The following is a 144,179-nucleotide window of genomic DNA, read 5'->3' on the forward strand; positions in this document are numbered from 1 at the left end:
GCTGAACTTCAGCGAGCCTCACATGGTGTCATATCACAAGAAGAGTTTAACAATAAAAACTGACACCAATACGCAAGTAAATTTGAGCCCATTGCATCTTTCCTTCTGCAATAACATTCAAATGTCATTTGTACTTCTGCATATTCATATTTTAAGTATACCAGCATTTCTGATTAGCCTAAATGCAAATTTAGTTTGAGAGCTACTGCAGAGGGGAAGATTTCAATTAAATATTGTTCTTTTCGTCACATGAAGCTATTGTACGGCTTCAGATTAGAATTTGTATGTAGTTGAGTACAGTACGTGTATTACTGTGCATGACTGCAGAAATCTTGCATAGATCCCGTTAAGGAACATTTGCTTCAAACCATTTGATTACCAGGCAGTCAAGCCAGCTCTTTGTTTGCATTCGAGTCGTTTACTGCGGGAAGTCCAGGACGTCTTTTGTCTTGTTTTCATTTAGCTGAAATGGCATAGTATTTTACCTGGACAGTCACAGAAATGTAGAAATCGAAGCAAAATTTTCTTTAATCTCTATCTCAGCATTAAAGAAAAAAAATCAGAAAGGTAGAAATATGTTTAGTGTAACCTTTTAGAACGGGCCTAATCATTCCTGGCAGTTTTCTCTGTAATTCAGTGCAAACAAATCTCTAAAAGAACTGTTATGCATAATTTATGCATAATTGTTTCTTCCATCATTTGTCTTACTCATTAAACTGCATTGCAAGTAGGGGCAAAAATATTTTGTGTCGCAGTCAACGTGAGCAGGAAAACACAGAAGCTGCAGGAAGCCTGACTGGCTAAGAATAGCACTTACTGATGAAGTGGATCTACTTTAGCAGGAAATTGCTTCCTCTAGCAGCCCTCCCCTAAACGAATGCTCTGCTTACTCGTGTTCGACCAACAGAAGGCTGAACCACTGGACTTCTGCTTTAAAAGGCACATTTTTGCTGATTCAGGGACTTGCTGATTCCAGTTAAAGTGATTTTCCACTCTCTCGATCTGGACTGCTTGCAATTCAAACACGTACAATCAATTTTAAACCCAGAAGAAAAGGAGGGATTCCGTTTTAGATTTAATGCCTATACAATTATCTTCAAAATGTGGTCTATTTCATGAGGTGGAACTGTCATTAAAATGTATTTGTCATTAAAATAATGCTACATTATATATACTTGTGTGAAAAAGATGTCTTCTTAAATTATTAAATGTGCATTTGTCGTGTACTACAAATATATAAAATAAATATGTATATAAAAAGAACTGTACTTGTAGATAATTGTCAGGATTATGTTTTGTTCTTTGTGAATGTTTCTGTTCCTCTTGCCTATTGACCTAAGCTGTGTTCGAAATCGCCCCCTATACCCACATTCACTATCCCCCACATTACTCAACTAACATAGTCCACTTGAAGAAGTGAATGAAAACGAGTGAGCGAATTCGGACACTGAGTGCGCCAGAAGGGCTGATGCTTTCGCATTGTTTGTGCCTGGTGTTTAATTATTACTTGATACTTAGCAAACGGGCAGCTCCAGTAGCAGCTGAGATGTGCTTCCTGTGATGGCAACCTCCATCTTGTGTGTGTGTGTGTGGACCATTCACACTTCATCTACCGGTGCCTGCTCATGAACTCTGTCTACTATGAAATGACCACGGAGGTCGTCCCTGTCCCTGTACTCTTTATCAGCCGTGTCACGACCACAGAGGTCGCCCTGGAATGCCATGCCCTGTTAGGAGACTGTGGAGATCGTCGCTCCTCCTTTTATGCTTCCGCTCCTCTGTGAGGGATATGAGACCGGTGCGTCGCGCAGGTGTCGCTCATCAGCAATCACGCCACCGGCCTCGCGCCGCTCTCTCACTGCCCTCGGCCTCGTCCTGCTCGCCATTACTGAACTCCCTGCCTGTTTCACAAGTATCTCCCCTGTGAAGGCCTCCTTCCCTTTACCTCTGCACAGATAAAATGTTGTCAAAATAATTCCGGTTCATATGGCTACGCGGAAGCGATGCAAAAATTCTGTATTATACATTTTTAAGGCCAGACAAGTAATTTGTTGAGGTCAATTTGTAAAGAAACACTACACACCTGCGCATATTAAAGGAGAACTCCGGCGCAAAATGAACCTTTGGTCTAATTACACATTGTTACCTAGTCAACCGTTATCTGAGATTTGTTTTCATGATTATCGAATGTAAATAGTTTTATCTCTAAAAACAGTTTAGCCTATAAAGCTAGTATAACGCTAGTATATTGGGCATAGATCAATGACAAATAAAAATCGCTTGTTAATACCACTAACAAGGCTCAAAATAGCCCCACACTAACACGGTAGCATAATGAGGGTCCCTACCTTCAAACCGAAACATTCAGAACTTTGTCAGTGTCCAGACAGTTTAATAAGAAGATATTTTAAACATACAGTCAACTTCGCGTATAAAGGCAGGAGCCATCTTTGAAATACAGTCTCTACCAGTCAATCTACGAACGCCGATCCAAGCCTGCTGTTCGCGCTCACCTTATCACAACTTATAGCTCGTTCACATCTCACCAGCGCACTTGGATCGGCGTTCGTAGATCGACTGGTAAAGGCTGTATTTCAAAGATGGCTCCTGCCTGTAAACGCGAAGTTGACTGTATGTTTAAAATATCTTCTTATTAAACTGTCTGGACACTGACAAAGTTCTCAATGTTTCGGTTTGAAGGTAGGGACCCTCATTATGCTACCGTGTTAGTGTGGGGCTATTTTGAGCCTTGTTAGTGGTATTAACAAGCGATTTTTATTTGCCATTGATCTATGCCCAATATACTAGCGTTATACTAGCTTTATAGGCTAAACTGTTTTTAGAGATAAAACTATTTACATTCGATAATCATGAAAACAAATCTCAGATAACGGTTGACTAGGTAACAATGTGTAATTAGACCAAAGGTTTATTTTGCGCCGGAGTTCTCCTTTAAAACGTGCATCCCTATAGACTAAACACGTAATAAGCATGTGTACGCCGTCTGCATTCTCACAGGTTCGTGTTTTTTAAAGTTTGGGCAGAGATAACTTTTTTTTGTTGTTGAAATTTTTGCGTTTGCGTTCTCGAGCCCCAGGCACTGCTGTGTGGATGAGCGGCGGAGCACATTTAGGGTTTTCTGTTAGAAGAGCCGGGGGGCTCTTCAGTCCCGTCTGCTCTGCTGTGGTGTTCCCCTGCTCCGCCGGGGGGCTCTTCAGTCCCGTCTGCTCTGCTGTGGTGTTCCTCTGCTCTGCCGGGGGGCTCTTCAGTCCCGTCTGCTCTGCTGTGGTGTTCCCCTGCTCCGCCGGGGGGCTCTTCAGTCCCGTCTGCTCTGCTGTGGTGTTCCTCTGCTCCGCCGGGGGGCTCTTCAGTCCCGTCTGCTCTGGTGTGGTGTTCCTCTACTCCGCCGGGGGGGGTCTTCAGTCCCGTCTGCTCTGCTGTGGTGTTCCCCTGCTCCGCCGGGGGGCTCTTCAGTCCCGTCTGCTCTGCTGTGGTGTTCCCCTGCTCCGCCGGGGGGCTCTTCAGTCCCGTCGCTCTGCTGTGGTGTTCCCCTGCTCCGCCGGGGGGCTCTTCAGTCCCGTCTGCTCTGCTGTGGTGTTCCTCTGCTCCGCCGGGGGCTCTTCAGTCCCGTCTGCTCTGGTGTGGTGTTCCTCTACTCCGCCGGGGGGGGTCTTCAGTCCCGTCTGCTCTGCTGTGGTGTTCCCCTGCTCCGCCGGGGGGCTCTTCAGTCCCGTCTGCTCTGCTGTGGTGTTCCCCTGCTCCGCCGGGGGGCTCTTCAGTCCCGTCTGCTCTGCTGTGGTGTTCCCCTGCTCCGCCGGGGGGCTCTTCAGTCCCGTCTGCTCTGCTGTGGTGTTCCTCTGCTCCGCCGGGGGGCTCTTCAGTCCCGTCTGCTCTGCTGTGGTGTTCCCCTGCTCCGCCGGGGGGCTCTTCAGGCCCGTCTGCTCTGCTGTGGTGTTCCCCTGCTCTGCCGGGGGGCTCTTCAGTCCCGTCTGCTCTGCTGTGGTGTTCCCCTGCTCAGCCGGGGGGCTCTTCAGGCCCGTCTGCTCTGCTGTGGTGTTCCTCTGCTCTGCCGGGGGGCTCTTCAGTCCCGTCTGCTCTGCTGTGGTGTTCCCCTGCTCCGCCGGGGGGCTCTTCAGTCCCGTCTGCTCTGCTGTGGTGTTCCTCTGCTCCGCCGGGGGGCTCTTCAGTCCCGACTGCTCTGCTGTGGTGTTCCTCTGCTCCGCCGGGGGGCTCTTCAGTCCCGTCTGCTCTGCTGTGGTGTTCCCCTGCTCCGCCGGGGGGCTCTTCAGTCCCGTCTGCTCTGCTGTGGTGTTCCTCTGCTCTGCCGGGGGGCTCTTCAGTCCCGTCTGCTCTGCTGTGGTGTTCCTCTGCTCCGCCGGGGGGCTCTTCAGTCCCGTCTGCTCTGCTGTGGTGTTCCCCTGCTCCGCCGGGGGGCTCTTCAGTCCCGTCTGCTCTGCTGTGGTGTTCCTCTGCTCCGCCGGGGGGCTCTTCAGTCCCGTCTGCTCTGCTGTGGTGTTCCTCTGCTCCGCCGGGGGGCTCTTCAGTCCCGTCTGCTCTGCTGTGGTGTTCCCCTGCTCCGCCGGGGGGCTCTTCAGTCCCGTCTGCTCTGCTGTGGTGTTCCTCTGCTCTGCCGGGGGGCTCTTCAGTCCCGTCTGCTCTGCTGTGGTTTTCCCCTGCTCCGCCGGGGGGCTCTTCAGTCCCGTCTGCTCTGCTGTGGTGTTCCTCTGCTCCGCCGGGGGGCTCTTCAGTCCCGTCTGCTCTGCTGTGGTGTTCCCCTGCTCCGCCGGGGGGCTCTTTAGTCCCGTCTGCTCTGCTGTGGTGTTCCCCTGCTCCGCCGGGGGGCTCTTCAGTCCATTCTGCTCTGCTGTGGTGTTCCTCTGCTCCGCCGGGGGGCTCTTCAGTCCCGTCTGCTCTGCTGTGGTGTTCCTCTGCTCCGCCGGGGGGCTCTTCAGTCCCGTCTGCTCTGCTGTGGTGTTCCCCTGCTCCGCCGGGGGGCTCTTTAGTCCCGTCTGCTCTGCTGTGGTGTTCCCCTGCTCCGCCGGGGGGCTCTTCAGTCCATTCTGCTCTGCTGTGGTGTTCCCCTGCTCTGCCGGGGGGCTCTTCAGTCCCGTTTACTCTGCTGTGGTGTTCCCCTGCTCCGCCGGGGGGCTCTTCAGTCCCGTCTGCTCTGCTGTGGTGTTCCCCTGCTCTGCCGGGGGGCTCTTCAGTCCCGTTTACTCTGCTGTGGTGTTCCCCTGCTCCGCCGGGGGGCTCTTCAGTCCCGTTTACTCTGCTGTGATCTGCCTTACTTAAGGTGGACGTTGACGCAATTTCTTTTAGAAACAAACTTTGTTATATTGTTATATTGTTTTTGTTATATTGTTTTCATGTTATCACTGTGAAGCGCTTTGATACAATCTGTATTGTAAAAAAGCGCTATATAAATAAAGGTGACTTGACTTGACTTGACTGTGGTGTTCCTCTGCTCCGCCGGGCGGCTCTTCAGTCCATTCTGCTCTGCTGTGGTGTTCCTCTGCTCCGCCGGGGGGCTCTTCAGTCCATTCTGCTCTGCTGTGGTGTTCCTCTGCTCCGCCGGGGGGCTCTTCAGTCCCGTCTGCTCTGCTGTGGTGTTCTTCTGCTCCGCCGGGGGGCTCTTCAGTCCATTCTGCTCTGCTGTGGTGTTCCTCTGCTCCGCCGGGGGGCTCTTCAGTCCCGTCTGCTCTGCTGTGGTGTTCCCCTGCTCCGCCGGGGGGCTCTTCAGTCCATTCTGCTCTGCTGTGGTGTTCCTCTGCTCCGCCGGGGGGCTCTTCAGTCCCGTCTGCTCTGCTGTGGTGTTCTTCTGCTCCGCCGGGGGGCTCTTCAGTCCCGTCTGCTCTGCTGTGCTGTTCCCCTGCTCCGCCGGGGGGGCTCTTTAGTCCCGTCTGCTCTGCTGTGGTGTTCCCCTGCTCCGCCGGGGGGCTCTTCAGTCCATTCTGCTCTGCTGTGGTGTTCCCCTGCTCTGCCGGGGGGCTCTTCAGTCCCGTTTACTCTGCTGTGGTGTTCCCCTGCTCCGCCGGGGGGCTCTTCAGTCCCGTCTGCTCTGCTGTGGTGTTCCCCTGCTCTGCCGGGGGGCTCTTCAGTCCCGTTTACTCTGCTGTTGTGTTCCCCTGCTCCGCCGGGGGGCTCTTCAGTCCCGCTTACTCTGCTGTGGTGTTCCCCTGCTCCGCCGGGGGTCTCTTCAGTCCATTCTGCTCTGCTGTGGTGTTCCTCTGCTCCGCCGGGGGGCTCTTCAGTCCCGTCTGCTCTGCTGTGGTGTTCCCCTGCTCCGCCGGGGGGCTCTTCAGTCCCGTTTACTCTGCTGTGGTGTTCCCCTGCTCCGCCGGGCGGCTCTTCAGTCCATTCTGCTCTGCTGTGGTGTTCCTCTGTTCCGCCGGGGGGCTCTTCAGTCCCGTCTGCTCTGCTGTGGTGTTCCTCTGCTCCGCCGGGGGGCTCTTTAGTCCCGTCTGCTCTGCTGTGGTGTTCCCCTGCTCCGCCGGGGGGCTCTTCAGTCCATTCTGCTCTGCTGTGGTGTTCCTCTGCTCCGCCGGGGGGCTCTTCAGTCCCGTCTGCTCTGCTGTGGTGTTCCTCTGCTCCGCCGGGGGGCTCTTCAGTCCCGTCTGCTCTGCTGTGGTGTTCCCCTGCTCCGCCGGGGGGCTCTTTAGTCCCGTCTGCTCTGCTGTGGTGTTCCCCTGCTCCGCCGGGGGGCTCTTCAGTCCCGCTTACTCTGCTGTGGTGTTCCCCTGCTCCGCCGGGGGTCTCTTCAGTCCATTCTGCTCTGCTGTGGTGTTCTTCTGCTCCGCCGGGGGGCTCTTCAGTCCCGTCTGCTCTGCTGTGGTGTTCCTCTGCTCCGCCGGGGGGCTCTTTAGTCCATTCTGCTCTGCTGTGGTGCTCCCTTGCTTCGCCGGGGGGCTCTTCAGTCCCGTCTGCTCTGCTGTGGTGTTCCCCTGCTCCGCCGGGGGGCTCTTTAGTCCATTCTGCTCTGCTGTGGTGCTCCCCTGCTCCGCCGGGGGGCTCTTCAGTCCATTCTGCTCTGCTGTGGTGTTCCCCTGCTCCGCCGGGGGGCTCTTCAGTCCCGTCTGCTCTGCTGTGGTGTTCCCCTGCTCTGCCGGGGGGCTCTTCAGTCCCGTTTACTCTGCTGTGGTGTTCCCCTGCTCCGCCGGGGGGCTCTTCAGTCCCATCTGCTCTGCTGTGGTGTTCCCCTGCTCCGCCGGGGGGGCTCTTCAGTCCATTCTGCTCTGCTGTGGTGTTCCTCTGCTCCTCCGGGGGGCTCTTCAGTCCCGTCTTCTCTGCTGTGATGTTCCCTTGCTCTGCCGGGGGGCTCTTCAGTCCCGTCTGCTCTGCTGTGGTGTTCCCCTGCTCTGCCGGGGGGCTCTTCAGTCCCGTTTACTCTGCTGTTGTGTTCCCCTGCTCCGCCGGGGGGCTCTTCAGTCCCGCTTACTCTGCTGTGGTGTTCCCCTGCTCCGCCGGGGGTCTCTTCAGTCCCGTCTGCTCTGCTGTGGTGTTCCTCTGCTCCGCCAGGGGGCTCTTTAGTCCATTCTGCTCTGCTGTGGTGTTCCTCTGCTCCGCCGGGGGGCTCTTCAGTCCCGTCTGCTCTGCTGTGGTGTTCCTCTGCTCCGCCGGGGGGCTCTTTAGTCCATTCTGCTCTGCTGTGGTGCTCCCCTGCTCCGCCGGGGGGCTCTTTAGTCCATTCTGCTCTGCTGTGGTGCTCCCCTGCTCCGCCGGGGGGCTCTTCAGTCCATTCTGCTCTGCTGTGGTGTTCCCCTGCTCCGCCGGGGGGCTCTTCAGTCCCGTCTGCTCTGCTGTGGTGTTCCCCTGCTCTGCCGGGGGGCTCTTCAGTCCCGTTTACTCTGCTGTGGTGTTCCCCTGCTCCGCCGGGGGGCTCTTCAGTCCCGTCTGCTCTGCTGTGGTGTTCCCCTGCTCCGCCGGGGGGCTCTTTAGTCCATTCTGCTCTGCTGTGGTGCTCCCCTGCTCCGCCGGGGGGCTCTTCAGTCCCGTCTGCTCTGCTGTGGTGTTCCCCTGCTCCGCCGGGGGGCTCTTCAGTCCCGTCTGCTCTGCTGTGGTGTTCCCCTGCTCTGCCGGGGGGCTCTTCAGTCCCGTTTACTCTGCTGTGGTGTTCCCCTGCTCCGCCGGGGGGCTCTTCAGTCCCATCTGCTCTGCTGTGGTGTTCCCCTGCTCCGCCGGGGGGCTCTTCAGTCCATTCTGCTCTGCTGTGTTGTTCCTCTGCTCCTCCGGGGGGCTCTTCAGTCCCGTCTTCTCTGCTGTGGTGTTCCCTTGCTCTGCCGGGGGGCTCTTCAGTCCCGTTTACTCTGCTGTGGTGTTCCCCTGCTCCTCCGGGGGGCTCTTCAGTCCCGTTTACTCTGCTGTGGTGTTCCCCTGCTCCGCCGGGGGGCTCTTCAGTCCATTCTGCTCTGCTGTGGTGTTCCTCTGCTCCGCCGGGGGGCTCTTCAGTCCCGTCTGCTCTGCTGTGGTGTTCCCCTGCTCCGCCGGGGGGCTCTTCAGTCCCGTTTACTCTGCTGTGGTGTTCCCCTGCTCCGCCGGGGGGCTCTTCAGTCCCGTCTTCTCTGCTGTGGTGTTCCCCTGCTCCGCCGGGGGGCTCTTCAGTCCATTCTGCTCTGCTGTGGTGTTCCTCTGCTCCGCCGGGGGGCTCTTCAGTCCCGTCTGCTCTGCTGTGGTGTTCCCCTGCTCCGCCGGGGGGCTCTTCAGTCCATTCTGCTCTGCTGTGGTGTTCCCCTGCTCCACCGTAAGTAAGTGTAAACTCGTGAAATAACCATTTTTTTCCTCAGTGTGAAGAACATTCTTAAAATCGTAAGAACCCTTTTCCTCTATAAGAAGCTTTGAGTGGAAAGGTTGCATGAACGTTAATAGCGGTCCTCATATGCAGTTCACACTTAGGGTCTTTGGGGTCATTTAAACTTTTACAGAGCGATTGTATAAAAAATATCAAATTTAATACAACTAAAATATCAAATTTTGTATTTACTTCTTAACTATATGTTTGTGCTGTGTGTTTTTATTTCATTTTATAACCTATTTACCGCAAAATTACTCAACTAGACCATTAGTTTGCTTATGAAATATAGAATTTTTATGCATAAAGCACTTTAATGTTGTTTTAAAATAACAGTTTTTCTCAATCGACTTGACATATTTCTCCAAATGAATGCAGTTGCTCTCAAAACAATTAGTGCAGCAAACTAAACACACTCTTATCAAAACAGTTCAGTATTCACTTACTGCATATTAATGAAACACTGCATTTTATTCTAGTAATGCGTTTATCAAAAATAAATACTAACATCAAAACTACAAGTGTGCTCTCTGTTGATTTAACAACAATTTCAGCTGTAATAATACATGAATGAAAATACATGTTTTTCGTGTTCTTTAATCGTGTTCTTCAAAGTTCTGTAATGACGAGTTCAGTTGTTTAGCGATGAGGTTTCCCCTAAAATAAAATGAAATAAGTAATTAAATAAATGCACTGCAATCATTGAATCAATGAACTTTATAGATCTTGACTCTCATTGTGTGCCTCAACTTCTCCGCAGGCCTCTTCCATCCCTTGAAGAAGACTTACTTGGTTGTGATCATGTACTTTCCATCTCCAAGAGGAGAATATGCTGGAAGGAACAGCGTCCTGAAATGTGAGTGATGCACCAGTGCTGAAGGGTGAAATCGGACAGTGTCCCAAACAACTACACAATTTTGCTCAATGTGCTCCTAATCACCCTGATAAACATGGACATTGACTGTGACCCGATGTTTATATTGGGCTGAGCTTCTCTCAAGGAAAGACCATCATTAATGACATCTGACACCCGCTTGTACCCTATCCTTACCTCTCCTGTCCCTGCCCCTCTATTCTCCCTCTACTTCCCCTCTTCTCCTCTTTCTACACCCTCTACTTCCCCTCTTCTCCTCTTTCTACACCCTCTACTTCCCCTCTTTTCCTCTTTCTCTTCTCCTCTTCTACACCATCTGCCCCTTTCCCCTCATCTCTTTCTCTTCCACGGTTCCTCTCTCTCAATATCACCCTTCCTCTATTCCCTCCAAAATATCTTACTCTTACATTTCTTCATTTCCCATTCTTCTTCCTTTATTTATTTTCCTCTTTTATAGTTTTTGTAACTGCGATAGCTGTGTGAACAATTGGGAAATGTGGGGCTAATTGAGGACAGTCAAGTGCAACTGAGAGTTTAACAAATAACAGAGTTTTGTCTATTGTGTTTGGAAAAATGGTGCACAAATGATTGTGATTCTTGTGAAACCTATAAAAAAAAAAGCTGCAATTGTTTTTCCTGATATATTAAAGTTTTGGCTGGTTGTATGAACTACTGTGAAAACATTTGAGAATGTTGTGCAGTGTTTTGAGAAAATGATGCATGTGATTTGTAATTTGCATGAAATGGACGGCAATTTACAACCTGTGACAATTACAAGTGTTCAGGTTATGTGTCGTTAACTGTTTTGAGAACAGTGACCTGAGTTTGGAGAAAGTGTCAAATCGAATGACATGCAAATATGAGTTATTTGTGGATATTGATCCCGGGGCAGAAGAGGAAACCCTGCAGTCGGAGAACACATGACCACACATATCCAGCAGAGGCTCATAGAGATCCGTTCATTCGTCTGGATGTGGCCAACTGCTCCTCTCACAACTTCTGTAATGTATTTTGTGAATATATATTTAAAATACATTACAATCAGTATTTTTTCAACGCTTAGAATTAGTTATTGTTGTTGTTTGAGGTCCTTTAAAGTGTCTGTTTTTGCAATAATGCCACATAAATTTGCAGAAATGCCACATAAGTTGCCAGTAAAAGACAAGACTTGATTGTAATCACATTATTTATTTAAATAATTCAAATGTAAAAAAAAAACCCCAAAAAACATTACCTTTAGAAATTAATAATAAAAAAGTAAATAAGACCAACAATCAGCAAAACAAACACAAAAAAAATTCAGCAATAAGCCGATAACAGGAGTGAAGAGTGAGAGAGAGAGTGTGTGTGTGTGAATGAACATGTTCTTTCCACGTTGCATTTATGCTCTAGTACCAGGCCTTTATTTCTATGTGGATATTTTCAGATTTATGCTGGCTTTATTTTTGTTTTTTTTCTGACAAATGAAAAATAAAAAACTATTTTTTTTCATCTTTCCCATTCATTTTAAATGTGGGGTCATTTTGATGTGGCGCCTTCCGATCAACCAAATCCAACCCAGACCTCATGCTATGAGATGAAGGAAACGTGTTTTTTAAAGAAGGAAAATTCAAATGCGGTCAGCCTGATCCCAAGGACCTCTAAATGGTTAAAGGTTCTTCATGGAACCATCAATGCCAATAAAAAAACTTTATTTGTAACGTTTTACAAGAAAATACAAATTTAGTCTTTCAACTTAAAAAGTGTTTAATTTAATGTGTTACTTGCCATTTCTTTGTAATTATTGGTAAAAATTACTAGCAATATCTGAGTGAAATTTTTTGGAAGTAAAAAAAAGTCAGTGTAGTTTTCAACTTTCATCTTTAAAGGTCAAGAAAATTCAAATTAATATTTTTTTATTATTTTTTTATTAATACCTAGGTATTAAAAATAAAAGTGGGCCTACATAGTAAAAATTTTAAAATTACATAAATGATAAAGAAAGCAAAGCATATTGGCCTACACAAAAAAATTCAAATTATTATTACAAGGCCGCTTGAAGTTGTATGACACCATGCACGTAGGTTCCCAAAAGAGGTCCCTTGGCCCCTCCCACATTGTACACGACTCCTCCCATCTCTCCGGAAGCCCCTCCCTCTCATCCTCCCCCAAATTCCCGCCACTCCCTCTCACATAGAATCTATTAAGTGCAAATATTCAGGACAGAAAATGGCGACGGCGGGGAGCCGGACGTCGTCGTTAGGCGGATTATTGGACCCCAGTAGCGGCTCAGGCACCGGGACCGGAGCCCAGGACAGTCCCAGTGGCTCCAGCGGGAGCAGTGTGTCGACCAGCAGCGGGAAGGTGAAGAGGAGCGCGGGCGAGAGCTCCCAGTGGAGGCGCAAGGTGAGGAGTGTGGATCTGGATAAGTGCGAGAGCGGCTCGGTCCAGTCCGCTTTACTGCAGCACAGCCTCGGCGACAGAACCAGCACTCATCTGGGTGATAATAATGGTGCTCAGGAGTGGATGAGGAGCTGTTTAAAGAGTCCGAGCTCTGCTGAACATGGAGCGACTTCTGCTGCGGTGGACGTGAACGCTTCACACAACAACAGGTAAAAATAACTGCGAAACTACTTCAGACAAACGGGCTTCCGTTCGACGTGCATTTGGGGAAACGTTACAAACTTGAATTATTAGCGATATATATGAGCTTCTCTCTGGCAGAGCTCCTCATGTGTGTATATGCGTGAAGGGTTAAGGAGATAGATGTTGCAAAATGTGATACAAACTTTATGCAAGTGACAGTCATAATGCAAGTGATTTTAAAAAGTCGGTTACACTTTATTTTAATGTGTCCCTGTTACAGTGTAATTATGCATTATAGTACCGAGGAATAATAATTAACTACATGTACTTACTAGGGTTAGGATTGGGGTTTGTTTTAGGGTTAGTTGCATGTAATTATGCATAATTTATAGTTATTGCTACAGTAACTACATGTACGTGTAACCGGGACACTGTAAAATAGTTTTTTAAAAATTGTTTTGTTGCAATTAAAGAAAACATACAATAACAGAGAGCAGAAAAAAAAGTAAAATAGTGTTACTAAAAATTCTTAAGACAATTCTTAAGATATTCATGCGGTTTATATGTTTTTGCTTCTACTAAACTAACGCCATAGAAGTGCAAGCTAAACTAAATTATAATTACAAGTTATGTCAATTATAATTACATACTCGAAATAGTATGTTATAGTAGTATATAATAATTGTCAGTTGTTCTCCTGTATGACAATTGTTATGTATGATATTTTGTGTTTCTGATGTTGTATATTTTCAGTTCATATTTGAGTGCGGTGTTGAAACAGAGTCTTTAGGTTAGACCTTTAAAGGAGTTTACAGAGGAGATTTTGGACATCTTCATATATTCCTTAAATCAGAACATACTGTCAAAACCCAGGAAAATGTCCCCAAAAATGACCTCATGTTTTTGGGAATAAAATGCATAAAGTATATAATCAGGCAAATGGTCACCTAAATGAACAAATTCCTCTGTAAAATACCTCCAGTGAATAATATGAGTGAAAAATATGAATAAAACTAAAGTTTGGTGTTTGTTAGAGCTGCTCAAGTGGAGATTTCTGAGATCTTTAAAGATATGTATTTGTAATTTGAATATGAAATCTAGTAGTGTTATAAAACAATTGTTTGTATTCAGTTCATGTTTGAGTGTGTTGTTGAAAGCGGTTGTGCTCCTCGGCTCGGTGTGTGATGATGATGATGGTGTGAGAAAGGTCAGCGTCTGCAGGTTGAATGGCAGGTGTTTTCAGAAGGAAGACTGCGAGCGCAGGATTTGATGCAATATGAGCTGCGGGTTTTGAGACTGTACAGATAATGAGAGATGAATGGAGCTGAAACCTAAAGAATCTGCTGGAAAAAACCTGCATGCCTCTGAGAGCCGTGTTTTCCCCGAGAACAGTTGAGTTAAAGAAGAACGTACGTGAGATTTTGTTTCATGTTTCATCATGCATTATTATTATTGTCTTCATAAATATCTAGGCATGATGACGCATGTTTGGGTAAATCAGTAGCTAAACTCGAGAGCACATAGATGTGAATTTGAGAACTTGTACAATAAATATTCATACTTGTATGTGAACATTTACACTCACAGCTCCGATGTGAAAACCTGTAAAATAAAAATCTGAAGTTGAACGCTGAGATTTGCACTCGCAGACAATAGTCACAAACCTGTATTCTGAAACTGAAGCTGCAGACAAGCAGTCACAAATGTGTAAAATGCCATTCACAGAAATACAACGACAGACACAAACATGTAATACAGATTTGCACTTCTTCTAACATTCACATTCGCAGTAAACTCTCAAATTGGCACTTGCAACTTCTCAAATCTGTCACTGCAAATTCAAATTTCGCAACTTGACTTTTGCTACTCTTTTCGCGACTTCTATTGTACGCGATGATGTCACGAAACCCGCCTCCTCCTGGATGTTCTGAACCACTAACATGGCTTAATGCATTAGACTGATTTAAAAGACATAAATGATATTATCAAACTTAGTAAACACAATAATGCATACTACAGAAAAGCGGATGAGCACAGAATATGAACGCAACACGTTAACTTAAGACAGTGGTATTAAAAGACCAAACTCAGGAAACACCATAAATAAAGCATACAGAAAAGCAATTGAGCAGAAAATGAACGCAACTCGTTTAATTGTACGTTAAGCATTTCTTCTCATAGAAAACCAAGAAAACGCCTAATGAGGCTTAATGGACCAACAGTTATATATAAAAAATATTTTAAAAATTCGTTATACATTATTAATAAAACACAGGCAGCTGGTTTATTTGCACGAACACAAATTTGCTTTCTTTCGTCATGTTCTGTGCTCATCTGCTTTTCTGTAGTATGCATTATTAGTATGGTGTTAATATCACTAAGTTTGATAATATCTTTTAAATCAGTCTAATGCATTAAGCCATGTTAGCGTTTCAGAGCATCCACGAGGAGGCGGGTTTCGTGACATCATCGCGTACAATAGAAGTCCCATTTCATTGGCTAGGCGCCAACCAATAAGACGGCTCCTTCGAACACCCCCGCCCCCCTTCCGCTCTCACCGCCACCGAGTTACAAGTGCGCAAATCAGTTTTGCACCTCATATATCGCGAAAAGAGTAGCAAAAGTCAAGTTGCGAAATTTGAATTTGCAGTGACAGATTTGAGACGTTGCAAGTGCCAATTTGAGGGTTTACTGCGAATGTGAATGTTAGAAGAAGTGCAAATCTGTATTACATGTTTGTGTCTGTCGTTGTATTTCTGTGAATGGCATTTTACACATTTGTGACTGCTTGTCTGCAGCTTCAGATTCAGAATACAGGTTTGTGACTATTGTCTGCGAGTGCCAATCTCAGCGTTCAACTTCAGATTTTTATTTTACAGGTTTTCACATCGGAGCTGTGAGTGTAAATGTTCACATACAAGTATGAATATTTATTGTACAAGTTCTCAAATTCACATCTACGTGCTCTCGAGTTTAGCTACTGATTTACCCATACATGTTGGTGTATCCAGATTCTTCAGAATATTCAGTTTGAGATTGATAATGAAACCCATATTAGGCTTGGGCGGTATCCAAATTTTGATACCGTCAAACCTCCTCCCTATTTTACCGCGGTATACAGTATTACCGCGTGACTAATTAAAAATTATGACATAAGGCTCAGAAGGCATCACCAAACTGTTGGTTTGTGCAGGGATGAGTCACAATTTTCGAATATTCAATTATTTGATTTTATTATAGAATATGGAATAGGTCGTGGGATTATTGTCTATAAAAAATCCCCATGTTTTCCGTTCTGATGCGGTGGTGACACGTTCAACCAGAGGGTGGCGATGCCAATAATGCATCTAAAAGCTGTCAATCAACTCTCAGACAACAGGAGAAGATGCACATTGTCTCACACCAGAGCATGTGAGCGGAGTGGTAATATTTCCTCCAGAGCAGAGAGCGCATTTCTGAAGATCACGCGCCGCGTGCTCAGTCCACTCAGCGTCGCGCGCTCAGAATGCCCGCAGTGACATGCTGGTTAGAAAACATGTGAAGTAGGGCTGCCCGTGCATGACTTAAACAATTTTTTTTCTAGTTGACTAGTAGTAGTTAATTTAAGCCATTAGTCTAATCACATATTTTTTTATTAAATTACTTAAATATATATAGGAGAGAATGCAAAACCATAATGAGCGTTTTCGTAATATATTGCCTATTCTGCATCTCAAAGCACACATAAAGCTTGCCACAAAGAACCGGCAAAAGCTATTATTATGCATGAAACATTTGAATTGTTTATTAATAAAAAACTTTCTATGTCAGTGGCTGCACAGATCAAGTTTACGATGCAGACTCGCATCTTCGCAGTAGTGAACGCGCATAGAGAGAAATGCACACTTCATATGAATAAGCCTACAGAGAGCAGGCCATTTCTTTTAGTTTTTAATTGTTTTGTTTAAAAGTAGACATTTCAAGCTTTCTATATATATACACTTCTCAGATATTTAAGGCATCTATATTATACGCTGAGTTTCGTTTATTTTAGGAGACGCGCTCCAGTTCACGCGCCGGCTTATATTGTCTAATATATATCCTTCTTATTTCTTAATCCAGGCAATTCGTTGATGAAACATTGATTAAAATGAAGATACAATTTATACAAAACGAAATTCACTTTAAAGAAAGGCTTTCTACAAAACAAAACGTAATAAGTGGTCAAAAATCATGTCTGACCCATTCCAAATGTTTTCCGATATTGGGCATCTTATGATCCTATCTTATTCATCTCATGCAGTTTCCTTTTCATATAATCAACATAGATGAAAAAAAAAAATATATATATATATATATTATTAAACATAAATATGAAAAGAAATTAGGTTTTTTTTTTTTTTTTTTTTTACTTATAGCCTATTTAAGTGTCACACCGCTCCGCTGTATAGCTGTGTAGCCTACATGCATGTGTGCGTGCATTTGGTGGAGGGGTGCTATTTTCGAATAATAATTAAATAACACCAGGCGATCTTCAAATATTATTTTTGCTTGAAATGCCCATCCCTGCCAAACTGCAGAAGTCGTGTTCTTCTTCGAGACCAGGTCACTCGTTGCGCAACTTGCCATCTTTCCCCCTCTCTCCCCCACTCTTTCTCCTCCACACTGTCACGTGATGACAACCACACATAAGCATTTTTAGCCATTAAATAAATTATATTTAATATTTAATCCTTTTCTCTTTTTTTTTTATGACGGTATGACGATATTGAAACTGATACCGTTGCTATTTTTAGATCCCGCGGTATACGATATTACCGTATTACCGCCCAAGCCTAACCCATATATGACAGTGCGTGCCTTTCAGACTAGATATTTTTTAGTTTAGTTGTCTTTCGTTGAGTGTTTATAAGCCATGCAGGGATTCTGTGACTCCAAACTGTGTTTTACGTCATTGAGCTTATTCTTTTCCCCCTCAGGTGCGAATCGGAGCGTCACACACCGTGTGTGTGCTTCATGTGTGCACAGCAGGTGTTGAACAGGTGTTGGAGCAGATGTTCTCCTGCTTGACTAAGACACCTCATCCTCTCAAACTGGTTTTGTTAAGAGATCAAAGCAGTTTCCTTTCAGCGTCCCTTGAGCTGTTAAAGAAACAGCTGAAACCGAGAAGAAGTGTGCAGTCTAGGGGTGTAGCGATGCCCTCGTGTCACGATTCGACACCACGACACTGAACTCACGATACCATATTATTGCGATACTCCAAGACACATGATAAAAGGTTAACAATAAATGTACTGTTGATTAAGATGCTAAATTTGGTGTTACATTGTGTGTGTAAATGAATAGGATGGACTTGGTGCTGAAACCCAAAGCACAGGACAATAGAGACACCAGAATAACAATATTCATGATTCTGGAGCTGAAAATACTGAATTATTTCAGGCGAGTATGCTTGTTCTCCGTCACTGGCTAGATATATTTATTTATAATAATGTCGGACACTTTTACTGGTAACAAGACATTTGGCATCATCAGGACACACAATTCCCCCATTGCATTATTATACATTAGATTCAACATAGTAGTAATGAAGTACTGACACTAAAACTCTGTAACTGTGAAAGTTTTCCTCCCTTAGTCATTTTTATTGGGTGAACTTACTATACACAATATTGTTGCATTTTTGTATTGCGAATTTGCGATATATTGTGACACCGCTAGTGCAGTCTCTATGCGCCACTATCGGCACTAAACGAAATAAAAAAAAAATCTCGGTTGTTTTCAAACCTGTTTTCCAAACCCTCTCCCAGTCTTTTTGAGTTGAGCGCTTTGCCTCTCGCTCTTGGTGGAGCTGATGTTGTTGTGTCTGGCTGGCTGGGATTCTCAAACACACGGAGTAATGTTTTGATTGTTTTCAGAGTCACAGTGTTCTGACTTCTCATGGGAATCCGCCTGGCTGACCTAGTGGGACAGGTGAAAGTATTTATAAATACTTGGGGGGGAAAAAAGTGACATATTTCACCTTGAACACATTGGGTCCAGGGCTTGACATTAACACCCGCCAAATGCAGGTCCATAAAACACAAAGACTAATATTGGCTTGAGGCCTGTTTAGCTCACCTGTGGTCAATCATTTTATCCCTTAAAACTCCTCTTTGATTACGAAAATGACATATTTAAACGTGTTTTTCCTTGAAAAATTCTCTTCATGCCTTAAAATATATTGGCAGCAACAATACCTCTTGGTTCAATCCAGGAACATGTTGTCCACTGTTGGGGTTTTCTTTCTTTTTTGTGGCTTTTCTGACGACAAAACAGCATAAAACACGCCGCTTCAATAGCCATGGTTTGTTTACGCTAGTTCTGCCTTTTTGGTGACCTCAAGCACATCGTTAAAGACCGCAAGCAATAATTGGCCGGGGAGCAACGTGTAGTCTGACATGTTTCTTGTACATGACAGACAAGAATTAGCTAAGGAGGAGTCAAAATCGATTAATCTGACACAGTGACTATAGTAACAGACAACAATATTGTATAGCCTTACCCAGCATTAGGTAACGTAACTTTGTGATTTGTTTACATTGTTTCTGCGAACTTTGCTTAATGTTTGTTTGAGATGATTTCCAAAATTGTTTAAGTCAAGACGCCCTTTGTGAATTAGCTTATAAAATATGCGTACAAATAAATATCACCATACTTCCCCATTTGATTGATTACTTTAAGAATTGCAAACATTTTTGTATTACAAGTTTTCTGAAATGTTAGGTGTAAATATGATAATGAGGCATGCACTGTCTAATTAAACATGGACTAATTTTGAATATATTCCCAGAAGAACAGAAATCTGTTTTATGTTGTTGGCACATTAGAGTTGAAAGTTTTTGCCGAAGAAGGGATTTTGGATATATATATTTGCCATAAAATAGAAAAGCCAGCCAGAAAGTATAAAAACAGGCTAAATATATATTCACAAACCCATCTGTAAAAAATCTTCAGAATAAGACAGCAAACTTTATGGTTTTATTATGTAAGACTTGTGACTTGGTGCAGGAGAAAAAAAAAACATTTTGAGAACTCCTATAACGTGTTTGTATGTATATATTAGTGCATGAAATAAATGTTTTGCCTATGGTGTCTTGCTGCCTTGAGCAGAAATGTTGGATGTGATCTGTTATTGTTATGTGATTTGTGAATGTGGACTGAATTGCTTAATATATCTTAGCAGATTTGCAACTGGAGCTTGGCATTGTGAAAGAGCTGTGTGGTTTTCCATCAGCGTCCGGTGGGCTCCTGTGTGAGTGTGACACCGTCGGTGGGCTCCCATTGGGTGTTCCCAGCCCACAGAATCGTAATTAATTTGTTTGCGTTTCCAGCGGATGTGGCGGGGTTTGACCGTTCTCGTTACGCATTGATGGTCCAATGCTGGAGGAGATACTGCCTCCAGAAAAGAAAATGTCACAGGCCTTTCATCTGGTAAAACGAGAACATGAGGTTGAATGCGTTTGTCAGGATCAAGAAAGAGCAAACAGAGTTTGAGGATCTTATTGTGTGTATGTTAGGGCTTAATTGATTAATTTAGATCTATATTCATCAGGTACAGTAAATGGCAAATTTTCTCAATGAAACAAACTCAATTAATACTGTAAACAATACAGGGAGTGAGCTAGTACTACATTAATGTAATACTAAAGGTTAAAATGAACTGATTTGTATTAACACTTAAATTACACACATTCACACAAGGCAGTTTTTATATAGTTATAATACTAACTCTATTTACATAATTATGTTTCTACTCATTAGTTTTTTTTTAATCTAGGCTAAACGGTAGCTGTCGTAACTTGTTTTCATGACACATTTATTCAAACTTAATTAAGGCCTATTGAAGAACCGGTTAAGTAAAGATATAATGAATATGCTGGTGCATTTAGCAGAACGCTCCTCTAGAGTTTAGTTTTCTTGAGCTATGGGCATTGAATAGCTTTTCTGAGGTAAATGTAACGTTACATGACATGTTTACAAGTTGATGAAACACTGATTGAGAAATGACGAGTCATTATGCAGATTTCGGTAAGCTGTTCAGTATCTGTCCACGTTCCTTCTGATCATGTTCATTCACGTTTATGCTGTAAGTAGTAGTAAAACTGAAGAGATGATCGGTTCATGAGCCGCTCGAACTGAGGCGCTACAGCGATCCGTCAAACACATTAAAGCAGTGGTTCTCAAACTTTTTCGGTCATTCCCCACTTTGGACAAGGGGGAATTTTCAAGCCCCACCTGCCCCCATCGCCCCGACAACACAATGCTAATGAAATACGTAACAAGCTTAAAATGTTCCAATTTATTGAAGTAACAAGTAGTATCAGTATAGTAACCAGTTGTATCTAAATACAAACTAACTATCTACATCAAATAACAGCAAGTTCAAAAATAAAGAAAATGAAGTGCATCTGTGTCATATAACTTGCATGAAATTCAAAAATAGAGAAAATAAAAGTGCCTCAAAAATAGAAAAGAAATAAAAGTGCCACTTTGCAATCTGTTAAAAAAAGAAAAGAAGAGAAATCCATTTGGCAAGACAGGTCTATTTATCCCTGCATTAGTGACTGCAATGAGCCTGTTTTGCATTGCACAATTTCTCAAAGCAGGGTTGCAGGCTTGATACTGACACTCAAATCATGTTCAATGTTCAGAGAAATTTCATGTCTTGTCGTAAGCCACAACATAATGACGTCACATATTTTCCAACCCAGCCATCAGCCCCCACTTACACATGAAACAGCTTCCAGCGCGCCTGGCTACCCATCGGCGCGAAACATAGGCTACATATCTATGGGCGCAAAAGTTTGTTCCGCTACAATTAATATGCCGACGTCACGTCAATCATCATTTTGGGGGTGGGGAATTCCTGTTACTTGTTGTCGCCCCCGGGGGTGATCGGTCTAATAAGCGGCAACACACAGCTATAAGGACGGTTTGCTCTCACACGCGCTGCATTAATAGTCACACACACACGCGCGCGCAGTCACTCTCTACTCTAGTGCGCGGTCTTGCTCCAGATTCCGGGAGATTGGATCTCATTTGCGGGCGTCAAGGAGCCGCTATCAATATGCGGGAGACTCCCGGAACTTCCGGGACATTTGGGATGTCTGGATAAAGATATAAAGGCATAAAAAGGAAAGGGTTAGCTGATCACGCGACTGACGAGACGATGGCGGAGGGTTAGCTGATCATGCGACTGACGAGACGATGGCGGAGGGTTAGCTGATCACGCGACTGACGAGACGATGGCGGAGGGTTAGCTGATCACGCGACTGACGAGACGATGGCGGAGGGTTAGCTGATCATGCGACTGACGAGACGATGGCGGAGGGTTAGCTGATCACGCGACTGACGAGACGATGGCGGAGGGTTAGCTGATCACGCGACTGACGAGACGATGGCGGAGGGTTAGCTGATCATGCGACTGACGAGACGATGGCGGAGGGTTAGCTGATCATGCGACTGACGAGACGATGGCGGAGGGTTAGCTGATCATGCGACTGACGAGACGATGGCGGAGGGTTAGCTGATCACGCGACTGACGAGACGATGGCGGAGGGTTAGCTGATCATGCGACTGACGAGACGATGGCGGAGGGTTAGCTGATCATGCGACTGACGAGACGATGGCGGAGGGTTAGCTGATCATGCGACTGACGAGACGATGGCGGAGGGTTAGCTGATCATGCGACTGACGAGACGATGGCGGAGGGTTAGCTGATCATGCAACTGACGAGACGATGGCGGAGGTTTAGCTGATCATGCAACTGACGAGACGATGGCGGAGGGTTAGCTGATCATGCAACTGACGAGACGATGGCGGAGGTTTAGCTGATCATGCAACTGACGAGACGATGGCGGAGGGTTAGCTGATCATGCGACTGACGAGACGATGGCGGAGGGTTAGCTGATCACGCGACTGACGAGACGATGGCGGAGGGTTAGCTGATCATGCGACTGACGAGACTATGGTGGAGGGTTAGCTGATCATGCGACTGACGAGACGATGGCGGAGGGTTAGCTGATCATGCGACTGACGAGACTATGGTGGAGGGTTAGCTGATCATTTATTTATTTATTTATTTATTTATTTAAAAGGGACAATGCATATTAATGAACATCTTTTCAGAGATGTAAATATGCCAGAATTAGCCCCAGGGCTACTTTACATCTGCAGTCCCCCGTCAGGTCATCACAATAACAAACAACAATCATGCGACTGACAAGACGATGGCGGAGGGTTAGCTGATCACGCGACTGACGAGACGATGGCGGAGGGTTAGCTGATCATGCGACTGACGAGACGATGGTGGAGGGTTAGCTGATCACGCGACTGACGAGACGATGGCGGAGGGTTAGCTGATCATGCGACTGACGAGACGATGGCGGAGGGTTAGCTGATCATGCGACTGACGAGACGATGGCGGAGGGTTAGCTGATCATGCGACTGACGAGACGATGGCGGAGGGTTAGCTGATCATGCAACTGACGAGACGATGGCGGAGGTTTAGCTGATCATGCAACTGACGAGACGATGGCGGAGGGTTAGCTGATCATGCAACTGACGAGACGATGGCGGAGGTTTAGCTGATCATGCAACTGACGAGACGATGGCGGAGGGTTAGCTGATCATGCGACTGACGAGACGATGGCGGAGGGTTAGCTGATCACGCGACTGACGAGACGATGGCGGAGGGTTAGCTGATCATGCGACTGACGAGACTATGGTGGAGGGTTAGCTGATCATGCGACTGACGAGACGATGGCGGAGGGTTAGCTGATCATGCGACTGACGAGACTATGGTGGAGGGTTAGCTGATCATTTATTTATTTATTTATTTATTTATTTAAAAGGGACAATGCATATTAATGAACATCTTTTCAGAGATGTAAATATGCCAGAATTAGCCCCAGGGCTACTTTACATCTGCAGTCCCCCGTCAGGTCATCACAATAACAAACAACAATCATGCGACTGACAAGACGATGGCGGAGGGTTAGCTGATCACGCGACTGACGAGACGATGGCGGAGGGTTAGCTGATCATGCGACTGACGAGACGATGGTGGAGGGTTAGCTGATCACGCGACTGACGAGACGATGGCGGAGGGTTAGCTGATCATGCGACTGACGAGACGATGGCGGAGGGTTAGCTGATCATGCGACTGACGAGACGATGGCGGAGGGTTAGCTGATCATGCGACTGACGAGACTATGGTGGAGGGTTAGCTGATCATTTATTTATTTATTTATTTATTTATTTAAAAGGGACAATGCATATTAATGAACATCTTTTCAGAGATGTAAATATGCCAGAATTAGCCCCAGGGCTACTTTACATCTGCAGTCCCCCGTCAGGTCATCACAATAACAAACAACAATCATGCGACTGACAAGACGATGGCGGAGGGTTAGCTGATCACGCGACTGACGAGACGATGGCGGAGGGTTAGCTGATCATGCGACTGACGAGACGATGGTGGAGGGTTAGCTGATCACGCGACTGACGAGACGATGGTGGAGGGTTAGCTGATCATGCGACTGACGAGACGATGGCGGAGGGTTAGCTGATCATGCGACTGACGAGACGATGGCGGAGGGTTAGCTGATCACGCGACTGACGAGACGATGGCGGAGGGTTAGCTGATCACGCGACTGACGAGACGATGGTGGAGGGTTAGCTGATCACGCGACTGACGAGACGATGGCGGAGGGTTAGCTGATCATGCGACTGACGAGACGATGGTGGAGGGTTAGCTGATCACGCGACTGACGAGACGATGGCGGAGGGTTAGCTGATCATGCGACTGACGAGACGATGGCGGAGGGTTAGCTGATCATGCGACTGACGAGACGATGGCGGAGGGTTAGCTGATCATGCGACTGACGAGACGATGGTGGAGGGTTAGCTGATCACGCGACTGACGAGACGATGGCGGAGGGTTAGCTGATCACGCGACTGACGAGACGATGGCGGAGGGTTAGCTGATCACGTGACTGACGAGACGATGGTGGAGGGTTAGCTGATCATGCGACTGACGAGACGATGGCGGAGGGTTAGCTGATCATGCGAAAATTAGTTTCTTCTTGAATTATCATCAGCTCTTGAGGATTAAATAAAAACCCTCTATTATGAACTAACAAACGATTGAGTTTGTGAAACATATCTTAAATATTCACACTGTTCTCTGTAGTTTTCTTAGCAGGTGAGATGAATATTGTGTGATTGTGCAGCACACGTCCTGGTTTTGTGAAGTGTCTAATGTTTCATTGATGGCGCATAAAGAGCATGTGAGTAATCTCTCAACCTGACCTTTCCAGGCCGGCCCTCGATCAGCACCCCACCCACATCTGGAGCAAATGGCTCCTCAAACGTTTGCTCTCAAACACGGTCCTAAATGCTATTGTTCCTGTTGGGAATGTGCCCTCGACGAGCTCACGCTTGTAAGAAGACTCCCAGAAACTCATGCGGTCCTGGAGCTTCATCGTGACAAATATAGCCTCCCCGTGGGAGACGGTGGAGGGCTAAAATAAAGATCTGGGGTGTATGTTCGTCTGTGGTGTCCTGAGCGTACGCTGAGGGACTGACTCGCTGGCGTTTGAGTGTGAAATGTGACGCTTCTTAAAACGGCAGTCTTGCGCTTCAGCTATAGAGGATAAATTTAGCTTTCTCGTAGTATTGTCTGTCCTATAGCACATGCTTTTCTGTCAGAGTAAAGGCCTGTTCACAACACACCTAATGCAGATATTCTGTGCCAGGAAACATTTGGGTAGAAAGAAACAATGGAGATGTGTGTGTGTGTGTGTATATATATATATATAATATGAATCTGTGGTATTGCCAGAATGAGTAGCATTTTGTTTAACTGTGATAATGTTAACTTTTACAGCTCAAAAAAAAAGTTTTTGTTCTTAAGAGGATCTTGCTGTTGTATTTTAATTGCTTAGCCCGAGTCTTGCTGCGTCTGCGACCTCTCACTGTTTGTGTTTGCCAGTCTGAAAGCCAGATGAAGATGGGTTTGTCGACCACATATTTCACAGGAATGAATTTGCTCTTCATAACAATATTCATGTAACGTGTGACCTTTCAAATGCAAATTCGTCTTGCATTTTTATCTTGCATTTGGTATGAATAGACCTCAATGCTGTAAGTGTCTCTTGTGGCGCTTCTTAGCTTACTGTCTCCTGGAGGAATTGCCTGTTTTGTAGCATAAGCCTCTGAATAATAAAGAAAATAAGTGGATGATGAAATATAGATTTTAAAACGGTATCACAATTTCTGAAAGTGAACCATATTATATTGAAAAAAGTCTGACAATGATATTTTAAGCATCAGTGTAAAACAACAAACATGCAAAATCAAACTTAAATGACATCTTTAGTTGAGTGTCATAATGCAACAAAACAAAGTAGCCTAATTAATTTAGTTTGTTGTAGTCTGGTCTACAATACATTCTACGATGTAACTGCTAAAAGCAAGAGTATGAAGCTATGCACTAAATTAACTGAGCCGTAATTTCCCTCCTAAACATTTTAATTTTAAGAGCCAGTGGCTCACTTGTATTTGCGATATGTAGATATGTATGTGTGTGCAGCCCAAACTACTATTGATTTGTGAACAAATAAACGTCAGTGGAGCAGTTGTTAAGCTAGTATTGTATCTCTGCTTTTTAAAAGTGTTTGTATCTGGCCATAAAATGCATTTAAAAAAGTATTTCAGTTGACATCTGTGTAGTAGCTGCACTATTCTGGATACATTGAGAATCAAGATTTTTTTGTTAGTTTCAAATCGAGATCATGATTTTCCCATGATACTGAAGAGACAACTAAACAAAATAACATGTCATTTACCAGAGGTTCTGACCAAAATGTTAATTGCAGAAATCTATTTAATTTTTTTTAGTTTGAATGAATTATAAAAAAATAAAAAAAAATCAGTTTGAAAAAATTATTCAATGACTCGTTCGTTTAAAAACACTGGATTCAGTGTTTTTGAAAAAATCTCTTGAATGAATGATTCAATGACAAAAACATTTTAAGTAGGGCTGTCGCGATAACCTCAATATTGTAGTACTGACCGGCCGGCCGCCGAGGAATGCAAGCGTGATATTTGCGTGTTTTCTTTTTCAGAAGGCGTTTAGCCGTAATCACGTGGGAAAGGTGACGCTGGACGTAGGCCAGGGCTGGACTGGGACAAAAAATCGGCCCGGGCATTTTTGGCCCAGACTGGCCCACTATATAACACAACCGAACTTTGCACGCCCTTGAATATGTATACCAACTCCTATTAAAACCACTAATGCCATAAGTGAATAGTAGTGAGTAAGAGTTTAACCGATGAAATAACTACTAAGTTGAACTATACTCCACAGTGATGAATAAAGAAAGCTATAAGCTGGGATAGCAATACCGATTTTTCCCACAGGATTTTGGGAGATCTGTGGTGAGTGCACCTCTGTCCCTCTAGGGGGGTTCGGGGGCATGCTCCCCAGTAAGAAAATTTTGTGCTTTTTAATGTTAAATTCATCAATCTGGTGCACTTTGAGAGTTAAAAATAAAGAGCTCCAACCCATATTCAGTGTGCAAATTGAACAAAGAAAAACTCAAAACTCTTTTAGTTGTGATATAGTGTCTGTCTACATTACACTACTACATAATAATAGTTATAATATTAATCCCATGGCAGTAATAGCCATATGTTGTAAAACAAATGCACTGAAAAATAAAAGCAACTTTCATTATTAGTTTCGTACTAATTTCTATACAGAGAAGCACATGATCTTTTATTTTGACGGAAACGGCATCGAGCTTTTATTTTGAAGAAAAATATGGTTTACAAACTCATTACTCATTATTGTCTCATTACAATTCGAATAAAATGCGTAATCGTCAAATATGCAGATGTGTAAATAATGCGTAACTGGGTAGTGGGTTCCTACATAGCCTAATGGTGTGTTCACACCGAACGCGAATTTAATTATTTGGGCGAGTAGATTACATACAAAGTCAATGCAAAGACGCGAATAGACGCATCATTCGCGCCGGGCGTTGCGAATGACGCGAATTGGGCGACGCGTTTGCCGCGAATGTCTTCCGCGCAAGTTGAAAAATTTGAACTCGAGCGAATGTTCAAGCGTCTAACTAAACGCGATAGCCGCGTATTTGACGCTCTATTCGCGTTCGGTGTGAACACACCATAAGTGTTGTGACAGTATAGCCTAGTTCTGCTTACCACAGTTCTCTGCACTCACTCATCTCTCTCCTTATCCTCCTCACTATCCTCATCAGCCACTTGAAGGGCCTTTGAAGTTTCTTTTTTCACGCTATTTCTCTGCACATTCCTTGCGTTTCTTCTCCATCGCTCTGACTATTTTGACAGATACACACTGACACTGCTCGCTCACTCAGAGCTCAAAGGGGGAGGAGTTTAAAGATGTGATTGGACCAGCCCAGTGTCAATCAAGAAAATAACCAATGGGCTGCTGATCTACGCGTTTCATCATGCGCCGGTCTGTGAGAAAAATAAAAAACTACGTGGACTTTTTTGTCCAATGCATTACACTGGCACAAAGATCCCAGAGCCGCCAATTAAACTAAACTAAACGCAATGGGCCGCCGATGTACGAGTTTTATGGGCCGTTCGTTCAGACAAAAAAAAATAAAAAAAATAATTAAGTATGAGATACATCGGCCCACAAAGCACGTCGGCCCACCGGGCAAATGCCCGGTATGCCCGATGGCCAGTTCAGCCCTGACGTAGGCGGAAGTACCACCACATTGTTTTAAACATCCAGGATACGCACACGAAAGGACCATTTTAAACAAACTGACACAAAGACATAAATATGTCATTCAAATATACAATAAAATTTGAACGATCCTCCTTCTCCACGCTTGTAAACAATGGGGCGGTGCTTCCGCCTACGTCCAGCGTGACCTTTCCAACGTGATGACGTAATGCCTGCCGCATCAGACCAGCACAAGACCAACAATTGTGGTTAAAGAGTATATACATTTTTTTTTTTTTTTTTTTTGAAAATGGCCGATGGTTTCGCTAGATAAGACCCTGTTCCTCAGCTGGGATCGTGCAGAGCCGTTTGAAACTGCATTGATTTGGACTTCAACAATTTGGTTACCGTTGAAGTCCATTGTGTGGAGAAAAATCCTGAAATGTTTTCCTCAAAAAACTTAATTTCTTTTCCACTAAAGAAAGAAAGACATGAACATCTTGGATGGCATTGGGCTGAGTAAATTATCAGGAAATGTTAATTTTGAGGTGAACTAATCCTTTAAGCCTAAACAGACAGTAAATTGAGAGATGGACTGAGCGCGTGCGATGACCTGTCTTTGAGGCCAAGTCATATGTATTTGTGAAAAGGTTGCCGTTTCCAAGGAAAGCGAAATATTTGTCGTATCATCCTTTTAACATGTAAGGGTATTTACCATGAATGGCGTCAGCGCTGGTCAGCATTACACAGCGCGAGGAAGCCGTGGGGAAAATAAATCAGCGAGTCACGCATTGAATCACTGCCATTGGTCTCTACAAGTGAAGCATCAGCTTCAGCGTTACCCCTGCGACGCATTGCTGGTCAGCTGAGCCTTGAAAAGTGGAGCTCAGAGTTCAAAATAATTAACACCTTGTTTCATTACATCTACCTTTTAATGAATCAGCGTAACAATGTCATGATACAATCATTATTTGAAGCATCAAGTTACTTTCAAAAGGTGATTTACCGTATTAAATACCCCTGCAGATGTCTGAGTCATTACATTAGAAGTTGTAGCGACAACATGGCATGCAAATTATTACTTGAACCTTTTTGAATGTCATTGCAATTTCTCTGCATTCCAAGAACAAATTTTCATGTAATTTTCATGCAGTTTCCAGCCCAGTAGAGCAGCGCTGTGTCTTTGAGGCTGGTCTCTGGGGAGTGTTTTAGCATGTTTTGTCTAATGAGCGGAGGCCTCTCCATGGTCACCAGGAACTGCATATTTAAAGCCCAGGGTTAGCTGAATGATCACGCCTGGACGCCGGACACAAAGGCCCGGATATTTCTATACCCATTAGGCCCTGTCTGCAGGCACAGGGGTCCCCCCCCCCCTCTCAGGTTTTGTTTAGTTAACAGCAGGACGAGGCAAGCTAGAGATTACATGTGAAAAGTAAACACATGGGAGCATGACTAATAAGACCCAGATTACTGGTTAAAACAACAGGTCTTGTGGCAGGCCGAGGCTAGACACCCACGATACGAGCAAACACCCTCTGAAACAAACGGGATGTCTTGGAAACCGTGTCTGAATGCAGTGTGTGTTCATATTCATATTCAGGTTTGGGAAGTCCAACTAATCTAACTCTTAAAAATCCTGGGTTGTTGGCATTAATGCTGGGCATGGTTGTGGCCAAGAGGATTTTATTAGGGCTCCCCCATGTTTGCCGAGATGGCTTGTTAAGATGGTCTCTGACTTAAACCATGAAAAAATAGGGTTTGACGAAGCAATTTTCCCAAGGTCTGGGGTCTCTTCCTCCAACATTTACATAAAAGATTTGATCTGTTACTATGATTATTTGTTTGTGTGCTGATTTTGATCCCCCTCTTTACGTGATTTCAACTTTGGGTCAAATATGGACAAACCCAGCCGTTGCGTTAGATTTTTAAATGATATTTTTAACCCAACTTTTGAGTTTATCCATATTCAACCCAAAATTGGGTTAAAACAACCCAGCGTTTTTTAGAGTGAAAGCCGTCGCCTCTGGATTGGAGCGTGTTGATTGCTGAGCACAGTCCACGTCCAATAAGAGCTGTTGACACACTGTGTGTTGTAACGGCATGGGAAAGAGCCATCGATTTTCCCAGCGTCTCGTTGGCCTCCGGGGACCATCAGCGGGAAACTTGATCCCGCCTGTAAATTGGGAGTGACTGTCAGTTGATTGGCGCTGCTGGACGGGCACTGAATCCATGGGCTTAGAAGGCGACACAAAGAGAAGCATTGTGAAAGCCAGCGCTGTTGTCATAATGAGGAGGATCCCAGCTCCGGCTTCGGCACTGAAGGGGCCAAAATAGGAAATGGCCAAGTGTCCCTTCTTGACCACCTCGCAATCCCTCTGGCCGTCCCGTGCCTCTCTTCAGCTAAAGTAAAGCTCAGAACGAGTCATGCTAACACGTCCATCCGTGCGTCCCCGGGGACTAGCTTCTGCCTTTGTCTTTTGTTTTACTCTGTTCTTTTGAGGTTGGATTTAATCTCAATTGACCTTTTTCCTGAGTCTCTGCCCTTGTTTGGTGGAGAGAGTGCAGAGACTTAATGAAGCTTTTATTTATATATTGAGTCTGGAGGCTTTTTTAATGGAGATGGACTGTAGTAGCTGGTCTTTGCCACAGTGAGCATTAAGTATCCTCACGACTCCTACATGAACTGCTGTAATCTGACCTCTCACCCACCAGGCCCACTCCCAGACACTTACTTCATTAGGGACTGGATTAAATCGGAAGAACTAGTGTGTCTGGTAGGGCTGACTTCCAATAGTCGAGGATTCGATTCGGAGAGGTCTGATTCGACTATGAACCTCATAGTCGAATAGTAGACAAGTGTTATGAGGGGTGTGACGGTTATTATATAACCGTGAGACCGACGGTTATAGTTGAACACCGTCATTAGAACTCTATAACCGCCAGAACCGTGCTATTAAAATATTTTTTACAAACATTTTTTATCATAGAGAATGTTTAAATACTAATATCATCTTACGAGGGAAACGGAGGCGGAGTTAGTGGTGCGATTGGAGGCTGAGTACTGGAGATGATTCGGGAGAGGTCTGTGCCCCTTTACCGATCAGAGCGCGCGCTGACACGGAGTAAAGCCTTGTTTATACTCGACGCGTCCGCACGAGCGTGAAGGTGCGGACGGCAAAAAAAATGACGCGTTGGGTGCGCAAGACCGGCAAGACCCCATTTCGCTTGGCTGTGTGCACAGCTTTTTTTGTAACAGCGCGCGCGACGCCGCATCCGAGGATGAACGACTTCAAGCCGAATCTGCCCGAGCATATAGGGCAGGCTACGTCTCACCGCACCGGCTAAATTGCAAAGTTCATTGCAAAGTTTTTTTGTGTTAAGGATTCATTTAATGGAAAGCACATTCACTTCTAGTTGTCTTGCTGTTCATTTTAAATAAATGTAGAGCGAGTTGTCCTATAACAGACGAACAGTTATTCAACCGAACGTCTAGCTGCTATCTAAAAAAAAAAAAAAAGGTTCGACTATCAGTCGACTACGGCAAAATCTAACGAATCAGATTCGACTATGAAAATCCTTAGTCGAAAACAGCCCTAGTGTCTGGTCTTGTTGGGTTTTTTTTTTATTCGCTCACACTCCTTCTTTAGAAGTGCATATGAGTGTACTAGGGGTGTAGCGATGCCCTCATGTCACGATTCGATACATATCACGATACTGAACTCACGATATTATTGCGAATTTTGCGATACTCCAAGACATGATAAAAGGTTATGTACTGTTGATTAAGATGCTAAATTTGGTGTTACATTGTGTGTGTAAATGAATAGGATGGACTTGGTGCTGAAACCCAAAGCACAGGACAATAGAGACACCAGAATAACAATATTCATGATTCTGGAGCGGAAAATACTGAATTATTTCAGACAAATATGCTTGTTCTCCGTCACTGACTAGATATATTTATAATAATGTACAACTTTTTACTGGTAGCATAAGACCCACACATATTCACCCATTGCATTATGATACATTACATTCAACATATATAGTAGTTTAATGTAGTACTGACACTAAAACTCTGAAAACTCACACCGCAATTTTCATTTTGGGGGAACTAAACACAATACATATTGTCTCTAGTACTCTATCCATGATACATATTGTTGTTTTTTTTGTATTGCGAATGCGATATATTGTGACATGATATATTGTTACTCCCCTAGAGTGTACTTATGGAAATATATGGCCCTATGTCTTTTAAATAAGTATAATAAAACCTCATTATAGGGCTGCACAATTTACAGAAAAGAACTGCAATTTGTAAAAAGATTTAAATAATTTGGCCAAAATTGTGTAATTATATATCGATATGGATACATAAAAATATTAATAATAATAATAGTGATGAACTGTAAAATAAAGCATTTAAGAAAAGTATTTATTCTACAATACAACTTAAAATTGCAATACTAAGATTTAATTCTTAATAAATTTCGAACATTAAACCTTTTTTTTTTTTTTTGATAAGCGCTTCTCATTACAAGCTCATTACATTTTGTCTTCCCAAATGCGTAAATAAGTGAGCCATCGCTGTAGTGTCGCTGAGACACGGCAAACCCCGGCGGCTCATGAGCGGATGAGCGGCGCGCGCGGGACAGAGCCGTGCTTCACTCTTACACACGCCGCGCACACAATCAATCAAATCACAGACTTTGTGCTTGGATATTGGCACTGAGCCATGTTTAAAATTTGGTTTAATTTAGACTAATAGTGCAGCCCAAAGTCTTATAATTAGACCTAAAACCATTTAAATCTTAAAAAGCCCAAATTTGCTTAGATGCGTGTTTTGTTTTGTTAACTGATTAACCTAACCTAAAATTAACCTAGCAACCTTGCTGTATCAGACAATTACAATCAACAAATTTGACTGTTTGTATAAAGGTGCAAAGTCCCCCTGTGGTGAAAATCCAGCTTTTAATGTTGTTATTATGTCTATGTGGTGTTTTTAATATGCTTTAAAGCTGCAGTCCGTAGCTTTTCCTCTTTGTCGCCATCTCTCTGTTCGAAATCTGTAACTGCAGTGATTCGCGGAATTATCATCTTTACGTGGGTTGTAAATCGGCATGAAACAGCGCGGATGAACACAGTGCTTTGAGGCGAGTGCTGCTGTCAGTCACCGCGCTGTGTGGATACTGGCATACAGAATCACAGATTCACTTTTTGAAAGTTTGACCAACATAAGCATTTTCATAAGAAAATGTCTTCTGAACAAGTAAGTAACATCCATTTTTGTTCTGACCAACTAAGGGGGAAAAAGCATTCGACATGATAAGCTTCGTTAGATTTAATCAACGCGATTTACAGCAACCGTGCAAATTATAGCCTACTTTGTTCTCAAATTGTTCATGTTAACAACATCAGCATTGCGTGACTAATGTTAAATTTAATGTGTTTTATGGTTACCTGTGTAGTTCAGAATTCATATTCTCCATAATAGCAAAACGAGAAAGGCACAACAAAGGAAACTCCATAACTGTGTGAATTAAGAAAACGTACTGTTACACGATTGAACTATTGAAATGTCTTACTTGTTCAGCAGAAAAAAGCGTCTCTTCTTCCGTTTCGAACCCCTTCAAAACACGGAGTTCACGCACTTTTCAAAAGCCCCGCCGATGTTTAAATCCTTGTGTTCGCATGAAACGGTTTCTTTCTCTTTCTCTAGCCACCTTAAATCCGAAGTACGAAGTCTTTTGGGTTTTATAACTGCTGAATCTCCAGTTGACACTGATGATTGTTGTTTGGATCTTTCTGGATCCGCCATAAGTTTAATCATGTAAAGTGCTGCGAGAAAAGCCTATACATCTAAACATCTCGTCACGCGCAGTATAGCCGGCTAGCCGAAACTCCTTCTTTATGTGTACGGGTGTGACGTCATGACGCAAAGACATGCTCGAATTTCCCGCGGAAACCCACCAGTACCACTGGAATTAAAATCATTATTACAAGCTAACCGTTTTGAATCTAGCTATGGCAAGCAGAGAGTTTTGACCACTGGCAGAATATGTTTTTTTTTAATATAATTATTTTGGATTATTTTTAACTTAAAAAAGTTACGGACAGCAGCTTTAAGACAAACCATGTGTAAGTTCATAAGTCGACAGCATTGCTGAGTATTTTCTGCTTAAAACTGCAGTGAACCAAAGACAGTCTCAAAAACACGGTGTGAAATCGCTGGTGTTTCTGACGTCACAAACGACCTTGTAACCAATCAGATCAACGTGTGATCGTCAACCAGTGGATCTCTGAGCTGAGTGAGTGAGTGGAGGCGGGGCTCATTCGCATATTCATAGAACCACGCATACTAAATGAGGCAAGGGTGTGAAATCGCTGGTGTTTCTGACGTCACAAACTAACATTAGTGCCGTTACTACACTGTTTTAGTGCCGAGAGGAGAACGTAGCGGAGCTTCCTGATCTCCGGACACAGATGATAAACTCCCGGCCTTACACACTCCGTGATCGGCTGGAGGGACACACACACCGGCTGGCTGATGTCCAGCAATAGCAGAATACAATAAGAAAATCCAGGCAGAGGCCAGAGTCTCTGTCGACACACACACCACACACACACACACACACACACACACACACACACACACACACACACCACTCTTGTGGACGTGTCTCAAGTGGATCACAAGACATGATTGAGAGGGATTTTGTTTGAGTCTATACTTGAATATTTCTGTGTAGTGCACCTTTTAAATTAAAATTCAGTTCATTGTTGCAAAATGTAATTTGTATTACAAAAGCTCAATGTTTCCTGCAATTTGTTTGCACTGTTACTGCATGATTTTCTCCCTACTGCAAGAAGTGTAACATTCCTTCGAGACTAACCATGATTTAACATTATTTGATGGGGAGATAATCTTAAAGTAAATAATCTTATTCCATGTTCTCAGTTTTTAAATGGATAGTAGTGTTGACTGCATTCATAAGTCTGAACCTTTAACTCTGTTACTCAACAAATATTGTTTGTGTAATAGAAACCATGACAACAGATAATAACAGTGAGCCCTCTTTTGAAACATGAAATATTGCTGTTCGGAAGTGTTGTTTTAGTTTTGGTGCAAACCTTACAAATATGGATCATAAATTATGCGCGTTTTTCCATGGTATGATTGACATTTTTATGCAATTTCACAGATTCCACTTAGTCTTTGGACAGAAGGCCTTCTGGTGTCTATAACCCGACGGCTGTGCTGATGTTGAACCAGCAAACTCTTTGTTGGATGCTTGTTGGATTGTTGTGTTAGCATGGATTTAACATGACTCTTAGCTTTATGCCAAATAAGCAATTGATCTGCGTTTCATTGTTTTCCTTTGTGGGAGAACTAGATGTAGCATGTTTGGGAGATCGGTGCCTAAAACAGTCGCATTTGCAACCAAAAATATTAATTTGCGTGTGATATTTATATAGGGCTGCACGATTATGGCCAAAATGATAATCACGATTATTTTAATTAAAGGTGCTATATGTATTTTTAGCGGCCTCTAGCGGTGATGTTTCAGATTGCAACCAATTTTTACAAGAGCGCTCGTGCTCGAACACAAGAGCGGGCACTCATGGTACCGGCCACACTGAGACTTTCAACACACTGGAGAAAGCATCACACAACATGCTGGAAACTCATGTAAACTCCCACTGCAACGTTACAATAATAGGCTACTTTTATCAGCTTGATGTTGAACTAATGCTCCATGCTCGTACCATGATAACGTTACATTTGTGGTGGCATAAGGCATTTCACTAACTATTCGTGTATCTTTCACAATCAGCAATGTCAACACAGGTGAATGTATAATATGATAACGAAAACGGTTAGTGACTAGACTGAACAATTTCAGTGTAACAGTAAGATCGTAGGAAGTAACGTTACTGTACTGAACGTGTCGGAAATTATAAACAATATGATATTGGGATGAGTGACATTAGACAGTAGATCTAGTACATAAAATTAAAGTGACATCCTAAAGCACCTACTTTTTGTTATCCTGGAACAGTCTTTTGTATTCATTTCATGTCTCATGTATGTTGTAGTTTACTTTGCTATTTCATTACAGTTTACAATTATTTATTTCAGCATATCTGAAAACTTGTAATTTATCACAATAAAAATAGCGGAGGTCTCTCCATAATTCAAACGCTCTGCCGATGTTGATCCGTGTTTTCGTCCTAAGTCGATCTGATTCACGTTTGGCCTGACGAGCTTCAGCAGAGACATTTTTGTTTTGTTTTGTTTTTTATATCTATGTGTTTGTGTTGGAGTGTGTGTTGTGCTGGAGGCAGGTCGTGTTTGGTGTTATCCGACTCATGTCGTCAGCTGCAGTGCCGTCGCATAGACTGTATATAAGGAGAGAGGCTCGGGAGCGCGCATGCACGTCACATCCGATGGATTTCGCAGAAAATCCGACCCGGAGACTTCACATAGAAATAGGAATACTGGCCTTCAGAGGTAATAGCAAAACCCGACAAGTGGATCATTGTAATGTGTGATTACAACCCCTTCACACACAGGCAATAAAAAAGGATATATTTTAGAAGAAAAGTTACATATAGCACCTTTAATATTGAGATCACGATTAATTATCACGATTATTTAAAACTTTTGTCACATAGGCTAATTATAACTGCTTTCACATCCATATCGTGCTACATTCCTGCTAATGTACAAATATGTGCATCAAAATAAAACGGGTCCTCTTATTCACCAAAATTCAGTGCATCACAAAGAATAAATAAAAATAAATAAAACAAAGAAAATGTAGCAAAACTTCAACAGGGCTCTATTTTCCATTTTCCATTGTGTAAATGTATTTTAGGAAGCAAAATATAAACTTGCGTTGTAATGGCTGTGAATAAAACTCATAAAAACTAATATTCCATAACAGAATGTAACCAAATGAGAACATGTCAAGGCAGAACTGCACTGTGGAAGTTCGATTAATGGATGAAATTCAGAGTCATTGTTATTTGACGCTTAATAAACGTTTTTCGCATGTAGGCCTAATACCTTTTTAGCTGCGTGTTCTATGATGAGTAGCCCATCTTATATTTTGCTTTGTTGAAGTAATAAAATGTGACGACGCATGACGCTGATGGCACATCTGCAATAATGCAGCCGCTCCAGATGTGCCATCATCAGAGAGAGAGAAAATGGTGGATCATCTTTGCGTGTCAGTGAATGAACACCGCAGCTGAAAAGCAGTGCCGATTTCGACGTGGATAAACGTGGACACGTCAGCTTTAATCAATACTGATGGATTCTCAAGATCTTTTAGTCTTTGCTGTTTTCTGTTAATGCGTGAACTTCACATTATTTATAACGACTTACTGAAATGTAATGTCTCATGTAATGGATGTAATGAAGTCTTCAATTAAACACGTAACGTCACATTCACCTCAAATAAAGCCATTCAATGACCATAAACTTTAGTCAGCTAGAGAAATAACTATAGAGAGGAGCATTTTGCTACATATATGCAGTATTCAATATACTAGGCTACATAATCATTATATGAATATGTAATCGAGGCATTGAGGAGGCCAAACTACACTCGATGTCCCAGTGAAGCTGACATTAAAGAACAAATCTGCTCCTTAGGACTGAAATTAAGCGTTTAAAAAATGAATTTATTTAATTTAATAAAGATTTGTTTCCTTATTGAAGCCAATGGCTCCTTACTTGATATTTTCTATTTTTGTCTGGAGCCCTGTTAATAAATAATGTACTTGCTGTTTAGTTTGTTTTTGGTCTTGTACCATAAATCATACTTTAGAGATGGCACCATTAAACCTTAATGTATTTTTTGTTTTTACTGAGAGCGTTATCCCCTGAAATCCTAAAAATGATCCGAATGTCATCAGACATGGACTCTGTGGCCTAGAAAGTGCTTGATCACGACAGCCGCGGGTGAAACAGCTCTGGAGTGTTTGGGTTAAAGAGCATTTCTTTTCTTATTTAACATGTATCTGTAGTTTAGTTGTAAGTTTCAAGAAGGTCTCACTTTGACTGGCACATTTATTAACAAGGATGTTGGCTCTAAAGTTACTTTTTACCTGAATGTAAAACGGACCCGAAGGCAATGTGTAACATGCTGTGTGTTCGTGCCGCACAGGAGTACATGTAGGTCATGTGATCGCAGCCTCAGATCTGCACTCTTCATCATCATCATCATCATCATCACTCAGGGACTGGACTGGGGTCTCCATTCTATATGTGTGTGATTGATTTAACATGTTTTATTTGACAAAATGTCAGACAATACCATTAGCTGATGTATGATGCACTAAGTCTCTCTCTGTGAGGTTTGCTCACACCAAACATGCCTGATGTTTCTTAAAATATCCGTTTCAAATAAAGCCGATGCGGTTTGCGAGCTGATAGTCTCACGGGTGGATGACTGATCGTTCGGTTTTAGAAATGTGTTTTTGTCAGCGGTATTTATGTGTTCGTCGTTGGGTTTCTGCTCAAGAGGTCAAATATCCCGTGACAACTTTTAATGTTTAACCTCAAGATAGTCAATGATTCAGCGTGAAGTGTTTTCTCTGATGGTGACTGGTAGAGATGTTTCCTTTTGCGTTAGTGGATCACAGTCTTGTTTAATACAGCTAATGCTAACGGGACTGAATGGAAAGTTCGGTCTTCTAAATGCATGTCTGCTTTTATAGCGGTTCCAGTGTGTGTGTGTGTGTGTGTGCAGTTACGCTCCTCACTCCTTCACCAGTGTGTTTCATGAGCTCTAGGTCCATCTCCGGGCCCGCGCTCCAGTTCCAGCGCTCCCGTCAGAGATCGCGGCTCAATCGGCCTGACATTGGGTGTGTGTGTGTGTGTGTGTGTGTGTGTGAGATAGTGGAGGGGGAGGAACACAAGTGTCCCGTGATGGGGGTGCAGGAATGTGATCAGAAACACTGTTAGCAACTGTCCTGCGCACCGAACACACACACACACACACACACACACACACCACAGCTCTCGTTTGCTAGCGCACGTGTTCAGGAGCCGCCGGTCACACGGAGCAGGGGCCGATGGTGTGCTCTTGTAGAGTGTGTGTGTGTGTGTGTGGGGTTAGTCGGGCTGTCCTGCTGAGCAGGGGGCCGGTGGGCAGATTGTGGGGTCGTGCTGCTCTAGTTGGGCTGTGTGTGTGTGTGTGTGTGTGTGTGTGTGTGTGTGTGTGTGTGTGTGTGTGTGTGTGTGTGTGTGTGTGAGAAGCGTCTGCTGGGAGGAATTTCCCTGCATTCCTGGTTCATGCCAGAGCAATGTGCAGATTGAAGGATATAAAAACACAGGGAAATGCATGACTCTTGGCTCTTGGCTATGCTGTGCATGAGGAAAAGGGTTAAAATGTCAACTTTACCAAAAAAAGAAAAGAAAGAAAGTGTAAATATAACAGCTTAGTCTACTGATTGAAAGCAACAAGACTGTTCAAAGCTGTAAATAATCAGGAAAAACAAAACCACAGACAAGTGTAGGGCACAATGAAATTGGTTTTTATTTTATTTTTCCCCAATTATGATATTTCCCCCCTATGTTTTCATTCCATTTGAATGGTTAAATTACATTTTAGTAATCAAAATAATGTCTAATTAATTAAAATCTTGAATACAATTTATTAAAAGTTTAACAGAAATAAAAAATGTAGGGCCCTATGAACTCTCTTATTTACCCCAAATTGTGTTCTTTATTAATTTTTCTGTTTTAATGGATTAATCAAACCTTAACCATTTAAAACATGTCTAATCAATTGAATAAAAAAAAAACTTAATTTAACATTCTTTATAATAATAGGGCCCTGTAAAATGTTTTTTTAAAGTCTGTGTTGTCTTTTTTTCAGATTTTTTATTTAAATACAAATGTATTATTATTAAAACAATGTGGTAATCAAATGAATTTTATTCAATGCACTAATACAGCAATATAATAATGCACAAAAATACAGCATTTAATCATTAATCCAAACATTAATCCAAATCTCACTGTAAATCAAATTGAATCGTTCTGATTTTGCGAGAAAAAAAAAAAAAAATCTGAACCGAAAACCTATGAATCGATTCCCTGTCTACACAAACACTCACACACCTGCTATTAAGTGTGAACTGGTGAAACACACACACACCTTCACCTTCCTGTATAGACTCTTCCTAATGAAGGCAGCCGTCGTCATCTGCACCTTACAGGCGCCGGTGATCCTACAGTACGCTCAAACTCTGACCTGCTTTCTTACTGTACTCAGGGCTGTGAGAGAGAGGAAACCCTAAACCCGCTCTATTGTGGACGTGCTGGGACTCTCTTCTGCAGTTTCAGTGTCAGTCCAGTTATGATATTGTGATACAGTGGCATGTATTGAGTTTTGACGTTTTGCAGTGGGTGTATCATATTGTGAAGGATTCCCAACCTAGTTCTTTCCCTCTTTTCTCTTGCTAAGTCACACAGAGTTTGTTTGTTCCAGCCCTCATACACACACACACACACACACACACACACACACACACACACACACACACACACACACACACACACACACACACACACACACACACACACACACACACACACACACACACACACACACACACAAAGATGCTTTTTATACAGTCTCTCTCCCAGCACAAACAAGCCTACTCCCATATGTATGCATTATTTTCACAAATCTTAATGCATTCTTCAGTTCTTGCAAATGGTAATTATGCTATTTTTTGATAACATTTAAGTCCAATTTTTTTTTTTTTTTTTTATGTTTTTCACTTTTTAATCATCTAAATAATTGTCTGATTCCTCTAAGAATATACTCTTTTCTTCAAAAGTTTGGGGACAGTAAGAAAAAAAAAGAAATTGATACATTTATTCAGAAAGAATTCATTAAATTGATCAAAAGTGACGGTAAAGTATTTTATAATGTTACAAAATATTTATATTTCAAATAAACACTGTTCCTTTAAACTTTCTATTCATCAAGGAATCCTGAAAAATAAAATTTACCACATTTTATATAATAAATGCAGTAATATTGTGAAATATTATAACAATTTAAAATAGCTTTTTAAATGTGAATGTTAAACTGTAATTTATTCCTGTGATCAAAGCTGAGTTTTCAGCATCATTACTCCAGTCTCCAGTCCCACATGATCCTTCAGAAATCAGTCTATGATGATGATTTGATGATCAAGAAACATTTCTGATTATTATCAGTGTTAAAAACAGTTGATTTTTGTGAAAAATGTGGTACATTTAGTTTTTCAGGATTCTGAAAACTCACTCACACAAACTTTTGAAAGTTACACTTCTAAAAGGTACCTTGTGTACATGATTAATCTCTAAAGGTGCATATTAGTACCTTAAATGTAAATATTATATATTTTTTACTTTACGCTACAGTAGGTATATATCTTTTACTTTACGCTACAATATAGGGAAATTACAATATTGTTATCCTAATCTCTACACATGCAAGAGATAACTTGAGCTTTTATTTTGAGAAAAACTGCAGTTGAGCTTTTATTTTGGCAGGAGAAAAAACAGGTTTGCAAACGTGTCTCACTCCAAATCAATGCTGTAATCATCTGCCCATTAAGATGCTGGAAATTATGCAAATGCACTACAGTTTCAAACGCCGGGTTCCGCATCCATCGTTTAAATGTGTTTACCGTGGCCCATTATGGTCATAATAAAGAGTATAAACTATATAAAAGCACATCTTAGTAAGATATGACAACATTTTAATCTTAAAGTTAAAGCTGTAAAGGTTTTTTTTTTTTTTTTTTTTTTTTTTTTTATCATTGGATATTCAAGGAAGTTGAAAACCCAATACTTACACAAGTGTAATTGTAAAACAGTCCTGTCGTCGACAGCGCACAGTGGATCTTGAGAGAGGCTAGGCCGTGTAGGATAGGATCCCTCTGTTGTGTCCTTCATGGCCTGATCGGGTGTGTCCTTCATGGCCTGATCGGTTGTGTCCTTCATGGCCTGATCGGTTGTGTCCTTCATGGCCTGATCGGTTGTGTCCTTCATGGCCTGATCGGTTGTGTCCTTCATGGCCTGATCGGTTGTGTCCTTCATGGCCTGATCGGTTGTGTCCTTCATGGCCTGATCGGTTGTGTCCTTCATGGCCTGATCGGTTGTGTCCTTCATGGCCTGATCGGTTGTGTCCTTCATGGCCTGATCGGGTGTGTCCTTCATGGCCTGATCGGTTGTGTCCTTCATGGCCTGATCGGTTGTGTCCTTCATGGCCTGATCTGTGGTGTCCTTCATGGCCTGATCTGTGGTGTCCTTCATGGCCTGATCGGTTGTGTCCTTCATGGCCTGATCGGTTGTGTCCTTCATGGCCTGATCGGTTGTGTCCTTCATGGCCTGATCGGTTGTGTCCTTCATGGCCTGATCTGTGGTGTCCTTCATGGCCTGATCGGTTGTGTCCTTCATGGCCTGATCGGTTGTGTCCTTCATGGCCTGATCGGTTGTGTCCTTCATGGCCTGATCGGGTGTGTCCTTCATGGCCTGATCGGTTGTGTCCTTCATGGCCTGATCGGTTGTGTCCTTCATGGCCTGATCGGTTGTGTCCTTCATGGCCTGATCGGTTGTGTCCTTCATGGCCTGATCTGTTGTGTCCTTCATTGCCTGATCGGTTGTGTCCTTCATGGCCTGATCTGTTGTGTCCTTCATGGCCTGATCTGTTGTGTCCTTCATGGCCTGATCGGTTGTGTCCTTCATGGCCTGATCTGTTGTGTCCTTCATGGCCCGATCTGGTGTGTCCTTCATGGCCTGATCGGTTGTGTCCTTCATGGCCTGATCGGTTGTGTCCTTCATGGCCCGATCTGGTGTGTCCTTCATGGCCTGATCGGTTGTGTCCTTCATGGCCTGATCTGGTGTGTCCTTCATGGCCTGATCGGTTGTGTCCTTCATGGCCTGATCGGTTGTGTCCTTCATGGCCTGATCGGTTGTGTCCTTCATGGCCTGATCGGGTGTGTCCTTCATGGCCTGATCGGTTGTGTCCTTCATGGCCTGATCGGTTGTGTCCTTCATGGCCTGATCGGTTGTGTCCTTCATGGCCTGATCGGTTGTGTCCTTCATGGCCTGATCGGTTGTGTCCTTCATGGCCTGATCTGTTGTGTCCTTCATTGCCTGATCGGTTGTGTCCTTCATGGCCTGATCTGTTGTGTCCTTCATGGCCTGATCTGTTGTGTCCTTCATGGCCTGATCGGTTGTGTCCTTCATGGCCTGATCGGTTGTGTCCTTCATGGCCTGATCTGTTGTGTCCTTCATGGCCCGATCTGGTGTGTCCTTCATGGCCTGATCGGTTGTGTCCTTCATGGCCTGATCGGTTGTGTCCTTCATGGCCCGATCTGGTGTGTCCTTCATGGCCTGATCGGTTGTGTTTCTCATGGCCTGATCGGGTGTGTCCTTCATTGCCTGATCGGTTGTGTCCTTCATGGCCTGATCTGTGGTTACCTTCATGGCCTGATCTGTTGTGTCCTTCATGGCCTGATCTGTTGTGTCCTTCATGGCCTGATCTGTTGTGTCCTTCATGGCCTGATCGGTTGTGTCCTTCATGGCCTGATCGGTTGTGTCCTTCATGGCCTGATCGGTTGTGTCCTTCATGGCCTGATCTGTTGTGTCCTTCATGGCCTGATCGGTTGTGTCCTTCATGGCCTGATCGGTTGTGTCCTTCATGGCCTGATCTGTTGTGTCCTTCATGGCCTGATCGGTTGTGTCCTTCATGGCCTGATCTGTTGTGTCCTTCATGGCCTGATCTGTTGTGTCCTTCATGGCCTGATCTGTTGTGTCCTTCATGGCCTGATCGGTTGTGTCCTTCATGGCCTGATCGGTTGTGTCCTTCATGGCCTGATCGGTTGTGTCCTTCATGGCCTGATCTGTTGTGTCCTTCATGGCCCGATCTGGTGTGTCCTTCATGGCCTGATCGGTTGTGTCCTTCATGGCCTGATCTGTTGTGTCCTTCATGGCCTGATCGGTTGTGTCCTTCATGGCCTGATCTGTTGTGTCCTTAATGGCCTGATCGGTTGTGTCCTTCATGGCCTGATCTGTTGTGTCCTTCATGGCCCGATCTGGTGTGTCCTTCATGGCCTGATCGGTTGTGTCCTTCATGGCCTGATCGGGTGTGTCCTTCATTGCCTGATCGGTTGTGTCCTTCATGGCCTGATCTGTTGTGTCCTTCATGGCCTGATCGGTTGTGTCCTTCATGGCCTGATCGGTTGTGTCCTTCATGGCCTGATCTGTTGTGTCCTTCATGGCCCGATCTGGTGTGTCCTTCATGGCCTGATCGGTTGTGTCCTTCATGGCCTGATCGGGTGTGTCCTTCATTGCCTGATCGGTTGTGTCCTTCATGGCCTGATCTGTGGTTACCTTCATGGCCTGATCTGTTGTGTCCTTCATGGCCTGATCTGTTGTGTCCTTCATGGCCTGATCTGTTGTGTCCTTCATGGCCTGATCGGTTGTGTCCTTCATGGCCTGATCGGTTGTGTCCTTCATGGCCTGATCTGGTGTGTCCTTCATGGCCTGATCTGTTGTGTCCTTCATGGCCTGATCTGTTGTGTCCTTCATGGCCCGATCTGGTGTGTCCTTCATGGCCTGATCTGTTGTGTCCTTCATGGCCTGATCTGGTGTGTCCTTCATGGCCCGATCTGGTGTGTCCTTCATGGCCTGATCTGTTGTGTCCTTCATGGCCTGATCTGGTGTGTCCTTCATGGCCTGATCGGTTGTGTCCTTCATGGCCTGATCTGGTGTGTCCTTCATGGCCTGATCTGTTGTGTATTTCATGGCCTGATCTGTTGTGTCCTTCATGGCCTGATCGGTTGTGTCCTTCATTGCCTGATCTGTTGTGTCCTTCATGGCCTGATCGGTTGTGTCCTTCATGGCCTGATCGGTTGTGTCCTTCATGGCCTGATCTGTTGTGTCCTTCATGGCCTGATCTGTTGTGTCCTTCATGGCCTGATCTGGTGTGTCCTTCATGGCCTGATCGGTTGTGTCCTTCATGGCCTGATCTGTTGTGTCCTTCATGGCCTGATCGGTTGTGTCCTTCATGGCCTGATCGGTTCTGTCCTTCATGGCCTGATCGGTTCTGTCCTTCATGGCCTGATCGGTTCTGTCCTTCATGGCCTGATCGGTTGTGTCCTTCATGGCCTGATCGGGTGTGTCCTTCATGGCCTGATCGGTTGTGTCCTTCATGGCCTGATCTGTTGTGTCCTTCATGGCCTGATCGGTTGTGTCCTTCATGGCCTGATCGGTTGTGTCCTTCATGGCCTGATCGGTTGTGTCCTTCATGGCCTGATCTGTGGTGTCCTTCATGGCCTGATCGGTTGTGTCCTTCATGGCCTGATCTGTTGTGTCCTTCATGGCCTGATCGGTTGTGTCCTTCATGGCCTGATCGGTTGTGTCCTTCATGGCCTGATCGGTTGTGTCCTTCATGGCCTGATCGGTTGTGTCCTTCATGGCCTGATCGGTTGTGTCCTTCATGGCCTGATCGGTTGTGTCCTTCATGGCCTGATCGGTTGTGTCCTTCATGGCCTGATCTGTTGTGTCCTTCATGGCCTGATCGGTTGTGTCCTTCATGGCCTGATCGGTTGTGTCCTTCATGGCCTGATCGGTTGTGTCCTTCATGGCCTGATCGGTTGTGTCCTTCATGGCCTGATCTGTTGTGTCCTTCATGGCCTGATCGGGTGTGTCCTTCATGGCCTGATCGGTTGTGTCCTTCATGGCCTGATCTGTGGTTACCTTCATGGCCTGATCGGTTGTGTCCTTCATGGCCTGATCGGGTGTGTCCTTCATGGCCTGATCGGTTGTGTCCTTCATGGCCTGATCGGGTGTGTCCTTCATGGCCTGATCGGTTGTGTCCTTCATGGCCTGATCTGTGGTTACCTTCATGGCCTGATCGGTTGTGTCCTTCATGGCCTGATCGGGTGTGTCCTTCATGGCCTGATCGGTTGTGTCCTTCATGGCCTGATCTGTTGTGTCCTTCATGGCCTGATCGGTTGTGTCCTTCATGGCCAGATCTGTTGTGTCCTTCATGGCCTGATCGGTTGTGTCCTTCATGGCCTGATCGGTTGTGTCCTTCATGGCCTGATCGGTTGTGTCCTTCATGGCCTGATCGGTTGTGTCCTTCATGGCCTGATCGGTTGTGTCCTTCATGGCCTGATCGGTTGTGTCCTTCATGGCCTGATCTGTTGTGTCCTTCACTTTATTTGGATTGAAATTATAGACCTGGGCCTTGACTTGGCCACGCTTTCATATTTTGGTTCATCATATTGAAAGGTCCCCTTATCATTATGTTGTAAGGTTCAGCTTACATTGCTTTGACACTGAAGTCCAATTCACACCGCACAGACAAACGCGATCAGTGTGTTAGTCCTTTTTGTGTCTGCTGGCGTTGGTCGTTTGTTTTCACTGAACATGTTCAATCAGCGTTTGTTGGCGCAGTGTGAACATGACTATTATTTTTCATAAAATTAAAGTTCCAAAACTTTCTGGCGTGTTCGCACCGCAGGAACTAGGAACCATTTTAGTTCTAGGAACTCCTTTTGGAGGAACTAATTTCTCTCCTGCTTCAGAGTCGGTCTAAACCAGCGCTATAGGAACTACAGTGACGTTAGTGATACTGATTGGCCGAACGCACGCGAAACACCAGCACCCGCCATTTAAAAAGAAGCTGTGTAAACACACAGATTATAGCCAATATATTCACTCCAGAAACTAACTCTACGAACATGTAAAACAGTGATAGATGGACCTCTCGACCTTTACGCTGAGGAGAAAACCCAACGTGACTTTGAGGGGACCCAGAGAAACATGATTATGTATTTCTGCTCAGCAACAATGGACATCAAACACACGGCATACGCTAATAACCTTTCATACGGTCTACTTTCTATGTATAACGGTTCTATCTAGTAACGTATTAGACGACTGTTAGACAGATCGTAAACTATATGAACTCGGAGAATGCGAGCGCTGTTTGTTTGCTCTGGCGTTCTCAGCGCCGTCAAAATAAAAGTCACAACATTGAGCGCGGCTTACGTCACTTCACAGCTCCTGCTGGCGGTGCGAATGCAACCAGGAAAACGCTCCTAAGGGAACCATTAGTTCTCTGGGAATCACCCAGGTGGCTCGCTCCTACAGCTGAGCTCCTACAGCTACCCGGAGCGAAAGCCCCTTATGCCACAGCGACGACACAGTATTCTCTGACGCAGCTCAGCCAGGCCTCGTGAGATGCACGACGGAGGAAAACACACTTGGATGTACAGGAGCTGACGGCAGTAGATGTTGCGGCTCTGTGCTCAGTCGCAAGCACATTTGGATGTGGTGTAGATGTGGTGTAGGCTGGGTCGATGCGGTCAGTACGGCCTGCACAGATCACAGCGCGAGCTGCAGTTATAAGGCACGTCACACACTTTGATGTGTGTTCTGCAACCGGCTAAAAATATCAAACATGTTAGATATCCTTCAAATGGATGAATTATAGTCTAAAGTTAATCTGTGCCCAACATTTCGTGCCTATTTCCTCTAAAGCTCACTTGAATTTGTTGTGAAATAGATTAGACATGATGTTATGGTGCCGTGAAAGTTTGTGTGAAAGCAGGTTCATAAAGAGGCGCCTTCATACACACAACACTTTCTGTTTGGCCGTTTCCAGACAGTTAAAGGCTGGCGGTGGAGTTTGCTTTGACATGTCTGCTTGTTTCACTCTGTGTACCAAACCTGAGGAAAACAGACCGATAGTCATGTTCAGCTTCATCATCTCTAATGTGCTTTCTCCCTGGGAAATGTACTAATGCTCAAAGCAAAAATGTGACTTGGGATTTTCACTGGAAACGTTTCACTAGTCACTGTCTCCACTAGCACAAACCTGTGTATATAGTGCTGATCTCACTCCTGGGCCACTCTATATTAGGAAATAATTTATTACGAGGTTGACATCTCAGATGACTTCCAAAAATAATACCCGGGTTCCTCGCTCACGTTCGGCTGGATGGACCTCTGCAGCCAACAGCCGTTCTGATCTGATGCATCTGTGGATGTTCATTGGGTGAAAAAAGACCAAGGTTTAGTGCCATCATTGTATTGAAAAAGCATGTTTATTATCCACATCTTGTTTTATGCTCCCCTTCTTCGAAAGAGTGTGTAAACTTCAGGCTATAAAACAAAACAAATAAAATACAATCATTTCATCAAGTGCTTCAAAATAGCAGGTACATTAGAAATTAAAGTGTGTAACAAGTAAGAGGTATAAAGTCACACACATTTCCTTCTTTGAATATTTGTTATTACAATATTTTTTAGGCAAACACTTATTAGTTACAATGTTTCTTTAAAAAACAAACAAATATTACTTTGCATACCTCAAACACACGCCACACTATCAGATCAGGCTGTTCTGCAAACATTTTCACATTACTTGGGTTTTTTAAACGCTTACAGATACAATATCATAGTAATATTAAATATTACTAATAAATAGTTGCTAAAGTTGCACTGGTGATAAGTCTCTGAACTGCATTGAACAGCATAAGCACTTTGTCTAAGCACTTGACTTGTCTAAGGGCTTTGTTGTAATCAGTGCGTTTGTTGAAACCGAGGAGCAGCTTTTATGTTTTTTATTTAACATTAATGCATGTTGACCTATTCTAGGGTGACCAAACGTCCTGTTTTCCCAGGACATGTCCTGTTTTCACGTGCTGTCCTGGCCGTCCTGGCTGTTTTTTATGAAGTGATGAAAATGTCCTGGTTTTCATTGTTTTTCATTGGGCCATTAAGAAAGAAAAACAGGATAAAGAGGAAGAAGAAAACTAAATTGTGCCGAGTGTCCTGGTTTTTGATAATCAAAATATGGTCACCCTAACCTATTCCATTACTCCCAATAATCAATATGAGCTTTTAAAATAGCATTTTTAAACAATGTCTTATGGCTGGTACCAGTATGATCACAGATATATTACGTTTCCTAGATGGTGTAGTTCCTGTGAGCTTTCCCACCCGGGGGTTTCTCAGGTGTACAGTAAGCCAGTGTGTGCAGTGATTGAAAGCACTAGTTTCACAGTGTGACCCAGTTGGCCTGTGTCTGAGTGTGATGATATCGTGGTAGCAGCTCTCTGCGTGTGCCAGTTCACATCACAGCCGGATCCTGGTGGACGAGCGGGACACAGTTTGCTCTCTGTAACGCCCCTGTCATGCTTAAAGGGGTCATCGGATGCAAAATTCACTTTTATATGGTGTTTGCATATAAATGTGTCTTTGCAGTGTGTGGACACAACCACCATACAATGAAAAAAAGGGGTGAGCAGTTGCTCATTATCATTTAAAGAGTCATGTCATGCACCAAAACGGGTCGCTGTGAACAGCTGTTTTTGAGGAGGTAAAAGGGTGTTGTTTTACACAACCATTGAGGAGTTTTAACCAAAGTATGTTACAAACTTTACACGAAGACCCTAAAGAATCATATCAACTTGTGAAAATGGGCATCCTGATGACCCCTTTAAAGGCAAGGTAACCTGGTGAACTCCCCTAAAGCAGTAGACATTAATACTCCATGCCTGTCCTGTTCCTCAGCTGGGGTGGCTAGAGATGTTGGCAGGACAGTGTTTTCAGAAACATGTATTTCCCAAGCCCTCCTGCAGTCGGTCCTGTCCGTGTTCGCTCTATCTGAGCAGCTGTGTTAGGATGGGCCCACGGGATAACATCATGTGATTTAAACTTCAAAGGACATTTGATGGTAACAAAAAAAATGCTACATCATCACCAAATATTGTATTCAATCTTTTTGTCAACTTTTCTTTCAATTATTTCTTTTTGGATCGATCGATCGCTGGCGTTATTTATCCAAGCTTATGTACCTCAGTTTTTGATTGTAAAAAGCATTATTTGTGGATAATTGGCAATTTTACATAAAATATGAAAAAAATTGCACTGTTTATCACACTAGTGTGTTTTAATGTTTAACCAGGAAATTTGTTTTGAAATTATTTTATTTTGTACAAAATGGAACAAAGTCACACTTGACAAAAATGACCGGCCTATACATTTTATAAATGGCTTATAAATCTCTTGTTATTCTATTTTATCACAAATATTGGATTCAATCTTAGTTGACAAAAAGATTGAATCCAATATTTGGGGATAAAATATTGTAACGAGTGATTTATGTTTTTTGTTTTGTTTTTGTAAGTCGATAAATTTTTGACCGGGAACACCACAAGTGTTATAGTTTTTTTCAACACATCACAAGGGTTAAAAAAAGTAGGTATATTGCTTAAGAAGAACACGGATGTGCATCTCCAGACCTGTGGAGTTCACCTCATCAAACACCCCTGAACCAGCTAATCCATGTCCAGACAGGCTAATCGAAGGCTTTGCTTTATGATTGCTGCTGGGTAAAGCTGTGAGCGTTTCACGATACGCCGTCCCTGTTTATCAGTATTTTTTGGTTTGTCTGTTTGATAGGGTTCGTTTATGGCTTGTTGTTTGCTGGTTTAGTCAGCTCTGGTTGGTTCAGTGGCTGTTCTGAGTCCTGACTGCGGTCCGAGCGCTCGGCCCCTCCGGCGCACACATTGTGCTGGCGTAACCGGAGCGCTGAGAGCGGGCGGCCCGTGAGAAAGGGTGTGCACCGCTACAGGCCTGCAGTCTAGGCTTACGTGGAGCCCGAGATGCATTCCCAGCGCTGGCTCCTCCACAGCCCACCTGCGCGGCCCACAATGCCTCTTTGTTCCTGCCCCATGGCACTGTGGGATAGCTGTTATCTGAGAGGCAGGGGTTGGCCACCACCGACTTTCCCATTCAGAGTAAAGATGCTGCATTCCTGCTCTCCGGTTTCGCTGTGGCTCAGGCTCGTGAGAGCTGCTTTCCCAGTGTGGGAGTCTGTTGTGCACTCGCACGCTTCGTGTGGCCGTTTGCGGTCGCGTTAAAGTCGCACGGTTCTCGCACAGAACATTGAGTGCGAGAAGTAGCGTTTCAGTCAGTAAATAAACAATAGAAAACTTGAAACCGTCTGCAGATTAATGTAATGTTTATCAGAACTTTCTTGAGCAACAAGATCAATTTCTTACGGTTTATGAAGGCGAAATTAAGTTTATTCTCAATCACTGGTTTCTGCAGTGATGTTACCACATGCTAATGAACACAATACTTATTTTAAAGGATAAATGTTCATGTAAATATTAACCATTGAAATTACAAATATGGCATGCAATGCAAGTAATCATAAAGTAGTAATAAAGAACAAAGAAACGCATTGCAATATATAATAAACCCGTTAGAACAAGGATACAAATGAAGTGCATGAGGCTTGAAGTTTTTTATGTATTTAATAACAACAGCATTAATTATTCAAATAAACATCTAAAATAAGCAAGGGAAATAATAATGGTATTATAAAAACGGCGATACCAAACTAGCGATACCAATATTTAGGCCTTTTGATAATATTTAATACAATTTAATGATATTTATTATAATATGTAATTTTATTATTAATAATGTTTTAATAAATGTAGGGCTGGGATTAGGTAAAATTTATTTTTAAAAAGGGTATTAATTTCTGTAATTTAATATTTGCTGTTTAACTCTAGCAAATATCACTGATGAAGCTAAATAATCCAAAACTAAATGTGACATTTAATTTCTGTAGGCATTACTATGTGTTGGTGTTTATTTAAATTAAAAGTTATGGTTCATTATGGCCTGTAATTGTTGTTAATAAATGACTTCTAAAATGTTAATGATGGCTTTCAAATATAATGTTTAATAGATACTGGTTGCACTTTATTTTACAGTATGTATATGTATTGTGCACTTCCAGTGTACTTAACCCATGTAGTTACCTTACACTACTCAGTACATTTGTGGGTAAGTTGAGGTTTAGGGGTAGGTTCAGGGTCAGTACCTAGTTGTTACCCAGTTATTGTCATTACTACAGTAAATAGGCCTACATAGTACTATATACATGGGGAACAGGACTGTAAAATAAAGAGCTACTGATGTACTGGTAATCCTGGCCTTTGTTATTTACAATCTACTGCCTTTGTTAATTTTATATTAAAGGTGGGGTAAGCGATATTTGAAAAAAGCTATTTGAAAGTTGGTCGGACCGACACAACAACAAACGTGTGTAGCCAATCAGCTTTAGGGCCGTATGATGGTGGAGGAGAGAGAACGAGCCGGAGGGAGATCTGAAGAAAGACTGTAGAAAGAGAGATGGCTGAGAGACATTACAAAAGAGAAAAGCTCAGAGGAATATGAAATGAAGGGTCATGATCAGGAAAGAGCTTTAGGAGTCGGACCCGTGTTTATATTAGAAAAGCTGTCCAGCGCTGGAGATAGCTCAGCGGGAAGGCCTGATGACAGAGGCTGCTTTGCTTCGCTCCACACGCGAGTCACACTGGGTTTGAGCTTTGGAGGCGGAGCTATGAAGGGAAGGGTGTGTTTGTGTCGGTTGATCTCCAATATCAACAATGTTCAGCAACAACTTTGAGAAATAACATACTGCACCTTTAATTTGGGTGTTCAGTGTCAGTATTTTTGACAAATTTTTAATGTTAAGTATAATTTAATCCCAGAAGCCTGTGTGTGTAGTTACTCAAATGTAATCGATTCAAAGTCTTCGTTAATTACATACACACCACGATTGACTCCCCCATTGCATCATGTGACAGACAGCTAGTCCAGCACACTATTATCATCAGGAAACCTGTGCTGAGAGATTATAGTTGTGACTGATGGATAGATTTAAACTTTTATTTGAGTGCTGGTGAGAGGGGTTAATAGTTATTCTTTAAATGTACATATTAACATGTCTCTATGGCTTTCTGCAGATGACCATAATTATCTTTTACGTCGCTATTATCGTCTGACACGCTGTTTTGAAGCCACGGCTGGCCATGTTTTTAATACAGCATGTCAAGTTAAAACGGGTGCGTTCAGATGTCGAGATTCTGTGCTCTTTTACATTTCAGCTGCAGTTTGAAAGGGGAAAAGACGTTTAAAAAGTGTTGCATTGAACTGGAAGTCACCTTGTGTGTTTGGGCCGCTGTCTAATGAATCAAACCATAAGAATCACAGAAAGTTTGGCCCCTCGTTTGGTTTTCATGGTCGATCATTAGTGTCACTTTCGTATACCCGTCCCGTGCCCATCCTCCATTATTAACCACCGTTAATTGACCAGCTGACCAGTCCAGTGAAAGCACAAGCAGTCCCTATTTCCATTTTCATTATAGACACAATATAAGCAGTATTTTATTCTGACTGTCAGTATTCAGAGTGTACTACTATAGAAAGTAACATTAGCAGTTTTTCTGCAATGTTAGAGCCGTGATTGAAGAACATTGTTTCAAGGTTAATGTCAGTGATTTGTATCATCACTCCAGCTTTTGCTCGAGCTTTAGCCATCAGTTGGTCAGCAGATACGCTTCTGCAAAAGAGTAGCAGTTTGACGTCAGCGCACTTCCTCGTGTGATGTGACAGGAAGTCTGGCTTTCCTGTCCCGGGCTGCTGTTGTTGTTGTTTTGCAGCGCTCGCCGCTTCTTATAGAGCATCCTGAAAGAGGCGAAGGGACCCCCGTGATCCTGCTCATTACTCCTCCACATGTGGACAGCACACAGCTCCAGACGAGTGCGCAGACTGACTGTCGCTCGCTCGCTCTCTCTCTCTCTGACGGGCGGTTCAGGGGCTTTTCCAACATTCACTTTAATGATGTTTAATCGGACCCTCAGTTGTTATTTTCATCTTGTGTAAATTGATCCATTACGGGTAAGATGGCAAGAGATGATTTCCTCCATGCACTATACAAAAATATTTCTCTTTGAACCATTTTTTGCAAAAACTCTGTTCTGCATATTTATGTTGAACCTCATCTTGTTACACACACACATGCAATCGTTTATCATTTAGCAATCAATACATGCATATGGATCAAGTCATCGGGCAATTGATTAATGATATAATGTATCGATGCAACGTGTCAAAATTATGTTTAAGATGCACATTTATTTTGACACTTTCATGCATGCAATGCCCGTTGAACGCTCTGTATTTTTGTATAATATTTAAAAAACTAAAGTGCATTTTTTTGGATGTTCCAATTGGGACACATGATTGCAGAGAGTTCAAGTAAATGTTACGTTTTGGATGCATTAGTCAAAATAAGCAAATAATATCGTAATATTGGTATCAAACGAAGGCCCTCTTAAATCAAATTAAACCATATCTGTATCGTGGCATGATTTTGTATCAAGGAGAATGATTGTCGTGGTGAACCAATCACATCACAGCATCTCAGGCTTTGACTCAGGCGTTTCAGAAAGAGCAAACCAACATTGGTCATCAGATCAGAATGATTTGGTGTAATTCCCTCCAGAAGCGTCTCACACGATTGCGTTTCCGAACACCAGCATCCGAACGCAAGAGAACATGACAGCGGTTATTGTGTTTCGTCATTTATTCGTGCCTTGCATGTAGGACTGCATATGATACATGTCATGTGTTGTTCCTCATTTGCAAGTCGCTTGGGATAAAAGCGTGTGCTAAATGAACGCATGCACTGCTGCAGTCAGCCAGTGAAGCCAGTGTGTTCTTGGCTTATTGCCTTTTTTCATTTTGTTGTATCCAGTCTTTACGTCTCATCACATTCAACTTTGGCTGCAAACAAACAACAATTTTGTGTGTGAATATTTCTCTTGCTATGTGATTGTACAGTGTGCAAATTCTGTGAGAGCTTTGTTAGGACTGCATTCAAGATGCATTTTCTATGCCGATATTTAGCATGTTCATTTATGGCATCAGCTGATGAGTCTTGAAAGTCCTTTGACAGCCGGCGCTTCATAGGAGCTTTATTAGTTTACGGTCTTTTATTCAACAGTTATGCAATATAAACTGTAAAAGTGAGCGGAGCAATTTGCCACTTTCTATTTATTTTCAAATCGTTTTTCTAATTTAGTATATATTTATGTCAAATAAATATACATTTAATTGCATGTGTTATTTAATTTTTAAATAACTAAATATATAGTGTGATATCGCATTTATGGTCTTTATATTGGCCATCGGCCGCCTTGCTCTCTACAGCATCGGCATTGGCCATAAGTGAGTCCCTATTGGTCGACGCTAGTGTCTCTGCGCTGCTTGCTGGGAGATCTCTGTTGGAAACTGTGGGAAAGGGATGATGTGCTGAATCTGATTGACCCTCAGACCGCTGATGGTGTGTTGTGTCCCTGCAGCCGGGACATGGAGAGCAAGGAGACCCTGCGCGGGCTGCAGAAGATGGAGGACCGGCCGGAGGAGCGGCTGATCCGGGAGAAGCTGAAGGCCACCTGCATGCCCACCTGGAAGAGCGAGTGGCTGGAGCGGCGCAGCCGGAGAGGCCCGATGGTGAGGCCACACCACACCAGGCTCACGCGCTTCACGTCACATCACGTCCACAACAGGGCACACACGTGTGGCGCTGCATCCAGGAACATGTCCCGTAACCTGGCTATTACACAGGGCTTGCTTACAACCATAAGATAAGAAGATAAAGATAAAGACAGTCCACTTCATGTATACAGACAGGAGCCATCTTTGGAAAACAGTCTCGACTAATCAAACCAGGAACGCCATTCATACAGTTTAGCTCACTCGAGTCAGTTCACTAGTGTAATAGCGTAAGCTTCTGTTGTTGTACGTCACACGCATCACACACATGACCAGCGTCGGCCAATAGTGAGCCTACGTGTGACGTAGCTCTACGGAATCACACTACGTTAACTGACTCGAGGCCCATAGAGAAGGAAAAGAATAGTTGAAATAAAGTCGTTATTTTTGTTTGTTTTTGCGCACAAAAAGTATTCTCGTCGCTTGATAAACTTAAGATTGAGCCACTGTAGTCACTTGGACTATTTTAACGATGTCTTTCATAACTTTTCTTAATATTCTAGTTTTAATTTTTTGTTTTAGGTTGAAGTTAATTTTATAATGCTCTGAATTATGAAGATTATTTCTATTTTTGTTAAATGGTGTAAAGTAAACAGACTAATTGAGATATAAATATAAATTTCTAGTCAGAACACATCGTCACCATTGTCTTCCGGTTTATTCATATGGCATCATTACTGATTCTTCAGTACATTACTGATTTTCTACATTACTACAGTTAACAATTAAATCCCTGGATTAATCCTCTAGTTAACTACTGTTAATGGTTAAATGGTTGGGTCAGATGCGCTGTTACCAGAAGCAGCCGAGCACCGGTTGGAGTAATGAACGGGAAATGAGGAGTTTTGAAGGTCTCCTCTGAGAGCAGCAGGCCCTCCTTACATAAGCTTTTTTACAGCCGACCCGGGTGAGGAACTGCACACTGTGTGCTCGAACTGCTGTTTCACTGGGGCTGGACACTCAGGGGACGTTTATAACACAGTTTTCAACTAAAAGCTGAAAACTTTGTCCGTTTTAGCTGTTCATTTACGCATCTGGGGGCCTGAAAACGCAAACTTTTGAAAACTGGTTTCAAAGTGCAAGTTTTTGAAAACGATACCGTTATCGTTTCCATGTAAACTATGAAGCCATAAATTTGTGAAAACATCATGAGCATGTGTTTTACATGTTCAGTCTATAGACGCATAGTGTTTCTTTACAAAGTGACCGGAGATCGTTTTGAAAACGTTGTCGTCTATACGCGAGAAACGCAAAGGAAAACAGTTTCCATTTTTAGTTCATCGGTGTCGTGTAAACGTACCCTTAACTAATGCTTTCTCACTGGAAATAACAATTTTAGTAATACAAAGCATAATCTCAATGTCCACATATTGGCCAGTATGCCTCATCCCCACTAGACAAAATCAGAGCTCAAATGAAGTGTGATGGCAGCAGTGTCTGATGTGTTTGTGTGGTGTGTGTCAGGTAGTGAAGCCCATCCCTCTGCGGGCCGACGGCACTGAGGCGGGCAGCGACGGGCACAGCTCGAACTCCTCTCACAGCAGAGGCCATCGCAGCCCTTCTCCTGGACCCTCCTCGTCCTCCTCCTCCTCCTCCACAAGGACTGCTGGGAAGCCCGATTCTCCTGGGCTGCGCAGACGGAGAGGCTCCCCAGTGCCTGTGAGTTTGGCACATTTCTATTGTCTTCTCCTTGCATGAATTTTGTTGTTGTATAGATGCGTGTTTTGGGTTTCTGCAAGTCTGGTTCACACAAAAAGTCATCATGGATAGAAATGTGCCGGTGATGAACATGCACTGTATTAGTGTGAGCACTTAGAAATACAGTGAAGAATTCTGGATACAAATTGTTTAGATTTTTAGGATGTGTTTTTAGGATGTGTTTTTAGGATGTGTTTTTAGGATGTGTTTTTAGGATGTGTTTTTAGGATGTGTTCTTAGAACGCTTCTTTCCATCAACCGGTGAAATGTAACAGCAATGCATTGATGATGCGTGAAACTTTCAGTATTTCAGAGTGTCAGATTTCACTCTTTGACCTTAGACCAGTGACTCTTATATTCATAAGTGGCAGATGAGATGGGACGGATGCCACAGAAATAGGTTCCATGAAATAAATCCTAGTATAAGGCTTTCCTTAGTAATTTCAAATCTAGGTATGATCAAGTTATTTTTACTTGGTGCCATTTAGGTAATTAGAAATTCACACATGATTATTTACTAAAAGGTGAAGAAACTCCATCATGGCTTCCTTGTCAAACTCCAATGACAGTTAAACATATGTTACTGGACTGTGCTGTTTTTTTTTTTAATGTAAATAGACACTGTTTTTATTCAGAGAGATGTTTAACGGATGCATTTACAAAAGTATCACCTGAACGTATTTTATAATCTTTGTCTCGTATTAATCTTTTTGTTAATTGTATCTTTTATTCACTTTGTTCTTGTCATGAAGATTGCCTTGTTGCTGACATGACGTTAGAAATAAATAAATAAATAATAATAATGATAATGAGATTTTTATGGATTCAATTTAAATTCATTTCTGGGAGTTTGTGATAATATCCATTTAGGTGGTCTTAAAAATGTGATCTGATTGTGTGTTTACAGAGTGGCAGGGTGACGCCCCCCCGCAGAGCTCCCTCCCCTGATGGCTTTTCCCCATATAGTCCCGAGGAGACCAACCGCAGGGTCAACAAGGTCATGAGAGCCCGCCTCTATCTGCTGCAGCAAATAGGACCCAACTCATTCTTGATTGGCGGCGACAGTCCTGACAACAAATTCCGGGTGTTCATTGGTCCACAGGTATGCTATGTCCCTATATCCAACGTGTAGAAGTCCTGAACAATGCACTAGTCAAAGAAAAACCCTTAAAGGTTATCCGGCCCCTGACACATCAATTGCCTTATCAATAACTATGATATTGATAAGTTAAAATGATTGCATTATGTGAGAAGAAACTAGGCATGGAACTAGAACAGCTAGTAGGAAATTAGTTCCCTGAGACAAATGCATATTTTAGTGTCGTATTAGTCGGTTAGTCGCAGAAAAAACAGGAGTTGGCGAAGTGACGCAGTCTGTGACGGACAGATCGTTAACGGCGGGTTCTTGTGGTAATTACAGTGTGTCGGGCAGTAAATCCAAACGTTTGCCTATCATCCATCAACCACAAATATGGCTTATCATTTAAACATGAAAGTAGTAGCAACTTTACATAACTCTATCATTATCCTAGATAAATGTGCGCTATTATTAGGAGCACATCGAGTGTGTGTGTGCCGAGCTGAAGTATGGTGTGCTTTACTGCACGACAGAGGCGCCGCCGCGATCACTTGCATTCTTTCCTGATAGCAGCGGAAACAACTTAAAATACTCATTCCGGTCATACAGATAAGAGTAATACATCATTCAAAATGTACTACTTTTATTTGTGTAAACTCACAATAACAAGAAAACGTTGTGCTTTTGCACAATAAGGAAAATAAACAGGATGCGCTTTCTGGCGTCTCGGTCTCCGTGAACTGCAGTGCATCACAAAAATGAAGCGAAACTCAGTGTCCACTTCCTCACAGACAGGAGAAATGCATCTATAGAAAGCTTGAAATGTCTACAAATACTCTTTGCTTATGTAATCCGCATGAAAGGTGCATTTCTCTCTAAAGGTGTGTCCACTTTACGGCGGAGATGAGAGTCAGCATCGGCAACTTCATCTTTGCAGCGACACTGACTCAGAAAACACTAGTTTATTAATAAACTATTAAAATGTCTCCTTGCTATTTTTTCCAACACGTTTATAATCATTACTTTCGCCGATGCGTTGCGGCAAGCTTTATGTGTGAGTTTAGGCGCGTAATAGGCCAAATATTCCACCCCAGTATTTAAGCAATTCAATTAATATAAACATGAACGGCTACTTGTCAACTAGAAAAATCTTTAGTCTGGGGAAGCCCTGGTATTTATGAAAATTGGTAGCCTAAAGATTTTTAAAAAATGGTTCTGTTTCCTCACTGCCTAATATAGTATATATACCTTAACATAATTGTCGCTTACATTAATATTGAGTTATTCCTCATATGATTTCCCTTGTGTTGTGTGCGTAGACCTGTAGCTGTGGGCGTGGGACGTTCTGCATCCACGTGCTCTTCGTGATGCTCCGGGTCTTCCAGCTGGAGCCGTCAGACCCCCTGCTGTGGCGCAAGACCCTCAAGAACTTCGAGGTGAGGTGACCGTGATCCAGCCAGGGCACTGGGCCTTTCCTCACGCTCAGAGATCACTCATGCTTTCATTTCATTCAGGTGGAGAGCTTGTTTCAGAAGTACCACAATCGGCGCAGCTCGCGCATCAAAGCTCCCTCACGCAGCACCATCCAGAAGTTTGTGTCCCGCATGTCCAACTCGCACACGTCCTGCACCTCCAGCGCCTCCCCATCCAGCAACGAAAGCAGGTCGGTAAAGCTCGAGAGACACTGTGTGTGATGTTAGGCTGTCCCTGACTGTGGATCTTGTTTTACTTGCTCAGCTCTTTTAATCATTCAGGTTTTTAGGGCTGTCACTGGATTCAAAATTTTAATTAGTTTATCACGTATTTGATGAGAAAAGCCCCTAAATGAAGAGTCTTGTTGTTTTTTCAGCACCTTGTGCCATGAGCACCACACGCTGTTAAAAAGGGATAGTTTAAAATCACTCACCCTCATGTTGTTCCAAACGTATGTGAATTTCTTCTGCTGGACACAAAAGAAGATCATTTTAACCTATTTTCGTCCATACAATAAGTCAGGGTCCAAAACGATCCCCGTTCACACAGATCCGTGAAAACAACAAAAACGCTGTATTATTCATGCCAGGCCAGTAGTTGGTGATGTCACTTTGTATAGAAACACTACGCGTCTATAGACTGAACACGCAATACGCATGTGCATGACGTCACCGTTTTCACAATTTCACGTTTCTGTAGTTCACACTGAGATGATAACAGTATCGCTTTAAAAAACGTGCACTTTGAAACTTTTGAAATATTTTCTGGCTCCCAAAACGCAGTTGTCGTGTAAAAGAACAGCCAAATCGCACAAAACGCTTTCTGTTAGTTGAAAACGGTGTCTTTTAAACAGTCCCTTACATTTCAAGCATCTTCATTATTCGTCTTATAGGAGTAATTGAGCAAAATCATTCAATCAGAATTCATAGTTTATTGCTATTATGACATCTCCCCCTATCTATCTGTCTTTCTCCGTGTTACCTCACGAGCTGACTGGGCCAGCCAAGTTTATAAACCCCAAATACTTGTTGTTGTTGTTGTTGTGTAAATGTGTACAGTGATGTTGAGAATCGTCAGATCAAGTAATGTTTGAGTTCTACAACTGTTTTCATGGTACAATCTCAAAAGATATTCTTTGATTCCTCCATATGATCCATTTGAAACAGAGTAGATTTTCTCTATGCGTCACATCACACACATATAGCACCTTTTAAAACGGAGCCTGTGTCTACTCCTGTGAGCAGCATGAAGGACGAGGAGGAGCAGATGTGTCCCATCTGTCTGCTGGACATGCTGGATGAGGAGAGTCTGACGGTGTGTGAAGAGGGCTGCCGGAACAAACTCCACCATCACTGCATGTCTATATGTAAGTACCAAGAGAAATATCAGTGGTCATACCCCAGATTATCCCACATCCCCTACTGTGATATTTAGAGTAGGCACAGGAACTAGAATTGACTTCTGAATCTGAGGGAGACTTCGAGAGCCTTTTTATGCTTACTTTATGCGAGCCCAAATATAGGACATGATCCTTACCAGCCTGTCTTAAAGGATCATGAAACTGAGCATATGTTCATATCTACACTAATGCTCTAAACATAAAGATCTTCTCCAAATCTGCGTCTGCTAATAAAGACAGTAGCAGCATTTACATGGACACCTTTTGTTTCAATCGGAATGAAATCCGAACGTAATGTTTACATGAACGCTAGATAAAGTGATGGGGTTGATGTGCACGTTTATATGTCACAAGCTTCAAATCAGATCTTTTGACATCCGCACACTGCACAAATATGCAGAGTTTCCCGATGTTTGCGCACACTATTCTCCTTTTCTTTGTTTTAAAGAGCAGACTTAATATGTATCTATTTCGGGCCCTGATTAGGAAACGCAGAGCAAATGAACTGTTGTGCCGCGCTGCTTATATTAATCAAGCGGTACTAACGGCCCTTCCCGCAGCTAAAACAAGGCGTCTGTGGATGCGAGTCCGAAACGAGAACTGATGGGACGTTATCGCGCTCCACTTCACAGACGATGAGTGGAAGGAGAGTTTTAGAACGACATGACAGTCGTTTATGACACTTCATTGAACAATAACAGCAGCTCGTTCCACACGTCATTACACCATTTCTGTGTCATTGCACATGAGCAGTACTTTCCAGTTTCAGTTTTCAATGTCCTTTCGATCGGATTAGGAAAGTTTAAATCGCCCCTTATAATCTGATTTGGCCAATTCATTCTGATTGACGTGTTTTTGTTGTTGTTGTTTTTTTTATCCCACTACTAGTGCTACTAGTCCGATTACAAATGGATTATTAAGGTTCATGCAAACACAGCTATTGATAGGGCACTAAATATGAAGATATCGTAAGAAATAAAGGCTTTGGAAGATCTTTTAAATGTTGTTTCGCAAATGTTAAATGCTCATTTGTTGTCTCTATTACAGAGCTCTTCAAATGATCTCTCCTCTTGCTAAACAATTCAAAACTCAAGAGATTGTTGCATAAAAATGCTGAAGGAATTAAAAAAAGTAATGTATGAACACCCCCTTTAGGGATGTTTGAATTGCCACATGTAGCCAATTGGGTAATGCAGTAAATAGGCTTAATATTGCACTTATGTGTCATAATACCCACAAAAGACAGATTACCTGTAATAACACGAGGATTCCTCACAGGAGATGGTTTGAAGTCTGACTAGTTGTTTGTTGAATGAGCATCCTAGCCCTATATCCCCGGACAGCCTTCATGTAATGATGAGTTATGTGAACATCTCTTGTGCCCTGTTTGTTTTCCAGGGGCCGAGGAGTGCCGGAGAAATCACGACACATTAATCTGCCCTCTGTGTAGAGCCAAGTGGAAGTCTCATGATTTTTACAGGTAAAGAAGCGTGATCGAAGCTTAGAGAATTCAGCAGTTCATGTTTAAAGTGAAGCTAGAGGCTTTATGGTTTTATGAGCATAAGTTCCCTCAGAAAAGTACATCAGGAGTATGTTCATGACCCATAGACTGAGATGAGATCATGTAGAGGTCAGGGTGGGCAGACGTCGAACTCCTCTCTGGTGGTTAGGTGAGCGAGACAGCCCGGCACCAGCCATGTTTGTGTGTGTCTGCCCGGGATTGACATGCTAGCGGCTAGTCGGTTTTTGATGTTTTCCAGCTCCCCGCAAACCATCCAGAGATTCGCCCCACACACAATGATGCCCGAAACCAAACCCTGCTGTTTCTTCTTTAGGAAACTGCAATTATTCTAATTTCGTGAAGTAAATCCCCTCCATTTGTCTTGGCATGACTGTCGAGAGGTTGGCACATTCAGACAGGCAGTGCATCATGGTCTTGCCATCTCAGCTTATGAGAACATAAACCACGGGTTCGGTTTGTTGCCTTTTGTGATGTTTTTCTGAGCTATTAGACCTTAAACATGCGTGTGTTTTGTCGTGTTATGAGACACAATGGCAGCCATTAGTATAAACTGTCTTCTACAGTCAGTCAGAAATCATTCTGATATGATGATTTGATGCTCAAGAAACATTTCTGATTATAATCAATGTGTAAAAAAAAGTTGCGCTGCTTTTTGTGGAAGCAGTAATGCATTTTTTCATGCTGTTGATTTATTTTATTTTTTCAAAAGAACCACATTTAATTGAAATTGAAACCATCCATTTTGATCAATTTAATGCATCCTTTCTTAATAAATGTTTAATTAAAAATCATACTGTTTTGAACAGTAGTGTGCAGTGGATGTTGCCTTAAAGAGCTGTGTGTTTGTGTTTTTGTGTGTGTAGTTATGAGGCCTCATCTACAGTGGAAAGCACAACAAACCACTCCCAGAGTCCAACAGCTGCTGCTGCTTCTTCCTCGTCTTCATCTCTTCAGGCCGAGAGCTCCCGGTCGGGGCAGGAGGGCGACTTCTCTCTCCCACAGTATGGAGTGCAGCACATCCCGCAGACTTACACCGAGCTCGCCGAACCCTGGATCAAGGTGCCGTACACACACACACACACACACACACACACAAGATCCTGCATCAGGTCTTTAGACAAAACTCATTAAAATGACCATTCATGAACAAATCATAGCTTCCATGTATTCTTAAACCTATTTAAGACCCATTAGTTCACCCAAAAATAAAAATCCTGTCATAATTTGCTCAACCTCAAGTTGAATGGCAACAACACAGGCAACAAACCTGTATGACTTTCTTTCTTCTATGGAACACAAAAGAAGATATTTTGAAGAATGTTGGTAACCAAAAAGTTTTGGTTCCCATTGAATGTCAAAATTATTAGTGTTCTGCAGAAGAAAGAAGTTAATACCGGTTTGGAAGAACGTAAGAGTGAGAAAATGATGACGGGTTTTTGGCTGGACTACGCCTTTAAAAACGTACAGAACAGAATCGATTTTATTATAGGCCATCAATATCATAAAAATAATTGTTGGCTGTATTGGCAAAACTCACTATATTTTAGGGAATCCCACATAAACTGATATATTTTCCATCTAAATTCTCATTACTGTAATGCAATGCCAAAAAAAAAAAAGATGTAAATGCAGTCGTAAGAATGACAGTGTTACCAAACATTTCTATTTCAATTAAATGTGGTTCTTTTGCATGGTAGTATTTTTCTTTTATCATTTAATTTGTAAAGATTTTATTAAAACCGGATATGTAACCATGTACGAAATCTTTCTGTTGTTTCTATTTTATTTCTTATTCAAAATTGCAGTGACAAATGTGACCCTGTGCTGATTCTTAATGTTATATTATCTGACGTAAACGGTCTCTCTCTCTCTCTCTCTCTCTCTCTCTCTCTCTCTCTCTCTCTCTCTCTCTCTCTCTCTCTCTCTCTCTCTCTCTCTCTCTCTCTCTCTCTCTCTCGCTCTCTCTCTCGCTCTCTCTCTCTCTCGCTCTCTCTCTCTCAGGTGTTTGGTCTGGAGCTGGTTGGCTGTCTCTTTTCCCGTAACTGGAACATCAGGGAGATGGCGCTCCGGCGGCTGTCACATGACGTGAGCGGGGCGCTCCTGCTGGCGAACGGGGAGCACTCATTGGCCGGGGCCGGGCCGGGGGCGGGGCTGGGCGCGGTGACCGGAGAGGTGGTGGTGGAGTCGTGCTGTAGTGTGCTCTCCATGGTCTGCGCCGACCCCGTCTACAAGGTCTATGTGGCCGCACTGGTGAGAGGCTTTATAACACTCACGCTTGCCACTGATACAGCATCTGAAGATATAGGGTTAGCATCCAAAACTGTTTTAAGACGCAAAACAACATCACTTCAGTAATACTGTCAGTAGTATATTATCTGCTAGACATGACGGTAACACTTTACAATCAGGTTCATTAGTTAATGCTGGGTAGGGTACACACCAAAAGATAATCAGGCTGATTTTGGGCCCCCTTCCGACAATCCTAGCTATGTCCCGATTATCTTGATGGTTCTACAGATTATCTTATCAGATTTTCCCTTGGTGTGAGGTGTGTTAAGAGTGTCCGAACCTGCTCGGAAGAACTTCGGAGCCGCCCCGATCGCGAATCGTAAATATTCAACATGTTGAATATTTACGATCAGAAATCCTGATGTGTGGGGGGAACCCCGATGACAAACGTGCGCACGCTCTGGAGATTATCACGTGAAACGAAACAATATCCAATCAGAAAGCGAGATGATGGAAGACGGAAGCATAACAAACGCAGTCATGGCGTTGCAAAAAGTTAAATTGATGTGGACAGCAGAGATGGAGGATCGGCTTGTTGATTTGTGGCAACAGCACGCATGTTTTTCTGTGAAAATCATTCCAAACACTATCATCGCAATTTCTTCCTGCATATCGTCCGCCAAGCTTATTCTGAAGTCTCGCGAGGTTTTGTGAGATTTCCTTTGTTCACAGTCGAGACTCTGGTTGAAAATCTGTTCGTGTGTGGTGTGCTGTCTTTGTCACATCATGGCACACCACACACTATAGGAGCAAAACGCTTAAATCTAGGATTTTTTGTCCTCATGTTTGTGGTCTGTCACATTTTGAAAATCTTATAAGATGTAAAAAATCTTTTGGTGTGTACCCAGCATAACTACCTTCGTTAACATGAGCTAAGAATGAACAATACTTCTTCAGCATTTATTAATCTTACTTCATATTAATTTCAACTTTTAGTAATACGGTATTTAAATCAAAGGTTGTATTTCTTAACATTAGTTACTGCACTGTGAACTAACATGAACACACAATGAACAGCTGTATTTTATTAACCAACATTAACAATGAGAAATACGTTTGTTACAGTTTTTACTAATTTTTGTTAGTTCATGTTAGTTAATACATTAACTAATGAACCTTATTGTGAAGTGTTACCGACATGGCAATGAGTGAGTGCTTCAGTCGACACAGGCTAACAGTGGTTCCCAAACTCTTCCTGCCCCACATGAACCCACATAAAGACACTCTCAGACAAAACATTGCTTGCACAATCCTATAGGATTTGAAACATTGTAAATAACACAGTACTACAACGTCTGCAGGCTTCTCTTCTGTGCTCGTGATGAATCTCTAAGTCTCTCTGCGTTCCCCACCGCTGCTCTGCTGAATCCGAGAGCTATGCCTCGTCACGCTGTCTTGTCTTGAGGCTGTCTTCACTGGACGTGACGAAGCGAGCGTTGCAATCCATTACTATAAGTCCAGTACTTTATTCCTGCAATACCGGAGGGGCATGAGTTTACTCTCGTGATTTGTCATGTCACGCCGCATCCGGTGTAGACAGCAACACTGATTATAATGGGTTCTGTCTGTGTTTGTCGCGCTGCTCGCGTCTGGTGTAGACAGTGTTTTGGCAGCTGTGACATTCGAAGTAAATTCATTGTTTACTGCCACTGACAGTCCTTTCACAAAAGTGTCCATGCTTAGTGCAGAACCGTGCATCATCCATTTATGTTTTCACACGGCTCCCTGCAATAGTCAATCTGATTCTTCAGTCGCTCCATCGAGGGGTCTGTTATTGCACGACAACCACTACAACTGAAACGGACCACTCAGGCTGTATCGAGAGTCACCGTGATAAGATATGTCAAATTAATATTTTTTTCAACTAGTATAATTTCACAGTGGGGTCTTGTATCACCCTGAAGAGTTATCTTTAGCATAACAATCTGCTGACTGTACACGTTTATAACTCCAGGTCGCGCCCCCTCAGTTTGGTAACCACTGGGTTACATTCATGTTTCTGTGAAGCAAAGGTCTTTATTATTCAAACACTCCATCCCTAATTATGTCCATGGTGAAGTGCCGTCACATGTGAGCTTGCTTACCCTCTGTTTCACATGCCTGACCCACTGCTATTATCATGTGAACACTTCACTTGTCGTGTTGACAGCGTACGTGATGCTTCGGTTAAGATCACATGAACAAGAGAGATTGTGGCACAGCAGAAGGAAGTTGCTCAATCCTGCACGAACCAAGAGCTCTACAGTCATCAGGGCTGGTTAAACCCGAGTATTGGCTCGTCATTTTGGCTTGGTGGCCTTTGCTCTTTCATTAAGCTTCATTAACACCACAATTCAGGACAAAGGAGAATGTTCACATGACCCGGTCAGAACGGGTGACTGAGCCACATTGAGGAAGAAGTGATCACTCTGCTGGTCTACTGGCTGGTTTCAGTGTCCTCCATCGTACCACGGGTACGTCCAAATTGGACTAGGCAATATAGATACAAATCTCAATATTTTTCCACAATAACGTCTACTGCAACATAATCTAGATGATAAAAAATAGTCCAGGCATAGTACCACTTACTGCTTTTTACTAAATGAACACGAACGTTTATTTAAAAAAATATATAAGTTCCAATATAAAATATAAAGAAAAGTATTTACAAAATGTGTGGTTGTCGCAACAAAGCAAGTTCTTTGAAGAATCTCAGGTCATTAAAACCCCCAGGATGTCCTTCGATAAAGAGTAGGGGTGTAACCCCGGCATCCTGAACACACGTGCCCATTGGCCTCTGCCCATCATCATGGCTCCTCCTAATCATCCCCATATACACTGATTGGCTCCATCACTGTGTCCTCTCCACCGTAAGCCGGTGTGTGTGTTCTGGCACAGTATGGCTGCCGTCGCATCATCATCGGGTGCTGTTTGAGGAGATCCCCTCTTCCATATGTGAAGTATTTTGAGTGCTGGGTAAAGTGCTATGTGACGAATTATTATTATTATTAAAAGTTAGTGTTCCTTGAAAACATTGACTCTTTTCACATAGCACTTACACAAATACTCATTCCCTAATTTTATATTGCAAGCAAAATGATGCAATAACACCAGCAAAATGCATTAATGCCAGTAATATCTGATCTCCCAGCCCTACACCTATAGACTGTTCTCTCAGTAAAAATGTCAAAAATCCCAAGAAATAAACCAGAAATAGCGCAAAATACCGTTTCATGGCCCTTAATACTTCTTACTTGCCATCGGCTGGTGTGCAAAAACATCTTCATTGAATACAATGTCTAGATATTTCTTTTCCTTTCGTCAACTTTGATCTGAGGTTATCTGAAGCAGGCCAGAGTACTAAAGTGCAACACACACGCTGGCTAGTTTTAAAGTTCACTTCAAACCAGGAAGTCTGGAAGCAGCAGGGATCCTCAGACTGAAGCTGGAAAAGAAAGGTTTATTTTTTTCTTTCTTTCATAACCTATTTCTCCTCCTTAAAAACAACAAACAAACCAAAACAAAAAAACAATAGCTCTTTCTGCTTGGACTTGCTGTCTTTCCCTCAGGCTGTGTGCTCCAGTGAGCCGGCTTTATGAAAACAACAAGCGTTTTGTCCGTTCGGGGCTTTCCAGCAGTTTTCCTATATTCTTCGAACACGCACCAGAAAAGAGGGCTGTCTCTATGAACTAAAAATACTACAGACAAAAGCTTTCAGGATGTTACCTAGTGTTGGACTGCTCTGTAAACACTGCAGTGTGTGTAGCGCTTCGGCTGATCTGAAGTCTGCTTGTGAACTAAATGTGGCGAGTTCAAATGTCATAATGTTTCACTATTTATACTTGACGTGGAGTTATTTTTTGCATGCAGAGGATCATTATTTTATCCTTTAGTGTGTGTGTGTGTGTGTGTGTGTGTGTAGGCGGGTGAATGTGTGTTTGTGCTCGGGAGGAGTGTGTATGCTGTGTTAATCAATGCTGGGCCGCGCTCCAGTGCACTGTGCTATCAGTCACCACTCCCCAGCTCTCTCTGAGAGTCAGGGTCAGGGTGAACTCTTTCTCTCACACACACACACACACATACACACACACACACAGGGTAGCACTGTTAATGTACTGTAGTCAAGCTGATCACAGGACTGTTCAGACCTCAGGGAGAATACGCTGGTAATGCAAATAATTAATGAACTGCAGCTAATCTCATACTTGTGTTTGTGTATAAAGGCTTTTAAAATACAAATGCGTATCAACTTTTAAAATGGAGGAGAAAACGCGTCTTGTTTGTTTTGTTGTTGACGTCAGAGCCAATCAAACGCGGTCACTGTGTAGAAGCTAGCCGTGTTAGGAAGATGCCAACATGTTTTCAAATTCAAGAGGCTTTTAAACACAACACTCAAACAAACAAACAAAATAAGTGAATCCACATTTTAATGTTAACATTTTTACTTTTGGACAGTAAACAATTTTGGTACTATATTTGGCCATCACATGATGCCCAGTGTTGGGATGCCTTATTTTGTGTGTGTGTTTTTTTTATGATAAAAATTGTGATTCTGATTGAAAATATGTTTTTTGACATTATTTAAAAAAATGTATATATATATAATCTCTTTTTGCTTTGCTTGTTTGTTGCACAATTTGACCAAATATGTTAATTATTAATATTTTTTATTTTTTATTATTAGTTATTATTACTAAATATTATTTTTACATTCCTTATTATTATTATTATCATCATCACTAAGTATATTAAACAAAATAAAAATAGTACTATTATAATTTCACTGTAAAGTAAAAAGCTAATATTTAAGAATTTATTTTATAGTACAACTAAATTTTCAATATTACTATTTATTGCCGTCTTAATTTCTTCATTTTTAAATGTTAAACAATCATGCTTTTATTTGAGGAATAGTCTTAAAGCTTCTCTTTTGTTGACATCAAGCGCTTTCAGGCCCGGTTTCACAGACAGGGTTTAGATTAACCCGGGATTAGGTCTTAGTTCAATTAGGACATTTAAGTATCTTTTATAAGCGTGCCTTAGAAAAAAACATTACTGGTGTGAATCTTGAGACAAAACAGTGGCACTGACATATTTTAAGATATGCTTTCAGTTAAAACATGCATTTTAGTCTGGGACTAGACTTGGGGGCTAATGTTTCAATTAATCGTGCATCCCTCTGTGTCCTGAATCACAGCTGTCCGAGAACCAGTCTTGTGCTCGACACAGGACTGGAGAATCCACAACACAAGCCACAGTCCTGAATTTGGCACCATCGTTTGTGATGTGTATTAAGAGTCGATCTTTGCGCTGTGTTTCAGAAAACCCTGCGAGCGATGCTCGTCTACACCCCCTGTCACTCTGTGTCAGAGCGGACTCGTCTACAGCAGCTGCTGCGGCCCGTGGTGGAAACCATCCTGGTCAAGTGTGCGGACGCCAACAGGTACAACTCGCTGAAGAGCTCTCTGATTGGGCCCTAGTCATCACGCATAGTGGATAAATGAGTTGCCTGGGTGTAACTGACCTGATCCAGGATTCCTCCATTTATTCAAAGCTAAGCAAAAGGGGAATGATCACAATCAGAACATCTGGTATACATCATATCATTTCTAGGCTGTCATGAAGTTAACAGGCTATTGCCACCTAGTGGATGGGCACTGTAGGCACAGACACATTATTGCTGGTGTTTGTTGATAGTGTAATTTTGTCAGTATGAAATCAAATGTTAGTTACTCCACCACAACTCCCTGGTCTTATTGTGAATGATTCATTGGTTATTTTAAAGTAAACAATCTTTCATCAGAATCTAGTAACTGGAAGCTTTTCACTGACGTCCTCTTTTCCCCATCCAATCAATTCTTGATGGATAATCACGTGTTTATTTTTAGTATCCCTGTTGAGTCCTGTTGACTTTAAATGCTCTTTTGAAGTGGGTTTGCTAAGTGTACGTGTTTGTCTTGTTGTGCTCACAGTCGCACCAGTCAGCTGTCCGTGTCCACTCTACTGGAGCTGTGCAAAGGTCAAATGGGGGAACTCGCTGTGGGCAGAGAAATCCTCAAAGCAGGTACAAATTTGTAATCAGCAAATCTGTGTGATAATGAAATATCCTGAAGTTGGCTGGTGGTTAATATTCCATTAACGGGTTCCTATTTCTTATTTTTTAAATTGATAGTGCACCCAGAAAGGCAAATTTAGTTTTTGTGGCTGGCAATCTACAAGAAAAGCATCATAAAAGTAGTCCATTTGACTTTATTAATGATGTTCCATGTCGTTTGAAGTTATTTATGTTGTGTCCCAAAAGAAGCACTATGTACTCAACTGTCTAGTGCAGGGGTGCAAAACCCAACCCTGCTCCAACACACATACCTGTAGTTTTCAAATAAGCCTGTAGTGCTTGAGTCGGGTTGAAGCCAAACTCTGCCGGGCTGAGTTTTGCACCCCTGGTCTAGTGTATAAGGTTTACAAGGTTATTTTGTCACTGGAGTCTGATAGCCTATCTCCATACGCTATATAAGGAAAGCTGTGAAGAAATGTTAAACATTCCACACTTCTGTTTTTATTTATTAGTTAAATTTGAACATTTTCAGTGTGAACACCCTACTCACACTTTATATTACAAAACTGCATAGAATAAAGCATAAATACGAGATTTGGGATGCACCTATACTTTAGCTTTGTGTGAGGAATAAGAAGCTTAGATGATTGACCGATAAACATACCCTTTTTTTCTTTACATTTGTTTGCTTTTCGATTGAAACATGTTCATCTCTGATTTTCCATTAGGCTCTATTGGTATCGGTGGAGTTGACTATGTCCTGAACTGTATCTTGGGCTCTAAAACGGAGGCCAATAACTGGCAAGGCCTGCTGGGTCGTCTGTGTCTGATCGACAGGCTCTTGCTGGAGTTTCCTGCTGAGTTCTACCCTCATATTGTGTCAGGTGGAGACTGCACCCAGGCCCAAAACCTTTCGGAGAGGTACAGAAATGCATCCTAATCTCGCTGAGCTTCTGTTCTCCGTTTATGAACCTTTATAAAAGTTTGGCATTTTTGCAACCCTGTAAACAATTTTTAGGACATGTTTGCGTGATGTCGTCATTTTCTAGTGATACGATTTTACAATTATACAGTTAAAAACAAGTACCAGGATTGTAGATTTAACCAAGGATAATTTCTTTCATATGTAAGCAAAATGGACATTATAACTCTAACGAATCAGAATCTAATCAAACTGAATCGAGGTCATCCGAATAGGGACATCTGTAGTGTTGCCCATCACTCAGTAAGAGCTTGCTAGATTGGTATCTGTTTACTTTTTTTTTGGCAAGCCACCCAACAGCTGATCAGCCAAATTCAATGTAATCAAATTTCTCCGCCTGGGAAGAAGAATTTATTGAAAGTGGTAGTGTAACAGAGCGGTTAATTCTTTCATGTCTCATCCTTCTTAAAGTCTTAGCCTTAGGTTCTGTCTGTGCAACCAGACCTTTTTATCTGGTAACAGATGACTTTGTCTCACTAATTGTATGGGCAATTTGGGTCACACCTTTGCAGACACAGTAAAGCCCAAAGTATACTTCGGCACACACATGTGCAAGTGACTTGAGCACTTGAAAGCAAAGTCCACTGGATAGTATGCATCCGCCGAACACGTCTTTAAATCTTCACGGCCAATGCAGTATTCTTTGAAAAGCTTGCATGCTTAACTGTGCCTAACCCCATGGAGCCGAATGCAGAAAATGAAGTATACCTGGGTCTCTACTGTTGACTGCAACACAGATCCCATTAGAGCAGGCATTAAGATATTTTGTGAGTTGTACCAGGGTTGCAAGCAAAACATAGCTCAATATTTATTCAGTTCTTGATAATTGAAACCAATTTAAAAAGGAAAGGGAAACCAGTTTGCAGCCTTTTTGTGGAAAGTTCTTTCCTGTATTGTCATGGGTTTTAACTCCATTATTTTGGCTTTGTAGGTACCAGAAGCTGCTGCCTCTTCTAAGTTTTGCGCTGCAGTCCATCGATAACTCTCACTCCATGGTGGGTAAGCTTTCTCGTCGCGTCTTCCTGAGCGCTGCCCGTATGGTAGCTCGTGTGCCTCATGTCTTTGTCAAGCTTCTGGACATGCTCAACGTCACCAGTTCCACTCACTACGCCCGCATGCGCAGGCGTCTTCTAGCCATCGCTGAGGAGATGGACATCTTGGAAGCCATCCATCTGGGAGTGGACGACCTACAGACCGGGCACAGTTCGCTCTCCAATGCCTTCATCGAGCCCACCGCCCCCCATAACTCCCCGTGTACGACTGAAAGGAACTCGCCCACCCATGGTCTACAGCAGCCGGCCGCCAAGGTGCCGCTTTCAGGTCAAGCCAGTTCAACTCCTGTAGATGATATAACAGAGAGACTCTCAAACATCATCACAAGCCCTGCTGAGTTTCCAAAGCCCCCTATTCAGGCCCGAAACAGATCTAGTCAATGTTTGAACTCCCCCTCATCCAGTCAACCCCCGAGCCTTCCTTCTCTGTCCATGGCCAACGCCTCAGCCTTCCCTCCAGAAAACCACAAAGGCCTTCCACAGAGTTTTGTTCCCAACAAACTCCCCCAGTCCTCACTGAGTTCCCAGCGCAAGTTGCCAGTGCAGAAGGGATTAAGTGGAGGTGCCTGTAGTGGGAAGGAGCCGGAGAAGCTGCCCTCCCCGGTGTTCACCCAAGCTCGACCGCTTCCCTCGAGTCACATCCACTGGCCCAGACCCTCTCGACCCTCTCCACCTGACGGAGCTAAAGCTTTAAGCCCAGGCACAAAGAGCAACATGAAACTGGACCTTCAGGAGGGCAGGTCCAGAGACGAGGTGTGCTGCAGTGGCGGTTCTGCTCTCATCCCCAGCGAGGACACGGTCTTCACACCAGTCGAGGAGAAATTCCCCGGCATAGACGCTTCGGCCGATCTCAGCTCCAGCATGGAGGACCTGTTGGAGGCCTCCATACCTGTGGCAGACAGCACCGTCACCTTCCAGTCCGAAGTGGCAGTGCTGTCACCGGAGCAGGCCAACACCAACGACGACACCTACAGCGAGGACATGACCAAGAACCAGAAGTGCAAGGAGAAGATGGAGGCTGAGGAAGAGGAGGCGCTGGCTGTGGTCATGGCAATGTCCGAGTCTCAAGATGCCCTGCCTATCATCCCGCAGTTACAGGTGGAGAAAGGAGAGGACGTGATCATTATTCAGGTGGATGTAAGTGCATGGCTATTAATATCATAGTAAACTCTGCTCAAAAATAAAGGCGACTCCTGTACACTGTCAGAAATAACAGCTTGTCACTGGGGCAGTACCCTTAAATGGACAACTTGGTACCTTATTTACCCCAAAAAGGGTGCATATTAGTAGATTAGGCCCTGTTTAGACCTGGTATTAAGATCCGTTTTGGTCGAGAGAACATGCTGCTTGGTTTGTTTTTCATCTTCAAACCAAAGTTTAAATCCTGTCTGGCTAGTGCGCTTCCCATAATGTTTACGCATCAGGTCAGTAGGCGGAGAGAATACAGTCTCTTGTGGATGTTTGAACACATTTGATCGACCACATGAGCGTTTACACTACGAAAGCCATCCAGTCAAATGCGTTTTCGACTACCTCTGGAAGTGGTCAAAAGTGGAAAAGCTCAAAAGGTTTTAGACCCCGTTTAGATCTGTATTTGCGTCGTCCACTTGTGATCCGATCGACCAAACGCATCTTAATACCAGGTGTGAACAGGGCCTTAGTGTAGTAATATGTACCATTAAGGTTCCACCATGAAATACGGTACAATAAGGTTAGGTATGGTGGAAATAAGGTACAAAGATGTCCCATTAAGGGCAGTCCCCCAGTTACAAACTGTTGTAACTTGTACCTCTAAAGGTTTTCTGAGAATGTGGAAAGAGATTTGACACCAATAACATCTAGGTTTAAACCTTGACTGTTTAATCATTCTGCTTTACGCAAGCACTGCTCATGTACAATTTTAAGATCAAAAAGTTTGTTTGGCTTCATTTCTCCCTGCCTTTTTTCCTTCTCATGGTCAGACACCAGAGACTCTGCCTGGTCATACCAAAGCAAAGCAGCCATACAGGGAGGGCAAGGAATGGTTAAAAGGGCAACAAATTGGCCTGGGTGCCTTTTCGTCATGTTACCAGGCTCAGGATGTGGGCACGGGTACTCTGATGGCTGTCAAACAGGTGAGAATATCTGTTACACACACCACCCGATACTTTTTCCTAACACTTTATGGGGGATCTGTGTGTTTGGATAGTTGTAAACGCAAATTTATGAAAATTATCCGAAAATGCTGAGAAATTATGTTGACGGGTCACTTACTCAAGGTTGGACACCCCTGGGGTATACAAAAGCACTAAATATGGACTTATCGGGGCTGAATATGTTTTGTTTTTGGTAGATATTGCAGAACACATACAGACACAATGCTTGATTGTGATTTTATTCATCAGGTGACGTATGTGAGGAACACCTCCTCGGAGCAGGAGGAGGTGGTGGAGGCACTGCGAGAGGAAATTCGCATGATGGGTCTCCTTAACCACCCAAACATCATCCGAATGCTTGGGGCAACTTGTGAGAAGAACAACTACAACCTTTTTGTGGAGTGGATGGCAGGTGGGTTGTCCACAAACTTGCAAAGAGTAAAGGTGTGGTCAACGGGTCCAGTATTACTTTCAAACAAAGCAGTTTTTTGTTGGCCAAGATTGGTCAAACTTGAACCTCCTGCGAAATCTGCTCTCAATTCCCATTGGCGTGGAATGTTGAAATGGCTGGATTTTGACCTTGAGAATTTGCTGAATAAAAGTAAATATAACTGCTCCTTAAATGTAGTGGTCCTATTTGGAATCTCCCCTGGGTTGCCAGGTCCCAGAAAAATTTCCAGCCCAAAGACTCAGAACTTGCCCAAAATAACACAGCGTTTGCCTGTGTGTACGCTAGACTACATTACCGCCTATATGGGACCAACTGGGTTTAATACGGAAAGCTACTTTGATGTCTTAAACTTCAAATACTTGTATCCATGCTTATAAATGCTGCTTAATGGGACGATTCTGTATTATATTTGCCACATTGGCAACCCTAGCTAAGACTTATCATTAATAGCCTAATAGTTAATATGCCAAACTCAATCAAACTACCCACTAGGAAGTGCTCAAAATACAAAGTTCAGGCATTGCTTAGCGTAGCATAAGCCAGACAAGGGAGGATGAAAGGAAAAGGAAAGACTTCTTTTTTTCTTTTTTTTTAAGAGGTTAAGTGCTCCGGGAAGAGATGAGTTTTCAGCTGTCTTTTGATTGTTGTCAGGGATTCTGCATTCCGGATGAGGGTGGGGAGATCGTTCCACCAGCATGGTACCGTGAATAAGAATGTTCTGGAGAGTGATTTAGTGCCTCTCTGTGATGGTACCACGAGCCGTCGCTCATTGACCGATCGTAGGCTTCTGGTAGGGATGTAGACTCCGTAGAAGTAAGTAAAAGTAGGAGGCAGCTGAGCCTGCGGTCAATCTGTAAGCAAGTGTCAATGCCTTGAACTTGATGCGAGCAGCGAGTGGTAGCCAGTGCAGAGAGATGAACAGAGGAGTGACTTGGGCTCGTTGAAGACAAGATGAGCTGCATCATTCTGGATCATTTGTAGGGGTTTAATTGCACATAATGGAAGTCCAGCCAGAAGAGCATTGCAGTAATCAAGCCTAGAAATTACCAGGGCCTGGACGAGAAGTTGTGTTGCATGCTCAGTTAGGAAAGGCCTGATCTTCCTGATGTTGTGCATAGCAAACCTGCATGATCGAGCTGTCTTTGTAATTTGGTCTGTGAAGGTCAGCTGGTCATAAAGATTACTCCAAGATTTCTGACTGACCTTGATGGGGTGATTGAGGAAGAATCTAGCTGGATAGTGAATTCGTGCTGTAGAGACGGATTGGCAGGGAGGATGAGGAGCTCAGTCTTTGCCAAGTTGAGTTGCAGGTGATGTTCCTTCATCCATGTTGAGATGTCCGCCAGACAGCTTGAGATCCGTGCAGCTACTGTGGGATCATCTGGTTGAAATGAGAGGAAGAGCTGTGTGTCATCAGCATAGCAATGGTAAGAGAAACCATGTGCCTGTATGATGGGTCCCAGTGGTGTGGTGTAGATGGAGAAGAGGAGAGGACCAAGAACTGAACCCTGGGGAACCCCTGTGTTCAGTTGATGTGCTTTGGATACCTCACCTCTCCAGACAACCCTGAAAGACCTACCTGTGAGATAGGACTCAAACCAGTGGAGAGGAGTACCTGTGATGCCCAGAGATGAGAGGGTGGACAGAAGGATCTGATGGTTCACAGTGTCGAAGGCAGCAGACAGATCCAGGAGGATGAGAACTGAAGATTTGGAAGCAGCTTTTGCGATTCCCAGGGCTTCTGTGACCGACAGCAATGCAGTCTCGGCTGAATGCCTTTTCTTAAAGCCAGGTTGGTAGACATCCAGCTGGTTGTTCAGAGAGGAAAGATGATACTTCGTTGAAAGCAACTCGTTCAAGTGTTTTCGCTGTGAATAGTAGAAGAGAGACAGGCCTGTAACTCTACAAGTGATGTGTTTAATGTGGGTTTTTTAAGCAGTGGAGTTACCCGAGCCTGCTTGAATGCTGTTGATGATGTGTGTGAGTGCTGGTAGAAGTGTGGGAGAGATGGCTTGTAGAAGGTGTGAGGGGATGGGATCTAGAGGGCAGGTGGTAGGATGACTGGAGAGGAGAAGGTTAGATACTTCTGCCTCAGTGAGGTGAGAGAAGGAGGAGGGAAGATTTATGGCTGAGGGTGTGGTTGGTCTGGGTTCCTGTGTGTGTGGAGCTGAGAACTGACTACTGATAGTTGTTTTGTTAGTGAAGAAATGAGCAAAATCATCAGCAATTAAAGAGGAGGTGGGTGGTAGTGGAGGTGGATGGAGGAGAGAGTTGAATGTCTTGAGAAGTGTTAGAAGCATTGTTGATCTTGTTGTGGAAATATAAAGATTTCGCAGCATGAACATCGACAGAAAAGGAAGAGAGCAGAGATTGATGCATGCTCAGGTCAGATGTGTCTTTTGATTTGTACCTGACCATACCCTCAGGAGAGAGGGTAGATTTAAATTTAAAATGTAGCCCAAAACAATTGTTAATTGAATAATCCTTTCCCTGACTGCATTTTCTAAATAGCCCAATTGTGTGGGAAAACCGCGATCCTGGCAACACTGGATCTCACAATAAATTATTACATTAACAAGAGGCCCTTTTGGCTATTTTCCTCTTTGTAAGTAACAGTTTTCAGAATGACTGTTTTACCAGATCTGTCCTGGTCCATAAAAGGCATACTTGTAACTCCTTTGTTTTCCTCAGGTGGCTCAGTATCTCATCTCTTAAATAAATATGGCGCGTTTAAGGAGGGCGTGGTCATCAACTACACCGAGCAGCTCCTACGAGGTCTCTCCTACCTCCATGAGAATCAGATCATACACCGCGACATCAAAGGTAAGCTATTGGAGCATGGCTACCGAAAGCACTGCTGTTGACTCAAACTGGGAGGAATGGTTTCCAGCGTACTCTTGTGTCCTTTACAGGTTTGTTTGGTGGATGGAGAAGGCAGTGCCTTTTTCAGTAAAATATTTTTGTGTGTTATAAGCTCTGTTCCAAACCTAAGCAGGTTCCTACTGAGATAGCATCATACTATCCAACTACCCAACTTTTTTTTTTCCAACTCTGTTGCAGAGCATTGGAGCTCTATTTGTGTAACGTGGGGTTGTTGCCCAAGTGTGGCGTTTAATTTCAGTTCTGCTGTCTTAGATGTTAGCTCTCTACATAGGCAGTAGGCAGCAAGGCAGCTCACTAGGTTGTGGAGCAGAGCTTTAGGGTGTGTTCCCATATTTATGCTCTCCTTTTAACCTGTGTAGGTGCCAATCTACTAATCGACAGCACGGGCCAGAGGTTGCGGATAGCTGACTTTGGGGCAGCAGCACGTCTGGCTTCAAAAGGCACGGGTGCGGGGGAGTTCCAGGGTCAGCTCCTGGGAACCATTGCCTTCATGGCTCCTGAGGTAAACATTTGAACTTAAAAATACAAAACCAGCCTGTTTACTACATAAAACGTTTTGAGATGGAAGTGTTCACCCTGAAGTGTTTAAACAGGCCACTGTTTAAAGGATTAGTTCACAATTTCCTGATAATTTACTCACACCCATGTCATCCAAGATATTCATGTCTTTCTTTCTTCAGCTGAAAAGAAATGAAGGTTTTTGAGGAAAACATTCCAGGATTTTTCTCCATATAGTGACTTCAGTGGGGTCTACGTGACCTTTCAGCGTAGACCTTTGCAAGACAAGCATTAGTGGTTAAAGGGTCATGAAACCCCCCTCTTTCAGCTCAGGTCTAGCTCACAATCTTTTTGAAAAATGCAACTTAAATGGGCGTGGATGGCTGTGAGAAGAAGGGAGGGTTGTGGGTGTGGTATGACACGGGAGGGGAGAGGGGGAACTGTCATCGCCAGTGGCCCATGCATATCGACTGTCACTAATAATCAGTGGTAAAACGTGAGGAAATGCTAGATTTTTTTTCTAGCTGGCAAATTTAAAGTCTAATGAAATACACGGACACTTTATTATTGTCCTTTCAAAAGTAACTGAATGCCCTGCTACATATATTAGCCTACAGAAATCGTTATTCTATTTAAAACATATTAATATACATGTAGCCTATCATTATAATGTCATTATAAAATATATAGTTGTTTATACACACTATAAATGCATATATTTGAATACAATACATTTTCCACTTAAAAAAAAATCTTCGGGACTTGGTACCGCATTACTGGCAAGACGTAACTTGCATTGGTCGTCAACAAGGCCGAAGTCCACCATTCTCCAGTTCTCGAAGCTCTCTCGGGTAAAATGTTTGCGGCACACGTACAAGTTAGATATGTCCGTGGTTGATGGCGGTTGCCCGGAGCCAGAGTCTAGCCCTGGCAGCATCGCGGGGAAACATATTCAATCCACTTGAACTTCTGCACCACGAAAATATACACTTGCGTCCCATGATTGTCGCTCTCCTCTACTACGCGATATCACAGTTTGACATGTCTATCATTGGAAAGATCCACATGGTGTCATGAATAATTAAGAGACAGTGTCTTCTCATAGGATATGAAAACTCAGTCTCATTAATAATTATGAGAGACCGATGAGTCATCAACGCACTATACTGTGCTCTGCCACGTCACAGCCTGCGATGAAGATTTTAAACCCGGAAGACGAAAATAGCGGAAAGAAACTAAAATTTAACCATTTTCACCCTACTATTAAATCTAACAGATGCTAACATTGTCTTCAATGGTGTTCAACACACATACCTCTGATAAAATCTCAGAAAATTTAGTTTAGGGTTTCATGACCCTTTCAAAAGTATATAAATGTTTCTTTTTTTAGAAAATGACCAATGGTTTCTCTATATAAGACTTTTATTCCTCGGCTGGGATCGTTTAGAGCATAGGTCTTTAACCCTGCTCCTGGAGGCCCACTGTCCTGCAGGGTTTTACTCCAACCCTAATCAGACACACCTGAACCAGCTAGTCAAGCTCTTCAGGATTGCTTGAATTCACAGACTGAAGCAGGTTTGATATAATCTCTGCAGGGCAGTGGGCCTCCAGGAGTAGGGTTGAAGACCTCTGGTTCGAGCCTTTGAAGCTGCACTGAAACTGCAATTTGGACCTTCAATTCTTACTTTACTTACTTACTTTTATACTTTATTGTCAGACGAGTCTGAAATTTTTCTTGCATAACAGTGTCTATGTTTACAACATCTAACATACATTCTACATCGACATGCACTTAAACATCACATATTACACATTCATTCAATACAACACTTATGCATCTAACACCTTCACAGTACTCTTGATTTCTGATTGAGTGTTTTTGTTCAACGCTAAGATAGCCTGGTGCACAAAAGAGTGTTTCAGCCTCACTTTGTTAAATCTGGGGACGCTATACCTCCTCTTTGATGGTAGTAGTTCAAACTCTTTATGCAAAATATGCATAGGGTTAGAAGCTATATTATTAGCTAGCCTTAGCAAATTGTTATAATAGGCTGAGTCGTAAAGCTTCTCAAGAGGCTGACCTACAATCTTTGAGCAAATTTTTAATTGATTACACAACTTTGTTTTCAGCATAACAGACAGGCTTTTATACCAAAAAGAGTTGCAATATTGCAGTATGCTCATTATCACAGACCTATAGAACAACAGAAGAATCTGTTTTCTTACTCCAAATGACCTGAGACGACGAAGAAAGTAAATTCTCTGCTTTGTTTTTTTACATAGAGTATCAATGTGATCTTTCCATGATAACATATCGTCTATAATCACTCCTAAATATTTATGTCTTAACCGATCTGATTTCCTCCTTATGAATAAAAACAGGCATTATATCAGATGCAGACCCAAATACAATCTCCTCAGTTTTACTCGTATTAATGACAAGAGCATTATTCTCACACCACTAAATCAATTTAGTCACACCTTGTTGATGAAACTCAGGACTGTCCAAATCATTTAACACAGATATTAAAACAGTGTCATCAGAATACTTCAAAATATACTGATTTAACATGTCAGTTCGACAGTCGTCTGTATATAAGGTGAAAAGTATGGCAGAACTAACGCAACCTTGAGGTACTCTGACATTTGTAATGATTGCAGACGACACTGTTTTATTCACTTTGCCTCTCTGAACTGAGTGAGAAATGAAGTATACCACTGGATCAGATAGGGATTAACATTCAACTGTACAAGTTTTGACACCAATCTGTCAACCTGTATTGTGTTGAATGCAGAAGAGAAATCTAAAAACATAGTTCTTTCAATTGTTTTAGATTTATCTAAATGTTTAGAGATGATATGTACTAAAGCAGCAACTGCGTCTTCAGTCCTACAGCCTTTCTTATAGGCAAACTGCCAAGGATCTAATTTATCTTTAACTGTCATAACTCAATGCTGGAGTAACAATCTCTCTAAACATTTCACAATCACAGAGGTGAGGGCTATTGGTCTAAAATCTTTATATTCTCTTGGACATGGCATTTTCGGTAATGGTTTAATGTATGTGGTCTTCCATATCAAGCTATAAGCTTGAAATACTGGTTGCCACACCGGTGCTAATTAATGTGCAAAATTCTTTAGAAGACCTGCACTACATCCATCAGGACCAACAGCCTTTTTTGTATCAATAGACTGAAACGTTTTCCTAACATGCTCAACCTCAATAACAATTCTGTCCAATGATGATGGAACTGTATCTATTGTTTCTTTGATCTTGTTGTGTTTGCCAATTGGTTCAAATCTGTTGAAAAAGATGTTTAATTCATTCCCAAAACAAAATTCATCATCAGCTACAATAGATTTTTTTGGAAGACGACAATCCAGACATTGTTTTCATAATGTCCCAAACCTTTTTGGTATTATTAATTTTAAAGGCTTTCTCCACACACTTCTTTTGTTTCCTTTAATTTAATTGTAACCCTCTTTCTGTTTGTTTAAGTGTCTTAATATCTTTATCTTTAAATGCTACTTTCCTCACATTTATCATTTCCTTAATACCTTTAGTCACATATGGTTTATTGTTTGAATAAACTCTAATCTCTTTAGTGGGTATGTTCAGCTCCACACAGAAGTTAATATAATCATTTAACACTGTAGTTCTTTCATCAAAAGAGCCTTCATCAAAAATTTCCCAATTTGTCCAGTCAAAACGGGCTTTCAGTTGTTCTACACTCTCATTCGACCACATTCTGATCATTTTCCTTTCTGGTTTGCTTTTTTTAAGTTTAGTCCTGTACACAGGAATCATATGCACAACATTGTGGTCAGAGTTTAAAATTGGTGGCAATTCTGGAATGTTTTTCTCAAAAACCTTCATTTCTTTTCCGACTGAAGAAAGAAAGACATGAATATCTTGGATGACGTGGGGGAGAGTAAATTATCAGGACATTTTAATTCTGAAGTCCATGAACGTCAGACACACAATATCAAGACACACAATATTCTTTTGTTTGCAATATGTATTTGATGTATTAAATGCAAACACTACAGCCACTTTTTGGGGTTTTAAACTGAGGCACACAATACTCACTTTGCTTGGGTCCAATTAATTCAACTACTTAAAGGAGATGTAGAAGTTAGCCTTCTCAATCTCTGCTTAAAGCTTTGGTTGGAAATTGAGAGACTGAGAGAAAGAGACCTTCCCAGACAAAAGAAAGCTTGTTCATTTTGAAGAGGTTTCAGTCATGAATACCCGGCTGGGGGAGGCAGGGCCAGCTGAACTGCTTCCTAATTAAACAGAGTTTGGGCACACAATAACAACAACGACACAAGGGGTCGGCCTATTGTGGCTTCCACAAAAGAACTGCAATTTACTTTCATTTCAAGTTACTCAGAGATCTAAATCCACTTTGTCCTATTTTCCTGACTGGCCACGTAAGTCTGAACACCACACAGGGAGGTCACCGGACTTGACCACAGTTTTGTGAAAGGACAGTGACATTTAAATGTCCAAAGCTTAGAGAGCAAGTAAAGTTGTGCACCTATGGCGTGGCATGCAGGGCCACACAATACCAAAATTATTATTTTTTTGGAATAAACCTGGAGTCGCTGCAGAAATAAAACATTTGGATTGTCTCAGGTGACCATTTGTATATCTGACTGGTGTCTTATGTTATTAGTTTGGGTCTTTTATTTTAAATGTACTGTTAGTAAGTAAATTCTTTAGCTGGTCAACAGTAGTGTCAATTAGTGCAACAGGAACAACATTTTAGAATACAATATATATTGTGGCTATTGTATATAGCCAGAGTACTGAGACTGTGCCACACAGTCCGTCAATTTGTGGTCCTTTACATGCCGACAACCTCTGAGCGGGTTGAATGGTTATGGGACCAGCGGGTTGAGTGGTTATGGGACCAGCGGGTTGAGTGGTTATGGGACCAGCGGGTTGAATGGTTATGGGACCAGCAGGTTGAATGGTTATTGGACCAGTGGGTTGAATGGTTATGGGACCAGCGGGTTGAATGGTTATGGGACCAGTGGGTTGAGTGGTTATGGGACCAGCGGGTTGAATGGTTATGGGACCAGCGGGTTGAGTGGTTATGGGACCAGCGGGTTGAATGGTTATGGGACCAGCGGGTTGAGTGGTTATGGGACCAGCGGGTTGAGTGGTTATGGGACCAGCGGGTTGAGTGGTTATGGGACCAGCGGGTTGAGTGGTTATGGGACCAGCGGGTTGAGTGGTTATGGGACCAGCGGGTTGAATGGTTATTGGACCAGCGGGTTGAATGGTTATGGGACCAGCGGGTTGAGTGGTTATGGGACCAGCGGGTTGAATGGTTATGGGACCAGCGGCAGCGGGTTGAATGGTTATGGGACCAGCGGGTTGAATGGTTATTGGACCAGCGGGTTGAATGGTTATTGGACCAGCGGGTTGAATGGTTATTGGACCAGTGGGTTGAGTGGTTATGGGACCAGCGGGTTGAATGGTTATTGGACCAGCGGGTTGAATGGTTATGGAACCAGCGGGTTGAATGGTTATGGGACCAGCGGGTTGAATGGTTATGGGACCAGCGGGTTGAATGGTTATGGGACCAGCGGGTTGAATGGTTATGGGACCAGCGGGTTGAATGGTTATTGGACCAGCGGGTTGAATGGTTATTGGACCAGCGGGTTGAATGGTTATGGGACCAGCGGGTTGAATGGTTATTGGACCAGCGGGTTGAATGGTTATTGGACCAGCGGGTTGAATGGTTATGGGACCAGCGGGTTGAGTGGTTATGGGACCAGCGGGTTGAATGGTTATGGGACCAGCGGCAGCGGGTTGAATGGTTATGGGACCAGCGGCAGCGGGTTGAATGGTTATTGGACCAGCGGGTTGAATGGTTATTGGACCAGCGGGTTGAATGGTTATTGGACCAGTGGGTTGAGTGGTTATGGGACCAGCGGGTTGAATGGTTATTGGACCAGCGGGTTGAATGGTTATGGGACCAGCGGGTTGAATGGTTATGGGACCAGCGGGTTGAATGGTTATTGGACCAGCGGGTTGAATGGTTATGGGACCAGCGGGTTGAATGGTTATGGGACCAGCGGGTTGAATGGTTATTGGACCAGCGGGTTGAATGGTTATTGGACCAGCGGGTTGAATGGTTATGGGACCAGCGGGTTGAATGGTTATGGGACCAGCGGGTTGAGTGGTTATGGGACCAGCGGGTTGAGTGGTTATGGGACCAGCGGGTTGAGTGGTTATGGGACCAGCGGGTTGAATGGTTATGGGACCAGCGGGTTGAGTGGTTGTGGGACCAGCGGGTTGAGTGGTTGTGGGACCAGCGGGTTGAGTGGTTGTGGGACCAGCGGGTTGAGTGGTTATGGGACCAGCGGGTTGAGTGGTTATGGGACCAGCGGGTTGATTGGTTCTGGGACCAGCGGGTTGAGTGGTTATGGGACCAGCGGGTTGAGTGGTTTTGGGACCAGCGGGTTGAATGGTTATGGGACCAGCGGGTTGAGTGGTTATGGGACCAGCGGGTTGAGTGGTTATGGGACCAGCGGGTTGAATGGTTATGGGACCAGCGGGTTGAGTGGTTATGGGACCAGCGGGTTGAGTGGTTATGGGACCAGCGGGTTGAGTGGTTATGGGACCAGCGGGTTGAGTGGTTATGGGACCAGCGGGTTGAGTGGTTATGGGACCAGCGGGTTGAGTGGTTATGGGACCAGCGGGTTGAGTGGTTATGGGACCAGCGGGTTGAATGGTTATTGGACCAGCGGGTTGAGTGGTTATGGGACCAGCGGGTTGAATGGTTATGGGACCAGCGGGTTGAATGGTTATTGGACCAGCGGGTTGAGTGGTTATTGGACCAGCGGGTTGAGTGGTTATGGGACAAGTGGGTTGAGTGGTGGTTGTTGCTTCACCTCTCCCCATCCACTGGCCAGGATTGGTCTGTCTCTGATAAGCTGGTAATGGACACTCAAGTGTCCAGCAAGAAGGTGAAGAGGGTATCCCAGCATCATCACTGCTTTAGTACTGCTCCAAGCAGTGACCCTCTGTCAATTAACGACATAAAGAAACAATAGTTTGAACAGAATGGCTTCGTAATGAATGGCATATCTCAAAGTGGAGCTAAACTCCCCCAACACATGGCAGTACACACACCGTGAGCCACTACGCACACCCGCTGTTTTCTCATCATTCAATCTACTCATGTTTTCAGTTAGTCATAAAATGCAAAATAATATTTGTATTTTCATTTGTGAAATCAAAAGGTTTATCATATAAACGTGGAATGCATTACACAACCAAAAAAAAACTACAAAGCAAAAATGTAAAATTCAGACACTTCATTTCAGTTAATGAGAACTTGGATTTTTTCATATTTGATGGCAGCTTTATTGAATGGTCTCGGTGTTACTACAGATGTCGTCTCCGGTGTCAGATGAGGGTTTGTGATTGTGAACCGGTGTGTGTGTGTGTGTGTGTGCAGGTGCTGCGAGGGCAGCAGTACGGGCGCAGCTGTGACGTCTGGAGTGTGGGCTGTGCTATTATAGAGATGTCCTGTGCCAAGCCGCCCTGGAACGCCGAGAAACACTCCAACCACCTGGCACTCATTTTCAAGGTGAGGATTGAACCGCATGTGTGCACGACACATATTAGGACTTTATGAGCAAAACAATAATGTAGTCATGTTTACTGAAAATTTAACCCATTTATAATACAAAAAAAATAGTTAATGTAAATGACTTCAGGTGAGTTAAGTACTCGACATTTCCTTAAATGTTTTTACACAATAATTTTCATGCTGAACAAATAATGAAATTACTAGTTAAAAACATGTACTAAATCAGTACTCAGTAGCTTCAGGAAGCAAAAAAGCATTTTCTTGCATTATAGGTTAAGTTCACAGAGTTTTAACCAACAGAATATGTAAATTAACAATGTGTTCTGTTTCTGAGGCCATGTTCACTCCTGGTATTAAGATGCGTTTGGTCGATCGGATCACAAGTGGACGACGCTAATACAGGTGTAAACGGGGTCTAAAACGCTTTGAGCTTGTCCAGTTTTGTCCACTTCCAGAGGTAGATGAAAACACATTCGACCGGATTGCTTTCGTAGTGTAAACACTCATGCGGTCGAATGTGTTCAAACAGCCACAATAGACCGTCTACTCTCTAGCTAAGACGAAAATGTACCAAGCTCAATGTTCTCTCACCATTCCTGATTTCTAACACACACTCGCTGTGTTCGGCTGGTCTTCGGCTGTCAGAGCAGAAACTAAAGCTGATGCTCTCTGTGTGTTTCTCTCTCGTCATATGTAAATTGCACAAGATTATATTTTGTCCATTATATTGAGAGATCTGGAAAAGCCCATACATTTACTCGCCTATAGACCCTCACCTCGAAGAAATCAGGACAGAAGAGGTCTAAAGTGGACAAAAGAGACGGATTTAAACACCAGGTGTGCACGGATATGTGTCTCCCTCGTCCACTTGTGATCCGATCGACCAAAACACACATCTAAACACCGGGAGTAAACAGGGCCTAAGCTGCACCCAGATATCACTGATTGTTTGTCAGCAAAACTCCACCGGAAGATGCAAATCGACTGATTTTGACTTGACCGCTCCAGAGCTTTTGTTAAAACATTTTAGCATTTGTGTATTTTAACAGCAGACAGTCGTTTCAACAGAGAGGCGGCGCCAATATCAAAAGTGGTTAAAGTTTTTGGCAAAAGGAACGTCAGCTCTTTTTCTTTGTCTTTGATGAAGGGCTGAGATTTGACAAACACATAAATACAGTGGTCAAATCATGCTTTTTTTCACACTTTGACTACTAGTAAAAGTAAAACCTGTTCTGTAAAGAGAAACCTTTGAAAGAATAATTCATGCTTTTATTACATCTAGATCGGATTACTGTAACTCACTTTATTTTGGGATTAGCTAAGCGCTTGCAGATGCAGCTGCAAGACCGGTACTAAAAAACGGGACCACATTACGCCATATTTTACGTCCTCTGCACTGGTTGCCTGTGCGTTATCGTGTGAATCTTCTTTTAGTGTTAAAATCTTTAAGCGCTTTGGCTCCTCCTTACCTCTCGGATTTATTGACTGAACATCGTCCAGTTTTGTCTCTCCGGTTGTCCAACCAGAGATCGTTGTGCATTCGGATGTCTCTGCCCTTCTGTGTGTTCGATCTGCATCATCACTGTCTGTATTTAAATCTAAGTTTAAACCCCTTTTTTTTATTTGGCATGTAATCAATGAGGGAGTTATGTTTTTTTTTTTTTCATTAATTATATTGTATTATCTTATTGTTGTGTTTTTATTGTGTAGCACATCGGTCAACCTAGAATGTGATAAATGCTGCTATGTAAATATAAGTGACATTGCTATTCTGACTGACTCCTCGCTCAGATTGCCAGCGCCACCACAGCTCCAGGCATCCCCCCGCACCTGACCCCGGGCCTGCGGGACGTGACCCTGCGCTGCCTGGAGCTCCAGCCCTCGGACCGGCCGGCCTCCCGAGAGCTGCTGAAACACCCCATCTTCAGGCACAGCTGGTAGACTACTGAAGCCTGCTCCTGCTGACACGCTCCTACTGCTAGTCTACACACTTTCTGTCTTTCACAAACAAAACACACTCATTGCACAGAGCCCTGAATGCTGTATCCTCAAAACACCATGTCTGCATAAAAGTGCCATTTCTGTTGTTAAGTTTAGATCTCTGATCTCCTGGAAGGCTGGAAATCAGGTCACCTTTAGTGAAGTCGTTCAGTGGCTCGTGTGGTAAAGCCCCTCGCAGTTAACACACATTCGACTTCAGGCGGATCCTCATGTCAGGCCTCGTGTGTTTTCACACCATGAATGTGTTTTGGTGAAAGACAAATCTCTGCTAGTCGAACTAGCGCACCGCTGAATGTGAATGCTTATGATGCCGGTATGGTTCACTTTTCATTTCTAAACGGAGATCATGTTGTATAAATGTCTGGTTTTACATGTTTTAGCTTGATTTGGTGTAATTGGGATCTTTTTCAAAGCTATGGCCCAATTTTAGACTGTGATGTGCGTCTGTAAATCTTGTTTAAGAGTCTCACTGGAACATAATTTCGGATCTCCAGCTCGATTTCAGTTTATATGTCGTGATTTGTCTTATTTCTTTATTTTGGGTGTCAACTCATCATGATTCAGTTGAACTTTCATTTCCTTTCCAGCTGTTATTTACTCAGCCATGTTATTGGTGCTGTTCACGAACATCCGAGACGTTTTGTAAGCGATTAAGCTTCCTAAAGGAGCACTAACTGAATATTTCCTCGTGTGTTATTTACTTCATTACAAACGTTGAACATTTCGGTGGAGGGATCATATTTAGCTAACGACTTTAGTGCTCGTAAACACTGTTTTTTTCCCCCCCAAAACCATTAACTTTATGCATGTTCTGCAAACATGTCAGGTGTCTGAACTGTAGCTCTTCAAGCGTTGTTGCTTTTTAGGTTTTCTTCCATTTTTAAAAACCATTTTAAAGGAATATCAATGACCTTATTTGGACTCCGTTCACACGCATCTCGAGTTGTAAACGTGACAATTTCAAAAATAATTTTTAAAAGTAATGTTATTTAATGCAAGTTCTACTGCCTTATGTGGAAAACAGGCTGATCAAGCTTGAAGAGTTAAGATGTAAATATGAATTTTGGTAGCTAAATGTATTTTACTTGACTCCTGCATTTTTAAAGCCACACTTCTCATCATAAATACTTATTTTGTTCCTGATATGTGTGTTTTTTTGTTTCTTTTCTATTTTTTTTTTCCTATGCCTTTATGAAAGCTTTAAAGTTATGCACTCTGTCTTTTTATATACTGGAAAGGTGTCTGTTTCAGTCGGCTTGATAAAATCTAATCAGTATTACTTGAGTTTTCCACATCTTCTGTCATTTCTTCAGTTGTCCTCATCTCACTGCGCTCTGTTGTTCTGTTGTTTCACGGGCTTTTGGTTCTGGGCTGAACGGACCTGTGTGAAATGATGCTGTTCCTCGTCACTTGGTGGTACTTTTTATGTGAAGATTGTCTATTGCTGTTTTATTCCAGTCTTTTCTACCTCAGGTATCCTCTAGAGTTTTCTTCTACCAAAGTTCACTTTCTCAATATATATAAATAATTATATATATATATATATATATATATATATAAAATATATATATATTCTTTTATTATAATTTTATATCTCTGATTCTTTGTTTGTTTTTTCCTCAAAGATCTCCAGGGCTTAAGGGCTAACTTATATTAGCACCTTTTATTGTGCAAATAAATCTCTGGGTTCAGCGAAAGAAAATGAAAATTGGCTAAAGCTGTATCTTTTAATCCTGTGTAGCTTTTGTCAAAAATGTTTTAATTATTAGGTTTTTACCCCATTTGAAGCATTTTATAATGAAATCTACCTATTTTGGGCTTTATAGCAAATAAAACGTATAGGAAAATCAGTTTGTTCTTGTGTTTTTTGGCTCTTTTTGGTCCTTTTATTCTCAGTAAACACAGCAGCACTGGATGTGCTGATTACACGCGGATCAATCAATCTAACTATGGTTTCAATTACTACGTTTGTAAGAAATATGGTCGTCTTAACGTGCTAAAAATAACTTCCTTTAGTTTAGCTATGGCCTGTTGTACTGTGGTGATGGAAACCAGATCCTATACACCTTTGCCTTAAAACAAGTTTGTAATGTGATTCACCTGGGAGGGTTTTTTTTGTGTGTTTTGTTTTTTTACAATAAAAAACATTATTTTGTTTCTTTAACTCATGGAGAAACTAAAGGAGAACAACAGTCGTCTTTCTAAATGATATATATACACATACAAAAGCTGATTATGTGTAATCTGATTCCAAAAATTACTTGTAAATCGATTATATTACATTTTACAATACTTTTTTTAAACTTATTGATTAAATGATTACATTCACACAATGGAAGTAAATTATTCATCATTTATTTATTCTTCCTTATTATTTTTTTTAAATGCACAAATTCATGTAATTTCATCTTTAAATGTAATGCATTCCCAAAACGTTTTTGTCATCCAAACCTCTTTTACTAATATATTTATATTTAATGTAATGTTTAATTCAAATCATGTTGTTTGCTAATAAACTATATTTTATTTCTTGTTTTATATATATATAAAAATCTTTTCAGTGTTTTTAGTTCAAGATTATTTTCAAATTAATGTGATCAACAGGTCAAAATCATTTAAAATGTATTAATCGTTTAAAAGTCATATTACCTATTTTTCTTAATATCTTATAGATTACGTAACAAACTACGATTTTTGTAATGTAAGTCTATAAAGATTTATTTATTTAACTTTTACATGTTACTTTGCACTATTTTAACTAGTATATAACTAGACCACTTAAAATGTCTTGAGGGTTTATTTATCGTTATTGATTTAGTTTCTGTTGGTCAATCAGTCTCTCCCATTTCTATAATTTACACGTCATCCTAATTATCTAACTGGTAAGGAGGAGGAAGTTATTATAGACATTGTTATAGTTTCAAGTATTTTAATAACATAATACTTGTCTGAATATGTGCCCTCTGAGGATTACCTTGTATTGTAATTTCAGTGAACACTTGACATGAGATGTGATGATCCTCCGATATGATGTTTCATCGTTCAACCTCTTGTAGTCATGGAAACGATATTATGCTTCCCTGCCGATTCGCGCAGAAATGGCGAGCAGAATCATTCGTGCGCTCTGATTGGCTGCTGCTCTCTCACCATACAACGTCATCAACTCACACCATTGAACCACTATGCGCACCTCGTCTAGCGACCCTCCTTTCTGAAGCGCTCATTGGCTGAGAGCGTGAAGGGGCGGGAAGATGAGGACCTCCAGAACGCGTTCTGTGTTTTGATTGGCTGTGTGGGAAGCGCTCCAGAAGCAGACGCGCGCGCTGCACAGGTATCGTCCGCTCGCCGTGTATAAATAGTATGTCTTTAATACCGTCTTCAACGGCCGCTTCACTCAATGACAAGCTCTCTTAGGAACTGAACTCGGTTATAAAGGTAAGTCTAGTCTAAAACTGTTTTCAACAACAATAATGTGCTTAATTCTGACGTAAAGTTTATCTAAATTAATGTTATAGCCTATTTGATAAAGTTTCTGGCTACACTACATTAACTTCAAAATGACTGATGAATGAATGACTTAGTTCAGCATGCACTGGAAAAGCTCTTTTATTCATTTTTTTTTTTTTACTTTTATTAAAGATTAATAATTATTCTAAAATACATAATTAAAAAAAAGAAAGAAAGTTAAATAAAATATCGGCGCAACACTAATAAAATCCCAATGACCAACTTTCTGAATTAAATGTAATATGAGCGCTTTTGTATAACTTGACAGATATTTTTTTCCTTGTGAAGCTAAAATCTATTGATCCTCCGATCTCGTTTACTATCAGAGTACTGGTGACTACTAATGTTAAATATGGGCGAATTCAGGGGACACTATTGCCATTGAAATGACTAGGGGAAAGTGTCTCAAACACCCTGAAATAGCAAAAACGACGTAAATTGAATATATTTGAAACAATGCCTCGCGCAAATTTATATGTTATGTATACATGTAAAGTTTATTTGGTGTTTACTAAAAAAAAAAAAAAATAGAAAAAAAAGAATAATATTGGTTTAAAAACGTTTCAGGCATTAATCACAGGTTCGTATTCACGCGTCCCGAATATTAGGATTCAAAAAAGTAATAAGTTCTTGCGTAGTACACACTGGTTGTGCGCACTGTGTAGTGCGCAGTGGACGCGCGTGTGTCGAGGCGCGCTCCTCCGTCAGCGGAAGACGGTCCGTCGACAAACACTGCTCGAGTACACACACTCATCACACATCTGACCTTATGAGATCTCCCCCGGACGGCTCTGAGCTCGCCACCCCGCAGACTCGCTAGAGAACTGATATATGATTGTAAGGTAAGAAGAACTGTGTGTGAATGAAGTGGTGTATGTGTCGCGGTGATGACTGGGTGTTCGCGGTCCGCCAGTGACACATGTAACGTTAACGTTAGGTGGGGTCATTGCCTAGACCATTTCCAGAATTATTACTACTGTTTGTGGAATGTATATGTTTAATGTAAACGTAGATTTGCGTTTATTAGTTGCTTATTAAAATGAATTATTGCCAAGAGAAGCGTCAGTGAGGAGTGAACGCGTTTCCACACCACGACAAACCAGAACGCTTGGTTTATAGCGCGTTATTTACTTATAAAATCAGTCAAATGATTAAGATTTTTTACAGAGGAATGATTATATCATCCAAATCAAACCAGAACAACAATCTGTAATGGTGTAATTCATATTGACTAAAGTCAACTAGTTGAAAGAAACATAAGTTTGCTGTTTTTACCATATATATGGATATATATCTATGGTTTTAACCCTACAAGACAAGATCACGTGATACCAAATCCATTTACTTCTGTTTATTTCAGATGAACTCTTTTATTCACATGCCCTGCGCCTAAATAAATCAATACCAATAGTGTTTACTAGGGGTTTTTTTCTTACATTGACTGGTCAAGTGTGTTTACTTGACATGGAACAGGACAAGTTGCTCCGCAGAGCCATATCTATGTGGGTTAAAGGTAATGTCCTTCAGCCAGTGAAGGGTTAATCTCATTAGAGGAGGGCAGAGCTCCAGGCTCACAGGCTCTGCCATGTGCCTCTCACTACCAGTAGCTCTTTCCTCAGGACGCTGCACAGTGCACACATATTTTTGTTTTCATTTTCCACTTGGCCGTCTCTGGTATTTATGAATATCCTCCCGGTCAAAAGTTTGGAAAAATTAATATTTTTTCAAATGGTTTTGAAAGAAGTCTCTTCTGCTCAGCAAGACTGCATTTAATACAATAAAAACAGTAATATTGGGAAATATTATTAAAATTTAAAATAATGAAATTGTTTTTAATGTGAATATATAGTAAAGTGTAATGTATTCCTGTGATCAAAGCTGAGTTTTCAGCATCATTACTCCAGTCTTCAGCGTCACATGATCCTTCAGAAATCACTCTAATATGATGGTTTGATGCTCGATAAACATATTAGAAAAAAATTATACTTTTATTCTGCAAGGACACATTACAATTTATCAAAAGTGACAGTAAATGCATTTACATTTGCTACAAAATGATGTTTCAAATTAATGCTATCAAGTTTTCCTCAAAATTATGAAGCAGCACAACTGTTTTCAACATTGTTGATAACCAGAAATGTTTCTTGAGCATCAAATCATCATATCAGAGTGATTTCTGAAGGATCATGTGACACTGAAGACTGGAGTAATGATGCTGAAAACTCAGCTTTGATCACAGGAATACATTACACTTTACTATATATTCACATAGAAAATTGATATTTTAAATTGTAATAATATTTCTGATCAAATAAATGCAGCCTTTCTGAGCATAAGAGACATCTTACCAAACATTATGAAATATGTCCCTCTGCATCATATCTGTGATCTGCGACCCTGTTCTGTAGACATCAGTGTTGTCTGTGTGTTGAATAACCCGCACGGGTCACACACACACACACACACACACACCCAGTGGCTTGCCTGCTTTATGTGAGTCCGTGTGCTGAATTATACTCTTCTGTCTCAGTCCATTCAGAATGCCTGGATCCCTCCCTGCAGTGTGCGAGGCCGCGTGGCCCAAAGATGTGGGCATCATGGCCATGGAGGTGTACGTGCCGTCCCAGTTCGTGGACCAGGCCGAGCTGGAGGAGTACGACGGCGTCGGGGCGGGGAAGTACACCGTCGGGCTGGGACAGGCCCGCATGGGCTTCTGCTCGGACCGGGAGGACATCAACTCCCTGTGCCTGACGGTGGTGCAGCGGCTGATGGAGAGGAGCGGCCTGTCCTACGACAGCGTGGGCCGGCTCGAGGTCGGCACCGAAACCATCATCGACAAGTCCAAGTCCACCAAGACGGTCCTGATGCAGCTGTTCGAGGAGTCGGGCAACACCGACGTGGAGGGAGTGGACACCACCAACGCCTGCTACGGGGGAACCGCCGCGCTCTTCAACGCCATCAACTGGGTCGAGTCCAGCTCCTGGGACGGTGCGCTGCTCTCTCTCTCTCTCACACACACACACACTCACACACACACACAACTGGGTCGAGTCCAGCTCCTGGGACGGTGCGCTGCTCTCTCTCTCTCTCACACACACACACACACACACACACACACACACACACACACACACACACACACACACAACTGGGTCGAGTCCAGCTCCTGGGACGGTGCGCTGCTCTCTCTCTCTCTCACACACACACACACACACACACACACACACAACTGGGTCGAGTCCAGCTCCTGGGACGGTGCGCTGCTCTCTCTCTCTCTCACACACACACACACACACACACACACACACACAACTGGGTCGAGTCCAGCTCCTGGGACGGTGCGCTGCTCTCTCTCTCTCTCTCTCACACACACACACACTCACACACACACACAACTGGGTCGAGTCCAGCTCCTGGGACGGTGCGCTGCTCTCTCTCTCTCTCTCACACACACACACACTCACACACACACACAACTGGGTCGAGTCCAGCTCCTGGGACGGTGCACTGCTCTCTCTCTCTCTCACACACACACACACACACACACAACTGGGTCGAGTCCAGCTCCTGGGACGGTGCGCTGCTCTCTCTCTCTCTTACACACACACACACACACACACACAACTGGGTGGAGTCCAGCTCCTGGGACGGTGCGCTGCTCTCTCTCTCACACTCACACACACACACACACACACACACACTCACACACACACACAACTGGGTCGAGTCCAGCTCCTGGGACGGTGCACTGCTCTCTCTCTCTCTCACACACACACACACACACACACACACACACACACACACACACAACTGGGTGGAGTCCAGCTCCTGGGACGGTGCGCTGCTCTCTCTCTCTCTCACACACACACACACACAACTGGGTCGAGTCCAGCTCCTGGGACGGTGCGCTGCTCTCTCTCTCTCACACACACACACACACACACACACACACACACACACACACAACTGGGTCGAGTCCAGCTCCTGGGACGGTGCGCTGCTCTCTCTCTCTCACACACACACACACACACACACACACACTCACACAACTGGGTGGAGTCCAGCTCCTGGGACGGTGCGCTGCTCTCTCTCTCTCTCACACACACACACACACACACTCACACAACTGGGTGGAGTCCAGCTCCTGGGACGGTGCGCTGCTCTCTCTCTCTCTCACACACACACACACACACACAACTGGGTGGAGTCCAGCTCCTGGGACGGTGCGCTGCTCTCTCTCTCTCACACACACACACACACACACACACACACACACACACACACAACTGGGTGTAATTTAAATAATAACATTATATATGTATATATAATGGTAGTATTTGAAATACTGCCTTCAATTTAAATGATACAACTTGTTATTACAGAAGTGAGAATCACCATTAAGAATAATGGGAATTACATATTCAAAAGTTTTAAAAAACTAAGAATGTAGGGTGGGAAATACCCATAGTTATTAGAGAATAATGTCGCAATGCAAAAAATCACAACAGTCCTAAAACATGCATTATGACCTTCTATGCAGAACGTATTTAATTTGGGTTAGTTTGGGCATGTGTCCACATCCATTATAAAGAGCTGTACTCTGAGTGTTGTTGTTTGCCTGTTGAGCATTGACTGACTGACTGGTCTTGATGGTGCAGGTCGCTATGCTGTGGTCGTGGCTGGTGATATTGCAGTGTACGCCACGGGCAGCGCCAGGCCTACAGGGGGCGCCGGAGCCGTGGCCATGCTAGTGGGACCCAACGCCCCTCTGGCCTTTGAGAGAGGTATGAGGCCTGCCTGACATCAGCTGTCATGACACACCTCACACACACACACACACACACACACACACACACACACACACACACACACAGAGCTCTAACTAAACAGGCTCTGGTGTGAGACCGAGGTTAAAGTCCACACTATATTCATGCAGAGATCGGCAGTTATTCCTGTAATGCTCTGTATTCTTTATTTCATGAAGTCATTGAAATGTAATCACGTATTTCCACAGGGCTTCGTGGGACACATATGCAGCATGCGTATGATTTCTATAAGCCAGATATGGTGTCCGAGTATCCAGTGGTGGACGGCAAGCTCTCCATCCAGTGTTACCTCAGCGCTTTAGACCGATGCTACTCCGTCTTCAGGAACAAGATCCACGCCCAGTGGCAAAGAGGTCGGCTAATATATCCACATATTCCTAAACAATGTAAATCAATCATTGAGTTTCTTTCTTATTTATTTAATTTAATGTGTTTATTTGTATTATTCTGCCATATTGTGAAAGTAAATCGTGACTGCCAGATACCAAAAATTATCATAGAAAATTCCTCTTTATATTAAGTGTCTTTACCTACTATGTACTTACAATTACATGTGTCACTTGATACATTGCACTTATTGTGTACATGCATGTTTTTACATTGTTCATGTATTTAAAAAGTGCCTGCATGTAATTACAGCTGTTATTAATTTCTGTCACACTGTTCACCCCTTAACCCACCCTTAAAATCAGTCGAGCTTACATTATTTAGTAAACTGATTTCCACTTTAATTAAAAAAAAGATATAACAAACAGCCCGTCTTTATTGGTCCAATGAGGGTATCCAATTATACGGGGAAGGTTTCTCGCCTGTTCCGTCTTTTCTCATGGCAAAGTAGTGTGGGTTAAATGCATATGTATTCGATGATAATCATTCACATTCAACCATTTAGATTCTTGTGTGAGTTTGGGTGATCTTGGGGGAGGAGGGAAAGAAATGTAAGTTATGTGAGACTTTTGTCTCAAATGGTAATTTCCAGAGTGGTCGTTCCTCAACCAGTTTTTCCAGTCTTACAAATGTAACCGTTTTAAAGAAAAAGGGATGAGCAAGGGCGCGTTATATTGCAATACCCCAGCGTGTGAAGTCACGGGAACTCGACTGACCGCTTCATTTCCCCTTTAAACCACTGAACCCGCCCTGACCTCACCCGTGTCCTCCTCACTAGCAGCACACGAGTTTCACAACACAACATCAACACAACAAGTACATTTACCAAACGATTATTTATGATGGAAGTACATATTAGTTAAAGGCACCTAAAATTGGAATAGTATTAAGGAGTTCCTATATTTTCTCATATTTCCTCGTCTCATGCATTACATGCTGTGTTATGAACCTTGATGATTGGCATGTACCTGATTACTAGTGTAAAGATGTGTGTTCACATTATCGGACAAAATGTCCTCTTTCAATTTTCACTGGCTAAACTCTCCAATAAATACGACTCGTGCCCGTTGTTCCAGATCTTCTGAAACTATATGATATCTCTGCGAGGAACAGGCTGAAGTTTCAGTCGGTCTATAAATGCACATCCCAACAGAGAAAAACACTATTTGAGAACATTCAGGGATTTTGACTGATTGCTCTTCTGGTGTGTTTCAGAGGGTGTTGAGCGGCGCTGTAGTCTGGAGGACTTTGGCTTCATGGTCTTCCACTCTCCTTACTGCAAACTGGTCCAGAAGTCTTTGGCTCGCCTAATGCTCAACGATTTCATGTGTCACCCCAGTCCAAACACGGAGAGCGGCCCCTTCAGCGGACTGGAAGCTTTCAGGTTAATAGGCTCCTTCAGCTGACGACTGAGCGTTAAAAAGAGTCGCACCAATCGTCACATTTAACGTTAATTAATTCATCACAATATATTTTTATTTAAAGAAAAAAGTTCACCAAAATGGAAAATTCTATCAAATTCTGGCTTTTGGCAACAGCAGATCATGGTGACCGCGTCTTAAATAAACCAAACGTTTTTTAAATTTCTTTACTTTTTTTTGCAGAGATGTGAAGATTGAGGACACTTATTTCGACAGAGATGTGGAGAAGGCCTTTATGAAAGCCAGTTCAGAACTGTTCGAGAATAAAACCAAAGCGTCTCTCCTCATATCCAACCAGAACGGCAACATGTACACGCCGTCAGTGTACGGCTGCTTGGCTTCGGTTCTCGCACAGTAAGTGTCACGGGTGCCGCCTCTTATTTTCACACCGCATTCATGGTTATATTCAAAGCCACTGCAAACGGGATTCTTATTATTTTGTAAATCTCCACAGACACACATCGCAGCAGTTGGCAGGGCAGAGGATCGGTGTGTTTTCTTACGGCTCAGGCTTTGCTGCCACACTCTACTCCATCAGAGTCACACAAGACGCCACACCTGGTACACACACACACACACACAGAAGCGGTTTCTATTAGAGTGTCATTCCCCTAAACTAGGGTGGGCGGTACGACCGAGCTCACAGTCATGGGACAACACATTTTGTGTCACTTTTATGTGGAATTTCAACCCAAAAATGTTTAAGATATATTGTAGTATAATACATAACAATGTAGTCATGCCTATTTTTTGATAGTGAATGAAAAGTACTCCATCTTTATTTGGAACTAACCAAATAGTAACAAAAAGATTGCTTAAGTAAATCTGGCATCACTGCAAAAAATAAATTGCAGCGGGCTTTGCCCACACGGGATCAGCTGGATTCTGTATTAATGTGCTGTATTTTATTTGCAACATAGCTTGGCAACTGTAAAAACCTACAGTTACAGTAGCTATGTTTCCATCCACCTATTTGTATGTTAAAACAAAAAGCTGTATGGAAACGCCAGGATTAACATAACTTCTAAAAAGAAATTGAATGCGCTCAAATGAGGAGGATAAGTTTTTTTGTATCCGATAAGAAGACGCATAATGTGATTGGCTAACTGGACAGCCAGCAGACCAGTTTCATCTCTCAGCATCTCCACATGTTGGTCATCTCAATGGTTCTGCATAACGTCCTCCCAGAACCATCTCGCATGCATCAAAGGTCATCAGTGCTGGAGGGGAAAGAGCCACCGGATCTTACCCGACTGCAGAAACTTTCATTCTTATTACTGAGATTTTGTGCCAATTTCCCAGGAAGTGACAATTTTGTTCTCTTGAACACATGGGATGGAAACGCTACTTTTTTCGCAAATGTTTTATGCGATTACTCTAATTCTGTGCATTCTTAACTAAAGTGTCTGTACCGGATGCAAGCTGTGCGTCACGTCAGAATCTGATGAATCCCATTACAATCGCTGATGCTGTCTACAGTGGATATCAACTACTTCCCACAACATGACATTTGGATTTGGAATAATTTTTTTATAATGTTCCGTGTGGACACAGAATTACACCGTGGACACAAGCGCCGCACAACGCACTTATACTGAACAAAGCTGCCTGAAGTTTCTATAAGAGGCTGGTCGTATCGCCCAGCCACTGTTAGCTGTAGGTTGATGACAGTCAGTCAGTTGTGCTAACGTACATCTTCATTTCAAGGCTCTGCTCTGGATAAGATGGTCTCCAGCCTGTGTGACTTGCAGGCCCGACTGGACTCCAGAACGAAGGTTTCACCGGGGGTTTTTGCTGAGAACATGAAGCTCCGAGAAGAAACCCACCATTTAGGTAATCAAGCGTTTGCGTTCTGTTCTTCTCGCATTCATTTTTGTCTTTATGAAAATCTTTCGGATCCGTTTGACGGTGTGATGTTTGTCATATTCCCACAGCTAACTACATCCCTCAAGGCTCTGTGGAGGACCTCTCCCCGGGAACATGGTACCTGACCCGTGTGGACGAGAAGCATCGCAGACAGTACGCCAGGCGCTCGATGAACGACCACAGGCCGCTGGAGGCAGGACTGCTCACTGCAGCCGAGGTACACACTCACCCTGGACCAGTTAAACATGTTCATTCAGCTAGAAGTAAAGCCCATGACGTGTGCGTTAGGGTGTGTGTAGAGCACGGGATGTCAATTTAATCAGTATTACTGTAAACACAGCCAGATTATCGCCCACAACACATCCTGACCCTCTGGTGCTCGTCGCGTGTCGGTCAAAAATGACATAACTTTGTTGTTTTTTTTTTTCTTCAATTAACCCTTTAGGCGCCAGAGGTTTTTTCCTAAAACGTTCGATTTTATTACATTTTCCCATCTAATTTGCATATTATGACGTCATATGGTGGCGGCAATCTTGGATTATAGAATTTTCATTAAAAGTCACATGTTTAAATGATAAAATGCAGCACTTCTTTCCCCCCAAAATGTCCCTCACCTTCTGTATGCTATATTGCACAATACTGAATGCTCAGGTATATAGTAAGTAGTAAACAAACTGTGTAAATCATTACTAATAAATGGTAGAAACAAACCGAATGCATGTAGTGGTTGGCCTTTTGCTGTAGAGATTTTCCATTTACTAAATACAGTAGGCACTCTGATTCCATGTATGGGGCACATATATATTATTCATATGACATACAAACACAAGTAGACAAGACCCGTTTAGTTCAAACGCTCACTCGCACAGATCATGAGTGACATGATACGAGCAGCGCGGCCAGATCTGCCTCGCGCCCGCGCCGAGTGTGCACAGCTCGGACTACTCATTGCGACTCCTCACCCTGCCTCCACGTCGCCTCCTAACTGTCCTATGAATACTTCGACCTCGTCTAACATACCCAGTGGTATTAGATAAAGTCTCCACCACAATACTGTCGCCGCGATTGCGGAGAGGATCTGATAACATGGCTCACTCGCACACTAGCTCCGCTTTTGATCGCACTGATTCAATGCGCTCTAACTCGAACATTTTGTATAGAAGCATGATGTTTTTTTGAGTCTGGGATGAAGTATGACATGTCTGCCATCCAGTGGAGGGGAGGTCGAACGAAATTTGACACCCAATTTGACAAAATCGGCCGTTTTATTCAGTGCCGCATCTTGCCGAGTAAACTCGACCGTGGCGCCTAGAGGGTTAAAATAATTGACTATGTTTTAGTTCCATAATGTTTTTTATTTACTTAATTATAAAAAATAATTATATTTACACTGTATTTATAATCCATTTTTGAGCATAGACCTGAATTTAATTTCCAACTTAAACTGTCGTAAATGTTGAATGCTTTAGAGCACACACTGAAGTTTGATCTCTTTTCAAAGACGACACTTGGCAGATTATTGCTGAAGTGAAAACATTTTTAAAAAGTGAATTTAAAGAAAGTTACAGAATTTTACGTTTATTGTTATGTAAAATTTGCAAAAATACTATTTTGAACATTTATATATGAAATATATACTTTCAAAAACATGTTTTTTTCTAAAACTGTGAGAAAATCAAAGCCATAAAACTAAACAAGTTGTGTTGAAAATTTGACCCTGCTATCTCAAAAAATGTATGATTTTGTTTGGCCGCAGTACCAAAAGTTTCCACTAGATGAAATTCGTCGATAAAGTTTCGTACCATTCCGATGAAGAAAAACAAAACAAAAACATGTACAATTTTCGAAGCGCACCAGAGGGTTAATACCAGGTGCACACGGGGCCTGAGAGCGATTGCCGTGTTCATATACGTCTAAACAAACCCAGCTAGTGGAGAACACAACCAGTTCCGAAACACACTCCAGTCTAGTTCTGTAGTAAATCACTTCTAAGTGTTTTGTGTTTGGCTGATTGTATTTTTCTGTCCTTCTCAGCATATCCCCAGCCCGCTCAAGAAGATGCCCCGTATCCCAACTACCACAGCTGGCCCTGAGGTGGTCGTCAGTAACGGGGATCATTAATGACCTCTGTGAGGTGCAGGTCACATCGAGGACACAGGATCTGGAGAAGAAACGAGCTAAAAAAGACCCCAGGACTTCTGCAGCCGTCAAATCAAACTCAAAGCTTTTTAAATGTCCCAGGACACAATTAGTTTGACCGTCACTGTGTTGAAGATGAAGCGTTAGTACATGGGAAGGTTTCTCTGCTGCTCAGAGTCATCTATGCAGATCTCCTGACTTCTTTAATCCTTTTAACTTCAAATATCTACCTGTTGGCCTTCCACAAGCTGCATGTCGTCGATCCTGTCAGTTATCACACGTTTGAGGCCGGCCGAGCGTCTCAACGTGGATGTTTTAGGGGAGATCGGCCCTCGTTTTTAATTGATCTAGAAGCTGCCGTTCTCACACTCACGGCTGTATCGCTCGGTCAGGATTTGTGTTTTTAACTCTTTCTAGTCAGTCTTATCACCATGGCCATGTCAGGGAAATGTGCCTGGATCACATATTAATGAGCCATAAATGTAAAGTTTTAATTACATACCGTAAGTACATAATTGTTTAGTTGCTGCTAAACTGGCTTCTGTTGGCATTTATGTCCTTTTGAAACGAGAATCATAAGTAGATGTTGTTTATTTATAATGAACCCAGACCAGGAAATAAAGTCATGATTATTGTTAGAGGATTAAAGATTGATGATAACATTAAATGTTATAATCAGTCACACTGGTAACAACAATTTATATATATCACAACTTACCCTAATATGAGAAATGATGTGATTTCACACCGATGTGAGCGCGAGTCATCAAATCTTTGACCTTTGATTGTTTCAAACACAGAGCACTTCTCAGTAATGATGCAGAGATTTATGGGAGAAGCAATATTAATAATAATACTACTACAATATTGTAGAAGTTCGCACCTTAAAACCTTGATGTCAAAGGGCTTAAGGCAGATATTATAGGCTAAAAGCAAAGAAGAGATATTTTCAGACGGAGATTACGCTTAATTGCACAAACGCTGAGAGCAAGATGGCTTTTCCTTCCAGAACATTCTTCAGTCCGTGGGTCCATGTTAACATCTGAAGAAAACTGCATATCATCGACTTTGAGAAGCCTTATTCTAACCATGTACAAAACACAAAGGGTTTATTCTGAAAACTGTATAGAGGTATTTTTCTTTCTTTTCATTCTGCTGCCAGGACATGTTGACTGTAAAGATATAACTTGAAACTATGTTTACAAGAGGTTTCCCTGAGATCAGTTCATGCCAATAATTGGCTAGTAATGTACAGTGCTAACTTATATTTGCAGATGGACAACAATTGGAATCTGATTATATGCACCTTGAAGAAAACAATCTGTATTGAGGATGTGTCACAATTGTACATGGGAATCTGATAATATATGAACCGAGGATTAAATGTTCTTTTGCTGACGCCTCTGTTTACTCTTTTGCGTCCACTGGGTTACTGCAGGGCCAGAGTAATATCATGTATCATAAATATTTACATATTTAACATGGGCACTTTGCCTAGTCAGCAGTTTCAGACGGGCTTGAATACACAGCTGTTTGGTCCAGTCGTGTGTGTACGCGCAGAAGAACACACTCCTCACAGACGTGCATCTGCTTTTACACACATATCATTGTGCTCTCACCAAATCATTTATATTTTTGTAGGCAGCGTTATTGATTAATATATCCATTGATAAATGCTCCAAAATATGTATTACTTACTCCTATTGCATTTCATATGCAAGTATTTGTTATTTAAAGTCCCCCTGTGGTGAAAATCAAGCTTTAAATGTTGTTTATATCATGTCTATGTGGTGTTTTTAATATGAATTATAAGACATTTATGCATTTGGTAGTCGGTTTTATCCAAAGCGACTTACGTTGTATTTCAAGGTACACATTTACATTATCAGTTCTTAGAGATAAGATATAATATAGATTATTAAAAAAAATATATAATAAGCTATGATATAAATCAGATATAAGAATAGAGCTTTATTGTCATTGTAAACAACGAGATTCCAAAAAGTCACCATGCTCAGCAAACAACAAATATTTGAATACAATAACTACACATGGGATTAACATAAAATAAATAACAAAAGTACGGGATGAAAAAGAGCAGCAAATTCAGCTCGTTCTCATTCGAATACATGCGGTTTAAACATAGATGATTGATTGGTCACTCTTTGTCTTTTAGCCTATTTGTTTATTATTGTATTTTAACTGCCCACTATTCATGAGACAATCGTGTTCATAAAAATACGCAATATGCAATAAATGAACACACGATAAGCACGTTTTCATTGCGCAGTGTTGTTTTGCAAATGTCTCTATTCTAATCAACTTTATTGAATGGGTTTACTTGTGCGCGTGACCGGCAGCAGCAGCTGTTCCTTCTGCTCGTCATCAGTGTGTGACGTCACAGTCCGCCTGACGTCACCGCGTGGACCTCGGCAGCGGGGTTTATAAAGCCGTATGTGCTCTTCAATACCCTGAATCGAATATCAGGCCAACAGAAGAACATTTACTAAAATGATATTATATTTCTTTGTGAAATTGCACAGTATGATAATGACCATATATTATTATGTTAGGGTACTTTATTTGACTACTGGTCACGTCTGACGCTGCTTCTGAATCTCTCTCCGGCCGGTGAAGTTTACTGTTAGTGTTCCGTATAAAACTCATAGGCCTACTCAAGTGGGCATTTTGCCCAAAAACCACTTATTCAAAATCTTACTTTGGATCAAATCAAACGTTAATAGGAGATGCCATCTGGAAAGATTATGTAGGCCTATATTAACTCAAAAACCAAGTGACCATTTAGCTTTATTAATATCAAGTTATTTTTAAATAAATCAACACTGTGACACACACTTTAAATTAGAAATAGTATTTTAATAGCTTTTTTTAGCATATTGTATTTTCGACATAGTATTACAGATAACGATTATATTCTCATATAACGTTAGTCTCCAGATTCAGTGATACTCACTAAAGGTGTCACTTTAACGTTGATGAATGCTTTAAAGGTATTGTAGGTAGGAATTGTATAAAAAAAAAACGTTTTTCCAAATTTTTTTAAACTTTCTGTATATATCAATGCATAATTAAAATGTAAGTACTCTGATAAAAAGAGTATAAAAACCGAGTGACTCTAGACCGTTTAATCTTCACTAAACACAGCTCATTATTTCCATCCGGGACGAAACAAAGGATTGGCTTAGGCGACTGTCACTCTCTCGCAACCATGGCAACCACCCTTTTGTCACACAGGACCTGCCCACTTGCACGTACCCGTTTGATTTGAGGGAGAAAGACCAATCAAAATTCACATATGCAGTTCGCGAAGGCAAACCAGGCAAAAAAAGGAAGACAGTAACGTTACTAGAAAAGGTAATGAACAAAAAGTCTTTGGATAAACAACGAAATAAAACGTGTGTCAATATCGGCGTGGCTTTCCAGCGATGGCGAGAACTGAGAGACCTCAAGGGGCTGAAAAGTGACGCCGTGTGACGACCTCCTCTGCTTCGCCCTCGACCCCGGATCTGTCCTCGAGCTGACGATGCGGTACTTGTCTCTGGAGTGTAGTCCTCATCAGAGTCAACAATGCTTTCATCATGGAAACTCTTACATGCAGAACACCATATGTTATGAATGTTACACGAAATTCATCTTCATCACAGTATAAATGATGGCAATGGAAAAACGTGTATCATGCAACCTGTTTTTAGCTTTGTCTTATAGATAACTAGCCTGGTAATACCAAACTCTGCTACTTCGCTTTGCTTCATAGACAGAGTCTGGCATGGCATCATTGAAAAGTGTTCCCTTTCGAACGGTCACTTCGTATTGCGTAGCTATACGCAGTGGGGAAACTCCTTTTCCTCGATTTACTGAAGCCTATATGTAAAACGCATTTGCAGCTGCACAGCTAGCACACTGAGCGTCTGACCCGCTCATAGGCTGTGCTGCAGCAACTGCACATCCAATGGCGCGGGCGACTCTGACGCGCGACCAATGAGCTAGCCCAACGTCAGAGCCCGCCAAGGGGGCGTGGCCCAGCCTATATTGCACATTCACTGTTCAAGACATTCAACTCTCTCCTCTGTCCACCTCCACCACCACCCACCTCCTCGCTAACTCCTGATGACTTTGCTAACTTCTTCACTAACAAAACTACAACTATCAGCAGTCAGTTCTCAGCTTCACACACACAGGAACCCAGACTAACCTCTCCCACAGCCAACAACCTTCTCTCCTCCTTCACTCCACTAACCGAGGCAGAAGTATCTAAACTTCTCCTCTCTAGTCATCCTACCACCTGCCCTCTAGACCCCATCCCCTCACATCTTCTACAAGCAATCTCTCCCACACTCCTTCCAGCTCTCACACACATCATCAACTCATCCCTCCACACTGGCATTTTCCCTACAGCATTCAAGCAGGCTCGGGTAACTCCACTGCTTAAAAAACCAACGTTAAACACATCACTTTTAGTGAATTACAGACCTGTCTCTCTCCTACCATTCATTGCGAAAACACTTGAACGAGTTGCTTTCAACCAAGTATCATCTTTCCTGTCTCAGAACAACCAGCTGGATGTCAACCAATCTGGCTTCAAGAAAGGGCATTCAACCGAGACTGCATTGCTGTCGGTCACAGAAGCCCTGCGGATCGCAAAAGCTGCTTCCAAATCCTCAGTTCTCATCCTCCTGGATCTGTCTGCTGCCTTCGACACTGTGAACCATCAGATCCTTCTGTCCCCCCTCTAAACACTGGGCATCACAGGTACTCCTCTCCACTGGTTTGAGTCCTATCTCACAGGTAGGTCCTTCAGGGTTGTCTGGAGAGGTGAGGTATCCAAAGCACATCAACTGACCACAGGGGTTCCTCAGGGTTCAGTTCTTGGACCGCTCCTCTTCTCCATTTACACCACATCACTGGGACCCATCATACAGGCACATGGTTTCTCTTACCATTGCTATGCTGATGACACCCAGCTCTACCTCTCATTCCAACCAGATGATCCTACAGTAGCTGCACGGATCTCAAGCTGTCTGGCGGACATCTCGGCATGGATGAAGGAACATCACCTGCAGCTCAACCTGGCAAAGACTGAGCTCCTCATCCTCCCTGCCAATCCGTCTCTACAGCACGACTTCGCCATCCAGCTAGATTCTTCCTCAATCACCCCATCAAGGTCGGTCAGAAATCTTGGAGTAATCTTTGATGATCAGCTGACCTTCACAGACCACATCACAAAGACAGCTCGATCATGCAGGTTTGCTATGCACAACATCAGGAAGATCAGGCCTTTCCTAACTGAGCATGCAACACAACTTCTGGTCCAGGCCCTGGTCATTTCTAGGCTTGATTACTGCAATGCTCTTCTGGCTGGACTTCCATCATGTGCAACTAAACCTCTACAAATGATCCAGAATGCTGCAGCTCGCCTGGTCTTCAACGAGCCCAAAAGGTCCCACGTCACTCCTCTGTTCATCTCTCTGCACTGGCTACCACTCGCTGATCGCATCAAGTTCAAGATTTTGACACTTGCTTACAGATTGACCACAGGATCAGCTCCCTCCTACTTCCACTCACTACTACAAGTCTACATCCCTACCAGAAGCCTACGATCAGTCAATGAGCGACGGCTAGTGGTACCATCACAGAGAGCCTCAAAATCACTCTCCAGAACATTCTCATTCACGGTACCATGCTGGTGGAATGATCTGCCCACCCTCATCCGGAATGCAGAATCCCTGACAGCATTCAAAAGACAACTGAAAACACATCTCTTCCGTGAGCACTTAGCATAGCAAAAAAAAAAAAAAAAGTCTTTCCTTTTCCTTTAAATCCTTGCTTATCTGGCTTATGCTACTCCGAGCAATGTCTGAACTTTGTATTTTGAGCACTTCTTGCGTTGTTTTTGTCTCTTCACGATGACTCGCTTGGTTTAGTCCTCAGTTGTAAGTCGCTTTGGATAAAAGCGTCTGCTAAATGACTAAATGTAAAATGTAAATGTATATAGACCCCCGAATTCGCCATTATAGCAGTTTTTACTCCTTCAGCGACAGTACACATGTCCCTGAGCTTCTACTGACTATTCGCCGTCGAACAAGCCTTTCAGCCTGAGCGTGCTTTTCTTCAGCAGACTTCGTCTGCACGTCGATTGTCTCCTGACGCCGTCTCACCTGTGGCTATCCGGCGACAGCCTATATCCTTTTAAGCAATTGTGATTACTTTCAGATGCCTCGTTCATCCTGCGCCACGTGCGGAGGGCTTCTGCACGAGGCAGACCAACCCTCGAGCTCCATTTCCTGCCTGGGAATCGACCACGCGGAGAATGCACTCTCTGCCGGCGGTGCGACTGCGATGCCGCTTCAACCACGCTTTCTGTTCCAAGGAAGAAGCAGCGTCGCAGCCAACGGCAACCGGAGGGTATGGAAGCTAGTGAATGCACGCCGGCCGCGTCCCGGCGTGCTTCACTTTCTCCTACTCACACGCCATCACCGGTCCTGTTCGTAGGAGACCAGCACCCCCCCCTCCCACGTGGTGGGCCTCGTCTCCTTCGGCGGGTCTCTCGAACGCGATGACAGTCTGTCCATCGCCGCTTCTGAGGATGAGTGGCCGGGCTCTCTCGACCCCGTCACCGCTTCTCAGTCTGTGGCCAGTGGTTCAGCGACCAGGACAAACTCAGACGCCGAAATGCTTCAGATCCTGACGAAGGCCGTCGCGGACCTCGAGCTAGAGTGGGCCACGCCCGAGGAGCCGCCTCGTAGTCGGCTGGATGGATGGTTCCTGTCGGGGCGCCAGCAGGCCCCTCGTCACAAACCAGCGCCATTTTTCCCCGAAGTCCACGAGGAGCTTACCAAGGCCTGGCGCACTCCTTACTCAGCACGTGTGGGATCTGCAGTTTCCGCGACGCTCTCCTCCGTGGATGGCGCAGCGGAAAAGGGTTATGAGTCTTTGCCGCCCCTCGAAGAGGCCGTGGCCGCTCATCTTTGCCCGAGATCTGCAGCTAGCTGGCGAGCTAGAGCCGCGCATCCCAACAAACCTTGCCGAAACACTTCAGCCTTCGCTGGACGCGCGTATTCCGCCTCCGGTCAGGCTGCTTCGGCCCTGCACACGATGGCCGTGTTGCAGGTCTACCAGGCCAAACTCCTCCAGTCCATGGACGAGGCTGGCCCGGACCCGGAGGCCTTTCGAGACCTGAGAAGTGCTACAGACCTAGCGCTGCGTGCTACTAAGGCTACAGCACAGGCCATCGGAAGGAACATGGCGAGTTTGGTCGTGCTCGAGCGCCATCTTTGGCTCAACCTCACCGAGATAAAAAAAAAACGACAGGACTAGATTCCATGACGCCCCGGTTTCCAGCTCCGGTCTCTTCGGCCCGGCGGTGAAAGGATTCTCGGAGAGGTACACAGAGGCACAGAAAGCGTCCCAGGCTATGCGACACTTCTTGCCGAAACGCTCATGCTCCTCGACCAGCAAGCCCAAACCACCGCCTTCGCCTCATCCAGCCAAACCGGTGAAGCAGGCCTCTCAGCCCCGCCCTGCGGCCGCTGATAGCCACCGCCAGTCAAGGCCCGTGAAGCGCTACCCGCTCCCCCGGCATCAAGGCCCGCGAGCTAGCGTCGTGATTGATTAGGTACCACCGAAGTCGTCCTAGCAACAAGCAGGAAGAGAGAGGGCTCGTGTCTCGCACTAGCCGGACCACCCTCAAAAAAGCCAGCAAAACTTCCCACAGCTCCCTGTTCAGTTCAGGCGGCTGGGGATTTTATTATTGTAAACAGGCCCGCAGCAGTGAGCGCGTCTTTCCAAACAAACGCCGTTTTCACGGCGACCCAAATAAAGCACAAAAAGAGCATGTTTCACAATCACAACACACGGGTTCACGGTCCCCCTTCTCTAGGTGGCCCCCTCCCTGTTGTAACATTGACTTCCCCCCGGGCAAAAGCCTGTATAGTCAGTCAAACACTCAGTATGTGCACAAATCACATTATAAGGGTATCAGGTCCCCCTATGTTAGGCGGCCCGTCCCATTCAGTGTGCCAAGCCCTAGCCACACGGGCTAACCCACTGGTTTGTCTGAAGTATAAAATCATTGGTTACCCGTAAGCCAATCACATAACGTTTGGTTATGACGTGTGTTATTCGCCAGCTCAGCCGCATCGAACTTCCACTGTAAACACATGTATGATGCGAAAACGAAACCATCGAGCGAAATACCGGAGTGAACATGGCTGACCGAGTTTTGCTGCCTCCTTAACCTGATCCTCCATGAGTGCAATCAAGGGGGACACAATCACAACTATCGCCTTGCCGGCCTTTGGCCTGCCCAGTTTCTCGCTGACGATCGGTAATATTTGATAAATTAAACTTTTACCAAAACCTGTCGGGAGTAGAGCCACGACATCACATCCATTCAAAATGTTTAACAAACACTCTTCTTGTTCGGGCTTCAGTTTGGAAATGCCGGGAATATTCTCCACAGCAGAGCGAATTGCATCCCGTATCTCCATATCCGCGGTCGTTTTCGATTTCCCCAACCTTAAACTCGGCGCTTAGCGTCTACGTCACGGCTCTCAGCCCGCCCTCTGTTCGTTGATTGGCCGTCTGTTTTCAGGCCGGAGGAAAACTGAGAGACATGTCGATGTCTCAGGCCCAATCCCAAATGGTACACTTCATGTGCACTTTCGGTCTTGTGGACTTACAATGCTGTACCCTTATGCTCCTGCCAGAGCATTAAGGTCAGCAGACCAGCTCCTTTTGACCGTCCCTAAAACTAGGCTCATCACCCGAGGGGACAGAGCCTTTTCAGTGGTAGGACCACGGCTCTGGAATAGCCTACCACTTTCTGTTAGATCTGCAGAATCCGTAGATCAATTTAAAAGCAGGCTAAAAACACACCTGTTTTACATAGCTTTCAACAATGTTTTATACTCTATTTGTACGTAATGATCTATTGTACTTTGTTATTTTGTGATTGTACTTTGACTAACTGATTCCATATGTACAGCACTTTGGTCAGCGGAAGTTGTTTTTAAATGTGCTTTATAAATAAATCTGACTTGACTTGACAATGGCTGCCGCGTGCGCGTGTCCGTTAAGTCCGTGAGACCGCAGTGTGTCCCATTTGTTATTTTTAGATCTCAGAAGGGTGCTCGCGAGCGCCCCCTCTGCGGTCGATTTGCGCCCTTGATGCGCACTTTTGCCGAGCCCACGCTGATGCGGACTCCACAGCAGACTTCTTCCCGACATTCAAAGCGGCGTTACGTCGCGAAAGTGCGGACTCAGAGGAAGACCGCGAGTGCTTAGGGTTCCATTTGGGACAGGGCCTCAGACTAAGTACCGAAGCGAAATGAAATTGAGCGGAAGTACGAAGTCTGACGTAGTCAGGCTAATAGATAACTAGCTCGTTAGCGAATCAATAAATATATATTTTAAACTTTACCAATATCAATATGCTAGCTTGATAGTGAGTACTAAAATACATCTTATTTGTTTATCTTCATAATGATAAAGTTAGATTTTTTTATTACATGTGATTCTGACATGATGTCACTACATGCACTGCGCTCCTTCCTCTCCGCTCGTCTCAGGTAAATAATGCGTCTTCAGCTCAGCGGTCGAAGTCGCGCGTTCATGTGTTTTTGGGGCGTGGCTTTGGAAGGAGCCCAGAAGGGAGGGGGTGGAGTGAATGGAAATAATGAGCTGTCTTTAAAATAGTCGTGAGAGGTCTACAGACACTCGATTTTTATACTTTCTTTTTCAGAGTACTTACATTTTAATTATGCATTGATATATACAGAAACTTTGAACAAATTTGGAAAAAACGTTTTTTATAAAATTTCTACCTACAATACCTTTACATCGAACTCTTGTGTTTAGTTTAGTTCTTGTAAATTAAACATCAAATATCCGTCGTCCGAACGGACTGGATCTAACCTGTTTTTTAGCCAAGTTGATCATGTTTTGCGGCAGTGTTGTCCAGTGATGATGATGACGTCCCAATATACAATGATGAGATTAACGTGTTAGTCTGTGGACTTTGATTATGTAACACTGAGGTGTGATGGATTATGGGTAGCAGAAGTGTTCAGTATTGTCAGGTCCGAGTGATATTCCTGTATTTCCTCCCGGATGGATGGCAGAAGGCTAAACACGGGATGGCTCGGGTGAGACGGGTCTTTTATGATGTTTTGAGCTCGCCACCAGCAAAGCGAGCTGTACACAGAGTCCAGATCTCATATTTGGGTCCTGATGGTATATCTGTGCTCTACAATCCTGTGCGGCATTTTCCCTGTCAGCCTGATTACAGTTACCATACCATGACGTCATACCGTATGTTATTGTACTTTCGATGGCACTGTGATAGAAGTTCCCCAGCAGTTTCTAGGATGGTGCAGTTGAGCTCCTCTGTGGTTTGTACCCTCAGAAACCTGAAACACGCGACCCTCGCCACTGCATCTTCATTTCTGAGGAGCGGGACATGTCCTTTGTGTTCTCCTGTCGTCGATGATTATTCCCTGTTTTCCTGATGTTGAGTGAGGTTGTGGCCATCACACCGTGTGTGTATCTCTGTACCTCTTGGCTGTAGGCTGTTTCACTGTTGATTGTTATCAGTCCAATGACCGTTGTGTCTTCCGCTAACTTGACAATATGGTTTGTGGGGTTAGAAGCAACACAGTCATGTGTGATAAGAGTGCAAAGAAGTGGGCTAAAACACAAGCCTGCGGTGCTCCTGGACTCGGGGATAGAGTGGAGGAGGTGTGTTTTCCCAGCCTTACTGTCTGTGTTCTGTCCAGTAAACAATACTAAATCCAGTTGCATGTGTGTGCATTTCGCCCCAGAAGGTGTAGTTTCGTGATTAGTTTGTTTGTAACTATTGTGTTAAAGGCTGAACTGTAGTCGACACAGAGAATCCTGGCATAGATGTTATAGTCTTCTCTAGAAGCTCCAGGACAGTGTGTGTAAAACCATGGGAATCGCATCATCTGTCTATCTGTTTGCCTTGTAAGCAAACTTCAGCTGGTCCATATTTGCAGGAGTGAAGTTCCTAATGGTGCTTTAAGACAAATCATGTGTAAGTTCATAAGTCGACAGCATTGCTGAGTATTTTCTGCTTAAAACTGCAGTGAACCAAAGACAGTCTCAAAAACACGGTGTGAAATCGCTGGTGTTTCTGACGTCACACACTACCTTGTAACCAATCAGATCAACGTGTGATCGTCAACCAGTGGATCTCTGAGCTGAGTGAGTGAGTGAGTGAGTGAGTGGAGGCGGGGCTCATTTGCATGTTCATAGAACTGCGCATACTAAATGAGGCAAGGGTGTCGAGTTACATTCAAGCTTAATTAGAAGAAGAAAACGTTTAAATAAGTAATTTTGGTGATCAAAGATGAGTTTTAAGTGATAAAATGATTGACTACAGGGGACTTTAATAATTGGCACATCAGGGGTTAAGCAGCTGGAAGAGGCTGTTAGATTTAGACATGCTTTATCTCTTGACCTTTACCCCAGAGAGGGCCTTTGGGACACTTCAGGATTGTGACATTCAGGGCTCTGAGTTCCTGCCAGAAAGAGTTGAGTTTATAGCTCAGGAACTACACTTAAAATGCCAACCACACACTTTGTTCTCTAAAACATTCACTGCTCCAGATCAACAGGTCATTTTCCGTTTCCTCATCATAGCCAATGACGACCCATGACAGAATTATATGAATCGATATAATCCCGGCACTATTTAATCCTTTCTGTGGTATCCGCAAAATGTTATTGACTGTAATAAAACTGAAAGCGTTTCAGTGATGTCAAGGCTGTAATGTGATTGGTTATCAGATCCAGCATGAGAAGCACATCCACTCGGTTCTACTTTCCACTCGACAAGAGACCCAAAGACTCAAGAAGTTCAAGAGCATCTACGAAACAACTTGAAATGATGCTGAGACAGGATTTATTCTCCTGATGTCATTCCTGAACATGGACAACGCAGAGAAATACGTGCATGCCCTGCTCAGCATCAGCAGCTGAAGATCACGAGCCACACACACACACACACACACACACACTGGCAGAGCGAGACTCTGTTTCTGGGTGTGTGTTTGCAAGAGCTCCAATACAGTGCTGTGGGCTTGATGCATTTCTGTAGGAATCGAGTTAGCATTTTAGCACTTCCGGTTTCATCGTCATGTTTATTGTGTGACAGTCTTGAAATATGTCAACAGACTTGTCTTTTTTTTGCAGCTGGACATAGCTGGACTGTCCTTTGGACAAAGAGGAAGTTATCAGCATCTTTGAACAGGTGGTTCCCAAAAGAAGGTTAAAAATGTGAGACCAAAAAGTATTATCTTCATTAGTTAACATGAACTAGCAGTGAAGAATACATCTAAAGCATTTAATAATCATTAATGCTAATTCCAACTTTAATTAATCATGAACTAATAATGAAGTTGTATTTTTAACAACTAACGTTAACAAATATTAATAAATACTGTAGCAAATGCACTTGCTCATTGTTAGTTAAGTAAGAAATAATAGTGTTTTTTTATTAATAATCATAGTCAATTATACGCTTGTTCTAATTCTAATTCTAGAAATTCTAATTCTAGAAATTCTAATTCTAATTCCAAAACGTCATTTAGAGTTTGTAACGGATAAACTTCAGCCATTGTTACGCAGAGTTGAAGACTAAGCGGTCATTAGAGAGAGAAAGAGAGGTTAGCGCATGTGTGAATTACCTGAGTGTGTTCGGCTCTCAGATAACCAACTAACCTTAACTATTGGGACTTCATTGTGTTACTGGTAAAAACATAATTTTCTTTCCCCATCTCTGTTCCTTCTCTGCTCTTAATCAAGCTGTTTTTGAGATTCATTTATAGTCAATAAATACATACATGGATACCCCATGCAGATACAGTTGGCTTTTATTTCATGCAGTGCTTCATTATTTTCATCCTGTTGGATTCATCTCTGCACCATTTTTTTTCTTTGTGTTGTGTAATTATTCTGCTGATTGCTGCTCGAGACTAGTGTACGCTGTGTTGAGATAGTGTTCTCATTTGAACCTGAGTAGAGGCTTGGAGCCAGAAACAGTTTTCGCACTGTCAGGAGATAAAGGTGCAGTAAGCAATTTCTGAGAAACGCTGTTGAAAGTGGATTGGTCCGAGCAGCACAACACACTTGTAGCCAATCAGCTGTAGGGGGTGTGTCCACTCATGATGGGGAGGAGAGAGAGTGAGCCAATCAGCTGTAGGAGGCGTGTCCACTCATGATGGGGGAGGAGAGAGAATGAGCCAATCAGCAGTAGGGGGAGTGTCCACTCATGATGGGGGAGGAGAGAGAGTGAGCCAATCAGCAGTAGGGGGAGTGTCCACTCATGATGGGGAGGAGAGAGAGTGAGCCAATCAGCTGTAGGGGGCGTGTCCACTCATGATGGGGGAGGAGAGAGAGTGAGCCAATCAGCAGTAGGGGGAGTGTCCACCCATGATGGGGGAGGAGAGAGAGTGAGCCAATCAGCAGTAGGGGGCGTGTCCACTCATGATGGGGGAGGAGAGAGAGTGAGCCAATCAGTAGTAGGGGTAGTGTCCACTCATGATGGGGGAGGAGAGTGAGCCAATCAGCTGTAGGGGGCGTGTCCAGTCATGATGGGGGAGGAGAGAGAGTGAGCCAATCAGCAGTAGGGGGTGTGTTGAAACTCCTTTTCCTCGATTTACTGAAGCCTATATGTAAAACGCATTTGCAGCTGCATAGCTCGCTCATAGGCTGTGCTGCGGCAACTGCACATCCAATGGCGCGGGCGCCTCTGACGTGCGACCAACTAGCTCGCAGATCAGTCTATTCTTATGTTACATTTATTCATTTGGCAGACGCATTTACAGTGTTTCAAACGTCAGTTATAACCATAGGTAAAGTACCTCAGACGCTAACTTATCTGAGGCGATTTAATGCCAACTGTTGCAGTGCCACTGCCCACAAACATTGATGCTAAATAGTGCTAACTGCTAACTACGTGAAATAGTAGTGGAATGTCACTTACCGGAAAAAAAGGAGCGAAGTCCTCCTGGTTAGTGCAGTTTATAGCAGAGCAACCCATTTTATGTACGATATTTGAATACAAATGTTCAGAAATGATACAGAGGTGGTATGATGTGTTGTGTCAGATCATGGCCGAGACGTCAAATTTCAGGAATTCCACTCGGCGCAGCCCGTTATCAGCTGTCAATCAAAGTTAACCACGCCCTTATTTGTCATACATTTTATATCTAAATACGATTCTAAACTAACGAGTTAGAAAAAAAATTCACCCCCCTCACAGTTGTCAGGCACTCGGAACCTATCGACAAATACAATAAAAGTCCATGGGACCACCTGTAAAAACATGAATTTATGCTGTGAAAACGGACATTTTAACATGGGGTCTATTGATATTTGCTCCCTTTTGGGACCTCCCTCTAGCGGATTTTCGATGTATTGCAGTTTTTCGCACTTCCGGGTAGGCTTCATTTTTCAGATTAGAATGTTGTGCTTGCTCCATAGGAGAGTAGCATTGGTTCTAGCTAGCACCAACTCTAGCTTGTACTGTGTGTTCATTCTTTTGTGCTTCCTTGTTGTTCGTTCATCATCTTCCCTTTATTTTTCATGAGACACTCTTGCATGTTTGTTTGGGTTCATTTCAAATATCAAGAGTGTTCAACAATGATTTTGAGAAATCGCATACTGCACCTGGCTGCTGGCTGCAGAGCCAGTGGGTGGAGCTCGACGTCCAGCTCCCCCTCTCTGGAGCTAGAGCAGGGATGGGCAACTTCGGTCCCGGAGGGCCACTGTCCTACAGAGTTTAGCTTCAACCCTAATCAAACACACCTGAACAAGCTAATCAAGGTCTTCAGGATTACTAGAAAGTTACAGGCAGGTGATTTTTTTCAGGGTTGGAGCTAAACTCTGTAGGACAGTGGCCCTCCAGGACCGAAGTTGCCCATCCCTGAGCTAGAGGGTCCAACCACACCCTCGTCTCTGCCTCAGATGTCACAGACCTTTGGCTAAAAGTCTGACGGATAAAATGGGAAACACTTCGGGAGTTTCAAAGTCGTCATCTGACTGGTCGGATTCTCCAGGGTCTTTGAGAGACGTGTGTGTTGCGTTCTGTAACGGTCCGCCTGGAAACAATGCCGTCGTGATGCCAAACCCCCTCATGGAAGGCATGAAAGCCGTTGTGTTTTTTAAAATGCTTTATTTAGTGACAAGTCGCACAACAAAATAAATACAAATAACAGCAACAATAATAGTAACAGTAAAAAAAAATCAGTAAATAAATAATGGTAATAATAAAAACAAACAACAAGATAAAAGACACAAGATATTGGAAGCTTGGATTTATCTAGTAATTCTCCAAATGAAAGTAAGGGTGCTTTGACACAAAGATACTTCGATTCACGTTCGGTTCGTTAGAGTTCGGTTCGGTTCGTTTGAATCCACCCATAAATTGTTGTGGAAGTCAGGCATTGTGGGTACATTATCCTACGCCAGTTTGGTGGATGTGATCCATATTACAGTGACAGGGCAGATGCAACTGCTATCGGCCTCACTATACTGACACAGGGATGCTCCAAAAATCATGACTAAACAAGTCAAAATCCAGTTACGTGTGGAAACTAAGCGTGGGCTACACTGAGAAAGAAGAGTCTGGTTGATTTTCACGTGTGCTACAATCATTGCCTTGGGATTTCAAGAAAGAAACAATGTTGTAATGCTTTTTGAAACATGGTTTCACTACTTTTCAGGCAGCGAAGTTGCATCTGAATTTGTGTCAAGTTTTTGACATTTTCACATGCTAGTTCCAAATGAAATATAGTAGCACATGATGAAATGGAATGTTAATAATGCTTTTTTTAACTTCAGATACTGAAAATGCATTTGAATGTGTGTGAAGTTTCAGAAATGTTGTCAAAAATAATTTACCCTGATAGGACAAAGACAGTTATAAATGATGGCACCCTAAAAAAAAGGTCAAAAGTCAGATGTAGAAAACCAATTTTGGATATTAATCATTAGCCTAATTAAGTAAAAAAAAATTCTAGCGGTGATTTCACAAATAGTCCCAAAGAGGGTTAAAATAATGAAAATGACACATTAGGGTCTGAATTTTAATCAGCCCTTTGAAAAGAGCTGAGGCGCAGTAGGGGTTCAATCTTCAGCTGGCTGACCTGCCAGTGGCGGCTCCTGCCAGCCAGCTGAAGATTGAACCCCCACTCTGACTTCGGCATCGCAAACATTATGCTCATACAGCTTGAGTTACAGAAACAAAAAGAAAATGTTAAATGTTAAGCATAATTTTCTTTTCCTTAAAGAAAATAAATTGGTCTTAAAGAGAAACACAAATGAGTTAATTTTGACATACAATAAGAGGTAGAGTTTTGAGTTCATACTAAGATCCCTGATGTTTGATTAGTATTTAATCTGAGCACAGATTGAGAGAGTTTCTCTTCTGAAAGTCTAGAGGAAAGATGTGAGATTACCGTGGTCTTTTACTGAGGAGAAACAAGGGACTGCAGAAAAAAAAAGTCTGTTTAATCTCATTTTCTGCTTGTCATGACCTGACATTCATGGTACAAACCCAGTGTTTAAGGTAGCCATGCATGCTTGAAAGAAAGACTTTAATAAATAAATCTTCCCCAGAAAATATTCACTACAAATGTGAAACAGTGTGACAATTCTTATAATAGCCTAACTATTAGTGTCGTAATATTGTTGTCTATCTTGAAGTGTTTCTGTTTGGAACGTTTTGGAATGATCTTTGTGTACTTTCGTCTTCAACTGTGAAACAGTCATGCGCGCTTGTGTGTGTCCCGTTGATGTGTGTGTTAAAGTCAGTGTTAGTACGCTGTTGGCGCTGGTGTAGCTCAGTGGCTACTTCCGATGAATTAACGTCAGCCTTCTCGCAGCCGCCGGGCGACCGGTGACCGGGGATCGAACCGCGGGCTCTGTCCAGCGTTTCACTTTTTTTTTTTTGGTGCAAGTAAATTTTTTTTTTTAAAACATTGATTTGTTTAAATTAACAATTATTATGCATGACTAGTAAAACTAAAAATAGGTTTAAAGTCCAAATCACGGTGCATTTTTATAGGCTATATACATCTGCCTAAATATTTAATACAACTGGCATGAGTTCTGTGGGAACAGATTCTGTGTGGACCTGCAAATGAGTCAGAAACCCACAGCTGTTTAAGAACAAAGTGCATCTAAAGAAAAAGGGGAGAAAATGGCGTTTCACATTCTAATGGAAGAGATCAGGCAGAAGAACATGCATTATAAACCCTGCCTGCGGAGGAAGAGCAGCGCCGGGGCCTTGAGGGTATGGACCACATGAATATGACGGCAGCATGTTTGGCGGAGGAGCACTGATGCTCTGAGAGTTGTAAGGGTGTGACGTGGCTGATGGTCTTACATGAGCTGGAGAACCATTAGCTAGCCTTTGGAAAGGTGCGCTGGAGTTAAGGGTCTCCTGAGCTTGTGAAGGATCATTACAGGAACCCTGAGGAAGATGAACACCCTTCAGCACCATCTCCAGGGCCGGATTAAGAATTCAGAGGGCCCTGGGCACAATGTCTTGTAGGCCCCCCCCTTAGGCAGGCCAAATGTAGTTTGTCCAAGGACATTTTAATTTGGCATTAACTGTATTACTGACTTAAAAGGAACTTTTTTGTACATATTACTTCATAAATGATCTGTGTTTCCCATAGGATTTTATAAAACTATGTTGGGTGGAACTCTATCCCAAGAAAATTTTGTACATTTTAAGGTTAAATGCATCAATCTGGTGCACTTTGAGAGCTCACAATTAAGAGCTTCAACCGGCTTTAACCCATGAACTGTGCACATTGAACAAAGAAAAAGCATTGACTTACCTGGACATTAAAGAGGGCTCAAACATCTTTTTAGTTATGATATAGAGTCTCAGTCTGCATTACATTATCACTGGTGTTTTAGGATGCCAAACAATTATTATAATAATGATTTATATAATTATTCCTATGACGTAAAATCATATACCTCCTATAAATGTAGCCTAAAAGTATTTTGCATTACATAGGAAAAGTACAATACTTTTGTCCTAATTTCTTTAATTGCCAGAAATAAACCCTTGAGCTTTCATTTTGGAGAAAACACCAGATCACCATGCTGATCGCGTGAGCAAAGCGCGCACTTCTATTTAAATCACGCAGCACAAACAGAATGCCTAGGCTACTTAAAGTCTTTTGCTGTTTTATAACGGCACGAAGCAATATCACAGTTTCAATTTGACTTCGTTGGCAAAATATAACGCTAAACAGTCGAGACCTTTATGTTAGGCAACCGTAGGCAACTGCTTCTCCATCACTTCAAATTTCAGAGCGTCAAGTCACGCGACGCGAGTCGACATGATAGCTCGCTCTCGCTCACTGCGCAGGAATACAGACGCTGTTTTTGACGCGATTTAACATTATATTTTGATCGAATGGGTTGCAAAAATATGCATATAATTAGGAAAGTGAGGACTGCGTTTATAACGTGATCTAACATAATATTTGACGGTGCGCAGGGCCCCTTAGATGTCATGTGCCCCTGGGCAAGTGACCAGTTGCCCTAATGGTTAATCCGGCCCTGACCATCTCCTGTAGCTTATCGTTCTTCACATGCCTCAGATGCGCCAGCGTCCTCTTGCTCTGGTATTCAACGAAGCTGTCCAGAGGCAACGATCCATCCAAGAAGGAATCGGCCATGTTCTAGAAAGCGTGGGAGAATCTTAAGACATTACACACCTCATAAGAGTTAAAAATCAGCAAATGAATCAGCAAATGAAAAATCAGCAAATGAAAAATCAGCAAATTCATGCATATGAGAATGTCCTCACCTCCGTTTCTTCCTCGATCTTGGCTCCTTCGGTTTGCAAAAGAGCCAAAAGCGTGTCTAGTGAACTGTTCACTGAAAAAGATCCGTTTTAACTCATGATTACATACAGAACAAACTTTTATATTTTGAAATGCTGAAATTCACCAAGTGGCATCCGATTGTCTCCATTAGACTCACATTAATAATGCATTCTTTAACTGGACAGTTATTTTAGAAATACAGGTGAAACTCGAAAAATTAGAATGTCGTGCAAAAGTTCATTTATTTCAGTAATTCAACTTAAAAGGTGAAACTAATATATAGACTCATTACATGCAAAGTGAGATATTTCAAGCCTTTATTTGTTATCATTTTGATGATTATGGCTTACAGCTTATGAAAACCTTTTCACAATATTCTGATTTTGATAACAAATAAAGGCTTGAAATATCTCACTTTGCATGTAATGCATGTATGAGTGGTAAAAACATAGATACGAAGGCCTTCGTGTATATAATATATAGACATTACATGAATAATAAGAATGAATGAAAGTGATGTGGGTCCGTGTACTTTTTGATAATTTCATTTCCTGTTTGGAATGGAATAAAGAGAAATGAAAACCAGCTCGTTTATTCGTTTTTTACTTTAGTTTAAAAAACGAAAAATGAGATTTTGGCTCGATTTTTCATTTTTCTTTTGTGGTGACAAATCAGTTAATGGGTTCGATATTTCATTTGGCAAACGTGGGCGCGCTGACACGCCCCTTTCATCTGATTGGTCAAACCGTTCCGCCTTCTTCAGTATGAGCCAGGTACGAGCTTTTCTTTCTGTCAGGCAGAATAAGAGTCACGAGTGCGGCACTGACGAATGCACTTTAATAAAATAATGTCTGAAACCACCACTCGCTGTTAACTACGCACAGTATTTGAAACAGAAATATGTTGCTGGTCACGTAACACGTAATTAATGTGAGCCACAGCCACTGTAGGCCTACACAGATTATTTTAGCTAGATGCAGGCCTATTTCTCATTGATAAATACAGTGCGAATAGTTCCGTCTCTTTGGATAAGGAGAAGTGGAAATAAAAATCAATAATAGGCTGAACTGTAGCCTACCATGATAATATGTCCGTAACATTAGATGTCCGTAGATTACCTACCCATAACTGTTACATTAGAGTTAGGGGATCACACAATTTGTAGCTACAGTATAAAAATCATTATGTCTAAAATTCCCATAAAACATGAAAACCCAACAACCCAATGGGAATATATCCTTGTTGTGTAAAACATCTGTTCATAATCTGTGATTATACAATTCCAATACGAATAGCACTGGGAGGCGTCTGGGATGACTGTGCAATTATAAATCCGCATTATTAAACCAGCTAATTTACAGTAGGCTAATATTCAGAATGTCCTTCTCATATAACGCCAACTACCGCACAAATGGGCTTCCTTTGTGAAATATAGCAGACCACATTTTTTAAACTATTATTTAAGCTATATTTGTGCATAAATGTTTGCATTCAAGTTTTTAGAGACAGATAGACAGGCAGATAGACAGACATAGATAGATAGATAGATAGATAGATAGATAGATAGATAGATAGATAGATAGATAGATAGATAGATAGATAGATAGACAGACAGACAGACAGACAGACAGACAGACAGACAGACAGACAGACAGACAGACAGACAGACAGACAGACAGATAGATAGACAGACAGACAGACAGACAGACAGACAGACAGACAGACAGACAGACAGACAGACAGACAGACAGATAGACAGATAGATAGATAGATAGATAGATAGATAGATAGATAGATAGATAGATAGATAGATAGATAGATAGATAGACAGACAGATAGATAGATAGAAACACAAGTTTAAATGTGTTTGGCCTATATCAATTTAAAACATAAGCATTATGAATTACAATAGCCTAAACAGAACTGGAACCTTTGAAAGATGTGCGCTCGTCTTCACAAAAACTGCAGGATTTTTAAACATCTCGTGTGGAGAAAATATTCTTTATTCTGTGCAGTATGGCAAGCCATGGCAAAAAGCAGGATAACTTGTAGGCTTTGAAAGGAAAACAAATTTGCAGAGTAAAAACAGAGTTTGTGTTGTTGAATCATATTTTTTTTTATTACATCTTAAAATATAGAGCTCATGACAAATAATAGTCCCAGATGGACAAACAATAAATGCAAAAAACAGTGTGAATAACAATACCTTAAAATAAACTAGAGAGTGGCAAACTTTAAGTAGTAATATCGTGCACCTGTTATTTATACCCGGTCACGAGAGGCGCGCGTCGCTAAGGTAATGAATGCAAGATGCATTGTCATTCTGAAACAATCCATAGAAACAAATCCTTGATATTACTCTGCAATCATGCACTACAGCCAGCAGTTGATTCAACAGACAGACTGCTTTCAAACAGAAAAGTATAGGTTCCTCCTTTGAATAATTATTTAATTCCCTCAAAGATAATCAAATACACTTATTTTATGTGTTCTAATTGGCTACTAGTTATTTATAAACATGGGACCCAGGAATAGACTTTTGTCCACTGTAGTGGACATTATATTTTAGTGAATTTCTCTGACATCATACATGCCACATGACACAACCTGGGTGTCCTGTAAAGAGCACATCCAGGACTTTTCAGAGATACCAAATGTTTGGAGGATTCACCATGAAAACAACTTCTCCTTAATTGGTCTTTAAAAATGTCTGACATTAATTTAGTGATCAAATGTAGCATTCTTATGGAGATATGATAATATATTGTAATTATATTTAAATTGGACTACTTTTTCAAATTGTATTTCATAAAACAACATCTCAGGAAAATGTTAAGGGGTTTCAAAAAAAAAAAAAAAAAAAACTTTGTTACAGAACAGGGCACTGATTTCAAACGTGTCCACTGTAGAGGACATCAGGACTAAAATCATGTTTATCAGGCATTCTGGGAGACACGACAAGTGAATATGGAAATAAATTATACATCAATATTCCTATGAAATATTAGATATTATTATTAAAATGTTGCCAATTGTTACTCCAATTATTACACTTGTTTTTTCATTTAATGTTGCTCCAAGAACACATCAATGTGCAAATTAGATACAGTGTATAGATACATTGCATTGAATGGGACTATTAATTTATGGCCATTTTACCCACATATTGCAAAAAGTAAAATGGCGTATCAATTCAGTCCATTATTTCTTTCATAACATAGTTGAGAATAATCTTTATACAAATTTTGGTTGAAAAAATCCTGAAACCCCTAAATTTATTGGTGATTGAAAAAAAATCCCATTGTTTTTGCCTATACATATAATTTCATGTCGTTTTATTTTTTAAACAACTTAGTCCTGGCGTCCACTACAGAGGACATAGCATAACTTATGAATAAAGTATTATTTTATATATGTGTTTTTGTTGTGTTTATTGTGCTCTAAACAGTGTGATGACATGGAAAAAAACTAAATTCAAAAAAACTTTTTTTTTCTGGGTCTCAGGAGGATATGTCTATTTGGAAGTACTGGTAAAAACAGGGTCCGTGGAATGGACTGTGATCGTCTAAAAGTCTAGTTTGTTTTCCCCCCAAAAAGGGGCGGGGACGAAATTGACAGTTAAGTTCCCGGATGTGCCGGTTGGGCGTATATACAAGCCTGCGAATTAATTTCAAAAAACAATATTATCGACATTCGGCAGACGAGAACTGTAGGCCTATACTATAACGTTATATAGCTGCTATACACGAAGGCCTTCGTATCTACATCGTATTTACATTAAACCTCCTTAAAATACTCCTTAAAAATGGTGAGTAAACTTTAAGTTAAGCCGTTAACCGTTGGCCGTCATTCTTCTTTTCAGATTTATAAGCTACACTTTATTGTGACGATCGGCAGCTGTAGTGCCCTCGAGAGCCACTGGAGGGCACTCTCTCATTGTGTCATGTTTTCCTCATGGACTCATTATGTTTTATTATGTTCAGCTGTGTTTCATTATTGGTTATTGAGTTCCTGATTTAAACTTGTGTTTCTCCTTTGTCCGGTGCGAAGTCTTGTTACACTGTAACCCCTCATTTACACTGCACACGGCTGCGACACGGTTTTATTCCGTCCTTCACACAGTGCCAACTCACACCAGGAGCATTTCAGACGCGAAGCGACTGGATGCGCGAGACCACGTGATTTGCCTGTCCGGCGTGGTTTTTCTTGATTTTTGTGTGTCTACCATTTTACCAAGGATATATTGGTGTGCAATACAATTGGGATTCTGCACAGGGTGTTTATTATGAAATTGACAGTGTTTTTCTACTTTTATTTTGTATTTACGGTGCGGCTTGGACGCGGTGTCCGTCAAAAATAGACTAGGCGCCTATATATAGCGAAGCGGCGCGGAGAGCAGCTTCTGGGAAGCTTCTGAAACGCGCCGCTTCGCGGCCGGTGTAAACACACGCATTGACTAGAATGGCCGCGATCAGCTCCGGTAGCCGTGTCGCAGCCGTAATGCGCCGCAGACGTGTTGTTAACCTGCCTTTGTTCGTGTTTGTCCCAGGTATGTTTTATTAAGATTTGTCATGTTCTGTGTAGAGTTATGTTGGCTAAATTGAGTGTTAGTCCTAACTCACGTGTCGGCACACGTGCTCGCACGTGCTGATCTGTGTAACTGCGCCATTTTAGGTGGCCGTTCTTCTCTTTCTGTATTCCATTTATATAAAATGATGGTTACTTATGTCGCGTTCCAGGCAACCTGTAACCTGTGTTTTTCCAACTCGTAACTGGGAGTACATCGTTCCAGGCAACCTGTAACCCGTGTTTTTCCAACCTTCTACCCGTGAAAGTGCACTGGAACGACAGTCAAACCCGTGACTTCCCATCCGTGAACTCGTACTAGATCGATGTACTCCCAGTTACGAGTTGGAAAAACACGGGTTACGGGTTGCCTGGAACGCGCCATAAGTAACCATCATTTTATATAAATGGAATACAGAAAGAGAAGAACGGCCACCTAAAATGGCGCAGTTTATAGTTTCTCTGTATTTGTGAATTGATGAGAAATGAGAACAGAGGCAGTGATTTATACTTTATTTCTTTAATGTATGTTTTATTTTGAGTTTTATAAAACGGTTAGTTCCAATCCTTGATTCTGATTGGTCAATAGCTGTGCTTTATTCACGATAAAACACGGCTATGACCGCTTCACCCAACGGTTCTATGTATCACTACACAACACCCCTAGCAACCACTCTTAGCAACTTAAACAGATGTTTCATCTCATTGATATTGTTCATTTAAAGCTAGAGCAGAGCATTGTGAGAGATCGAGTAAGCGAGTGTACCTGCATTTACAGTAGACGTAGCATTTTCCTTCAGGTCAGTCCTATATTCATAATAAAAAAATGCGTTTGAATGTCCGCTGCATATTTTGTCCTTTTAACAGTCATGGGGTTTTCCGTGCATAACGTTAGTCATCTGTCAGTTGCGTCTGTCTTCTCCGTGATCACAAGTTCGAGTCCTTTCAAAAGCCTTCTCTACAGACTCACTCACTCATAAAGACAGTCTTTGCCGCCATCTATAGCTTGTTTTCATATGACGTCACGCCACTGCGTTGCCATGGCGCGAAATGCAAATGGAGGGCAGGAAGTGATTTGCTGTATTTAGAAAGCACTATAACAAACTCAAAATGCCTATGTTTTGCGTCGTTTATGGTTACTTAAATCGATCAAACCACGAGGAGTTTTTATCGTGTACCAAAAGTTGTTGTTCATAAAGGGGGAAAATGCAAGAAATTGACCGAAAAACTCCGGAAAAACCTACGTCTGCGGTCGGGAGGAGCCGAATGGGAAAAATGCCCGTTTGTGCAGTGATCACTTCGTCAATGGTGAGTTAATACAACTTAAGTGGCTATGTTTGTGTAACGTGTAACATTTACGAACTTTGTAAAGTCAAAGTATGTCTGTAAGACGAGGTAGTTGCTGATATCTACCACCTCGATGGCAGGAAAATCTTTCAATTCAGTTGAAAATCGCTCCTCTTCATAACGTAAGGATCACGTCCAACATATGTTTGATTTTTTGTTTATATCTTTCTCTTGTAATAGCTGTAAAGAGGTACAGTACGGACTTTCCTCCATCTCGTCCATTGCGCTCTTCACTCCCCTGCCCTCCATCTGAATTTCGCGCGTCATCATAATCACGTGACTGAAACCCAGCTATTGGCGAAATAATATATGTAACTTCTGTTGCTGTTCACGTTCCGGGACTATTTTTTCCAGCGGAAGGCAGGCTTTTAGTGATTTTACTTCATGAAAGTTGCATAGATACATATTTTTCGGCTTTAATATTTTTATTGTGTGGCAACCGTTTTATAAAAGCAATAAGGTACTCGAGGCAAGTGCTGTATCGTGAATAAGTAACGGCTGAAGGGGTTGCAGGCACTCCGCTTCGCGTCGTGCCTAACAACGCCCTCCAGCCGTTACTTATTCACGATACAGCACAGCCTCTCGTACCTTATTTAGGGTTGCCACCTGTCCCGGTTTTACCGGGATTGTCCTTCTTTTTAATAACTTGTCCCGGGAAATTTATGCACTCTCCCGGGACACTGAATGTCCCGGTTTTCGAAAGGCTACGTGAACATGTTCAAACTGTGTAGCGCGCGGACGACAGAGAGGGAGAGAGCGAGAGACCTTGCGTGTGTGTGCTAGTGTGCGTGTGTGCCTCAAAAAGCGCATGTAAGAAGCGCGCATTTAATCGCTTTTCCCCGTTGGGCGGGTCATCGATATGTCCCGGTTTTTTATCAGACATAGGTGGCAACCCTAACCTTATTGCTTACTTATTCCACTGACTATACGATCACTTCGTAAAATGTATATTGAGCAGAGTCTCATATCTCTCGCTGCTAAATATTGAGCAACGTTGATGCGTTGATGTAGCCTACACTAATCAGCTTTTGATCGTGTTTGTCCCAGTCTGTCTGTTCCAGGCCCAGTAAAGAGATCTTGAGTAACCATCCACCTGCTTGGCTGCTTCCAGTGTGATTCCATCCGCACAAACACACACAGTCACACATGGATCCGACCGCCTCTGTCCGTACGTTACATTTATCAATTATATGATGGTTAATGATCTAATTAAACGAGTAGGCAAAAACAAAACTTTTTGACGTTGGTTGTTGTAGCTTGATTAATTTGATTTTTTTTTTCCAGCGCGAGTGTATCTCTATTCATGTGGGTCAGGCGGGAGTTCAGATCGGTAACGAGATCAGGAGATATTTACACTTCACTAACGTTACCTTTGTAGACTTTTACAAAAACGACCACACTAGAGTTAGTGTAACTACTGTAAATCATAATAAAATAGCGTAAAAATAGTTTTTTTGGGGTTTTTTTTGTGGTGGTTAATATCAAGTTACCTAATTTTATTGTAGTAAAAGTGATGAACCTGATTTCACCAAGGGACTGACAACTATTCCTCCTGGATCAACATCTTTGTTGATCAACAACCAATCAGGGTCAGGTGTTATTCACCTATCATTTCCCTCTGATTTTAGGGATAGCTTATGGGTAAGGTTCAAGTTTAGGGGTAGGTATGTGGTTGGGACTAAATTTTTGGGGAGGAATGTTGTTCCAGTATCAACATGTTGATCAAGGAACATGTCTTGCTTGGGAAAATCATAGTGACTAGTAAAAGAAGCAGCTAATGATATTTTGACACAAAGGTGGTTATAGAAACTGTTTTTTTTAACCCCTCGCCTCCAAAAACCTGCCAATTGTAGAACACTCTCAGCATCCCAGTGTTATTATAGTATTTATGTATTATAATGTTTATATATATATATATATAAAAAATAATTAGCCTAGCTTTTATTTTATATTTTCTGTTTTCATTTACATTTGAGTTTAATTTGTAGTAATTTTTATGTGCTTTGTAATTTAAAGTTAATTTGATTTAAGAGTTTACGAGGGCACATTATTATTATTTTTAAATCCTGATGTGCACAAATAATTAATTTATAACAAATACACCGTTATACAATTTAAAAGTCAATTTTGATTGCATGATGACTTAAATAGTGAGTTCACCCAAAAATGAAAATTCTGTCATTTACTTTTTTGCTAAACCTGTATGAATTTCTACTGTTTTCTTTTGAAGAATATGCGTAACCAATCAGTTGATAGGCCCACTTCCATAGTATTTTTTTCCATACTATGCTATGGAAGTCGATGTACATCAACTGTTTGATTACCCATATTCTTTAAAATATCTTCTTTTGTCTTCAGCAGAAGAAAGAAATTAAATTTTTTTTTTTTTAATAATTTTTTTCCCATTCAGATGAGGTTCGAACTGGAACAAACAGACAGCTGTTTCCCCCACAGCAGCTGATAACTGGGAAGGAGGACGCCGCCAACAATTATGCCAGAGGCCATTACACCATTGGCAAGGAAATCGTAGACCTGGTACTTGACCGCGTACGCAAACTGGTAAGACATTTTTCTCTGTTTAGTTAAAGGAGAACTCCAGTCAATTTTAACATTGACCTCATTTTTTTTGTACATTTGGAGGGCTGTGAGTACAGACAAAAACGACAAAAATCGGTGTTGCCTACACCGTTTTATCCTCTTTTTAAAATTCGCACCCTGTTGACTTCAATGGGGCAAGTTCTAAACCTGCTTTTAGCCTCTTAACATCCTTGATTTGTCATTGCAAGTGCACAGCCATGTGAGTGGTGTTATTAAGAGTGACCATGGTCAATCTGACTGCAGTAGATGTGAAAGATATGAATAAAAATGATGTTAATTCAGCCAGCTCGCGTACCTATATTTACTTCCTGTTTTCGGTCGAAGTCCACAGTAGTCAATTGTCGAGTTCGCGCGCGCGATCATTGGTGTTCAACATCTGATTCGGATGAACTATCCATTTGAGCTGATATTCTCAAAACACCACACAGCATCGTCATCGGCTGACAGCTGTCAGTCTGAGTCTCCCAGGGAACTATAACATAAATTAGAAGTGGGGGTCTTGAATCAGCTTGAAGGGGTTGTATTCGTTATAACAACCGCCTCGCTATACATTATCCCGCTTATTACATGGCTACCTACCAGATAAATCAATAATTTGACTCAAAATATTGATTTAAAAAGGAGTTTATTGATTTAAAAACGATCGTATTGCTTCCGCTAAAGAAAATAGTCCGTTCCGTCTCTACGTTTAGAATCCATGGCAACGCTCTGTTTTTCATGGCAACGGTGTGTTATACGTAGCAGCGGTCTGTTATTAAGAAATAACCGACCGCATTCTACATCAGAATTTAACCAAGCCATGTAATAAAAACAACCGAGCTAACAGTCTACGTAAACAGAGCGAACATGAGAGCATCCGACTGCAGACGTCAATAATACAGCGTAATGGAATAATCTCCCGATCAAACTCCACTTCCCGAAAGTTATAAACTGCCTCTGGAACCCAGTTAAGGTATAAAAATCTATTTAACAAAAATAGTGATGTAGTTAAGTGTTTTTTCGCTCAGCCGAGCGTAAATTTTATGTCTGTTGCAACATGACATCATGACTTTGCGTAAACATACACGCCACTTTCAAGTCAAGTGGCGTGTTATCTATACGCATTTTGAGCTATCCGCGTGTATGTCCACGCCGAAATCTTTTGCGTGTATGTCTACGCCATTAAATGTCCGAGTGATTCCGCGTGTATGTGTACGCCGTTAAATGTCCGAGCGAAACGAAGCAAAATCTATATCTACATCTGTGGAGCGATATTTCTTTTCCTAGGATGGTAGGAGAAGACTCATAAATGGTATTAACCCCAGTGACGGGTAGGTTTAGGGACGGGGTTGGGGTAGGTCATATATTTATATATACATAATACAGTAATATACCGTTAAGTCAAAGGCGTTGATAAACACGCTGAAAAGCGATTATGCGTGTTGATAGCACGCCAAAAATGGAAATACGAATTGGCGTGTCATACATACGCCATTTCATGTGTGGAACAGCCTGTGTCAGTCACCTCTTCCTGAACGTCACTCACTCATCCGTGCATGCACTGAGGTCTCGTGAGGAAACGCAGCTTTTTGATATAAAGTTTTTCTTGTTCCCGAATACAAATATTTTTTTAAAGTATTTGTTCGAAATAAGTATTCGTAAAAAACACGTTATTTGTGCCTTTCCGAATACCGTATTCGGGTTCGGCTCCACCCCTACTCTACACACACACACACACACACACACACACACACACACACACACACACACACACACACACACACACACACACACACACACACACACACACACACACACACACACACACACACACACACACACACACACACACAGTGAATAAGGACATTGTGTGATAGGATCATCTGTTCATCTGACACTTGGCACGTGCTTATGTAACTGTAGGAATGACAGAAAGGTGATAAAGATTTTAATTATTCTGTAATGCCAATGTATATAGATGGGGGTAGACATGTCTCTGCATTCTCCAGTATCCAAGTGGATCTTCAGCTCTTTGTATGTTTGTCTCTGTAAGGTATTTATCCACTTCTACGATCGCATCAGAAGCGGCATTTGAGCTTTGTTTGCACTGGTCTACACCACTTTCCAACAGAAGCCAAAGGTTTCCACCTCAGAAGTGTGAGGATACATTTTTTTTGTTGGGAGTGACTGTACATGTACATTGACTGAATATAAGACACATCAACGGTCAACAATTATACAATACAATGATAAAAAATAAAATAATACTAAATAAATAAATAAATATTTATTTCTTTATTTCTTTTTTTAGAAATGCATTCATACATTGGAAGCTTTAAGCTCAAAATATTCCCAGTTAGGGGAAGTCTTCCTTTTTTTGGCTGTTGCCATTGCTGTAAATACAAACCCTTCACCAAACACCCAAATTACCTAAAAAAACACCAAAAGTGCAACGATCTTACAAAAACAAAAAGACACAACAACAAAATAATAAGTAGTTTTGGTTATTTAAATGTAATGTATTGATTAACTTTCAAAGTACAGCACTCGCCTCACAAACCCATCAACCAGACTGAGCCAACAAGGACCTTCGAGCCTTCTGACACCCAAAGCGAGACGCGCACGTGATTGGACAGAAAGTGAGGCTTCGTTTGTCATCGATCACGTGACCTCTGGGAAACCAATACACACCCCGATACGGGGCTTCAATAGAAATTGCTTCGCTTTCGCGATACGCACATCGAAGCTTCAGTGTCATATGTAACATCACTAGTTAAGAGGCTAAAAGCAGGTTTAGAACTTGCCCCATTGAAGTCAACAGGGTGCGAATTTTAAAAAGAGGATAACACGGTGTAGGCAACACCGATTTTTGTCGTTTTTGTCTGTACTGACAGCCCTCCAAATGTACAAAAAATGAGCTCAATGTTAAAATTGACCGGAGTTCTCCTTTAATACTGCTTATACTTCTTTTATAGATTAATTAATAGTTTGTGCGTTTGTTTTCAGTGCGATCAGTGCACTGAACTACAAGGATTCCTCATCTCCCACAGCTTTGGCGGTGGAACTGGATCGGGTTTTGCTTCATTGTTGATGGAGAGGTTGTCCATTGACTATGGCATTGGAAGCATAAAGACCAAGAGGACCATTCAGTTTGTGGACTGGTGCCCCACAGGGTTCAAGGTCAGTCTGTGTCCTTGAAGGGCAATTCACACTGCACCGACAACCGGCCAACGGCAACAGACACTATATTGGGTTTTGTTGGGTCGGTGGGTTACCCGTTGGCGTCTGTTGGCATTGGTCAGCGCTGGTTTTCAACATTCAATCTGGGTTTGTTGGATTGTGGAAAGTCTGAGAAATTACGTACTGTAGACTTGCCTGATAGACAGCAGTAAAGATCATGTGACACTGAAGACTGGAGTTTTGATATCAGGAATAAATTACATTCTAAAATATATTAAGATAATATTTTACAATATAATATTTCACAATTTTACAGTTTTCACTGCATCCTATACTGTTAAAATAGATGCAGCCTTGGTGAGCAGAAGAGACTTCTTTCAAAAACATTTTAAAAATCTTACAGACCCTACACTTTTAAACAGTATTGTAAATATTTGCATGATGTTTTTATGTGTGGAAAAATGTGTTTCTTAAACTGCTTTTCTTCTTACTATAATCAGGTCGGCATCAACTATCAGCCGCCAACTGTGGTTCCAGGAGGTGATCTGGCCAAAGTTCAAAGGGCAGTCTGTATGTTGAGCAACACCACAGCCATCGCAGAGGCCTGGGCCCGTCTGGATCACAAGTTTGATCTAATGTACGCGAAGAGAGCCTTCGTGCACTGGTACGTTGGAGAAGGAATGGAGGAGGGCGAGTTTGCGGAGGCCCGTGAGGATTTAGCCGCTCTCGAGAAAGATTACGAAGAGGTGGGAGTCGACACTTTCGACGGAGAAGGCGAGGAGGGAGAAGAATCAGGGCCTGAATTTCGTTTTGGAAAATGGGGGGGGGAAATCCCCCCTTAGATGATTCTCATGGGGGGGATTTTTTTTGTTTGAGGGGGAGAAAGGGAAAATAATTTTTTCCAAACAAAATTATTACATTTATTTTGCCTAAATGTTTGCGCTCATTGGATTTTTACAATGGGGTTGTACATTTACACAACACAAGGAAGCTTGATTTAAATAGTTTAATTAAATTGAAAAAAGTAGCACAAATAAATACAATAGAATAAAGATACAAATAAAGAGAAAAGTTTTTGAATAGGTCTAACACTAGTATTCATATACAGAAACTGAATAAATTCACTTTCAAATGGAAATCACAACAAAGTCACAATCAAATGGAAAATAACACTGGGTAGTATTTTAGTCCTGAATAAATTAAATACATAGACTATTAATCCTGATTCCTTTAACTTAAAGCTGTCTTTTGTTGTTTTGACAACAAAATTAATGACACACACATATGGCTGCCGTCACTTTAAAGGAGAACTCCGGCGCAAAATGAACCTTTGGTCTAATTACACATTGTTACCTAGTCAACCGTTATCTGAGATTTGTTTTCATGATTATCGAATGTAAATAGTTTTATCTCTAAAAACAGTTTAGCCAGGGTTCTCAAGTCTCACGCATTGGTCGTGAGACACACGCAATTCAACCAGTTCACACGCTCACACGCCACACCATGTATTTCTCACGCTGAAAAGGCAATGCCAACCAAGTTGTCCTGTAAGTTTTATATAACGTTGTATACGAGGCGCAGACACACAAAATGAAGTTTCCTGCCGCCAGCGCGTCCGTATCTCGGCCAGATTGCGTTCGTTACTAGGCAACATAGATGCGCGAACACACGGAAGTTGACGGAACATTCTCGGCCATCGCGCGAACACACACACATTCTCGGCCACAGTAGCCTACGTTCGTTACTAGGTAACCAACAAAATCGCGCGAACACACGTCGTGATCATAGGTCGTGATGGAGAAGGTAAGTTGGAAGAAAGCTCGTCTAACATTTTTAGGCTAGAACATTTAATATATAGCCCATCGTATACATTATTATTGATGCAGTCAAAAACTCTAAAACTACTTTGCAACCAGGCCAGAAGCTTTGGCTAAGGGAAATGTTAGTGGCTATGGGAAGGAATGAAGATGTATTTCTACATTTTATTTTAAATTATATATTATACTGTAGTCTTTCTAGTTACATTAAGGCTACATGTATTAAAGCAGAGTGCTTTGGGTAATATTTTATATCCTGTCAAAACATACATTAATCATTGCCATTGCATTATTTTTCAAAGTTGTCAGGGAAAAATGCAAAAAGATTTGTTTTTCCAAACTGTTTGGAGCAATTTGTTGTGTGTAATTTTGAAATATAACATTAAAGAGTATAGGCCTATTTGATGTGATGAATTGCTCTGTCATTTATCAGATTTACCAATTGTTAAAATTTCAATTTGTGCTGGTTTATTATGAACAATGGGTAAAATTGGGGGGCGGGGCTCCACTGGGGCTCCTCCCCTAAGGCTCCTCCCCTAACCGCATGTGATCTCACTCCAAGCTTTTGATAAAACTTGAGAACCCTGAGTTTAGCCTATAAAGCTAGTATAACGCTAGTATATTGGGCATAGTGTAATGACAAATAAAAATCGCTTGTTAATACCACTAACAAGGCTCAAAATAGCCCCACACTAACACGGTAGCATAATGAGGGTCCCTACCTTCAAACCGAAGCATTGAGAACTTTGTCAGTGTCCAGACAGTTTAATAAGAAGATATTTTAAACTTCGCGTATACAGGCACAAGCCATCTTTGAAAAGCAGTCTCTACCAGTCGATCTACGAACGCCGATCCAAGTGTGCTGGTGAGATGTGAACGAGCTATAAGTTGTGATAAGGTGAGCGCGAACAGCAGGCTTGGATCGGCGTTCGTAGATCGACTGGCAGAGACTGTATTTCAAAGATGGCTCCTGCCTGTATACGCGAAGTTGACTGTATGTTTAAAATATCTTCTTATTAAACGGTCTGGACACTGACAAAGTTCTCAATGCTTCGGTTTGAAGGTAGGGACCCTCATTATGCTACCGTGTTAGTGTGGGGCTATTTTCAGCCTTGTTAGTGGTATTAACAAGCGATTTTTATTTGTCATTACACTATGCCCAATATACTAGCGTTATACTAGCTTTATAGGCTAAACTGTTTGTAGAGATAAAACTATTTACAGTCGATAAACATGAAAACAAATCTCAGATAACGGTTGACTAGGTAACAATGTGTAATTAGACCAAAGGTTCATTTTGCGCCGGAGTTCTCCTTTAATTGTCTTCAGAAACAGAAAGTTGTAGATGGCTCGAAGATCCATCAAAGCACAGCGACGGTGTGATTAAATGCTGTCTTCATTAAACATCACTTGTTTGTTCTGTTGCAAGGCACATTTTGATTTCTTTTAGCTGTACTTACATCAGTGTAAGTGACTCAACTCTCTAACGTTACAGACTTGCATAATTACATCCTTCACAGAAAACGTGCACAAGAACTGTCACAACCCAGCATGACAACTTTTACATCAAAGTACCTGCACTTCTCTGCAAAAACAGATTTCATCAGAAACACAGTGCCAAAATAGATCACTTTACATCTCGGAAACGTTCTAAACGGTGTTCTGATTGTTTTAATAATATAATCTTCTATTTAATATGGTAGCTGTTTAAGGATAGTTTGATTCAGTTTAGGATAATTAAACTGTTAACTAAAGTTTGATTAACACCAAGAAAGTCTTTCTACAGCAGACCTACAGTCAGGCTGGTCTGTTAATGCCACGTAAGCATTTAAACATGTATTGTTTAAATGAAAACAAAAATCAAAGGTTAAGTCCAACAAAACTATATTCCGAACCACTTAACGGAACAGGTGGAGTGCATCTTTGGTCAGTTTTAACCCAGAAGTCCTAAATGCAAAAATCATCTCATTATCATTACAGTAACAATACAGGGTTTCCTCACAGATACAAAAGTACACAGTAAAATTGTCTTATATGTGCATAAGAATCTTTTTTCGGCCTGTTTTTGAGTGTCAAATTCATTTCATTATCATTTTCAGTCAAATTGTTCAAATTCAAGCATTTGGACTGATGTTAATATATTGTTAACCAACAGGTAGGTCCACAAAATATGTCCTGATTATGGGGTGGAAAGACAAAATTCTGTGGACTGGATTACAATTAAAATGTGTTAAATGGAGCTGAGATTAGAGATAATTACATCTGGACTAAATATTTATTACAACTGGCATGAGTTCTGTGGGAACAGATTCTGTGTGGACCTGCAAATGAGTCAGAAACCCACAGCTGTTTAAGAACAAAGTGCATCTAAAGAAAAAGGGGAGAAAATGGCGTTTCACATTCTAATAGAAGAGATCAGGCAGAAGAACATCATTGCATTATAAACCCTGCCTGCGGAGGAAGAGCAGCGCCGGGGCCTTGAGGGTATGGACCTATGGGGGAAACAAGGGACTGCAGAAAAAAAAGTCTGTTTAATCTCATTTTCTGCTTGTCATGACCTGACATTCATGGAACAAACCCAGTGTTTAAGGTAGCCATGCAGGCTTAATGTATAAAGAAAGACTTTAACAAATAAATCTTACCCAGAGAATATTCACTACAAATATGAAACTGTGTGACAATTCTTATAATAGCCTAACTATTAGTGTCGTAATATTGTTGTCTATCTTGAAGTGTTTCTGTTTGGAACGTTTTGGAATGATCTTTGTGTACTTTCGTCTTCAACTGTGAAACAGTCATGCGCGCTTGTGTGTGTCCCGTTGATGTGTGTGTTAAAGTCAGTGTTAGTACGCTGTTGGCGCTGGTGTAGCTCAGTGGCTACTTCCGATGAATTAACGTCAGCCTTCTCGCGGCCGCCGGGCGACCGGTGACCGGGGATCGAACCGCGGGCTCTGTCCAGCGTTTCACTTTTTTTTTTGGTGCAAGTAATTTTTTTTTTTTACAAAATTGATTTGTTTAAATTAACAATTATTATGCATGACTAGTAAAACTAAAAATAGGTTTATAAAGTCCAAATCACGGTGCATTTTTATAGGCTATAGTTGTTAGTGTTATTAGCAGTGTTGGGTAAATTACTCTAAAGAAAAATAGTTAATTACTAGCTATTAATTACATACCCACCTGTGTAATTAGATTGATGTAGCCTATACTACTAGGCTACTCTCTCTAAAAAAGTATTGTATTAGCTTAGGCTACTAATTATGCTACTTTCTAAATCCCATATCAACCTTGATCCTAATTAGTCTAGGCTAATCCAATACTTTTTAAAGACACACGGCAATAAATAACTCAGATGGTCATATTATAAAGCCTAATAGATGTTATTCGATCTGCGTCATCAATATTTGCGGCGGCCATATTGTTGACATAGAAACCACGGCAACTGTCAGTCTGTCAATTGACAAGCAAGGCAGCGTCGGTATTATCCATGGTATTATCACTGTATTTTTTTTTTTTTTAAAACAGCGCGATGGTGTGTTGTGTAATACACGGCTGTTCTAACAACAGCAAGAACCCCGGAGTTAGTTTTTATGCGATAAGTTACCGACTGTCAGAAAACGTGAAGGGAAGGAGACAGAGTTGAGCCAGCGCAAGAGAGGCTAGCTAGGATAAATAGGCTAAACTTTCAGCCAACTCCCCATAGAAAAGTCTGTTCCCATCATTTTACCACAGGTTTCACACATAATCCGTGTGCAATGCATGTGCGGTGCGTATACGGTACAGAAGCAGGACGCGCTATAGTGCTTTATATGCTGCGTTTGCAGTGCGATCCGCGGCTGTACCACAAACACCCCGGTGCTCACTATTTTTATTTTAAAACATACTCACTATTTCAACAACGTAAGCCAATTATTCCATGCATTACTTCTATATATTAAGTTGCTCAAGCAAGTGGTCAAATATGTAACCATGTAACTTACTTATATTAAAATCGCAAACATTTTAAATGAAAACTTAAAATTGACAAAAACAACCTACTCTCATGCCTTTTCTTTTGCATTTACATTTTAATACAACAAATCTTGCATGTCACAAAGAACTTGTTTTTCCACCTCCACGAATGAGACGAGTGTCGTTCATTATGTTGCCTTGTTGAGGTGCATTGTAGTTTGTATATAACCTGACTCCGCCAGATGGATTTTGCTCCGCATATCCATCTGAAAACCTTCCGTTGAAGTAGTTTTGGTAAGGGGCGAAAATACTGGTTAGCTGATTGGCCTATGTTGGTGATAGACGGGCCAAATCAACCAATCAGATCAACGAAGCATATGACGTACTAACAGAGCGACGACGAAAACAAAACCACAAGCCAGGCTACTCTTGCTGCTGCAGGTAAAGGCTCGTTAGCTCAGCAAATAAGCAACATGTCGGCAAAGGATCGATAGCCACGCTGATGCTAGTTCCCTTATCGAGTCGGTCTCTCGACATTACGTATGGGGAAATCCATTTTCCTCAAATCATGAAGTCTGATAGAATAACTCTTTTGCTTGCAAATAGCCAATGGCGGTCCCGCCATCACCTGATTGGCTGACACTGCTCAATATAGGTGACGGCGGGCGCCAAAAACCTCAGAATCTTTTTTCTTCACTCGAGTCTGTTTTCACCATTGATGTACGCATTCAGAGCGGAGTATATTAAGGAGTTTTAATTCCCCTCTCGCGTTCCGGTGGATTATATTATGTCTCTTTGTCGCCCGTGTGGTGGACCCATCGAATCCCCGGACGCACACAACTTGTGTGCTGTGCCTGGGTCGGGACCACGCAGAGGCGGCACTCGAGGGATCGGGATGTCCCGCCTGTGAGGAGCTTCCCATCAGATCCTTCGTGCAAGGCTGGCCGTTACACGTAGCGACGACCTTGTGTCTCCTGCCTCTCCCCAGTCTGCCGCCGTCGAGCCGCGGACCGGGAGACGGCAGAGATCTCCATTCGCGGGTTCTGTTGAGGCGCTGACGTCGGCCCAAGGTCCACGCCATCCTCACGTGGCAGAGCCCGTGAGTTACTCTTGAGGCCATTTACCGCCCTCTTGAGGAAGCACGGGAATTATCTCGTTCGGTTACGGCGATGACGACGCCAATGGACCGAGTCTCCGTCTGAAGGCGCCCTCGCCTCTTTGGATGCGGAGCTTATGGCCATTCTCACTGAGGCGGAGGCAGATATGGAGCTGGAGTGGACAGCGCCCAAGGAGCTGCCGTCGGAAAGGTGGCCTCGGCGCGGGCCGTAAAGCTGAAGCGCGGCAGAACGTCGCGAGCCAGAGCCTCCCTTCCGCCAGAGGCAGTTCAGGAAGTCGCTGAAAAAAAAAAAACAGCGCTCCTGATGTGCGTGTCAGGGAGGAAAGTCACATGGACGTGTTCGTCGGACCTGTGCGAAGAGGGCGTGTTCCCGCCCAGAGTTCGATGAGAATGTGTTGTTTCTGAAACCGCTGTGTTCTGTTTCAATAACAAGGTACATTAGATGTCTCAGCAAAGAGCTTCTCTCCCCAACATTATTAACGTTACCTGCCTCATAGGCGAAGCCTCTCCCCCGGGAGACGCATCGCAGAGCGGAAGCTCGGGGAAACCCGAGGAGATGGCTATCTATGTCCCCGTGCATGATGCCGCGGACGAGCTATACCATTTCATATAGCAGTCAATGCTTCCCCGGTGGCTGGCGCCCAGCCCCCGCCGCAGCATTCATTGCCCTGTGTCCTTCAGTGCGATGGCTATTCTGATTACTACACAGTGTGTATTCACAGTTGTTGCGCGATGCAACTGACGCTGTGTTACGTACTCACTACACACTGTTATGTGTAAGGATTTATCCCATTATATATTGCCCTGTGTCCTTCAGTGCAATGGCGATTCTGATTACTACACAGTGTGTATTCACAGTTGTTGCGCGGTGCAACTGACGCTGTGTTACGTACTCACTACACACTGTTATGTGTAAGGATTTATGCCATTATATATTGCCCTGTGTCCTTCAGTGCAATGGCTATTCTGATTACTACGCAGTACGTATTCACAGTTGTAGTGCGATGCAACTGACGCTGTACACACTGCACACTGATATGTGTAATGATTTATGCCTTATATATTGCCCTGTGTCATTCAGTGCAAATGGCTATTCTGATTACTACACAGTGTGTGTTCATAGTTGTCGTGCGATGCAACTGACGCTGTGTTTGTGCACACTACACACTGATATGTGTTATGATCTATGCCGTCATATTTTGCCCTATCCTTCAGTGCAAATGGCTATTCTGATCATTACGTATTCACAATTGTTGTACGATGCAACTGACGCTGTGTACACACAACGCACTGATATGTGTAACTATTACGCCGCTATATATTGCCCTGTATCCTTCAGTGCAACTGGCTACTCTTTTACTGTGTAGTCACAGTTGTTGCGCTATGCCACTGACGCTGTGTTATGTACATTGATATGTGCCTATGATTTATGCCGTTATATATTGCCCTGTATCCTCAGTGCAACCGGCTATTCCGATTAACTACGCATTCACAGTTGATGTCGCTATGCCGCTGACGCTGTGTTATGTACATTGATATGCGTCTATGATTTATGCAGTTATATATTGCCCTGTATCCTCAGTGCAACCGGCTATTCCGATTAACTACGCATTCACAGTCGATGTCGCTATGCCGCTGACGCTGTGTTATGTACATTGATATGCGTCTATGATTTATGCCGTTATATATTGCCCTGTATCCTCAGTGCAACCGGCTATTCCGATTAACTACGCATTCACAGTCGATGTCGCTATGCCACTGATGCTGTGTTATGTACATTGATATGTGCCTATGATTTATGCCGTTATATATTGCCCTGTATCCTCAGTGCAACCGGCTATTCTGATTAACTACGCATTCACAGTCGATGTCGCTATGCCGCTGACGCTGTGTTATGTACATTGATATGTGCCTATGATTTATGCCGTTATATATTGCCCTGTATCCTCAGTGCAACCGGCTATTCCGATTAACTACGCATTCACAGTCGATGTCGCTATGCCGCTGACGCTGTGTTATGTACATTGATATGTGCCTATGATTTATGCCGTTATATATTGCCCTGTATCCTCAGTGCAACCGGCTATTCCGATTAACTAAGCATTCACAGTCGATGTCGCTATGCCGCTGACGCTGTGTTATGTACATTGATATGTGCCTATGATTTATGGCGTTATATATTGCCCTGTATCCTCAGTGCAACCGGCTATTCTGATTAACTAAGCATTCACAGTCGATGTCGCTATGCCGCTGACGCTGTGTTATGTACATTGATATGTGCCTATGATTTATGGCGTTATATATTGCCCTGTATCCTCAGTGCAACCGGCTATGCCGATTAACTACGCATTCACAGTCGATGTCGCTATGCCACTGATGCTGTGTTATGTACATTGATATGCGTCTATGATTTATGCCGTTATATATTGCCCTGTATCCTCAGTGCAACCGGCTATTCCGATTAACTAAGCATTCACAGTCGATGTCGCTATGCCGCTGACGCTGTGTTATGTACATTGATATGTGCCTATGATTTATGGCGTTATATATTGCCCTGTATCCTCAGTGCAACCGGCTATTCCGATTAACTAAGCATTCACAGTCGATGTCGCTATGCCGCTGACGCTGTGTTATGTACATTGATATGTGCCTATGATTTATGGCGTTATATATTGCCCTGTATCCTCAGTGCAACCGGCTATGCCGATTAACTACGCATTCACAGTCGATGTCGCTATGCCACTGACGCTGTGTTATGTACATTGATATGTGCCTATGATTTATGCCGTTAAATATTGCCCTGTATCCTCAGTGCAACCGGCTATTCCGATTAACTACGCATTCACAGTCGATGTCGCTATGCCACTGACGCTATGTTATGTACATTGATATGCGTCTATGATTTATGCCGTTATATATTGCCCTGTATCCTCAGTGCAACCGGCTATTCTGATTAACTACGCATTCACAGTCGATGTCGCTATGCCACTGACGCTGTGTTATGTACATTGATATACGTCTATGATTTATGCCGTTATATATTGCCCTGTATCCTCAGTGCAACCGGCTATTCTGATTAACTACGCATTCACAGTCGATGTCGCTATGCCGCTGACGCTGTGTTATGTACATTGATATGTGCCTATGATTTATGCCGTTATATATTGCCCTGTATCCTCAGTGCAACCGGCTATTCTGATTAACTACGCATTCACAGTCGATGTCGCTATGCCACTGACGCTGTGTTATGTACTGTTACGATTCTTCTTAAAGATCGCAACAAAAGATCGCAAACGCCACACAATCGCTGCGTAAACCATAAGATTTATTTACATAAAGTAATTAACATGTGGTGTCAAGGGATCAGTATAAATGTTAGTTAGTGTGTCAGCATGTATTTGTACGTGGCAAGCTCAAGTGATGTCAGTTCAACCAAACATAACCAAAACATAATCAAAAAGTCCAAATCAGAAGATCGTCAGCAGGGGAAGTACATCACATCAGCTCTCCGAAGCGATTGTGCTCTCCCGTGACCCATATGTCCTGTGAGCTCTCTGGAAGTTCCCAGAGCTGCAACATCACCCGCGAGCCATCGAACTCCCGTCTCTGTTTGACCCAGTGTATTTTAAAACACCATAATCTGGTTCAGGTGTAAAGCCACGCCTCCCGGCAATCAGCCTATAACTCAGGGACAAAACACACGAGCACTCACTGCACAAACACTCATTGAACCGTCACACACCCCCCTTTAAAAGATCCGATATCTTATGAGGATCCTCAGAACTTCTCAAAAAAAAAATCTGAAAAATAAAATAAACAAATCATACTTTCCTTTCAAAACATTCTTTATGAAGTCCGATTCCCGTGTTACCAGTGTTTTCCCACAGTCACCTCTAATCTCCTAGATTACTCAATTTATTTCCAGCAATCTGGATCCTGAAAGCATATTAAGGCAACAAACAGAGCGCACAGAAAAATAGTAACAACTGTTAAAACACCTACAGTACACCATTCAGTCTACTCCGGAACACGAGATAACGCATCT

At 42.7% G+C, this 144,179-nt stretch overlaps 4 protein-coding genes across 7 annotated transcripts; 3 read left to right on the forward strand and 1 right to left on the reverse strand.

Annotated features, from left to right (window-relative positions):
- Positions 1-11,833: 11,833 nt before the first annotated feature.
- On the forward strand, positions 11,834-88,670 carry map3k1 (mitogen-activated protein kinase kinase kinase 1, E3 ubiquitin protein ligase). 3 transcript variants are annotated; one of them, XM_056233212.1, is made up of 20 exons: positions 11,834-12,250; positions 55,240-55,390; positions 56,897-57,091; positions 58,038-58,232; positions 59,528-59,644; positions 59,723-59,871; positions 60,926-61,047; positions 62,479-62,560; positions 63,466-63,661; positions 64,604-64,852; positions 70,192-70,313; positions 70,843-70,934; positions 71,654-71,846; positions 72,839-74,090; positions 74,921-75,073; positions 75,344-75,506; positions 78,237-78,368; positions 78,788-78,930; positions 86,405-86,536; positions 88,331-88,670. In XM_056233212.1, exons 1-20 carry the CDS (start codon positions 11,868-11,870, stop codon positions 88,478-88,480), a joined length of 4,371 nt encoding a protein of 1,456 aa, XP_056089187.1. In that variant the 5' UTR covers positions 11,834-11,867; the 3' UTR covers positions 88,481-88,670. The 3 variants fall into 3 exon arrangements, with proteins under 3 accessions (XP_056089187.1, XP_056089186.1, XP_056089188.1); XM_056233211.1 differs by having other exon boundaries at positions 11,835-12,250; positions 72,839-74,096; XM_056233213.1 differs by lacking the exon at positions 11,834-12,250 and adding an exon at positions 53,673-53,773 and having other exon boundaries at positions 72,839-74,096.
- Positions 88,671-91,817: 3,147 nt separating this feature from the next.
- On the forward strand, positions 91,818-102,977 carry hmgcs1 (3-hydroxy-3-methylglutaryl-CoA synthase 1 (soluble)). 2 transcript variants are annotated; one of them, XM_056233223.1, is made up of 10 exons: positions 91,818-91,975; positions 94,578-95,035; positions 96,706-96,831; positions 97,062-97,226; positions 98,476-98,644; positions 98,865-99,035; positions 99,136-99,242; positions 100,389-100,514; positions 100,616-100,764; positions 102,582-102,977. In XM_056233223.1, exons 2-10 carry the CDS (start codon positions 94,588-94,590, stop codon positions 102,666-102,668), a joined length of 1,548 nt encoding a protein of 515 aa, XP_056089198.1. In that variant the 5' UTR covers positions 91,818-91,975; positions 94,578-94,587; the 3' UTR covers positions 102,669-102,977. The 2 variants fall into 2 exon arrangements, with proteins under 2 accessions (XP_056089198.1, XP_056089197.1); XM_056233222.1 differs by lacking the exon at positions 91,818-91,975 and adding an exon at positions 92,739-92,889.
- Positions 102,978-119,943: 16,966 nt separating this feature from the next.
- LOC130069365 (vacuolar protein sorting-associated protein 37B-like) lies at positions 119,944-122,705 on the reverse strand. The gene is made up of 4 exons (XM_056233215.1): positions 122,702-122,705; positions 121,561-121,631; positions 121,316-121,432; positions 119,944-120,231 (listed from the first exon to the last, which is right to left on the reverse strand). The coding sequence occupies exons 1-4, from the start codon at positions 122,703-122,705 to the stop codon at positions 119,944-119,946; spliced, it is 480 nt and encodes a 159-aa protein (XP_056089190.1).
- Positions 122,706-126,040: 3,335 nt separating this feature from the next.
- On the forward strand, positions 126,041-140,067 carry LOC130069366 (tubulin alpha chain, testis-specific-like). The gene is made up of 5 exons (XM_056233216.1): positions 126,041-126,128; positions 129,903-130,051; positions 133,076-133,249; positions 133,750-134,023; positions 140,006-140,067. Exons 1-5 carry the CDS (start codon positions 126,041-126,043, stop codon positions 140,065-140,067), a joined length of 747 nt encoding a protein of 248 aa, XP_056089191.1.
- The last annotated feature ends 4,112 nt before the right edge of the window (positions 140,068-144,179 follow it).

This window comes from Rhinichthys klamathensis, unplaced genomic scaffold (assembly GCF_029890125.1).
Source record: "Rhinichthys klamathensis goyatoka isolate OS25496 unplaced genomic scaffold, OSU_Roscu_1.1 h1tg000363l_1, whole genome shotgun sequence".
In the NCBI taxonomy this organism is placed as follows: Eukaryota; Metazoa; Chordata; class Actinopteri; order Cypriniformes; family Leuciscidae; genus Rhinichthys; species Rhinichthys klamathensis.

Bases quoted from the DNA above. Each gene is read 5' to 3' on its own strand.
- LOC130069366 (XM_056233216.1), top strand. From the start codon at position 126,041: ATGGCCGCGATCAGCTCCGGTAGCCGTGTCGCAGCCGTAATGCGCCGC. The intron at 130,052-133,075 runs GTAAGACATTTT...GTTTGTTTTCAG, and splicing joins TTGACCGCGTACGCAAACTG to TGCGATCAGTGCACTGAACT. The intron at 133,250-133,749 runs GTCAGTCTGTGT...TACTATAATCAG, and splicing joins GGTGCCCCACAGGGTTCAAG to GTCGGCATCAACTATCAGCC.
- LOC130069365 (XM_056233215.1), bottom strand. The intron at 121,433-121,560 runs GTGAGGACATTC...CACGCTTTCTAG, and splicing joins AGATCGAGGAAGAAACGGAG to AACATGGCCGATTCCTTCTT. The intron at 120,232-121,315 runs GTCAGGGCCGGA...CCGGCCCTGGAG, and splicing joins ACGATAAGCTACAGGAGATG to ATGGTGCTGAAGGGTGTTCA.
- map3k1 (XM_056233211.1), top strand. From the start codon at position 11,868: ATGGCGACGGCGGGGAGCCGGACGTCGTCGTTAGGCGGATTATTGGAC. The intron at 57,092-58,037 runs GTGAGTTTGGCA...GTGTGTTTACAG, and splicing joins GGAGAGGCTCCCCAGTGCCT to AGTGGCAGGGTGACGCCCCC. The intron at 70,935-71,653 runs GTACAAATTTGT...ATTTTCCATTAG, and splicing joins CAGAGAAATCCTCAAAGCAG to GCTCTATTGGTATCGGTGGA.
- hmgcs1 (XM_056233222.1), top strand. The intron at 96,832-97,061 runs GTATGAGGCCTG...GTATTTCCACAG, and splicing joins CCCTCTGGCCTTTGAGAGAG to GGCTTCGTGGGACACATATG. The intron at 97,227-98,475 runs GTCGGCTAATAT...GGTGTGTTTCAG, and splicing joins CCACGCCCAGTGGCAAAGAG to AGGGTGTTGAGCGGCGCTGT.